Here is a 143328-nt window from a genome sequence, read left to right on the forward strand (position 1 = left end):
AGCACATGTATGCTTTATTAATTTTCAAATAAATACAGTGTTAGTGGATTCTCATAGCAGCCATGCCTAACTTCAAGGTTTTGCTTTTAAACTTTTAAAATAAAGCAACAGATAAAATACAACTTGTGTTAAATGAAAAAAGTTTCATCTCACAGCACACTAAAAGATAGCAGTGTAGCCAGCTGGCTTGGAATATTTAGGAATGTCAGATTTGGAATGTGTAGATTAGTGCTCTATTGAATGTATATATTTTTTTCAGTTGAAGAAGGTCAGTATTGGAGAAGATTATAAAGCCAATACAATTAAACAGTAAACACAATATAAGCCTTTGCTAATTCAAACTCTTCTGCTTAGTCTCCTGTTTTTATGTGGTCTGGTCAATAGTTAGTGGCTGCCATTTTTTAACCAGCACCATGGAGACTGTCGCCATGTGGATTGAGTCGTTGCCTTTGGTTGTCTTGGTAATTGACTATTCAGTTCCGAACAGCTCCCTCTCCGTCTCTCTCAGCTCACGCAGGATTTCCTCGATACAGGGGTTCACTTCCTGTTCCTCATCCCCTTCCTGTTCTTCCTCAATAGTGACCAATTTCCATTCGCTCCCAGTGTCACGTTGAAAACCCCCACTCCCTCCATGTACCTGCTCAGTGGGCCCCAACTCCCCATCCCCACTCCCTCCTAGTCGCTCCTGAATGGGTTCTTCAACCTCCCCTCTCCCTGTCCACCCCACCTCCCCTTCATCACTCCCACTCCTTCCCAATTCCCTATCATTCCCAGTGTCACTGCCTGCAATTCCTCCCACTTCTCCATCATCGCTCCCAGTGTCACTCCCTCCCAGTCCACACTGAATGGATACCAGTTCCTTACCATGACCCTCTAACCACCCATTCCCTCCCAGACACCCCTCAGTTGCCCCCAACTCTCCAGGACTCCCACAGTCTATTACAAGTTCACTACCCCCTTCCAGTGCCTTTTCAGTGGGCTCCAACTCCCCATCACTCCGAGCGTCGCTAGCTCCCTGTCCCCACTGAATGTCCCCCTGTTCCTCAACGTCATTCCCTAACCACCCATTCCCTCCCAGCCCCCCCTCAGTTTGCCCCAGCTCTCCATTTCTAAATTGCATACCCCCACCCAGTGCCTCTTCAGTGGACCCCAACTCCCCATCACTCCAAAAATCACTCCTAAAAACCCCACTCCCTTCTAATTCCTGCACATCATTCCCTAACCACCCATTCCCTCCCAACTCCCCTTCCATCTCCTCCTTAATGGGTCTTAGCTCAGCATCACTGTCATCATCTCCATCAATCTCAAATCCCTCACTCTCTCCCAGCCCCAGCTCCCCAGCATCACTCCCAGTGTCACTCTCTCCCTGCTCCTCCTCTTCAGACATGGTGGTGCCTCGTATAATCACTGTATCCCGGGAGGTGTGGCTGTCTGAGCTGCTGCAGGAGAATGCATCCTCTTCCCCACCTTCTAGTCTTCCCCATTCATCCTCCCCAGGTTCCCTTCCCCCAAGATGGACCACCTCCCCACTCTTCTCCCCAGCTTCCCTCCCTACTGAGGTATCTGCCTCCCCATCCCTATCCCACACCTCCACCACCTCCTCATCCTCGCTTTCAGAATCGGGGGCGGTGTGTTTGCGGATTCGGTTGACCGCATCCCAAAGGGTCCATGAATTTGAAGCAACGTCTTTGGGAAGAGGAGGAGGAGGAGGAGGAGGAGGATACTGACAATACTCTGGAGAAGGAATTTCTCCTTCTGTAATCTCCTGTTGGGGGCTAGCCTCTATGGAGGCATGCTGGATGCCATCAGTGTTATCAGGGGATGACTCCACAGGTTCGGTTTCAAAATGTATGTCATCCAGTTGGGGGAGGGCATCAGGCAATGTGGGGATCTCTGCTGGACTGGGGGGCTTGTCAGTGGTCTCTCCGTCAGGAACAGTGTGTTCCTCTGTTCCCTTGGGACTCCCTGGCCTCTCTTGCCAGTTCTCAAACTCCTGGAAAGCTGGCACCCCATGTAGGGGTTCACTGATTTCCTCTGCCCTGTGCGGTTGAACCTCAAGCTCTTCCCCCAATGGGTTTGCTTCTTCTGTCTCCACCACGTCCCCTGTAGCAGGAAGGACAGACTCTCCACCTCCTCTTTTCTGTTCATCCTTCTCAGGTTCACAGCATCCAAGAGGGGAAGCCTCCCCATTCCTCTCCCCAGCATCCCTACCTCCAGAGGCATCTCTCTCTCCATCCCTCTCCCAAACCTCTACCTCCTCCTGTTCCTGGGCCTCTTGCTCTTCGTTATCTGATCTCGGGCTGTCATATTCTGTCACGCTTCCCAAAGTTTCTCCTTCCTCCTCCCAGCGACACAGGGCACCCTCGAGTTCCAATCGGCTTTTTTCTTGGAGGATCCCTAAAATCCTCCTGGTTCTCTCCTCCAGGGTTTCATTGGCAGGTACAGGGGATGGGATAGCCACTTGATCCATTGTTTCTAAGTTATGGGCTTCCTGAGTTTCGTAGCATCCAGAAAGAGTTTCCGAAGCAGGTGGGGTGTGTTGACTCCGTCTGCTGTTGAGGAGCAGCCTCTGACAGGGAGAAAGGGTCTCAGTAATCTGTTGTTTGCTCTCCAAGGACTCCAGGCTCTGCAGTCCAGTCTCTATGTTATCTGTGTTACTGTTTGAAGGAATCAGATCCATATCTGGTAGTTCAGAATTATCTGTGCTAGCCAGGTACAGGTATTGAACATGCTCTTTCTTTGGTGGGAAGATAAACTCAGCTGTAACGATAACACAGGTAGCGTCTATTACCAAAACCCCATTGTCGCTGCTGTCCTTTTGAGCCTCTCCCCTCTCTTCCCTCAGTTTCCCTGTGTCTTCCGTAGGGCCGCAGCTTCCAGTCTCCCCTTTTGGATGAACGATCCTGGGATTCCCAAGTTGATTTGTCTCCTTCCAGCGAGGAAAACCTGACAAACCTCTCTGCCCACTCAGGGCTAAGGTCTTGCTTGAAATTTCAAAGGTGTCCAAAGCCTCTCTGTTTTGGCTGGTGTTGCCCCTGCCTCTGTCCCGGTCCTTGGCTCTTGGCCCCCGTACCCTGGGCAGAGTCTGGTAGTTGGCATAGCCTTCTCTCGGCTCACTGGCAGCCCTTTGTAGTGATTCCCTTCTACGACTTCCCCGCTCTCCTTCCTCCCAGTGGCTGTGGGACCAATGCCTCGCAGCACTCTGGGATCTGTCCCGTCCAGCCTGGGGCTTTGAGTAGCCACTGATCTCCCGGTTCATTGTCTGGGAGTGGGACTCTTTGTGGGGCAAGCGAGTGCTACTCTCCCTGTCTCTGTAGTTCCTACTGCTCTCCTCCCACCCCTCACTCGCCGGTCTCCCTCTAACCCTTTCAGTGCTGTTTTGTCCTGCCTTGGTGACGCTCTTGGGCAGGGGAAAGGATCTCATGACCTCTGAGGGCTGGCCTGGCCCTCCCGCCTCACTCCCTGGCCGGGAAACCAAACAAAAGACAGTCTCCCTGGCTCTGCTTTTCTTCCTCCTGCTATCCGGGATGGCTGTCAGCTCTCCTCCCTCAAATCTCTTCTGTGGGGATCCAGACAGCTCACGATCGATCGGGCCCTCTCTCCCTAAATGGGGCCTCTGCTTGGAGAGTGCAGTGGAGCCGCCCCACGTCCCATAGCCAAGCGTTTGAGGCCAGATCTCAGGATCCAGTCTTTTCTTCTTTTTCTCCATCCCCTTCTCTCTCCCCTCTTTTCTCCATTCCCCAGGAGAGTTCCAGCAAGGCAAAACCCATTCTGAGTAGGCTTTCCTGTCCGCTGCTGTGCTGATGTTGAGTTGGGAGGGCTCTGGTCTGGGGTTCGGGACTCTTGCAGTCCTGTGGGGGGCGCTATAGGGAGGGGGAGGCACATAAGTCGGGGGCTGGCTAAACATCCTCTTTTCTGGTTGGTTTTCCTTCAATTCCTCCCTGCTCTCCTGCTGCCTTGCCTTCTCAAAACTGAGTGTCCCGGGAAAGCGGGTAGTAAGCTGGGTAGCAGTGCCACCCTTCTCCTCTCTCAACATTCCCAGCAGCTCCTTCCTGGACCTGCTAAGGCCAGGGTCTTGTAAAGCAGGGTTACATAGCCACCGTTCCTCCCTCTCCAGCTGAGTTCCTGAAGGGGGATCCAGGGACGTCTTTCTAGGTAGGGTATGACTGTACCGCCAGTGCCGTGGACCTTGATAACTGAAGTTCTGGTCCCAGGATGGTTGCAGCCCTCTCTTCAAGCGGGATGGACTGTGTGATTCAGCTCTCAGCGCCCAACTCTCGCCCCTCCTTCTCTCTCTTGCCTTCCTAGCCCTCTGCCCCTCTGCCCACTCCTCACGGGCAATCGGCTCCCTACCCTCCCTCCTCTCCAATTCCCAGTGCGCCCCCAGCTGCAGATCCAGATTGAAGGGCTCAGAGGGGGCCATGGCAGCCCTCCAGTTGGTGTAATCCTGGAGGACCTGTCCGGTTCTGGAACCAGGGATGGTCCAGTAGCCAAGGGCTCTATCTGGCTCTCTCTCAGGTCGACAGTCAGACAGGTCGGTCAGATAGTTTGGCTCATGGTAGCTGAGGGGAGAGAGGAGGAGAAAAGGTTGTGTTAAATAACTGAGAATTCTCAGCAAGCACACCTGGTAGCGCTCTGAGCTGCTCTGAAGGAACAGAAGTTTTTCCACTGAGCTGCTGCTGTCGGAGTGTCACAGTTACTTAATGCACGATGGTTTGCATCCTTTTTTTGTGAATCAAAACTGCTAATGTTAGGAAACTAGCAAGAAACAACCAAGGTGAATTTTGGAGCTCTTGTTTTAACCAAGTTATTTATTTATAGATTTGTAACAGGAACATTTAGTTTTCTTTTAACCCTTTTAAAAGGTACAAATGTGTCCCACAAATAAAATGATGCAAACCTTATTATTTCTGCAATGAGGGGCACGAAACAGGGTTTCAAATGTAAAGACAGGTTGGATCTGGTCGTCCGAATTGCCTCACTATGCACCAATGACCTCCACATGCCTCATAGTTGATAGAAAAATTGCAGCAGTGTGTAAAAATACTAATGAATCGAGCTGTTTAATATACTAAGCTTTGCATCCTAGTTCATATTGTATTTTAGTACTATTATTTACACTTACTGTAAACTACACTGTATTTAAATATGAATCTTGAATCTCTGCAAGTTGCCTTGAATAAAGGCATCTGCCAAATAAATATTATTATTATTAATTATAATATATCTTCTTGCAACCCCCAGTACAGCATACTGGACTCAAATGAAACAGATTTATACAAAACTCTGTAGCTCCTGGATGTACTCACTAGTATCTCCCCGGGACCGTCCCATATTGGAGTCGGGGGTGCGGCTGCCCCTCCAGCCCTGTGCAGGCATCCATCAGAGAGGGAGCAGAGAGGTCCCAGACACAGAGAGGTCCCAAACTCGCAGAGGGGTCCGGCTGTGAATACGGGACTGGAATGGGGGGGGGGGGGGGGGCAATAGATGAAATAATTCAGGTTTGTTTTAATATCCCCCTCCCCCCCCCACCACCACCAAAACACACATGATCCACTGTGATCCAATTCATCATGGCACAGAGACATTTAATATTTCTATAGATTTTTCATAGATGGGTCCTTATTAAAGTTTACCTTTGTAAATCATTTTGCAGTTTTCCCATGCTTCTACTATGGTTTGCCATATTGTTTAATATGCTTTGCCTCTCTGGTCTTTACAGTGCTTGCCTATGCTTTACCATTCTTTCACTGTGCTTCATAACACTTTGCAATGCTTTTACAGGGGCGAGGATAATAAAGGGATGATCTATCTACATTATGCACTTAACTGCAACGCACAGCACGACCATTCGGAGTCATTTCTGTTGTCAAAGTAAACAGCACCATTTATGCAGGTTTAATAAAATGAATCTGCAGTACAATGTAATATTTTGTACACAGTAACTTTATAATGAAGTAGAATGGAGAAATACTTAAATACGGCATTAAACCAGTATATATTTACTACAGCACTATATATTTTCAAAACTTACAGAATAAACACTCTTGGGTTAAAGGATTTCCTAATATACGTTCGCCTTGATTTTTATGGCAGCGCGTTCAGATCTGTTTGCTCAATTCAATTTAGTAAAAAAAAGTCAATAGAAAATAAGCAAAAAAGAAATCAAACAATGATCAAACAACAATGTAGTATGCAAGGTACAAGAAACTACTTTTTTTTATCAATATACAAAATACAATTGATGAGATTATCAATACAATATACTCTCAACAACAACTTACATATCTCCTTGACATGAAACAGAAGTGGTTCATTTATTATGATTTGCCATGATCAGTTTTAAGAAAGACCTGCACGAGAACATGCATGTTTAATATCAGAATGCATTATTTTTTGTTTGTAAAAAAATATTTAAATAGGGATATTTACATATCAAATTCAGATAGCACTAATGTATGTCTTAGTTTGAATTATAAAATGTCAGATGAAGTCAGATTTACAATAAATATACAGAAATTGTTTTTTTTTACAATATAGGTAATTTAATTCTTGATATCTGTGATTGTGGATTAAATGCATGTGTTGTGACTGTAGCTCAGTGTCCTTCTTGTTCAAAGTATCTACGTCTGATTGGCTGACCTACTGAAGGCTGTGGGTGCAGGTTGCAATGACATTATTTAATCATGACATTCTCCCATTGGAACTTATCTGTTAATAAATAGACAGCATTATTCTTTTTTTGCTCTAAAACACATTACAAAACAAACACAGCAGCAGAAGTAATACCAAAAAAAAACTTACCTCTTATAAAACTGGGTTTTTTTTCTTTCTTTCTTTCTTTCTTTCTTTCTTTCTTTCTTTCTTTCTCTTTCTTTCCTTGGTGTTCAGTCCCTGGTAGTTTGGCTCAGTACTCAAACACTACTCAGTGCCCCCTTTAAATAATGTTCTGTCTTGTCACACTTTTTTTTTTTTTTTTTAAATAATTTCACCTCCAAGATTCTCCAGCTGGTTAAGAAAACAGCGGTTTGGAATTCTTTAATTAAATGAAATTGATTCGGAGGCACCCTGCTCTCCTCCGTCTCTCTCCCACTGAATACAGCTGGGACCCAAAACACCCGGCCCCCCTCACCTCTCCTCGTACGAGCAAAAACAAAACAAAAAGCCTGTTGAGCTGAAATAAGCACTTTGCTGTGATTGTTTGCAATTACGCTGTTCAGTCGCTGAGGCTTGCACAGGATACCGATAACAAAACCCCACTGGCATCCCATTTTAAATAGAAGCTTATGATGTTCAGCGAGAGCTCTGTATAACAACGGAACGAACATGCGTTACAAAAACCAAGTGCTGGGACAAACATTACAAACACTGCTTGAAATGTATAGAGTGGCAAAAAAAATAATCATGTTCGAATTTGACTGTGTCACATAGATTTCATGCAAAGGAAACACATGGTAACAGTGCAATACAGTTAAGTTATAAATTATTTTATTTGCTAGAACCCCTTTATGGTGGGGTCCAAACACCAGCTCCACAGCACAGTGAAGTATTCTAGGTTCAAATACAGAGGCACTCAGACAGACACAGACAGACAGACAGTCGCTCCTGCCATGCTGCCTGTTCTATCCTTTCATGAAAACCTGTCACTAGAACAAACAGGATTTAATCTGTGAACAGAATTCTCTGCATCAGCAAAGCAGAGAGCTGGGGGTGTGAGGGGGAGAGCTGGAGCCACAGGGTGAGACAGCCGTCTGTCTTGTTTTTTGTGTAACTCATGAACACATTGACATATCTTTACTACGGAATATTGTTGCCCTGCCATAACTTTGAAAAAACACATGCATGCATTCTAAAATAGATACATAGCTAGAAAACTGAACGCGGTACAATTATACAAGCAGGGATTGAATGGGACAGTCCAGCGGACAGGGGAACTCAATGTACACAATGATTTGTTTCACGTATTCTTTTGTAACTAGTTAACCAGGTGCTGCCATACAGCAGACAGTCGGAGCAGTTTGTTTGAAAGATCGGCTGGTTCTTACTTCTGTCGCAGATTAATGCGATATGTCAGGCGCAGGCAGCTATAAAGCCGTGCAACTTCACTGCGACCACGCAGCAAATGTTGAAAATGTTCAACATGATCCGGCCCTGTGCGATTTCAGGTCTCATACGCATGAGAAACGGCTGTACGACTTTCCAATAAAGACGCAGGGTGACGTCACTCCGACCTGTCGCACAGGGTCGAGACTCTCGACTCGAAATGAAGTCGGAGTCTGAAGTGTGAACCAAACTTAATTCCACTTCAGTTTGTTTTAATCGTATCGTTTGGTCGGTTTGTTTCAATGTGAAAGCAAAATCAGTTCAGGGTTAATTTCAAGTGGGTCTGATGTGCTGCAAGTCACGTTCATAAAACTCTGACTGCTACCGAGTATCAAAACAGAGTCCAGACGAGAAGCAAAGAAATTATACTACACTTTATTATTGAACTGAAATACAGTCGATGCAATTTATATATATATATATATATATTATACACACACTGTACTGATATTCAATAAAAATAATAAATCAAATAAAAACTACAAATTAAAAAAGTGATCCAAAGCACCATTTCAAAATATCATGCACAAAAAAAAGAATCAAATAAATACAATTCATTGCACGCACTAAATTGTTCCAGATATAGATTCTTAAAATGGGAATATATATATATATATATATATATATATATATATATATATATATATATATATATATATATTTAAAAAAGCCATCATTCCAATCATTCCAAAAAATAATACACAGTATAGATGTACAGGATATAAAATAGTATGAAATAACTGGACATTCAGCAATGCACTAAAAGAAATTAAATGTTTACTGACATTCAAGGACTGAAACTCCAGCCTCTCTTACCAGGGTTTGAACAACCCGGAGGGGGTAAAAACAAGCCTGCAGCCCCTCTACAGAACTGTTTGCCCCCTCTCTCCAACACAAGAGGTGCCAGTCTGGTGCATTACATGGCATAATCAAGTATTAAATAAATAGGCAATTACCCTTGGTGTTTACATTACATATGAAAGGGAATCAGGGACTGGACAGGCTGGTGCAGGTTTGAAACAAATGCATTTTTATTTTTTATTTTATTTTTACAATTTTTGAAATAATTTTCCGTATCATTCATCCACTCCTGGTGACTTTATAAAAGGTTTTAAAAAAAAAAAGTGTTGTACACTGTGGTGCATGACTGCACTTCAGTGAGAAGACATGTTTGAGAGCTCTATTGAGGCCACAGGGGGTGAACTGTAACTTTTTTAAAAACAGTCACCAGGATGTTATGACCAGGGTTGGGGTCAAGGAATTGGAACTGAAAAAAGGAAATCGACTCCAACCCTGGTTATGACAAACAGAAAAGCGACAGTTGGCTTTTAAAATATTAAATATATTTGCTGTAGCAGGAAACATGTCTTGATAAACAATCCTCCACTTACACAATTGCAATGGCAGGCTGATGGTGGATACACACAAGCACCCTGCAAGTATATCTATGACTGTCTAATACCGTGGAACTTCATTTAATGAATACTTATTTATGCCATGTAAAACACAGCGCATAAAGAACTGCTTTAGACGTGGTACCTTGACACACAGTGAAGGGGAGTATCATTACACTAGCTGTGTGTCTGTTTGACTCTGTTCATAAGGATGAGACAGTATAAAGTGTTTTTTTATGATGGCATGCGGTTTCTTTCCCCCCTGGGAAGAAAGTGTATCATTGTGCATGCATTTACTCAGCCAGCATACAGCATTCCCCCGACTCATTAAACAAACTGAACCCACCACAAAACAGACAGGATTGAAATCCACAAACAAACAAACAGGGAGAAACTGCATTTCAGTGTTGGCCGTTTCACCCAGTTTGCACACACAGGGATGGGCTGGTGTTTTAGGCAGCGGTTGAGTCAAAGGCTGGCTCCTGCAGTTTGAGCAAGCCCTTTCTCAACCCTACTCTTAACCAGAAGCAAGGGCAGAACACAACAGGAAGACAAACTCCAGCCAACCTCTGAAGAACCGGGACTCAACTCTTTAGCAGAATACAGATTACGAAACAATGCAGCTTTGTTGTAAACTGCCATTATTATCATCTATTCGTTTCCACGTGGCTCTGTGCTATGCAGTGTTCCCCAATGCTAGGCTTTGTTTTTCAAAAGATGCTAAAATGATTTACTATAGTGTACAGGTCTCCTGTGCTATTTCCCCAATGTGAGAATTCACCACATTGGTGATTAACAGGACATGTATTATGCAATGGACCCTAACAGCCTCGGTTACAGAACTATTAAACTATTGTACTTAACTGTGCAATGACCATTCGCTAACTCACTTCAAACTGAAACTGTCCGGACTATTTAAGTCACTATAAACACAACATAATTTACTTAATATCTCCCCCCCTGAAGAGATACCAGAAAAAACAGACCTTGTGCAAGGCTTAAATTAAAAAGCAACATAACCCTAACCAGCATTACCCCTAGCCTGCACTGCAACGGTCCGCATGATAATGGTGACCCAAGGGAAGGATCACCTGCTTCAGCAACGGTTCAGTTTGGAACTTTAACCAGCATGCAGACGCAAATCATTTGTGACCTACAGCCCAGCCCAAAGAGAAATACGAGTCAAGGTTCTTTGGTAACAGAAAAAATGTAGAATACTGTGTGCAGTCCAACCTTTTTAATATCACTTTTTAAAAAAAGTGACTATCAGGAATTCACCAATAACCTGGCAAAATAAGCATAACAAGCAGAAACATTGAATCAACCAACATCCCCCCTTCTTCTGTGGAACTCAGAATATAGTACCAGGTAATGCATTGATACAGTTTCTTTTTAATAAACACATTGTGTTGCAGAAACTAAAATTCAACGGCAAGCATTTCAAATAAAGTCTCTGATTTTATTTTATTTGAGGACATTAAAAAGAGGACATGAAATATTTAATTGAATTTTACTTTTAGTTTACTCTTAGTTTACACTGACGGATACTAAAAGGAAAGTAAAACAGGATTTTAAAAAGGCCAGATCAGAAGCGAAACGGCTTTTACACATTTTCAGGCGCTTGCTGTTGTTTTAGGTTTTTCGAGAGGAGTTTCTTTTATTTGTTTTGGAATTTTATAATCACATCTATACAGTTTCTTCTTCAGCAGGCACAAATCAGAAAAAAATAATTCATAGGGATGAGCATGAAAATGTGAGCACAATTAAGTGTGCTGATATGGGCAAATGCATACTGCTTAAAATAATAATAATAATAATAATAATAATAATAATAATAATAATAATAATAATAATAATAATAACAAATTAAATGTATAGTTTGGTCAAGCAATTTCCTTGACAAGTTAAAAATCATAAAAAATAACATCACCCCCTGTGCCTCCAAAAACTGTGCTCCACTATTGCCTACTGCTATGATAAAGGACTGAATTAAATATAAAAATAGTATTGATATGATACATGGTATATTGCAGTGCTGTTAAAACCGCGAGTCCCTACAGCAGTGCTATCATTTGGATTACACCTCGGTCTTTGCTTCTCTTCTATAACCTGCCCTGACCCATCGAGCTGCTGTACAAATGGTTTATTTCTGGACAACACTCTCCCAGATGCTGAGTGGGATGTGCCTGGTTTGGTCTCACACTGGTGGTGATGTTACTGAATCCAGCAGTCTGTGACAGACACTTCTCAGGCAGTCTTCACTCCTTTAAAAAATAAAGAGGGGAGGGGAAACTATTAAAACCAGCCAGAACAACAATGTTAAGCAAACAGCAGTAACGTCAAATAAATGGGGTTTTTATCAAACTTTTACAACAACTCTATAAAGCAACGATCCTGAAGGGTCCTTTGATCTAACCATCGTCTGAAATCCAAGTGCAGGCACTACAGCACTGAGACCATCAGAATGATAGTATTAGAAGACTTCTTAATTTGCTTCTTAATTAAACTTTACAAGAAGTTGCCCTGCCAAGGCTTTGAAGAAACATGGTAAGCATTATTAAAGATATACCGGTAGATAGGAAACTTGGTACAATTATGCACGCAGTGGCTGAAGGGGATGTTTAAGAAGGACAGATCCAATGTGATGCTGCATCTCATATCCAGGGATGCAGTAAAAGAAGCTGCGTCTTAGTTGGTGCTTATCTTGTCGAGAGTCCAATATCAGCATGAGGTTTTAACACCTACTCTCACGTAATGGAAATCATTAGCCTGGGATTTTGTATTCATTGCAATGGGATCCTCACAATGCCCACATTAGTAGACAGGACTTTGCTTGAACATGTCTCCAATACAAACCAGAGCACTGTCGAGTTCTTGTTCTGAGGGAAGAAAGCATTTCTCCTACTGAGCCATCTATACCCCCTTGTACTGACCAGGTCCAACCTTGCTGAGCTACTGATGTGATGTAAATCAGGCTGCAAGCGGACTATAGAGTCGAGAGCAAAGCTTTACAGGGAAAAGATCCTTACCTCCACCAGTGAGGACGAGCGCCTGCAGAATGTCGGAGAGGGAGATGATGCCTTTCACCACCTCGTTCTCATCCACCACCACCAGCCTGTGCACCTGCAGCACACAGAGAGAGGGAACGAGTGAGTCACAAGGCTGCCAGCTTTACATCGTTCCTGCAACTGAACAATATTTTCCACCAGATCACTCGGATACAGAGGCTCGGATAATAAAAATCGCACAGTACCTGAAAGGATAAAATAATTTGTACAAAAAGGCTTTGTTGCACTCGTCATTTGACAAAACACCGAAGCTAAATCTTTGCTCCAATTGCGTACGGTTCAAAACAGATATTAAAAAACGGCATGTCACGAAAGACATATTTATAATCCCCCCATTGCGGTTCTGCGCTTGAGAACAGTGCACTGTGGAAGCTGCAGTTACTTAACAGGGACTTGCATGGCCCAGCATAGGCAGGAACTGCAAGTACAGGGAGTCTTTGAAGTGAAACCAGCCGGGGCTGCTTAAGGAACGCTATAGAGGAGGGGGGTGGGTGGGGCTTGTACCTCTGCCTCCACCAGCCTGCTGATGATGGTGTCCAGCGTCTCGTGTGTGTAGCACTTGAGCACGCCCTCAAAGTACTGTGAGCGGTGCTGCAGAGCCTTGGTCACTGTGATGTCCAGGTTATTGTACGTCTTCTCAGCTGCCAGATTCTACACCAAAACCACAAACAAACAGTATTCACAAGACAACCGGCAGTAACGCACCGCTGCGGCACAAAGTTTAGCATCACCTAGAATTTTAGGATTGAGACATAATAAAAAAAAGAGAAAGCCACATGAACATAATTTAGATCTTTTATTTAACACCATGTAATTTATATTGCAAAAAGGTCCACCGGAAGCCATAATAGTAGTACAGTATTTCATGTTAGATTTTAAAATGTCACGTTTCTCCAATTGGCTAGTATATGGAAAACTACAAAGCGGTATGCAATTCAAATGTAAACTTTTTTTTATTAATGACTCAATCCTAAAATTCTAGGTGATGCAAAACTTTTTGGCCATAGCTGTATGTAGACCAGTTGGGACCAAACCCTTTATTGATGATTTTGTTAAGGAGTGCTGATCGGAAATCATCTCCATACTAAAAAACGCCTTTGTTTTATATTTTTAATAATGAAACGCATCAGAAATCAGTAACTACACTTCAAATAATAATAAGCATGTATACTTACAATAACGTCAAACTTTGAGTAAATGTCCACAACTCGCCCTGCAATCGACATTAAAAGGAAACCTTAATTTATTAAACAAAAATTTATCTTTAAATAATTGATGATTAAGCCCCTCAAACAATCAAAAGCCTCCGTTTGGTGAACTCTGACATTAGCCTTCTTTGTACTGCTTAAAAAGTATTGTAGCTTATTATTACACACTACTAACTAAATGTGGATCACTGTTTTAGCAACATACTTAGAATTCCTGACTGCTAGTTTGATATTTTTTACTGCACAAGATGATAGGGCCTAGATTGCAATTATTGTACCACAGCCCACAGGAATCTGAAGTTTAAAGAACAGTTGGAACATGGTGTAAACATGTTTAGCGATAGTTGAAACCCAGCAGCCTCAGTGGTAACCCCTTACCCGACTCATCCACCACAGGCAGGGCAGAGACACGCTGCTCTACAAAGATGCCCAGCGCTGTGTATACAGGCGTGCTGGTGCGCACCATCGCGATCTTATCAAACGTGCCGATGCTCAGCTCCTCCAGGGTCTTCTTCATGAACTCCGGCCTCGGCATCTCAGAAATCTGCAGCGGCAAAGAAATAACGAAAACATCTTGAACTTTACACGTGATCCCAGCAGACACACTGGGGCACACAAGTTCACCTGAGACAAAATGCTGCTTTTGTGAAGAAAAAAAATGGTGGAAATGAACAGTTAATAGTTTTGTAGAAGTTTCATTAGGTACAAAGACCTTGCTAAAATCAGGCGTGTTTCAACTTAGTAAGGTCAAGAAATTGTTATAAGCACACTTTCTGATACTGATGATGCTGGTGGTGTAATTTTCCTTTCCTCGGAGTTTCATTTATTTCCATATTGCATGTCCAATAATCTGGGCTATGAACTCAGCTTGCTCAGGGAGAATCTCACCTTGCTAAAGAGAAATCCAGCCTACTGTAATAGATCAAATTCACAAAAAATGTACTGCATTTGCACCATAATTTAAAGCCTCTATTTAACATAATTTAAATCAAATAAACTACAAAATGATATCACAAAAGTCTACCGGAAGCCACAATAGTAGTACAGTAGTATTTCATGTTACATTTTTGTATTTGTCAGTTTTTCGCTATGTATACAGAAAACTACAAAGCGGAATGTAATTCAATATTTAAACATTATTCAGCAGCTTTCATTCGACTGTATGAAGCAAAATTAGTGAATTCATTGGCCATAGCGGTATACTGCAGCATGCATTCAACACTGTCATGAGAACGAAATGCCTCCAAGTCCTTCACACTGTCTTGACACTCACAAAGAGCTTGAGGAATTTGAGGATGCGCTTGTGTGTGAGGATGTACAGCGTGTTGCCAGTCAGGGGGTCGATCACAGGCAGCCGGTGGATTTTATTCTTTATCAGCGACGAGACAGCATCGTACAGACTTGAGGCGGGGAGAGAGAGAGAGAGAGAGAGACAGAATTACAAATCACTGATGAGAACTCACGGTTAAGGATTCATCAAAAGCACATCTTATCCTGTTTACAGATGTCACCCCATACACAGAACACACAGCATAGTTTTACTTTTAACAGTAGTATAATCTCATTAAAAAATATATATATTGCAAAATATTCCTTACCTAGCATTGGGAGAGATGCTCACTAGTGGTTTAAAAGAGTCCTGTAGATACAACTCTGAGAAGAAATACAAAGATTTCAACACGTGTGTGTGTTTGCACTGACAAATAAAAATGGTGCACATTTCAAGCTGGAGCAAGTTACGTTAAGCATGTTTGCTCCTCTAGGTTTGAAGGACAGAGCGTTGGTTGTTGTGGATGATGCTCCCAGGACCAGACACTACTCACCTCTCCAGGTTTCAATTTTATGTTCCTCCAGCTCATAGATCTGAACCTACAAACAGGACAGCACAAGGGTTAAAGCACAGGACATGTCCCACTGCACTGAATGCCTGCCTGTCAGTTACAGAACTGAACAACACATGTGAAACCCCATTCTTCAATTTAGGTGCAAAACTAGAACCAGAGCTTTCAAAACATTTACTCTAGAGGACAGATCTCAAACCCCAGTGCACTAAGCGTACATTTTGAAAAGAGCTTTGATACAGACTTAAGCTATAAGTTTAAAAAGTTATGTTAACAATGAAAAGGAAAATGACAGGTACGTTATTTAAACAGTTGTAGCAACACGTGTGGACGGGGAACGCTACTCTTAAATAACTTCTATAATAAAAACAAGAGCAAAACAACTAAAATAATTCAACATCTCACAAAAAGAATTGTAAAATATTTGCTGTTAAATTAGTTTTGCTTTCGACTAGAATTGAGAGAAAGCTGTGAAACGTGTCTTGTATTTTAAAGGGAACAGCCCCTTACCAACGGTGACTTGTAATAGCGATGCAGGATATTGATGAAGTCTGTAATAGTTAGCATGCCTGCAGAAAGGAAGACATAAAGGGGCTCTCATCAGCACTGCAGTTGATGTGAATCAAGTTACATTTTAAAACACGCTTCCATAATATGCTCTCTACTTCAGACACGGTTGGCTAGCCAGTTCGTTTACATGACCCAAGGTGGTTTTAGCTGCAGGAACACAAGCTTCCTCCTCTCGAAGATTTCTGGCCACTCTGAACTAAACAGCCTGCTGATCACAGGAATGCCTTTTGCAAAACCTGTTCGTGCTACCTTGTTCATTTTGTGTACTGTTGGTGTTCTTGTCCTATATACATTAACACCGCTCATATCCTGGGGTAAAAGCCTTTTTTGAACACCACATTGGGTACTGCGCTTTCGTGCCCGAATGGCAGCAGATTCCTTACCTACAAAGCACTGCTTCTTGCTGTCCCACAGAGGGGCTGCCCTAACGCCATTCGAGACGAGAGCGAAAAACGCCTTCTTCACCTAGACACATGGAGGGAGAGAGAGAGAGAGAGAGAGAGAGAGAGAGAGCGCGTTGTTACAACCAACGTCATACAGTTTTAATACTGGTCTGCAACGTACTTTAATATAGCAGTTTCAAACACAGTTTATGTACACATGAGGAGGACTTAATTGAATAACTGAATAAACAGCCTTATACTGGAACTATCCTACTGTACATACGCTATAACTGACCTCTGTACAGGGCAAGGTTTAAAACAAACCAGAAATAATTGTAACATTTGGAAATGGTTTAAACTATTAACTTCCCTATATTTTACTTTGCAGCATAAGAATCCAAGAACATTTAAAAAGGAGGCCATTAGAGCCATCAATAGCAAGTGGTGCCTTTCCTGCTCTTCAGCATCAGCTGTCTTACCTGGAGCGAGGTATCGAACACAACCAGCTTGGAGCTGGTGGGGACGAGGTCGTAGCAGCGGTGCGACTTCATGAAGTGAGTGTACACCTCCCGATCCGACTCGGCAGCTGCAGGGGAGCACAGGGGCTTGTTAACATACAATCCAACAGGAGGGCTCGCTTCAGCACGCGAGTCAGTGTGTGCTGTGCTGTACTGCACTTGGATGTGTAAAAGAAAACTAATGAAAAGCAGGGGTGCCCACAAAACAATTAGGAATGCCAAATCTGACGTAGCTCAGCTGTTGATATTGATGCCGTGCGGTAAAAGCTCGCCTGTGTTCATCAATGAGAATTTGTTAGGACATCATGTGATTTTAATAAGGTGCTCACGTCAGTTTCAGTCATGACAGGCAAGACAGCATATCGGATTTATGTTACAAGGCTGACAGTAGGTACTACGAAGCCCCAGACTGCACATTATACTGAAGCTTTACAAAGCACTTTTACTATAGAAGGGAGGAATATGACTCACATTGCATAGAAGTTTGCTCCCTTCCAGGTTTTACTAGGCGTTTAATAAGACACACCTGAGCTTGTTACCTATACACACTGTGGGGTCATTCCGTGACCATCTCCCATTTACACCAAACTTGGTTCTCTGGGTTGTTTCAGGCAAACAAGCTCACATTTCCACTTTTAGACTGCTCAGGTGAAAGGGGTCAAAAGTTACAGAGATGTCAAAATGCAGCTGATGGGTAACCCCACTTAACGTTATCCAACGGACTTGTGGGGGGTGTCATTTTATTGGAAATACATTTGAAAGAAAACAAGCTTTGACCTTGGGTGTGAAACCCCAAAAAATAAAAATCTCAAAATTACCAACAAAAGGTCAACTTGAGCTTGTTTGCCTGAAACAACCCTAAAAACCAAGCCTGGTGTAAATGAGAGACGTTAGGGTGCATTGTCATGGAATGACCCTGTGGTTAAATATTGTATTAAACTGCTACTCAATAGGACTCTTATTTCCATCTCTGCATCCCTCATCTCCGGCTAAAAAGGAAATGCTAAACCAGATTCCCAGCACACAGACACTCGTTCCCCGGATATAAAGACAATGCGCAGCTCTTCCTCTGGGCAGGGCTATCCGGTCAGCTCACTGCGGGGTACTCTCCTACCTTCTAAAGGAGGTTCTCCTTGCACCTCCGAATCCTCTACGACAGCAGCAACCTGCACACAAGCAATACAACACTGTTAGAAACCGCGCTCCGCAACCTGCAACACAAAACAGCCATGCCAGCTCAATCCCATCGATATGTTTAATGCTCGTGAAGCTGTGTTGCAGGCTTGTATTTTTGCAGTTGTTTTCAATGCGATTGATTTGCTTTACTAGTGGTTACATGTTGCTGTTGATACTCTTTCAATATATAATTGCTATTGGGGGTCTGGGTTATCCAACAGTCAGAATTAATGGTAACAGAAGAAAGATCACTCGCTGACCACGTCAACACATCATTGCTCCAGCGCCCTCCTGTGTACAAAGAAGGAATTTTCTCCTGGACCTATCAAATTCAAATTTAGCCATCTTGCTTGCAAACCGCCTCTTCCGATAAAAGATGCAGCCGATACTAGAAACCGTGTCATCATTTGTTTAAAACAGCTGACCTTGGCACAAAGGATTGCACGTGTTGTTATTTCCGGTCTCCCCAGCTACTAAACAGTTCAAGCAGCAGGGCTACAACAGTCACAAGGTCTTGTATTTGCAGGGCTATTTTTAGTGTCGAGCAGAATAGTTGGTGGGAATGGAAAGTCACCTTGGAGCTTTTGTTTGGTTCCTTCAGTCTGTTACTGTTGTACAGTAATGCAAACGTCTTATGGATTTTCTTGTTGTTACTGCATCTTGTAAAGCGTTTTGTGATGGTGGTCCACTATGAAAGGCGCTATATAGAACAGTGATTGATTGATTAAGATGTGTACTTGCAATACTTCGTCATGCTTGCAGCACATCTGCCTGTTTGTTGCACACAGAAACCAAAGGTGTAGTTTTCACAGAAATAACTGTACAGCCAAGCGCTAGAGCAGGCTTAAGTCAGACAAGCATTACCGCTGCTTCTGGCCAAGTGACAGCATGTAAAAATGAAGATGGGGGTTCACTGCAGTAGTGCGGACAGCATGTAGCTGTGCAGATACTGCAAAGGCACAATTAATTTCAACAAGAACGTTAGTGACGGCGATAATAAGGTTCCCGTTTCGCATCAGCCATGTCAGGTTTTTACTGTCAAACCTTTATGAGATATATCCATCTGATTCAAAGACGGTTCTGTGTCACATCAATACCAGGGTCTACTATATTATTACTACAGTGATGGAATAAGACTCCCACTGCAGAGCAGTGTGATCCATTTCTGGTTTTGCTGTGTCTTTAATAAGACACACCTGAGCTTGTTACCTATACACTGTCAAGCCCATAGTAAAACATGCAATGGGTGAAACTGCTATGCAATAGGAGTCTTGTTTCCACCCACGTATTATTAATTTGGTTACCCTGAACTTTTTAGCAGTTTCAATTCTATATGACACAGCAAAAAAAAAACACACACACACACACATTAAAATAGCATGCGACTGTTTACATTGGTGTGAATTAAAGCACCTGAGACCATTTTGTCAGACTCAAAATGTTTCACAGGAGATAAATGTTCACAGTGCGTTCATAAGGCACGATATATTTCTGAAACGGAACACACTATCGACAAAGTCAACACCTACATCACCTTGCTTGACTAAAGACGGAAACTGCGTATTTAATTAAATTTTAAGTTTAAATTTAAACTGCATATCCGGGGTCTATTTAAACACTACATAATGTAATTATTTAATAAATTATTTTAAAATAGAAACAGTGCGAAGTGGTTGTAACCGAGTCACGTCAATACTGCTTGTGTAGCGCAGTCTAGATTCATGTCTGGTGCTTCAGTATACGATAAATACGCAGTATGATCAAACAAAAACAAAAAAACACATTTTGGTTTTTTCAATTTTTGCAGACAGTTTAACTTATTTTCCTGAATAACATACATAAGAGCAATTTGCACATTTCAGTACCCCAGTCGTTATTAGTGCATTTTTGATACCTAAAAGGTGAATTTATTGAGGGGGAAAAACGTAAAAGTCAGTCATAAAAATGAAATGTTTTTAGCGCGCCGTACTTACCGGCTCCATCCCATCCGCTCAACCTCTCTGCCGCCGCGCCGCGGAAAAGACTCTCTACTCCTGACGGATTTCAAGTGAATTCTTTATTTTATTCTTTAAATAATACTGCTGTTATTTCTTTAAAAAACAAAACAAAACAAACACCAAAAAAAACTAACTCCCAATTCTGCCCCTCCCATTCATTTCCGGTAGTACCATCGACACTGCCTACAATCACAGAGCGACAAACTGCTTATCGCGTAAGCGGAATCCGCTGGGTAAGAATACCGCCCCCTACTGATCCGGATGAGAAGCGCCGAAGAATTAATTCAATATAATATTTGTGATTCAAGACTACAGTGCGCATAACTACCCCGTGAATGACAGCTTTGTCTGCAGTATGATATTAAGTCATTGACCATTATTAAGATGAACAAAAACGGCTTGATAGACAGGTAGGTAGATCTGAACCCCAGTGCATCTTACCCAACATGCAGGATGTCCCATAAATCAGGCACCACAGGCAGAATTGTAAAGAACATTCTTCTCTCTAGTGTGACATGTCTCTAAACCTTTTAAAAGACACAAAACGGACATGTGTCCCACAAATGATGCTTTCTTATTTTTGCAACGAGGTGCACGAAACAGGTTTGTACCGACAGGTTGGATCCAGTCATCCAGATGGTCAGTTTCCTCTTCTCGATATCTCAAATGCATTTTAGGAAGAAACCTTGTTGTCTACCTTAAAAAGGGTTAAACAAAGAGGAACGGCTTCAGATCATTTTGATGTGTGGTGCAGACAGACGAGAAGATTCTAAATATCGGCAGAACATTAATATTGCCTGTGATGGTTTATGGCAGGGGGTGGCCAACCCTGGTCCAGGAGAGCCACAATCCTGCAGGTTTTCTGAGTCTCTTTAAATCAATGGATCAAGATCTAGGAAGCATGTTAGTGTTGACCAATTAAGAAAACAACAAATTAGGTAATTGAGAACTCCGATGGAATGAAAACCAGAAGACCCTGCGGCCCTCCACGACCAGGATGGGCCACCCCTGGTTCACGGGATACCCCTGTATCTTCCCATCATTTCACCCCTGGTTCACGGGATACCCCTGTATCTTCCCATCATTTCACCCCTGGTTCACGGGATACCCCTGTATCTTCCCATCATTTCACCCCTGGTTCACGGGATACCCCTGTATCTTCCCATCATTTCACCCCTGGTTCATGGGATACCCCTGTATCTTCCCATCATTTCATAGGTCTACTTGAGGAAAAAGTAGTTAAACTGAATCCTCGTTCTTTTATTGCCTGATGCAGCTTTTCCATGTTTACCACAATATGTGCATCTTTCCTATAGGGGAAAAAAAGTGAGGTACATCAACCTGCTGGTCATACATATCAGGGAAGATTTGCTGAGATTTTCTCTGTACTGGCACCAGTAATTTTAATTGTTTTGACCAAGTGTAGTTCAAGGGTTAGGTGTAATTTAAAAATAGATATGCAAGATACACGGGTATATTTAAAATGCATTTTATTTTTCCTTTACAAGAAACTAAGCGGAGAGAGGTATACAGCCTCTCGCGTCGCCAAACATAAATTATATACAATTCAAATTATATCCATACAAAACATGCCACATACAATAAAAATGATCATTTTCTCTCTCTTTCCTAAATGTAACCCTGCTATACAGAATCGACACAACACAATATATATATATATATTTATAAAATAAACCAAAAAGAAAATAAAGTGTAATGCTTAAAATCCCGGCATTATGGATTTTTAAAGTAAAATTTATCCAGGAGTTTAAATTAGATTAAAAATATATATATTTAAAAACGCAATCATACAGGCCAAGTGTCCGACAAAACCGTCTTTAATCACAAAATTCAAATGGATTCACATGATTAGTTGGAATTAATAAATCATAACAGTTCAGAATTAAACTTCTGGCGATTACTCACCTTGTGTCACCAGCTTATGTTCTCAGAGTTAAAATGAATTACTGCATATTTAAAAAAAAAAAAAAAAAAGGGGGGGGGGGGATTTTTGGGATGAATAGACAATTTAATTATAAAGTTAAATATATTTAAATGACAAACAATGGGGTCTTAATTTTTTTTTGGGGGGGGGAGGGGTTTGGATAAAAGATGGTGAACAATCTCAAATGTGCAAAAGCCAACCCACTTTGGTATCATTCGATACCAGCACACACACACAGTCTCCTGGTACCAGAACATTCTATGTTAAAAAAAAAAAAAATAGCACACACAAAATGTTGGGATACTTTTCCACAAATCCCTCCTTTCCCCACAAAAATAAACTCAAATCACCTCCCAGCTTAGTCTCAATCTCACATCATTGACGAATATTAATTTGTCAGCAGAAATATACAGGCAGCCTTTACAAGCTTCTAGCAAAACAAAAAAAAGGAAATAAAAAATAGTAAAATGCAAAAAACTCAGTTCATATACACATTATCAAGGTTTACTATATTTTCTTTCTTTAATAAAAATGATATCCAGTGGCTGGTTTATTATATTGTTATTTTAAAATCGGTTAAAAAGGGCCAAGTGTTTGTCCCCGAATATTTACAATCTGTACACTCTGCAGCTTTTTTATTATTACATTTTGATTTTATACCGACCAGGTTCGGCAGCAACAACGTAGTCGTCGGCATCCTCCCCCGTTCGTAATTTAAATTATTTAAAAAAAATAAAATGCCCTTTTCACTTTTCACCACCAAAAGCCCGATGCCATCAGCAGGTCTCTCTCTCTCCCCCTCTACTCCCTCTTGTGGGAGGGCTTTAATCAGTGGCAAAATGTATAGTACAGTAAATATACAAAAGGACGAGAGCCAAGGGGAGACACCAGTCAGTGCAAGGCCTTCCCTTCGGAGTTAACTTCCAAAACAGGGAGGGAGAGCAGGCGCTCTGTATACCTCCACCTGCATGGGTCAACTCAGCAAGATCCACGATGGAGGAACAGAGCTTAGCAATCTGCTCCCGCCTCCCCCTTCATGAGAACTGCAATCAAGTCCATCTGTTTGTGCGTAATGTGGAAAAAAAAAAAAAAAAGCCTGCTGCTTGTATTTCTCCCCTGCTTCTCCGAACAGCCATGACCCCTCCCCAACCTCCACCCCCCACCCCCCAAAAAATCCAAGCAGTCCAAGTGTCACGTGAAGCTACAAGATTCCAAAAACACACAGTATGAGGTAGGCTGGGTATAGACACCCATCTTCAACTACTACACACAATCATCACCAAGTCCATACTTTATTTTCACCATTATTATTATTATTAATAATAATCTGTATTTTACATTATTTGGAGCCACGTTCAGTTTCGGGATTGTCTAGCTGAATTAAAAAAAAAAAAAAAAAAAATTATAATAGTCCCTCTGCTGTGTCCGGTTTAGTCATTTCAGTGGAGGACAGACAAAGACCAGTTTGAGAAACCAAGTTAATGAATTAATGTGTTTATTTATTAAAAATAGTTCTTATGTTTTCTTGTTTAAAATCCCCTCTCAGTAAAATGTGTTGCAGACTAGGTGAGCTAGCATTAAAGTTCCTCTCTGTACAGAATCCTTCCCCAAAGCTTCCGAAATGGAAAAACGAATAGAATTCAGCACTGAAGGAGTGTTTAGATTCAACAAAGTGCCTTTCTGAGATTTGCCTTGCTCTTGGACTGTTGATATATAAAGAAAACATGGCCAAATCCTATACACAGCCCTTGGGACAGGAGTATTACTGAAAGAAAACAATATATATATTAAGAGGAGGTTTATTTCACATGATTAAGAGCCCAATCCTTTGCACTCCAGAAAAAATCAGAGGTCCTGTTTTGTTTTATTTCCTTCTTCAAAGAGAAACAAATTTGGTTTTCCTTTCAGCAAACTCCATTCTCCAGCGGACTCTGCCATTTCCTTTTTGTCTGGTTTAGTTTTTGCTCTTCAGTTCATCCACTTTCTGCAGTTCCAGGCACCACAGTGGCACGGGATCTTGTGCTGATCATCTTCAAAGTCAAACTGATAATCGTAGGTGAGCTGGAAAGTACAGAAAGAAAAAAAAAAAGACAAATTTGTCAGCAAGACTCCTTGGATGAGTAACACAATGACTACAAAAGCACTCCATCAAAAAGACAAGAACCTACGCAGATGCAGAACATGGCAGTGGGGTTCATGCCAGGGTTTAGTGCGGATCCGGGTTTGATGACGCACAGCATGCATATTTTGTGCATTGCACTTTTTACTCCAAGGATAGCGTGTAATGGCTCACTGCCCCAGGATCTGGCTCGTTCTCCCTCTTGGGTGAGCTGCACAGTCTTACCTCCTCTCCTTTGGGGATCCTGCGGCTGGAAATGATGATTATCTTATCCTCCTTGTCGAACGTCACAACCTCCGCCACACAGTTGGGAGCGCAGGAGTGGTTGACGTACCTGTGGAAACAGGTAAGAAATCACATGTGAGAAGTCAACCAATCACTGCCATCCTATCCTGTTCATAGGCAACGTACGTACGTGTGTGTGTGTGTGTGTGTATATATTTTAAGCAGCTTACCGGGCGGGCCCCCCAGTCAATGTTGCATCAATCACATGCTCGTTATTAATCCTGAACATATAGATCCCTCGGTTCTGAAAGAGGAAGGTAGCATTAACACAGAGAACAGGAAACAGACCACTAGATCCTCAGATGTTACACACTGATGAGTAACTATCATCCTTTGTTTTACAACCTTTAAAAATCATCAAGACTAATATTTTGGTTGAAACGTTTCTCTTCCCAGTGGCATGGTTTATCTTCTGAACGAACGAACGTATAAAAGCTACGGATGAACTAGCTATGGTACCACAAGATACAAAAAATAAACTGATACTTGAAGTTTGCAAACCGCATTCCGCGATCACAAGTTGAGTGCAAAAACTTACAGGGGCTTGACTCTGGAATAACACGTGCAACATCGCTTACTGGCATCATTATTTGCTCGACGGTGCTGAAAAAGCCCAACAGCTTCACACACAAAAACGCTGATCTGACCTAACTATGCATTTGAAGGACGTCGCGCAGAAACACTAAAGACAAAAGACTACGCTTCTCTAATTCTACAACATGATGGGAGCGTCTGCCTGCAGTTCCAGGGCCACTCGCCTGCTCCTCATAGATCTTCTCCCGTCGGTTGGCCACCTCGTTCCGGATGATGGTGCCGATGTACTCTATGACCATGGTGTGCTTCTCCAGGTCCTTGGCAGCGTACAGACCCAGCCCTTGGATGCGGGACCGGGCCAGGTACACGTTGTTCTTCCACTCCGTCTTGAGGCGACGGTACTGCGAGGACTTGGAGTGCACAAATTGCTTGCTGTAGGGCGTGTTGATCTCCCCGGTGAAGGTGCTCTGGTAGGCTTTGGACATGCTGGTGCTGTTGAGGGTGTGCGGTCTGGAGAGGAGGTAAAGAGAGAAAAGTCTGGGCGCCAAAAAAAAAAGGCAGGAAGAAAATGGTTTTTACATTTGGAAATACAATTTAAAAAAAAAAAGTCACTGTGCCAAAAGCCTGTTATCTGTTAAAAACTGGGTTGCTATGGTGACAACCAGTAAACCACCCCCTCCCAGTTTGTGGTGCATGGGAAGGAGACATTAGTTGCTAATTTTACCCAGATGACTTTCTTCATAAATAAATAAAATAATTTTGCATCCTAGTCTTTGCAGTCACCACGCCAGGAATTAAAATGAACAAATATCCATTTGCTACCTATACAGAATGACTGGGTGCCGCTGTACTTGGGGTTTTGAAAGCACACCCACCTCTTGTAGTGCGTCAGTACCCTGGGCTCGGATCTGGCACAGCCCGTGGGGTTGATCATAAGAGGCAGCTCCATCAGCGGGTGTCTGCCGTAGCGGAACATGTAGTTCTGACAGCTCTCCACACCAGGCAGCTGCGAGAGGACGTCAAAAAGGCAAGATCGTGTTAAAAAAGTGGACAGTACCCATCAGTAGATTCAATCAAGTACTATGGGACCTTCTGGAATTAACAAATCTTACGAGTTTTAAATCACACTATGGTACGGGGCTATTATATAAAAATTGGGTACAGAGGACGAAGCTAGTGGCAGGTTACCATCCTCAGACCTCAGCTCTATCACAATAAAAGCACACGCATTACAATAAACGCTAGTCACTGCATTCATCAGTAACGTGACGAGTACAATCCTGGTTCCTTACCGACTCAGCGATGCGCAGTACAGCGTGCACAGTCAGCCCGTACATCTCCTCCCCCTTCACGTGATCCGCAAAGAGCTTCAGCATGCCAGCCTCCCGCCGCATCCGCGCCACCGGCTCCACCACACGGTTCCAGATTGCTGGGGAGAGAGGGCAGAGAGTCGGGCATCAGCTCCATTCATTTAAAAACAGCACCGGGGAGCTCTGTGAACTATGGGGCGTAATACAAGGGTAACGGGATCTCTTAATGAAAGGTAAACCAAGTTAAATGAATATGTGAAAAAGCATGTGATCTGCTTCATTGCTTAATCCGTTAGAATGAACAGTTCCATGATTCTCTCAGTAAAGTTCCATTACAGGTATTATTCAGTGTACCAAATTAAAAAAAAAAAAAACCTCTTACTGGGCGTGTGTACCGCCTATACAGGAGAACTTACTACCCTAAAAGTCACAACCTCAATACTGCAGCTATTTTAGTTCAAAGAACGCATTTAGCATTTAAAATATAAGCTCTGGGACAGAAAAAGGCATTTGTTCGCACATTAGGTACTGATTCAGTAAACGTACTACTTAAGCAAGCGTAAAACCCTGACAAGTAAGCCAAAATAAAAAAATAAAAAAATACAAACATGTTGCGCTACTTGCCGAAAACCGGCTAAATTTATTGTAAAAAAAAAAAAAAAAAAGTGCCGGGTCGGGGGCTGTACCTTGTGGCGAGGTGTCCTTGAGCATGATGTCCTCGTGCCCCTCCTCCAGGACACGCACCTCGAAGAGTGGCCGGCCGTCCGCCTCCCCGATGCGGCAGCGGTAGCAGCAGCGGCGGTTGGGGAAGCGGGTGCTCCAGTAGATGCGGGAGGCCTCGTAGCCCACGGGGTAGATGGCGTTGGAGGAGTGGAAGACGGCCATCTGGGAGGGCAGCAGCTGGCCGATGGCGTGGAAGATCAGGCCGCCCACGCGGAACATGTGGATGCGGTCTCCGCGCTGCAGGATGCTGGCGATCTGCTTCACCTCGTCCCGCTCGATGTAGACGCGCCGGAACACTGCGAACGAGCTCAGCTCCTCCTCGCTGGGGCCCTTGAGCTTGTGCTGGGTGCACAGCATGGTCTTGTCCTTGAAGAACATGCAGCGGGCCCGGACGGCGCAGGCGAAGTGGTAGACGTTGGGGCAGCGCAGCCGGTTGCAGCTGTTGGTGGCGCCAGTTTTCTGGCAGTAGGCGCACTTGGTCCGCAGGCCGCGCCGAAGGGCTACCTCCACGTTGATCAGGGCGCCCCCTTGGGTCTCGTACACCTCCGTGGACCACAGCGCGCAGTTGAGGTGTACCCAGAGGTCCAGGTCGATGTTGAGAAGGCGGGCCGGCCCGTCGGTGGCCCCGTCGCCCTCCTCGTGGCAGAAGCAGCACTTGCGCAGGTCCCTGGGCAGGGTGTCCGGCCGCAGGGTGATTCGCAGCTTCTCGATGAGCTCCGCGATCTCACGCCACGTCTCCCGGCGAGAGCCTGCCTTGCGGATGGTGATCAGCAGCTGCAGCCGTTTCCAGCGCAGGCCTCTCCACTTCTTCACCTTGGGCTTGCACTCCTCGTCCTCCGAGGGTGGCCGGCTACGCTGCTTGGCTTTGGGGGGCTCTGGGATGGGAGGGGGCGGAGGAGGGGGTAGGATGGGCTCAGGCTCCGGCTCTAGTTTGATGGGATTGGCCAGGCTGGATGGGGAGGAGGCTGCAGGGGGGGACTGGGGTGGAGAGGTCTCCACTGGGATCACTGGCAGGTGCCTCACGTCCAGGTTGGACACATTGGTGACGTAGCAGTGCTGTACTGGCTTCTCCTCCAGCTCTGGGGACTCCTGCAGTAGAGAGCAAGAGAAGACAGAGGGAAAATAAATCAGTTACCCAATTCAAAAAAATAGATTTAATAACGATGAAAGAATTTGATTTCACCTTTTTTTGTGCATGTATAAGACACCACCTATTAGCATTAAGATCATGGAATTATTTGACCAAAATTCTCCATTTCAAATAAGAGTGGAAAATAGAATGATCAGAGGAGTTCACAATGGAAGTTTCCCTCCCTCTGGGCCATATTCACAAAACAAACCACGTCTGCACCTTTTTTGCATTTGTAAAACACTTTTTTTTCCTTTTTAGAAAAATAAATACAATTTGTGATAAACTTGGTGGTAAATGCTTTGTGAATATGTGTCAATGCGAGTGCGGACCTGTTTAATGAGAGACAGGATGTCCACCTGTTTCTTCAGGGTACAGCCAGGGAGCGAGACGTCAAACTGCTTCAGCCAGTCGCTCTTCTCCTGGGGGGTCCTCTCCCCCTCTGCTGCCTTCGGCTTCCCGGCCAGCACCGCTTCAAAAAGGAGGAGAGAGGAAATCGGGGAAAATGTGACTGCAGTCCTCTAACCAGTACTAGTCAAGATCTCAAGATTGGGCCCTGAAAGTGGCTGGACCAGGCAGCATTCTTGGGGTTTGCTCGAGTGCTTAGAATTTGACACAGATTCTTAAATAAAAAATAAAAAATTGGCAGTGCCAAAACTCTAGACTGGGTGTTTCAGTAGGACAGAGGATCAACATAAAACACAATAAACATGTATAACAAACACACACACACACAGACAGTCTGCTCACTTCACAGCACATAAAGCAGCAGCCGGGTTGCTCAGAGTGGACAGTTTTTAGCACCAGTCCCTCCCTGGTGTCCCTCATACCTGGAGCCTGCAGCTCCGCGGGGGACTTCCTCTGGTCTGGGACGCCCCGCCCGGGACTCTCTGGGAAAGCCACCTCGTAGGAGTTGGGGATGCGCATGTGTAGGAGCTGTGCCATCGCCACCATCACGGTGTTCAGGTTCTGCGGGGAAGAAATAAAGAGAGAGAAAGTAACATCATCTACTGCTGCCTAGTCCAAATAAAACATGGTCAAAAAAAAAAAAAAAAAAAAAAAAAAAAGGGAGGATCATGCCCCATATTAGAAGTCCTACCTTTGCAGCCGCGGCAGACAGTGTGAAGGTCACAGAGACCTCGCTTCCCTTTGCTTTCTCCCAGGGACCGCTCGCAGATGCCACTTTCCCAGCATGTTCGGGAAAGGAAGAGTTCACCATTTCGAAGGGTTTGTTTTCAGGAAAAACTGGGAACACACAAGACAAAAAACAAGTCTAAATGCACATAAAATGAAAAACGGATTATTAAAAAAATACCTGAGAATGTTTAAATGGAAAGGTTGTGTAGCTGAACCACCACGAAAGAAATACATGGGACGGCACTTTGAGCTGGTGAAGGCTGTGATGGCCCTGTGTTGTTAATTCAAACATGACATTTATGGTTTATTCAAAACAGGGTATCCCATACAAGTCAGGCATCGTAGAGAGAACATCCTATATTTATTTAATTTTAAAAACAGGCGGCCACAACCTGCTGACTATTTCTTTCAATATGAAATGTATTCAAGCATTCATATTATTTTGGTGTGGTGCAGATAGGAATGCCCTTACCAGGAATGCATGCCCGTGGGATGATGGGGATGACAGGAGAGACGGCTCTCTCCAGATCCTCCTCTTTGAGGTCGGTGAGTAGGGGGAAGCGAGAGGTCTCGTCTCCCAGCACGCTCTCTGGGGAGGAGGCTGGGACGATGCTGTCAGGGGCGTCACTGTCCTCATCACTCTCCATTCTGGGGGCGGAGCAGGAGAAGAGATCAGACCCCCTCATTAACACCAAAGTGATTGACCAACCATCTGCACTGTGAACACATGCTACCCGCTCATCCAGCGGGACTCCGAAGCACTTCTTTGCATTGTAACAAGTAGGAGAGGATCTGGTGCTCCTTTAATGGAGGTGCATGGAGTACAAACATTAGAAATATAAATATTTCTTGCCTTATGTCTTCATTTTGGTTGTGGGGAGGGGTTGGGAGAGCAGCTAGCAGGTCCACACTCTTCACTTCTTCAGCAGAGGAGTCTGCAGATCAAACAAAAACACAGTTAAGAAGGACTTCTAGACCAGCGATTCCAGCATAAGGGCAAAATCTACAATGCTACAATACTAGAAACTTCACAAGTACTGTAAACCAGCAGAGGCAGTAGGCTAACTTCACAATTTCTGTTTTTTGTACCTTTGGTTTCTTCAGGCTCGGAGGGGGCCTCAGGTTCCTTGCACCCCTCAGGCAGATCCTCCACCGCGGTGACCCCGTTCACCATCTTGTGCTGCACCGAGGGGGGAGGGGTGGGGGGCAGAGAGGAGGGGGGCGTGGGCGGGTTACTCAGGTTGTTCTGGGAAGAAAAAAGTTAAATAGCAATGAGGTCTAAAAAAATAATGAGACTAAAAAATAAAATTTTGACGTCATCTGTTACCTTGGTGAGAAGCTGGGAGTAGTAGTCTGGGACACTGTCCAGCACAGCGTTACCGAACGCCCCCTTCAGTTGGTTTTTCCCGTTGATGGGGCTGCTTCCAAAGGGGGCGAAGAGGTCAAAGTTTGCCGTGATGGAAGGCTCCATGAGAGGAAGAAGGGAGAGCTCCTGATTGGTAAAAGGAAACGGTTATTTGGCATACAGAAGGAGTTTCATTTTACATGGCTGCACCGGGACATTGCCATGAGATTTAAAGGAGTACTGCATTAATGTCAATAAGTAACTGGAACATCATCCTGTGATTTAAAGTGGTATTCAAATAAAAAATTAAAGGTTTCTAGCGTTTTTTAGACTGGTATTCCAACTCAAAGTTACACCAACAGTATAACATGTTTTGCTCCCCTGAGCTACTGTGGAGCCTGCAGAAGACAAAAGACCAAAGGAATCCTATTTTAGTATATAAAAACATGAATATGCCACAGGCTAGGTGCTTGAAACAAGCTTGGAAAAAAAAGTTGGGGAATTAAAGTTGTAATTCAATTTTCCACCTGAACACCCACCTGTTTGAGCTGCTTCATCAGAGCCTCTGCCGACTTCCCTCCTTCCTCTTTCTTGCTCTTCTTCCTCGAGTTGGCCAGCTTCTCTCCAGACTTGGGCACCCGTTTCGGTTTTGCTCCCGGTGCTTTCTTACTCAAAGCCTGGAGATCCTATTAAACATTATGTATCTTTATGTATTTCACCCCCCCCATATTGTATTGAAAGTAGTTCTTTTTATAAAATCTGTGCTTAAAAAAGAAGAAGCGCTAACCAAAGTTTTAAAATCCATTTTCTTTTTATCAATACCTCGTATTATTAGCACGATCAATATCACTGCCCTTCTTTTCTTCTGAAGATCTTTGTTTGCACTTCATAATTAGCATGTGCTAATTTAAAAAACACATCTCAAAAGACAGTGCTATACTCAAAACTACAAAATCTAAAACCATTAGGCACAAATTGCACAGCGCATTGTACAAACTAGCAGGAATTTAAAAGCTGAAGCATAGAAACACACACAGTTCAAATAAATAGCACTGCAATAAGAAAGGGATTCCTAGCATTCAGCGACAGCCTCACCTCCATGTTGCGCGGGGTCCCCTGCAGCTTCTGCTCCAGCAATGCCAGCTTGCTGTCGATGTGCCCGTTGATCTCGCTGTGGATGCCGTCCACTGGCCGGTGTGCTGCCAGCTGCAGGTTCTTTGCCCGCAGCAGCTTCTGCAGTAGCAACTGGCCAGCCTCGGAACGGGGGCCGGGGGTGACTGGGCTCCCCGAGTTCAGCCCCACTGGCTCCCCGTTGGCTTCCCTCTTGATGGCGCTGGTCCTCCCATCACCCCCGGCGCCTCCTCCTTCGCACTGCCTCTCCTCCTTGGGTTCCTGCTTGATGTTCTGCAGGGTCATTCTGTAGAGATTGTCCACACAGCTGGGACCCTGCTGGCTCTCCACTCCCGCCTGCCGCTCCACCTCCATGGGCTGCCCCCCGCTGGGTTTGGGCTCAACGGGCTGGGAAGCCTCTGGGGGTGCGGTTCTCTCCTGGGAATCGGATTTCATCGGTTCAGCCGACGTTGATTTGATGTCAGGCAAGCCCAGCGCAGCCTTAGTTTCAGTAGACCTTGCTGGCCCCATGGAGCTGCACTTCTCCTGGGGTTCCCCAACAGGGGATAGCTTGTGTTCCTGCTTGGGAGTTGCCCCAGTGTTTGAAGCCTGGGAAGGGCTTGGAGTGGCATTAGCATCCTGTTGACTGGAAGGTGGCAGGCTCGTTTCTGAAGACACAGAGGAAGGCCGCATGGGAAGGGTCCCAGAAGGAGACCCTGGTAATGGTGATCCAGAGACTCCTTGCTGGTTGACTGGCGTCAATGGCTGGAAGGGGCTAGGGGTTAAGGTGGGAGTGGGTGGCTGGTTTCCCAACACTTGCTGTTGGCCTCCCTGCACTGGCACCACCGGTCGCAAGCCTATGCTGGTTTGCTGAGGCATGGGGCGCCCCATCAGGTTTCTCTGTTGCTGGGCGAGGGCTGCCTGCTCTTGGGGAGAGCCCTGGCGTGCTGGCTGCTGCTGCTGCCTGGGAGACATCGGCCTGATCATTCGACCCTGAGGAGTCGTGCAAACCTGCTGCCCCATCATGCCTTGCTGTAGGGGCCTTTGACCCATTGCCCCTTGCTGTAGCTGCTGTCCCAGAACGCCTTGCTGCATTGGCTGTTGCCCCATGACACCTTGCTGTTGCCCCATGACACCTTGCTGGATTTGTTGCTGACCTGCCATACCTTGCTGGCGTTGCTCCTGTCCCATAACCCCCTGCTGCTTTAGTAGTTGCTGTTGCCCCATAATCCCTTGCTGGAGTTGTTGTCCCATGACACCCTGCTGCAATTGTTGCTGCTGTCCCACAGAGCCTTGTTGTTGCTGCTGTCCCATCACGCCTTGTTGCATTTGCTGTGGTTGTCCCATAGCTCCTTGCTGAGGTTGCTGCTGTCCCATCACACCTTGCTGCATTTGCTGTGGTTGTCCTATAGCTCCTTGCTGAGGTTGCTGCTGTCCCATTGCACCTTGTTGCATTTGCTGCGGCTGTCCCATCGCACCTTGTTGGATTTGCTGCGACTGTACCATAGCTCCCTGCTGAGGTTGCTGCTGTCCCATCGCCCCTTGTTGCATTTGCTGCTGCTGTCCCATCGCACCTTGTTGCATTTGCTGCTGCTGTCCCATCGCCCCTTGTTGCATTTGCTGCGGTTGTCCCATAGCTCCCTGCTGAGGTTGCTGCTGTCCCATCGCCCCTTGTTGCATTTGCTGCGGTTGTCCCATAGCTCCTTGCTGAGGTTGCTGCTGTCCCATCGCACCTTGTTGCATTTGCTGCGACTGTACCATAGCTCCTTGCTGAGGTTGCTGCTGTCCCATTGCACCTTGCTGCTGCTGCTGCAGACCCACAAGCCCTTGTTGCATTGGCTGCTGGTATTGCTGTCCCATAATGCCTTGCTGCTGTTGCGTTACAACTCCTTGTAGCCTCTGCCCCAGAGGCTGGGCCTGGCTGATGGCTGGTTGCCCCGCAGAAAGCCTCAGGATTTGCCCCTGCTGCAGCTGCCGCTGTGTCAGGATGGCCTGGAGCTGCTGTTGCTGCTGGGGGGTTAAGTGACGCAGCTGAGGGTTCTGAGAAATCAGCCCCTGGATGTTTGGGGGGGCTCGGATCTGGCCCATGGGCATAGGTGCCCGCTGTCCCATCATTCCTTGTTGACCCCTCAATATCTGCTGGCCAACAGCCATCTGCCCCATCATGCCTTGCTTCTGACCCATGATGCTTTGCTGCAGCTGGCCTGGATGGCGTTGACCCATGATGCTTTGCTGTTGGCCCACAATGGCTTGCTGTTGCACAACCATATTTTGCTGTCCTACAATGCCCTGAGGTTGGCCCAGTTTCTGCCCCATCACTCCTTGGTGCTGGCCCACGTAGCACGTCTGCTGCTGCACCTCCTGCTTCACAATTACTTGGGTCTGCCCTCCATTGCCTGGCTTCTCCAGAGAGCTTTGCCTCTGCAGAGCTAACTGCGCCTGCTGTGTCTGTGAACTCATGCCTGGCTGAGGCTGTTGCTGTCCTATGAAGCTGTGCTGCTGCTGCCCAATAAAGCTGTGCTGTTGCTGCAGCGCTGCCCCCTGTTGGTCACCCGCAGACCCAGGATGTTGTAACCGAAGTGGGGTCAGGGGGCCCTGCTGTGGCCTGGGACTGAGCAGCCCTTGCTCCTTGGGACCAGAGTTCTGCTCCTGGTTAAGACCCTGTAATGGCGTTCCTTGCTGCAGCCCATCCAGGGTTCCCTGCTGCTGTTGCCCTTCTTGCTGCTGGGATCCTCCCGGAGTAGAAGGCGCCAGAAAGCCCTGGTCGGTGGATCCTGGTCGGGAAGGAGCTGGATGGAGCTGTCCTCCACCATCTTGCTGACCAGGCTGCCCTACGAACCCTTGCTGCTGGAGATGAGCCAGTCCCTTGGCAGCCTGTTGCTGCTGGGACAGATGCAGGCGCTGGGCTAGGATATTCTGCTGCTGGGCAGTTAGCTGGGCTCCTAAGACTTGCTGCTTTTCTCTCAGGAGCTGCTGAGCACCCACAGGGCCTTGCAGCGCCTGCTGAGCCAACATGGTCCCGGCCATGGCTGGTTGCTGATTCCCCATCATGCCTTGCTGGTTCGGTACCATCTGCCGATTCCCCATCATGCCTGGCTGCGTCATTTGCGGGGTGCCCATGAGGTTCTGCGGCCCCTGGGCCAACTGCTGATTTCCCATCATGCTTGGTTGATTCTGCACCATCTGCTGTTGGTTCGGTACAATTTGCTGGCCACCCATGATGCCTTGCTGGTTACCCATAACACCCTGTGGGGTCTGCACCACCTGCTGGCTTCCCATCATGCCTTGCTGGGGCTGCTGAGCCATCAGCGGGTTACCCATGAGCCCTTGCTGCCCACCACCACCTTGTTGCTGCTGCTGGCCCATAATGCCTTGCTGCTGCTGCTGTTGCATTTTCTGCAACAGCTGCATTCTGTGCTGCTGCAGCTGCATCTGCCTCTCCTGTACCAGCCTGTTGTCGTTCCCTGGGAGCGGGCCTCCTTGTGTGAAATAATTTCCAGAAGGGCCAGGGGATGAGCCGACAGCACCCACAGCCGCAGGGTGTGGGGTCTGAGGTGAGCCTAGGAAGGGTTGGCCCTGCTGGACAGGCACCGACACTCCGATAGGAGGCACGTGCACAGGCTGCGGTCCCAGGGGTCCCGGCAGCAGCTGCCCGGGCAGTTTGGATATCTGCGAGGCCCCGGAGGCCAGGTGAGCCGAGCCCTGCTGCTGTTGGTGCTGCTGCTGCTTGGTTCGGTACTCTGCCATCAGGTTTGTGTGCTCCTTCTGCTGCTTCCGGACCTGAGAAAACAAAACAGCACAACAACAAGAAGTCAGGCACACAATGCGAAATACATAAAGGCTAGGAGTCGAGACAAACTTTCTTGCTAGTTCTTTGATGCTTTGTTTGAAAAGAATAATTTAAAAAAGCATTACAATGAGAATCTTGATACATACTTGCGAGTTAAGGTTCTAGGTATGTGAGGAGCATTGATTTGGTACAAACTATTACAAATGTTTAAACCGTATCCTTTTGTTGTATTGTAAAATTCTACACATTTAAAATTTCAAAATGGGCTTTCATTTAAAAAAAAAAAAAAAAACACACACACACACATTACTCTTCCAGAATGATGTTCAAAGGAAGCTTGACTTAAATTTTAAGTGTCTTTCCCCCCCCCATTAAAATGTCTCAGACTACAACTGTTGAATTCACTGTTGAAATGTACAGTCCGGTGCAGGTGGGTTAGCTACCTGGTCCAGCTGCTTCTGGATTTTGCTCTGCTGCTCTGTGACCAGTTTGAGTTTCTCTGCGTCTGCCTCGGGGAACTCGCGCCCTGATTTCTTGGCCGTGCGCTGCTTGGCACAGAGCGCTTTGCGGGACTTCCTGTGCACCCCGATCTGCTCCTCCAGGAACTTGAGCTGCATCTGCAGGAGCTGCTGTGTGTGGAGCAGCCACTCCTCGTACTGCCGCAGCTCAGCATCGTCTGCAAGACACCAAACAGCCAGTCAGCAGTCTGCGATCAGCTCTGAGGCTGCTGCCGAGCTACAGCCAAAAGATTTGCATCACCCTATAGAATTAACTCATTCTGCTTCATAAAGTCAAATGAAACCAGCCGACTAATGTTACGTTAACATATTTAATTATATACCGCCTTGTAGTCGTCCCCCCCCCACATCATAACAAAGAATGGACAAATTAATGTAACAAATACTGTACTACTATTATGGCTCCCACTAGACTTTTGCAATATCATTTTGTAGTTCCTTCGATTAAATGGTGTTAAATAGAAGATCTAAATTCTCAATCCTAAAATTATAAGTGATGCAAAACTTTTGGCCACAGCTGTATGTATATAATCTAACATAATGTATGAATAGTGAATCTCTGTACATTGTCATTCTGGTTTGAAAGCAACATTCAACGTGCACAAAAGTATTGTCATTTTTAATTATTGCTCTAGATAAACTTGCAGGTGTAACCTCATTTTTGTTCGCACAAGTTGCTTTCCTGTACATGCAACGGAGTACCAAATCAATAATAACTCAGGCCCTCTTCTGGTAAACTGGCCAGAAATAAATACTTACTGATGTTTCCCTGGGCGAACTGTGGGGGGTTCGGTCGAGATGGTGCTGGATCACTACTCCCCTCACTCTCCTTAGAAAGAAAGAGCAGAGAAATTGCTTTATTTATTCATGGCGTGTACCAGTTATTTTCCAAGCACATTTTGCAGGACCTCGTATACACATGCAGACAATATATTTCAGAATGAGTTGGCTCAAGTTCTCCTTGGTTTATCAGGCTCTCCAGAAAGGTGGAGGTGGGATCAGCGCTTACCTTCCCGGTTCCTGGAAGCAGTCTGTTCTGCGCCTCGCTCGACCCTGGTGTACCAGCCAGTCTCTGTGCCAGCAGCGACACTTGTTGCCTGAAACAGGAAGAAAAGAGTTAGAGCGCCTTCATGTCAAAGCCAACACACAGTGAATCAAATCGCATTAACGTAAAACAAATTCCCTTTTCTATCACGCCCAACACAAAAAAAAAAAAAAAAAAGAGAGGACAACCTGCTTCACTGAATCAACCCCTTTGTGCGATTCAAATGAAAGTGTACAAGCGTGATTTAAACTGGTATGTGCTGTGTGTGAACTGGTGTAAGAAGTCTGTACCTGTTGATCCCTGGGGGTACCCCGATGGTGCCCTGTGCCATCACTCGCTTGATTCCCTTCAGAGCCACCATCTTCGCTTTGGCAATGGGGTCCAAGATGTCCTCCGTGGCAAACTTATCCAAATCTGCAGAAGCAATTTGTGTTGTTCCTGTAAATAGTTTGGTTTTGAAGCACACACATTCTCAAGATTCGATAGCGGCGATGCATAACACAAGCAAATCATTCTTTCGCAGCCTTCACGATGAAGGCTGAGCCACTTTTCAGAATGGCAGAACTGACCACTTAAAAGGGATGCGCTGTCCACCAAAGCACTGTGCTCAGATATGCTTCCCCACCTGAGGTTTCAAAAATCAGTTCAATTATACCATTCAGAACCTGAACTGAATAGCATTTACTACCAGTTTAATCAATTCCAACACATCATTGATCAAAATTGCAATTCGCAGTATTCTGTTAAAATGAGCTTCTCACAGTGGCAACAAATTACTTCAGTTATAGTCACTATCAGTCAATTAAACTGGCCTCAAATGAAAGCCGTTGAACAAATCACAAACATGATTACTCAAATATCAATACCAATTTCTTTGAATGAATTGGAATTGACTATAAAAGAATACGTAGCCCCCATCCCCTCAAGATACAAGCCCAGTTCTCAGACACAGCCAAACAGACCCTAACCTGTATCAGGGAAGAAGCTGTTGGTCAGCTGCTGCTGCTTCACGTTGATCCCCATCTGTTGCTGCGCTCCTGAAATGGTGTGCTGGTTTGGGACCAGATGGTGCCCTTGTGGCTGTCCTCCAATGGGCGACTGACCCGTGCCCATAAGGCCTTGTGCCTGGGCCATGGCCACATGTTGGGGCATGGTTGGCCCCAAGAGCCTCTGCTGTTGCTGGGGGGGCATGATGTGAGAGGGGGGCGGCTGAGCTGGCCTGGGAACCATCCCCGGGGGGAACTGTTGCTGCTGTCCCATGAGAGCGTGAGGAGGTGGGGGAGCTCGGTGAGGTCCCACCTGCTGGAGCAGAACAGACTGTTGCTGGACAGGGTGCAGGTGTGAGTTCACCCCTTGCTGTAGGGAGGACAATTGATGCTGTTGCTGCTGCTGCTGCTGCTGCTGTTTCTGCAGTTCCTTCTTCTCGTGCTCCAGTAGGTCCTGTATTAGCAGGGGCAGCTCGCTGGCTTCCAGAGAGCTCTCCACTTTGTCCAGGTCAACGGCCGGAGAGTGCTGCCCATCCGGGAGGCTCAGAGGATCCTCGTCCAGGTCGAATTTGGCCATGCCAGGCCGGTCAGAGGCCGGGGGAGGAGTGTAGGGAAGGGGGTGGGAAGGGCTGTTCATGGGGAACGGCAGGCCAGCGATCCTCACAGAACTCAGAGATGCAGTCCTGGAGCTAGGGGCACCGCCACCCTGCGGGAAAAGCCCATTCGAAGACCCCTGTTTGGGGTGGAGCAACATGGACACTGCCTCTCCTACTTCGTCCTTCACCTGACACAGCTCTTTAACTGGCTTCTGCTCTCGCTGGAACTGGCAGGTGTACGTCTGGGAACCGTCGTCCTCTTGTTTCAGTTTCTTCAGGTCCACGTTGCCCAGTTCTGGGGCAGGGGGTGGCTGTGCTTCACGACCCCGATCTAGAGCAGCAGCAGCAGGGGTTGGAGCAGCAGTGCTGGGGGCTGCCAGGGCTTGTGGGTTCCGACGCCCTTGGGAGGAGTCCCCTTCCTGCGATTTCTGGGGGTCCCCCTTGCTGTCCGAGCCGACGTCGCTCTCCGCTTCCACCAGCCGCAGCTGCTCTGTGAAGATGTCCTTGCGGTCACCCACATCCAGCTCGGGGTCGGTGTAGGCCAGCAGGTCGAACTCATCGCACTTCAGGAGGTCGTCCAGGTGGGGGTCCGCGGTCTCCAGGCTGTCCAGGTCATCATCTGCCTTGTCTGGGTCCAGACTCAGGTTAGCCAGGTCATCATCCTCCTCCTCTTCCCCCTCCAGGCCCTTGTGGGAGCCGAAGTCGTCATCCAGCTCGGGTTCCGGGCAGGGGAGTAGACAAGGCCGGCTGGTGGAAGGGTGTCCCACTGGCTGGGGAAGACTGGCAGGAGGATGAGGAGGCTGTGGGGCAGTACTGGGAGATTGTGGATGATGAGGAGAAGGAGGCACAGTGTTGTGTTGAGGCATCATCAGTGCCCCTGCCGTTACTGGCTGCACCCCAACTCCTGGCCCTCTGACTCCCTCTGGTGGTGGGGGGAGAGGCTGGGTGTAAGGGCCACCCACTTCCTGGTTGGGCAGGAAGAGTCGTGTCCGTGGCTGGGGACTCCTCGGGACAAACTGGGCCCCCACCGGGAGTCTCTGTGCATTGTGCCTGAGCTCAATGAATTGAGGGACCATGGGGGCGTGGGGAGCCTGCATTGCCTCCGTCTGTGCCTGTACCAGCTGTCTGGGTGGAAGGCCTTGCATGTTGCTGACCGCTATATTGAGGGGGTGTCTGGGACCCCCCTCTATTCCGGAAGGCTGTGGGAAGCGTCTCATGGCCCCTGGCTGGCCCTGCCACTGCCCTGGGAAGGGACCCCTGGTGTAAAAACCTTGGGGGCTGCTGGTCACAGGTTGCCTGACAAATAAAAACAAACACAAAAAAACATAAGTAATCATTTTCTATTTTCTTTTTTTTTTTTTTTTTGGAGGCACCTTTGTAGATCCCGACCCCACCCCCTTTTTTCAATGCAATACCATCTTGACAGCACAGCACTGCAGCAGTCATTCAGCATGGACAGAGTGTATATATGGGACATGGATGTGGTATTAGGCAAGCGGATAAACGAAAAAAAGTACCTTATTTTTTGTCTCAGATTAAATATTACAAAAACATGGATCAACTTCTCTTATGGTCACAGTCATTAATGCAAATGGCAGCAGCAGCAGGCGGTTATGATTCATTCCAGCATGAGAAATGTTTATGGGCCGAACAGATGGCAAAATATCTGCTAGTGTGGTGGTGTTGCTGTGTTTGGTGCAGACAGTGCCAGCAGATTGGTGTTTGTAGGAATAGACTGATGAAGTTTGGTTATTCTCTGGGGTTTAAATCACAGAACCCCACACTGTCAATCTCTGGATTAGGTGACGTCAATCCCACCTGATCACACTGGGGTCGAGGACAGCTGGAGTTCCGGCTGGTGGGGGTCGGATCACCTTATCATCCAGGGAGGCGGGACTTCCTGTTCCTGTAGCAGCTCTCTCCTAGAGAAAGGGGGGGATAACATTCCAACGTTACTCATATTCCCAGTTCTCTAAAACTGATCAAATTGTCAAGTTTACTTGCATAAGCACAGAAAAACAAAGTAAGCTGTACAGCTATGATCAAAAGTTTTGCATCACCTAGAATTTTAGACAAAAAAAATCATGTAAACTACCAAATTATATCACAAAAGTCTACCGGAAGCCATAATAGTAGTACAGTATTTCATGTTAGATTTTGAATAGTCACATTCTTCAACTCAATTCTACAGCGGTGTGTAATTCAATATGTTAACGGAACATTATTCAGCAGGTTTCATACGACTTAGTTAATTCAGAGCGGTCTATGTCGATCCTCACCTGCACGGCGGGGTAGGGCGGTGGAGCCCGCTGTGATTTGTCCTGCTGGTAGCCTGCAGTCTCCCCTGGCCAGGTGGTGGCGCCACTGTTTGCTGCCGCCGCCTCTTTCTCTTGACGCAGCGAGTTCCTCTGCATCTGCTGCCTGATCAACAGCTCCCTCAGTCTCTGTCTCTGCAGGGAAACACCATGCAACACAAACAGCAGGGTCATGCACAGGGCTTCTGAGTTTACAAACACGCACGTTAACTAAACTACTGTTCACACCATTGATGGAGGTAAATTCACAGAGCAGCACAAATCTACGGGATGAAACCTAATCTATAAATTGTGCAATTTCTAAAAAAAAATTAAAACGTCCCCATTTTAGTATTAGACTATTAAAATACTGTTAAAATAAACCAAATGATTAACATACCGAATGGAATGTATACTCAGTGTTCTGATTTACCTGTCTGTGCTTCTCAAGCTCCAATTGGCTGAGGCCACTGAGTGACGGGTCCTGGCTCAATGAAAGGTCAGGAAGCTCCTGGGGGCTGGGCGCTTCCTCCCGCCTCTCTGGCATGCGGACCAGAGACGCCCTCTGGGGCTGGAAGGAGGGATCTGGGGAGCGCAGGGCGAAGCTGTTCATGTTCACGTTCATGGCCGGAGCGTGCTGGGGTGCGCCAGGCTGGTGCGACGGGGAGTGTACTGCAGCTTCAGCGTAGGTTGCTGGCACCACTCGAGTCTGGTGCTGGGGGCTGGGGAACAGGCCCACGCTGGGGCTCCTGGCAAAGCTCGGCTGGGCAGAAGGGCCCTTGGGAAGGGAGTCCCCCATAGGGGTGCCTGGCTGGCTGACGTGGGGAGAGGTCCTGTAACTGGGCTCCCCTGCAGTGGACCGGGGTGGCTTGTGCATAGGGGCGAAAGGGTCTCTAGATTGAGGGCGGGATGGAGGGCGCGAGTAAGGGTCCGGAGACTGGAAGCGAGGAGTCACTGGGGATTGGCAAGAGTAGGCATCGTTGGACAGGGCCCCGGGGGTCAGGGGCGACTGGCAGCTACCTTGAGATTGCGGGCTGGCTGGCACCCTGGAGCAGGTGTCCAGAGGGAGGCCTCTTTGGGGCAGAGGGGAGCAGCTGTCCCCAGACTGGGGCCGGGGAGTGAGTGGGGGCTGGGCGTATGGGTCAGAGAAGGGGGTTGAAGGAGACTGTCTGTACTGGTCTGTGTGATGCTGGGGGGAGGCCCCCGGGTGCTGAGGGGTGGAGTAGCCCTGAAGAGGGTTCACCTGCTCCCCCTGGTGCATTCGGGGAGTCATGGGAGCTTTAAAAACGTCACTGTGCCCACTGCCATCAGGGAACCCAGATACAGCAGCAGAGGCGGGCGAACCGATGCCAAAATCCGGCCGGGGACCCATGGAGGCAGTAGGTGCTGGGGAAGGGAGCCCCATGAAATCCTGCCTCTGTCCCAGCCCAGGAGTGGATGCAGGGGAGGAGGAAGTCATCCCACATTCTTGCCTCTGTTCCATTCTGACCCTGAAAAGGTCCCCAAAGTGTGTCGGGGGTTGGGAAAGCAAGGGGGACTCCCCAGGTTTTGAAAAGCATTCTCCTGCAGCAGGACCCTGCCTCAGCCTTGGGCTTTCGGGAGGAGCCAAGGGCTCCTGGAGGGCACCACCAGCTTGCTGCTGTTGGGGTCTCAGGAAGGGATCATTGGCCATTGGTTGAGGGCGCCTTGGGGTACCTGGAGTACCAGGTTGCAGATCCAAGGTGCCCAAGCTAGGAGGTCTACCCTGGGGGATCCCTGGGGGCATCTGGAAGCCAGAAGAGGCATGCATGGGGCTGGAAGACTGTGAGAAAGGCGTTGAGGGGTTGCTGTAGTGATGGTGGGGCGATTGAGGTGGCATTTTTGTAAAGGGGTCACCCTGCACTTCCATCCCAGACACTGATCCAGGAGTTCTGAGCATCCCCTCCGAGGCTGGAGGCCCGGTGCTGGGGAAGAAGGAAGTGCTCGGGTCCTGGCTGTACGGGAAGGGGCTCTCAGCAGAGCTGGGCTGGGAGGGGGTGGAGATTGTGCCGGAGGGAGGAGGGATGTGCAGGTGTAGGGCTGGCCTCTCCCCTTTCTGCTTGAATTCAGTCTTTATTGGCCGGGTGACCTGGCTCTCTGCCTGCTGCAGAGACAAAACACAAGACATGGGTTTAAGGCTAAAGAAATATACATCCTTATTTATTTGTAGTTAAGATCCACGATTACCAAGGAAAACACATCTGGATATTTCATGACTTGAGTTTGAAATGTCTGGTTTTCTAGATTTATGTGCACGCTTTGAAGAAAATACCTGCAAGCGGTACAACAAATATCTGCCATGAACATTTATTTTTCTAATCTAAAGCGAGTTGATTAAGGGGCACACACCTTCTGTGCCTTGTTAATGCGTTGAGTTGCTCTGTTGTCTTTGGCCTTTTGCTGCAAGAGAGGATAAAAACGTCAGTTCCACTTTTTTAGTTTAAAAGATTTGTTAATATATCTCTATAGAACATTAATAGCCATTAACATTCCTATTGCAAACATCAAAAAATCCCACACCCCACTTACCAGATAGGGCACTTTGTCAGCTGCTGAAACCTTTCTCCACATTTTCATGATTTGTTTGCATCGGTTAGACCAGTCTGAGGATGAAAGCAGGCAGGGTTATTCCTACATCCAATACAACAGCAGCAAGACTAACCGTACACTGCTTACGGGATACCATTCATCACCCCCCTAATGAGCGCAAAGTTATCTAGGGCAGCAGAACAGGAGCGACAACATGATTACAGTTCCTACAATCCACTCTCCTACAAGAAGGGCATGGAGAACAAGATGTGATCTCTCTCAACAGACCTGCCCAGTATAAAATAGCAAATACATCAACTGAATCTTATCCTCCATCGTTTAGGATCTGGCTTGTTTGGAAAAAGAAACACCAACGTGAGTCAAATGAAAAAATAAAAGGTCGACAGTACATGTCAGGCATGGGTTCAAATCTTTTAAAACACGTCAACCTTTGTACAGAGGGAAAGATAACTCCTGTCAAACCTGCAGACAGCTCTAGAACTATAGGAAAGATAAAATCGCCACTTAAAACCAGCAGAGCAGTAAACTAATCAAACACATTTACATTCACATTGCAAACCAGTTTGGTAATATGGGTGACAACGAGCATGCTTTTGACATGCTATTCCAGGGCCATGTTGTCAAAGCAATCATTCCTGTTTATTAAAAGAGGAAAAACACAAGCAAAAAAAATACAACATCCAAACCACTGTATTAAGATTCAAGGCCTATTAAGCACTGGTTTGTTTTTCGGTTTAACATTAACCCTTTGCGGTCCATTTATTAATCGCGCGTCAGGCACGCCAGGTCTAATTAATTTTCACACGCGCAGTTAATTTTATACGCGCTGTTTAAAAGTATTTTTTTTCACAGTCAAACGGGTTTAAATGGCCCTGCATATCAACAAAGCACACACTAGGCATCTCCAGCCCCTCCCCAGCCTTTTGTTTGCTATAGCGTTCAGCTGTGTAAGAAATAAATAATAATAATAATAATAGTCGTACATACCGATCGATCATCTCCAGATCACTCGTTTTATCACCAAACTCCTCAATAATGCGATCCAAGTCATTATTTTATTACTATAACATCTGAAAAAAGCTCTGCAAATGTCCATGATAGTCTCAGTGCGCTGACGCACTTAGCCAGCTTGTTTATTATGGACGCCCATTATCTGATACCTGATACCATGTATGACTATTCATGAAATACGCCTTTTTTTTTTTTTTTTTTTTTTTTTCCCGACTTGTCTCGGCTCCTGTCGCTACCACTCGGCAATTGAATGGTTTTCTCGGCTTTTTCCGGAGAAAAAACGACTAAACACCCGTTTATTGCGTTGCTATAATGATGTCGGACCCAGTCCGACAAAGGACCTGTGAGGAATAATTGCAATGTCGGACCCAGTCCGACAATGGACCGCAAAGGGTTAAGGTGTTCTCCTGGTCCCCTATGCCCAACGCTTGCGTGACCCCCACCCCCACGGTGGCTGACCTGGGTAGTCCTGCCTGAGGTTGGTGTAGTTGATGTTGGCGTACAGCACAGGGGAGATGGTGGAGAGCTCCCCCAGCTCCTCGTCCTTCTCCCAGCGCTGCAGGCTGCGCTGGTTATAGGAGAGCCCGTCGCTGTCCTGCTCTGTGGGGGTTGGGGGAGTGGAGGGAGTGGCTGGGGTGGAGGGGGTGGCCCAGGGGCTGTCTGGGTCCCCCTGGTCTGGGCTGAACAAGCCGCTCCGATCCCTGCAAATAAAAAAAAAAAAAAATTAAAAAAAAAAAAAAAAACACACAAAAACGACAGGCACTTTAAATGTTGGATACTGTCGTCTTTAGTTTTTAAAAATGAAGTATCCTCTCCATTAACGGGTTATAGTAAAATGGTCCTCAAATCAGGGCACGAGGGCCTCAAGTGGCCCCTTGGGACCCAAAACATGACTGCCCCACACACACAACCCGTTCACCAGCGGCCACTTCAACCAGCCAACGAATGTCATGCATTGATGGCTTCAATCATGATATCCAACTTAAATGTAACTTTTCAAATTCTGTTTACTCACTCCACTTCCCCCCTCCAAAAACAAACAAAAACAATAGACTATCTAGGGGACAGGTTTTTTTCCAATACACAGAAGTTTGATCAATATAGTCTTGAGCTTGCCAGTAGCGTCTACAAATCCATGTAATTCAACACTGTGCCACAGCCGTCTTACCTGCTATCGAAAAAGGGGGACTGCGAGAGCCCCGGGAATGGATCCATTATCCCAGTAGAGGGGAGCGCACCAGTCAAGGAGCCACCTGCAAACAAGCAAACCAGGTGTATCAATAACACACAAAAAAGTGTGCAAATGTAACAGGACAGAGGCTGGGAGCAAACCTGCTAACCCCACAAGCATCTGTTATAGAGCTTTTAACCTAATCGTCCTGCCAGGGGACAGAATCCATAACCGCCATGCATCAGACAACACATCTTGTTTTCAATCAGAATTTTTTTTTTTTTTTTTTTTTTTTTTTTTTTTTTAAACAAAGGGTTTCAAAACATGCATTGTTTTCCAGTTCACAGAACACAGCTCTTGCAGACAGGTTGCTCTGGAGTCTTATCATCAGATTCTCTAGGGAATCCAAAAAACAACATCCTTAATTGAACAATTAAAAAGACCTGGCAGGTAAGAGGCTCCGAGCAGCTCGATTCAATATTGAAAAGACATGGCTGGAGGTCCTGGATTGGAAGTGCCACTGCTCTACACCCTGCCTTCTCTACCTGGCATGAAGGATCTCTGGGACAGCGTCTGTCTGCTCAGGTCTCCCGTGCTCCCAGTGGTCTCCAGTATGGGACGCATGGTCGCCTGCAGGTTTCCGGTGAGCGTGGCGCCATCCTTCATCCCCAAAACCTTCCGAAAGAACTGCTGGGAATCCTGGCTCTCTACCCCCGAGGGCAAACCTGAGGGGGGTGGAGGGGCAGATCGAGAAGGTAAGAGAGGAGTTTGAACTGTGAGCAGCAGACAGAACACCACCAGCAACAATACAACGAACTACAGAAGATCTGATACTTTAGATAGTATTTAAAATTAGCCTTTCAAACTGCAGCGAAAACGTTAGCCGCGATTGAATAACCTTCTAAATAGATGAAAAGGAATAGTAGCAAGGATTTTGTTACAAGGCCCAGGTATGCAATTTGATCTACAATGGAACCGCTGTGTACGTACATCCTTGTGAGCTGTAACTAATGAATTAAACATCCAGATAGCTTGCTGTAAAACACACATCGAATATATAGTTAGCAGATTATTGACTGATGCCTTAATCCAGGATTTAATTCTTCATTAAATCTAATCTGACATGCAATTAACATTTTCATTAACATCTGTTAGAGGTTTTTGAGGTCTTGAAAGCTAGTGTTAATTCATAATAAACACTATCAACTTCATCATTTAATCCAGTTATTCATGGAAATCAATGACTCCATATAAAAAGAAACCTCGCCCACCTATAATATTTAGCATAAATGTAACCTACCATCTGAAGAAGGCTTGTCTGTATCAGAGCTCAGAGTGCCCTCTGCTGGAGTCGAGGTCTTATCCTTGGGAGAGGAAGGTGGCTCTGTACCAGAAGCAGCAGCCGCACCTGCAACAGGAACAGCAAGAGAGAGAGAGGGTCTATTGAACAAACCGCCTACGAGGCAACCCAAAGTCTGGAAGAACAGCGGATCATTATTCCAGAATGGTTATTTAAAAATGCATCAAGTCCCCAATGAGCAAAGAAATAACTAGGGCAGAAATGCTGTACGATTCCATTTACTAGATTCAGCTCCGTTTAAAAAAAAAAAAAAAGCCTGACCTGGTTAATACAAACCACAACATGCAGTTCACAATAGATGGGCTCCATGAAGTGCTTTTGGTCTTCCATCACGATACACAACTTCAAATGAATAAGTTTTGTCCTCAAATTTGACCTGGACACTAAAGTTAACACCCTTTCTCAAAATAGTTTTGGTTAAACTATTCAAAACATCTTCACTGTTAAAAAGGACAGCTGCACAGTGTCTCCTGGCGCCATGCTGGGGTACTGGAGAAGATCTGGCACAGCCAGAGTCACCACTTTGTCTGCTACAACATTCACTTTCCCAGCGAAGTGCCGACCAAAGACGCTCGCACTCACTCTTAGCTTTGGAGTTCGGAACTCAAGTCAGTATTGCTTAGGGATGGAGAAATCCATTTGCCTTGCGTGTAGATTTGTTACTGAAGTTATCAGGCTCCTGCTAAATCCACTACGAACAAAGCAGGACTTAAAACAGCAGTTACCCAAATCAGCAAGACCAGACAAAGCTCATGAGAAAACCATGGTAATGGGTGCAGAGCAAGTAGATTTCTGACAGCTGCTGCCAAAGCACAGTAATTCCCCTCCCTGCCTCAATGCAGCGGAAAGGCAAGCCACCCACCAGCATCGTCTCCCTGGTTATCTGCTGTTCGACTGCCCTCCTCTTTGAGCTGGGTGCCGTCTGCAGCAACTCTGTCCTTCGCAGCCCCTGCTGAAAACAAGCAAGCAGGGAAGTTAGGGGCTGTCACTGTGCAGAAGCAGGACAGGGATGCTACATCTCCCTCCAACTTAAGTTTCAAAATAGGTTTCGATTTGAAAATAGCGATTTATTCAACTACATGTACAACCAAGTTACTTGCAACAAATCCGTCCGCACATCAGCCAACCAAATTGCATGAGTTAAGCGAATTAAAAACAGTGGCTTAACCAGGATTCACCACAATCAGATTCTATAGCTTCACATGTAAAAATGCAAGCAGGACACACAGTATCCTCCACTATCTCCCCCTGGGGGTCAGCAGGGCACGGGACCCACCTTGCTCCTGCGATGTCAGGGAGGTTGCAGACTCCTGTGGGGTCGTCTGCAGGGTGGTGCTGGGCTGGGCAGGCCGGTGCAGCCCCTGTGCCAGTCGCTGAGCTCCACCCCCATCCTTCACAGCCTTCCGGCTGATATCCAGCAGCGTCTTCCCAAAGAACGCCTCCTGCACGGGACGGCAGGGGAAAAATTAAAATTACTCTCCATCAGCATTTCAGGAGAAATAAAAAGAAAATACCGTAACAGAACTGCATATAGTTGCAGAAACCAGCTCATCCAGTCTAAAGGATTAGGGAAATGTTTTCTTTCACTTTATTATTATTTAGAAAAAAAATCAGACTTCTAGCTAGACTCCCATTGCATTGAGGGGCTACAGCGATTATGGTATGCTCCAATCCAGTCAGTAGGACACACATTGTACATTGCCCGTTTTGTTACTTCTGCAACACGTTGCATGCCCTCCCTACACTAGCAGGAATCCTAAACGTGCAGTTCAGACCCAGTACCTGGAGATAAGCAGGAAACATGTCCTCCAGCTTGCTTTTCTTCCTGCCTCTCCGTTTCTTTGCCTGCTCCCCTTCTGGCTCGGCTGCTTTGGGATCGGATGGGCCATCGATTGGGGTACACGGGGGAGCACCTGGGGTAACAGCATGTGTGCAATACTGTGTCAAGATACAGTCGTTTCATCTGTTGTCTTTATTCAGCCTTTACACTGGTTACAACACATATATACATACACATATATATATATATATATATATATATATATATATATATATATATATATATATATATATACACACACACACACACACATTATATATATATATATATATATATATATATATATATATATATATATATATATATATATATATATATAATAATGAAGTCCAAGATCTGTGCATACAGAGCCATTACATTTATGCCCAGGTGTAATTTTGCAGAGGAGTGAGTGAAGTGATACTTGCCTTCCTCTGGGTTCCTCTCAGTGCTGGGACCCTCTGTTCCTGCCTCTCCTGGCAGTAGCTGGGGAAGCTGCCCCTTTTTCGCCCGTGTGTGAGACTTCCTCTGCCGAACCATGAACCCACCGATCCCTGTGCAAAAACCACAGAATCAACACCAACCCAGCCAGCACTGTCTACAGCTAATGGCCACAGGTTTTGCATCACCCTTTAGAATAAATTAATTTAGCTTCAAAATCTAATGAAACCAGCTAAATAAATGTTACAAATTACATATTGTTTTGAAGTTTTCCCATATACTTCATGAAAAAATGGACATTTCAAAATCCAACATGAAATACTGTACTATTATTCTGGCTTCAGTAGACTTTTGCGATATTTTTTAGTCTGATTATATTACAAATATATGAACATAATCTTATTTTTGTCTCAATCCTAAAATTCTAGGTGATGCTAAACTTTTGTACTTCCTACAGTGTTTTAGTTTAAATAAAACTAAAGAAGAATAAACTTATAGCAAGATTTTTCATCATCAAATCACTTCGTGGTCTTTAAAAGGGATACAAAAATATATTATAAAATCAGTCCACTTTAAATACTGCAGCGTGCCTTTTAGTAGCATGCTATTTCGGGTTAATTAAATGGCTGCAAATTTTGCAGCACATTGATATTGTGCCTAAGGGCTCTTCAAGCGCCGGGTTACACAGATTTGCCACTTGCGTTCACCCTGTGCTGAATCACATCTCTACACACAAAGCACTGCAGAACACTCCAGAGCCAGTCCAGCACGTCTCTGCGTTGTGTACCTGGTCTGTAGGGTTTTCTTTTCCTTTTCTTTCCTTCGTCTGTCTCCTCCGCTCCTGCCTTCCCCCCTTCCGTCTCCGGGCCCCCCTCTGCGTCTCTCTCGGGACCCCCCTCCCGGCCAGGGCTTCCCAGGACGTCCAGTTTGGAGTCACAGTCCATGGGCTCTACCCCTCCTGAACAGACAGAGGCAGCAGGGATCACTTCACTGGACACGCGCACACACACACACACTCCAAAGAGAACCAACAATGCAGCAGGACTTCAGAAGATCAGGATTACTTACTCAGGTTTACTTTGTCCTAAAATATTCAAATGAACCGTGCAAGTATTTTTTTTATAGCCAAAATAGAAAAGCCAACATATTTATGTAACTATCCCTATATTTATGAAACTAGCCAGCAACAGATATAGCATGTAAAAAAGTCAGCTATATGGACACAACAAATGGTCAGAATATGGTTAGGAAATACTAGATCACCAAAATCAAATATTTATTAAAACAAAAACTTAAAATAATAAATACAAAAATATAGCCCCACTTTATACCCGTTCTATGCAATATTAAAAATCACACTTCCAGAAATAAGATCCCACAGCACAGAATTAATAAAAAGTTAACTACTTTGTTTTGTATACGCCAGGTCAGTTATCATTACCATAGGAGGGTCAAGGCTGTCCCTAGTAACTCAAAGTCTCAGCTACTAAATTCAGTTAGTGATCTGTATTGTACTGCATTAGGAGTTCTGTTTGGGCAACCTGAATGTACTGCTCTTCTCAAGCAGTCCCTCGGTAACAGCACGGCACTGCTCACCTTTGACCTCGTCCCCGTCTCCATCTACTTCCTTCAGCTCCAGCCCATCTGGCCCCGCCTCCCCACACAGCGTACCCAATCGGGAGCGCCGCTGCCGCCTCTTGTGGAGAGGAGAGATGGAGATGCTGCGGAGCAGAGACATCCCGGACTCAGTCAGCCAGACCCCCTCCAGCCTGTGGAACTGAGGCTCTGCAGAGACATACACCACAGCGCTGAACTGCACAGCATCACAGCTCTGAACTGCACAGCACAGCCACACACAGCTCTGAACTGCACAGCGACACACAGCATCACAGCGCTGAACTGCACAGCCACACAAAGCACTACAGCTCTGAACTGCACAGCCACACACAGCTCTGAACTGCACAGCACAGCCACACACAGCATCACAGCTCTGAACTGCACAGCACAGCCACACACAGAATCACAGCTCTGAACTGCACAGCACAGCCACACACAGAATCACAGCTCTGAACTGCACAGCACAGCCACACACAGCTAGAACTGCACAGCCACACGCAGCATCACAGCTCTGAACTGGACAGCCGACTATTTTTTGGTACTTATAAGCTGTTGGGTGTTCATGAATTTGTTTGTACAGAAAGTCTTATTTTTCCAATGAAGCTCATCTCAGTTACATACCTGGCTCCTTCACTTTAACAGGAGTGCTGACAGGTGCTTCCACTACTATGGGGAGATAAAAATAAATAAATAAATAGTTACCCGTCACACATTTTTTATACATACAAATGACCTTCAAGTAGAACCCCATATCCAATTTTCATCCAGAATATTTAATTTAGAATTTTTAAACTTGTTCAGGTGAACTATACAGCCCTGCCAAGACCTTGGGAGGGACAAAAAACAAAAACACATGCATAACAACAATTCACTTACATACGAAGTGACCAAAAGGGATATAAATTCATATTAAATACAAATGTGAACCTCAAAGTGTACACACACATTTGTTCTGGCATACTAAATACAGACGGTTTTCATGTCATTTTCCTAGTAGATAGACAGGTGCCCAATCCTTACAGAAGTGCAAAAAAAAAAAAAAAAAAAAAACACAACACCACACCTATTTCAGTTAACAGAACTGGATAAAGAGGCACTCACCGGCAGGCTTGGGCACATACGGGCAGCAGCCTGAGCAGATGAATCCCTCGTCAGACGCCTGCTCCACCTCATCCTCAGTGAAGAGCGTCTCACACACTGCGTGCATCCACCTGCCGACAAGCACAAACACATGCCACTGAGACTTCACCACAGCACACACACACACTCCTGTGCCACCCACAATTGTTTTCGGTACTGGGAGTCCATGGTAAAAGTCTGAAGTGGTAGAAATTCAAAAGTAGTTCTCACAGGGCGCACAGGAATGGAAATAAGACACTTACTGGAGTAGCAGATTCACCTCTTCAAGGTTTTACTACAAGCTTGATTAGCCACATTGTATAGTTAACAAGCTCAGGTGTGTCTTAAGCTCACAGTGAACCCAGGAATGGAGCAAACCTCTGTGCAATGGGAGTATTATTTCGAGCCCTGTGATTGGTACAGAAAGGTTCTCATTTAGAAACCAGTTTGCTTTTTGCTGCGTTTTAAAAAAGCAGGAGTCTCACCGGTCGCAATGCTGACACTGCAGCAGCAGATCCTCTTCCATGAAGTTCTCTCGACAGACTGGGCAGGCCACCAGGCTGGCGCAGGGGGCACAGTGGGTGTAGTTGTTCTGCCACTCGCAGTGAAAACCAGGGGAGGTGGCTCCACACTGCATGCAGCACACACACCTGCGGAGACAAAAGCAGGGAGAAACAATCAGGGACCACGATATTCAAAAAAAAAAAAAAAGACGATAACCCACTATTAGTACTAAAAATCAGGGTCTGTATCACCGTTAATAGCAATGAGGCCCTAAAGAGGAAATGGCTGGATCAGCAGGGATACCCCTCGGCCAGGGTTAAAGAGTTGCACGGTGCCCGTGGAGAACGGGATCCTGCAGGACTCACCACTTGCATTTCCAGCCTCCCTTGGGTACAGTGTTCAGAGGGGGGTCCAGGCAGTACGTGTGGTAGCTGACGTCACAGTCGTCACACAGCAGCAAGCGTGCCGGGTCCGAGGCCTTGCCACACACTTCGCACACGATGCACTCCAGACAGCGCCAGCCTTTGCTCAGCATCATCTTGGTAATCTGCAGGGATGGGGGCGGGAGGGGAGAAGACAGGGTTAGTGCACTATACAAATCACAATAGCTTTTCCCTTATAGGAGGAGGTGGTTACTTTGGAGGCTCGTGTTGAAAAAGGGTCAGCTTTGGAACACATTTTAAAAACAAGCCCATCAGTTAGGCCCATCCCCCACCACAGTTATAGGAGTGTCCTTACCAATAAAAACACTTTTGTCAAACTGCTTGACTGATACATTTAATGGATGACTGCAATCGAGTGAATTCTGCACTATTGAGATTTCATTATTTCTCCACATAGCTGTCTAACTAGCTTTTGTTCTCAGATGCTGGATGACAGCCCAGTCTCATTTCCTCATATCATGTGATGCACTGACCTTTAAACTATCTACCCGAGTTGTAACTAGTAAGATTACAAATGCTCTTGTTGGCCCACATGGAACTCTGCTTCCCATTCCCCTTTTGGGTGCATCTCCGTTATTCTCACCTTGCTGTTGACGCAGTAGGGGTGGTAACACTGGGCGCACTGGGCACATGCCAGCAGCTGCCCCTCTACGCCTCGGCCAAAGCTGCCACAAACCACACACATGTCCTGGAGAGAAAAAGAATAGGAGTATTTTAACACATTGATGGAGGCACGACCCGAAACACTGGTCTACTTGCATTCCAAGAGCTTAACCTTTCATCTAGATCCATCTAGCACTATTACACCCATTCAGTCTGGCATGAACACTTTCAAAACTACTGTTTGATATTTCATCCACAACACACTCAAAAAGACATTCAGTAGTGCTTAAGAGAAACATTGGTACAACTGTAAACTTACTTCAATGGCAACACACGTAAACATCTACCAATTGAAAAAAGGAGTGACATAGATTGGTCTTTATCAAGTAAGGGTCTTGCTAAACTGAACACGTGCAGATCCTCAGGAGTTACTTGAAATGTAGCGTACCTGCAACAGAACGAATTTATCCGTGTTGGAGAACAGCACCACCGTGTTCTGCATCGTATCATCCTCTTCATCGTCCTCTTCCTTACTGGGGGAGGCCTCCACGTCCATGCACTGAGGGGACAACGAGGGACAGATGAGACTCCCAGACCACTGGCACAGACCGACATGCAAAGCTATACTTAAGAGATCCAGATCTGAGATCAAAACCTGATCCCATAGTGAAGCTACCCTGTAACGATTAGGTTAATTAGGTTCTTATTTCAATATTTAAAACTAAGCTTTTAAAAACACGTTTACAACAGCAGTTTAACAGACAACGAAACCAATACTAATTCACGCTGCATCAATGCTGTTCTGCAAATGCAGCTCAACTTCAAGTTGCTTGATTCCAGTTTTATTTTTACCCTCCCTGTGAAACATTTCAGCTTTAGAAATGGTTTCAAGATTTAGGAACCAATTAAATGCCTGGCATATTTTCAACTAGGGTGAGATAGCAGAATGACACTTGAATCCGTTATGCCGGGTACATGTGACCTGTGCCTCAAACCTGCTTGACCAAGGAGCTATTTATTTGGCCACTGGCCCTTTTGTAAACTAATTTGAAGACAGGGTTACCTGAAAGGGGGAGGCAAGGAGTTACAAGAACATGCGAACGGTAGGCAATTAGATTATACTTCTACGCTACGCCTTGCTGCGCGATAAGCAGTTAAGACTTCTGAAAAATGTGATGGTCCTCGTTTCGGTGGCACTCTTCTTACCAGGAAAGCCTCGATGCAGGAGGCCATGGCTTTGAGACGGGACCGGCCGCGGCCCCTCCCCCCTCCCCCACCGCGAGGACGCCGTTTACCAGGGAAACTGCTGCTGCGGCCCTGGAAGAGAGACGGGGAAACTCCAATCACACTTCCCAAATCCCTGATTCTCGCTGCCCTTTCCCAGGTTCAATATAGTCCGATTCGAGGTCTTATTGACGATTATTAAATATCGGTGAGTACCATAAAAAATAAAATAAAAAACATCATCACGGTTGTAAACTGAATATATCCCTACAATCTGAAACTCTTAACCCGCGATAACACATGTGAGGTTTCAATGTTGCTTTGTTAAAAATAGTTACTAACTAGTAACAATGCATGCATGTACACAACTAGACAGACAAATAGTATCTCCTTATATCTCCAGATTAAAATATTATGAGCTAAAGAATCTACAAACCAAGTGGTCCCAGCTGGATAAGCATTTTTCTACATATATGATGTGTACGGGACAATAAAACTACCTGTTTGATCCGCGATCGCCCCGGGGAGTTCCGCCTCTTGACCTTCTCTCCATCCATCTTCATGGCGCCGGGGTCGAAGGGCAGCGAGTCGTCGGTCTCTGTGAGCAGCGAGTCGGAGCGCGCCCGGCTGGCCGACACCAGGCCCAGTTCCATGGAGAGGGAGGAGTCGGGCTCTCCGGGGGACTCCAGGAAGCCGCTGCTGCTGGCATCCTCGTGGCTCAGGTTGGACATCTCGTCCATGTACTCCGGCTTCATCACCAGGCTGCCGCCACTGCTCCTCCTCCTGCCAGGGGGAGACGCTGCCTCCTGCTCGGTGTCGACCTCGGGCTCCTCCTGCTTTAGCTTATTCTCTGCCGCCAAGTCCTCCATGGGAGACACTTTCTCGCAGCCCTCCTCCTCCTCCTCCTCCTCCTGAGAGTCCTCCAGAGGGTCCAGGAGGGAATCCCCAGCGCCAGGCCGCAGAGGGGAAGGGCTGCTCCCTCCTTCCGGGACTGCGTGCTGCATTTCAGAGGGTTTGGGATCCCCCTCCTCCATTGCCTCCTCCACTTCATCTGAAGGAGCTTTGCAAGGGCTCTTAGTCCGATTGCTTTGTGGGGAGGTGGAGGCAGCCTGGGTCTCCCCATCACTGGGGGGATCTCCAGAGGCCAGGGGAACGCTCTGGGTCTTAGAGTCTGTGTCTTCAGAGTCCTGCCCGGAGTTGGTTTCCCCAGACTCTGATGGAACCCCAGGTTCCAGAGGGGCGCACCGTTCTTCCTTGTGTTCGCCTGCGCCCCCTGTCTCGCAGTCCTGGGATGGCAGGCTTTCAGGCTCCTTGTCGATGCCGATATCCTCAGGTTGGATGTCATTCCCACCGCTCTTTGCAGCCTCTGTAAATGCAAGGAAGATGAAGGGGTACAGCACAAAGCAAACCCTTACCAGAAAGCTTTATTTTGTATGTGTATGCATTCTGTCAGGATGAAAAACAGGATTCATAAAAGCAGTGCTTTAACTAGATGAACCAGTGCTGCTTAATTCTGAAGTGATTAAAAACCAATGAGCATGGCCGGTTATAAAAGTCAAAAGGTACGCAAAACATCGAGTGCTAATTCATGGAAGCCTGGGCCACCTTCACTCATACCCGTGTGTGGAGAGACGCAGGGCTGCTCCCGATGAGCTGCCAGCGTTTCTGTTCCCTGTTGCAGCCTCTCCTTCACCTCTCTGTCCTCCGAGTCGGACTCTTTCCCTGCACAGACCAGAATCCCAGTTAGCTCACGTTTCACCCAAACATGAACGCCATTTTAAAAATGCATTGCATTAGCATTGCAGTAAGCTTTGAAAGCTTGTACAGTGTTGTATAAAGTTGGCAGGTATCCTAGACGTTTGAGTAGCAAACATTTCGTTCAACATACATCCCCCACCACAGCTGTTTATAAATATATCTACGTACCCATCGACAGCAAATCAACTACCACATTGTGGATGCAGGAATATCACAGCAATATCAATGAGAAAAGTAGTGTTGTGTCAATATCTTTCCTGTATGTAATAAGATCTACCTGCCTTTTATTGCAGGTGCATGAAGGGGAACAAACCAGCCTATGATTTCTCCTAGCATATGGACAGAATCCTCCTGCTTTATTCTAGGACAGTGATTTCTGCAGTACCCCCTTCATTTAAGGGGGGGCGGGGGGTCTACTTGTTCAAATCAGCTACCCATATATCTAACATGTGCAACAATTAAATGACATCTCAAAACCCTCTGCTGTCATTCTAGGCCTGCTTACCCAGCTCCATCGGTGTGCCTGTGTCCTGGGCAGCGGCTTTGTCAGCGACTGCCACTGCTGGAGAGGAGCCCCTGCATAAGACACAGGTGTACTTGCCAGCTGGGGTTTCCGAGAGACCTGTACATTCACGGTGCACCCACCTGTAAAGACATCAAGACCTCAAGTCAATACGGGGACTGCAAAACGACAGAAAGCATTACAAGGCTCCTACGATCGGGGAATGTCACTGTATGTATGTTTGTGCCCACGCGCTCCATTAAGGAAGCCTAGCTCTTGCATTAGCACTCTAATGTCTCTGTACTCTGAAACTGAACTGTGTTTTATGGTCATTCCTCATCTAAAATTGAAAGTGTTAAAAAGATACACACACAAGCCGAGTTCACAGAGTAAGCAAGATATATATATAAATCTTTCTGTCTGAGCCGGACTTTGAGCCCGGAGGATTCCCAGAATCTCACATGCAAACAGGCTGGCGGAGCTGGCTTACCCTCGACACGTCTGGCAGCACAGAAGGCTCTCCGTTGGGGTTGGTTTCCCGCAGCTGACACACACAGCGCTGCGGTGCCGGTGGCAGCTCTCACACAGGGAGTAGTTCTCATACCAGAGGGCCCCGCTGTGCGATGCCGAGCCCCGGGTTCCACACTCGCTGCACACGCGGCAGTTCTGCAGAGAGAGAGAGAGAGAGAGAGAGAGAGAGAGAGAGAGAGAGAGAGCGAGAGAGAGAGAGAGAGAGAGAGAGAGAGAGAGAGAGAGAGAGAGAGAGAGAGAGAGAGAGAGAGAGAGAGAGAGAGAGAGAGAGGAGAGAGAGAGAGAGAGAGAGAGGCAGGATTTACACACACATCGCCGAGGGCATTGCTGCTTGCTGATAATTGGTTTGACGGACTTTTTTCAATATTCCTTTAAAATGCAAAAGGGCTTTTTGAATATTTGTCCCCGCACTAGTGAAAATCTATTATGGGAGGACATTGCCCTAAATGATACACTGTTTAACAATAAGGAATGTATTAGAAGCATCGAGTTCTTATTAAAATGTCACATCAGGTTAATACAAATAATCAGGTTGCTTTTTGTGAAGACAGAAAAGTTACACAGTGTACTATAAAGGGTCTGGTCTGGATAACACACTGCATACCTGAGCCAAAAGAGTCAGATTAAAAGTTTGAACACCATATTAGATACTGGGGCATTCAATGAACAAACACAATGTCTCGTATACAAATTCTGCAGTCAAACCTGTATTAAACCACCTTTATAGAAGTACCACTTGCCAGTCTCGCCCCTCAGGGATGGGAATAAGACTCCCATTGCATAGAAGTTTGATCCATTCCCAGTTTTTCTACGAGTTTAATGAGACACACCTGATCTTGTTACCTGCACACTGTGGCTAATCAAGCTTTTAGTAAAACCTGGAATGGGTGAAACTGCTATGCAATAGGAGTCTTGTTTCCATCCCAGGCGCCCACTGTGGTAAAACGATATGAAACACTTCACAAGCTCAACAAGAGGACCTGTCGGAGTTTCAGTCTGTTACCTTGCACTTCCATGTGTCGGTAGGCAGGGATTCCATGGCTGGCTGCAGACAGAAGGTGTGGTAACCCTTATCACAGGCATCGCACACCAGCATCATGGAGTCCTCACCAGGCTGCCTGGAATCAGAGACAATGTGCACAGCGTTAGCGAATCAAGCACTCATCTCAGACAGACTGAGGCTCTATGACCCAATTACATTACATCCCCCTCCCTCACTTAAACATTTTTTCTTTACCATAAACATCTCAATGTAAATCCTGGTGTTGGGGGTGAGCTAGTGTTGTGAAATAAAAAAAATAAAAAAATGAAATTGCTACAGCCATACAACAAACATCCCCAATACATCAAGCTTAGAAAGTACAAAAAAAAAAAAAAAAAAAAAAAAAAAAAAAAAAAAGTACGTTTTGCATTGCACTTGGATTGCAATGGATTTTAGGGCTGCATTATCCCAAGCTTATAGAATTACAACCTTGTATGATTGTAGCACAACACATCTGGCAATTGTACAATTTGTAAGCAATAATAAAATCAGCTAACATATTTCTGTCAAGGGGATAAATGGTTATGCTAGGGTAAACCAATTAAGATTTCAGGAGCAAATGGGATGGTGCAAAACAGATTTTTGACTAACTATTTATTTATTTGGTGACTTATAGGTGTTATAGGGGAGTACAGGGTTACAGTGCTAAATCAATACAGTACAGTTTACAGTAAGTGCAAATTATACTACTACAGTATGAAATAAGATGCAATAAGAGAAGTTAGGATTACAACAATTTATATCTACAATGACATAATAGCAGTGCAATAGTGCAAGGATAGTGCCTCAGCCGAGGATTCAGTAACGTGGTACTACGGCATTAGTTCAAATACATGCTAGAATGAAACGGATAATAGGACGATGTCTGAATGCTGCGAGGCTCACCTGCAGGTTTGGCACACTTTGCACTCCGGGCACTGCCAGCCTGAGCGCTTGAGTGGCGTGGCGCTGATCTCCAGGCACGCCCCGTGGTAGTGAAGCCCACAGCCGGTGCAGAACAACTGGTCCAGGAGCTCCCCGGGGGAGTCGCACACCGCGCAGCGAGCCTCTTCCTTCGCTGGAAACACAGGACAGGGACAGAAGGCATCACTGGATTATTCCACAGGCAGCTCAACCAATCACAAAAAAATCCAAGGGGTCGAACATTCCTCATCTTTCAGCAATCCCTCCAGGATTACGCGATGGAATAAAGCAACACATTTCATAATCGATTGCATTTTTTTAATTCTGCACATCATTTCATTGCGAGCACGATATCTGTGATTTGACACAGTCTCAAACTTTCGGAGCTACTAATCTGAGCTGCATCATATTACCTTGCTGCTTTTGCAACATTGGATGCTTGGTTCCTTTTTAAAAAAAGATTGCGTAAAATGTTGCGAAATGGCATTTATTCAATCACATAAAAGCCTTAAAAAAATTGCTTCATTTGAGGTTTGTTTTGCACAACACTGGAGTCTAAGGTGTTGTTCAGAACATGGCTTCCCTTCCGTACCTATTTCAACTGCCTTATCCACATGCTCCGGACAAAGAAGAGCTAAATGCTTCATGGATTGGAATGAACCACTGGCCGCAGAGCAGGGGAAGTGATAGAACCGCGAACACGCTTCCGACTGGCACCGAATGGTAGCACCCAGCCTCTTACAGTATTCACATCGCTGCAACAAGAGAGAGAGAGCGAGAGAGAGAGGTTGATTAGTGAAATACAACAAAGACCCATTATAAAAGACAACACTTTATACACTACTGTAACTCCCACCTACATAATAAAGCTACACATGAACAATATTTTTCTACCCTTGAACATAACCAGGTTGGTACTCTGATACATTTCAAATAGCAAATGGGTACTAATATATATAATAGCAGAATGTTTTTTTTTGCTTTTAAAATGAAAGCTCTGTGAATGGGTCCCCTTTGAAGCCTGTGCACATGACAATTGAGAGTTTTAGGAGGGCTGGCTGACCTGCTTGATCCCCGAGGCGACTGCCCTGTCCACACCAGCTAGTCCTTGGCTACTGTCTTGCTGAACTCCTGCTGACCAGGCTGCACACCAGTGATGAGCCCAGCAACGACCTGCAGAACCAGACAGAAGCGCAACGTTGCATTTAACACAGGACAAGATACGATTACAATTCTTCAGTAAAGGTACCATCATCAGTGTCTTCAATAAAGAATTGAAACATGTTAGTATTTCTACATTTCTTACGATTTAATGTGAAGTAGATACAAAAGAGAAAAAAAAATACTTGACTAAGTATTTACCTGTTTGGTCAAACAGTAAAGATGCCGAGAAGCCGTCTGCAAAGCCGATGCTGGACAGGTCATCCGAGAGCCCTTGTGCCCTCGCTTCCTCCCCGATCTGTCCAGCAGCCTGGTCACTCTCAGGGGGCAGCTCTGGCCGGTTATCCGAGGGTTCAAAGCTGCGCAGTTCTCTCTGTCCATGTAAACTCCTCCCGCCACAGTTACAGAAAGCACAACCCTGCTGATTCTCCCTGCTGTGCCGAAACATCACAGCGATATTAAGAGAAAGTTCATCAAAAGCAGGAGATTACATCTTATCTTCCTCACTTACTCACAGCCTTCAATTCAATCTAAATAAGACTACCCACACATGCCCATCTCTCCCCTCTTTAAATACTCCAGGCCTGTGTGACTAAGATAGATGAATGGCAGTTATCAATCAATCTTTATTTTATATAGCGCCTTTCATAGTGGACCACTATCACAAAGCACTTCACAAGATGCAGTAACAACAAGAAAATTAAAATACAGGGAAATGCATAATACATGCTATACAGTTAAAAAAAACAATGCATAATACATTAAATACAGTGGAAAGTGCATAATACATGATAGTAGGATAATACATGAAATAGTAGCAGCAACTCAGCAGCTAATAGCAGATATCAGGCTTAAAGAGCATTGAAAGCAAGAGAACAGGTGGAATCAATCAAGTTATCTAACATGCACCTAGAGAACTCTCTGAAACGTGAAAGAGTTCACCATACTGTGGGATCCATTGAGGGGCTTGCTGTTGGAACTGCGGTTTAACTAGCGCAGGAGTGGGGTTACCTGGGCTGGCCTGGGGGATCCGGTGTGTGTTCCTCGGTCTTGGAGGTGGCAGCTGGTGGCTCTGGGTCCCCCTCAGAAGGGGCAGGCTGCTCTGGGGGGGCGCTGTCATCAGCTGGGTTGGGGGGTGGAAGAGATAAAATAAATCACACAGCTCAAAATAAAAACCTGCACTAAGCTTCAACCTCTGAGCACTAGGTTCAAAAACTCATCTTGGGTCTTCATTTTAAATGGAGTCTCAACTCAGCCTATGTGTAACACACATTAAAAAAATCGACACTCAAAGTGCGTCCAAGGACAGGGGGGTGATCCTTCCAGTCCTGGGCAGGCTTGAGGCATGGAGACTGGACGGATCCCTCACCCCTAAGAGAAAGGGTGTTCCCTCCACTCTAGGGCAGGCTTCAGGAATGCTTTTGGCACATTTAGGAGGAACGCCAGTGACACTGCTTGTGCTATCCATGATCAGAAATTAGGGGCTTCGGCTTCCAGTGCTGCCAATACCCAAACATTTAGATATTTCCAATACTGACCCACATAGAAGAGCCCAGTAACAAATGCAATGTAGTACCTGAGGTTTCCTCCTCGCTGTTCGATTTCTGTTCATCCATTCCTTCCCCTGAACCCGATCTCCCTGGCAGAGAGACCTGAGAACAGGAAGCAGTTACAAAACACAACAGTTAAAAAAGGAGGAAACAGAAACAGGCAGTTCAGCAGATCAACTGGAAATCAAGCACAGCTCATCTTGCAGGGGTGTTTTTTGTTTATCATATTGGTCCAAGCCTTAATCTGTTATTTTAAATTCAACTCACAATAAGCACGGAACAATACACCCCATTCTTTGAAACTATTTAAAAATCAAAAGAAAAAAAAAAAGGAGTACTTCCCATTTATTGATGTTAAACAGGAATTCAATGTTAAAAAAAATGAATGTTTTGTTGTGCAACCTTACCCCACCTCAACAAGCTTCAGGACGACCTTGCAACTGTACAAACTACGTGCAATTGGGTCACATTTTAGATTATACAGGGCGATTAGAAAGTAAGTTTACAGTATCAATGATAAGGTGTGTTGATACGGTACACTTACTTTCTAATCACCCTGTATATGAAATGGCCAGAGGTATCAAATATAATATTACAGGTTTCAGTGTTTTTGCCATGAGCTATAAAACAGCTTCTTAAAATCTGTAACCATCTACTGCAGCTACCTGCTACTCCGGATGGGATCAAATACAAATGACGCACATGGGGCTGAAAATAGAGATTGAAGAACACTAAAGCTTCAAGCCAGGCACTAAACTAAATGAATGCAACGTTTCAATACGAGGCTATAACACGAAGCACAGGACAGTTTGACTGTCTATTCATCAGGTTCACAGCCTTCTTCACTTTAACCCGACACCTCGGATCCAACCTGGCTAAAATGTTTTTTTTAATTATACATTTTGACTGCATTTCCAATTCAATGACTTTAACCCTTTCATGCATGAAATATTGAAAATAGCTTTAATTTTTTTTTTTTTTTTTTAAAAGCAGTTTTGAACACACAAATATATTTCTCATTGACATTTTTATGGCAGCTGGCTCTGCATTTGCATTTGCATCTTTCCACACGTCTCCATATAAAGGATAGGAGAGGGGTTTTTTTCTGTTTATCTGTCCTCATGAAAGGCTGACATTGGATTAGACCAAGATCTTTCCTCTCTTTTAAAGAAATTTTATTGTTTTAATATCACAGAAAAAAGACACCACCCCACAAATTTATATATATCAGCAATACAAATCAATTAAACTCATCTCCGATTAAGACTTAAGCCTAGTCTATACAGGGCAAGAACTGTAGAGCTCTAACATTAATAAAGTTAACTCCAAGAAAGTAATAAAATAAATAAAAAAGTTGAATTAAAAGGCAGGGTGTAAGGATACAACACTGTCGCGATACCATATATACATCACAACATGCAGGTCTCGATACGATATATCACAATACAAGTGATGGTCCCGAGGGGCTACTTGTATGACCCACAGGAAGATCAAAATATCACTTAATGAGGTAGGGATGGAAATAAGACTCTTATTGCACAGCAGTTTCACCGATTCTTGATGAGCCACGGTGTAAAACCAGGAGCGGATCAAACAAACTGTGACGGATTATTTTGTTAAAAGATAATTCACCCACCAGTACCTATAGTTTTAAACTTGAACCAACCTTTTTCTGCACCAATACTTATTATACCCTGTAAAGTCAAAACCTACTACTTTCTTCTCATTAATAATAAAAAGGACATCCCTTTAAAGTGGTGTTAAGAACACAGTTATCGGTAATTTAGAAGTTAATTAGCTCAATGTAAAAAAAATTAAGTACAAGCAACGTTCAAAACAAAGTTACACCGATAGCAAAAATCCTACCGTAGAATTTAGTTACCGGAACAAAAACATTTCACAGCGAATGTAAACTGCATTAACCTGAAATTAATACGCAGATTCAGTCTGCAAACCCTTGCTTAAAAAAAAAACAAACAAAACAAACAGCCGAGTAGCATTATTACATTATTATTTATAAGCCTCACTTCAGAACGTAAGCACCCTACCGTTATAGAACCGAATATTTATAAAATTACAATTTGCTGCTTAAACACACTATATATATATATATATATATATATATATATATATATATATATATATATATATTGATGTATAAATATAACTCAAACGCGAACCTGCGGATTAGGGGATTTTAAACCCCCTTATTACGAACAGAATTGCCAACCTGACGACGGGCAGACTTCATGGGAGTTGCTCGTCAGCGAGCAGATGCGTATTGTAAAAATATTACGCGTTTCTCCTATAAATAAATAGTTTATATATTAAATCTATAAATAAATAAATACATAAATACATAAATCCCCTGTGTCCAAACTCCGACTCTTGAGCTGGAGACACAAAGGAAACACAACTTCCGGGTCCTACAACACTTCCTGTAACGGGAACCCTTCACCACAGAAAATAAAGTTCCGAGGTCGACAAAATTCAGATGAACAAACACTGTACGCGACACACAACGTTAAATACTTCATGTATTTGTATCTGAAACAGAAAGTACGATTTAAGAACACGACACCAAAAAAAAAAAACACACACAAATAATAATCATCTAACCACCTTTTCGCCGAATTGATAGCGAAACATCAATATTAAAGCGGTAACATTATGCTACAACTACATTATATACTACAGTACTGGTAAGTATTCAAATAAAAATAAGGTAAAACCCGATGGGAAGATTCATTGTTGCGATTAGGATTAACTGCATAGTTTCGTAAACCCGCGTCTTGTCCCCTTACTAACAAAGGATGCAACCCCCTTACTTTGTCTAAATTTGACAGATCTTTTAAGACCCAACTTGACAAAGTTCGTAGATCAAATCAGCCATACTCCACCTGTTAATTAAATGTTCTTTCGTAGTCAGATACGGCACCGGTACAGTCATTCATATGTATTACATTTGAGAAATACACTTCTGAAATGGTTTTCAACATGAAACCGATCCAGTGACCATAACAAGAGCAGGGTGAACCACAAACTAACTGAAACAGGCAACTGCGTTAAAAACAAAATACCTATTTTTAAAATTGCACTTTAAAATCACTGGGCCAAACTATACAGAAATAAATCCGGACATCGTCTAATATTAGTGCAGAGATATGAACTAGATTAGAAACCTTTGGGTCTATAATTATGACACAGAAAACATCGTGCATTTTAATCACTGGGACAAACGACACACACATAAATCTGGACAGCGTCCAATATTGGTGCAGAGCTATGAACTTGAATTCGTGAAGGTCGACCATCGCACTGAAATATTCGCTTTGCCAGCAGCTCATTTCATTCACCGAGCACCCATCTCTTCAGCACTGGTTCGGGGTCAATTTTTTTTAAAAAAAAAAAGCAGTTTCTTCTGGTGCTTTTGCTTAAGTTTACGAACTAGTTCCAGCTGTATAAAGCACAGGTCAATGTCCAAACGCAAGTGCTATTCAAAGTGTGAATACAGTACTTAAAACGAAGCCCTTATCTGCCTCTTACATTGTATATGCTATGTTACAGCAGATCATGACAGTTTATAAGGAAAAAAGTTACAGGACTGCAGTTTATGTAAATTCCTAGTTCGTTTTAATAGCAAAATATTGACACGTATAAAGGGGTATCTTAAACGCCTTTATAAAATTATTTTTAAAAATGTAAATCTAATCAGTGCAATGTTTTTTGTATCTTCCTCAATTGACATCTTTTGCCTGCCCTGTAACTGAAATGCCCATCATTTGATTAAGCTAACAATTCAAGGGGAAAGCAAAAAAAGGCTTTTTCTACACCAATAAAATGACATGTTTCAGTAACTATAACAACTCGCAATAGCATCTGTTGATTGTCTTCATCAAAGGTATCAAAAGACTGTACAATTGTAGTTTTAGAACTGTTTTTACACAGCACCGGCTATTGACAACATAACAAACTTTAAAAACCCTGGACTGCAGGATTCAGATTAACTTTGAGCTATAATGAAATACTGATACTTGGAGAGAGAGAGAAAAAAAAAACACCCTAGAGATGCCACAATCTGTCTCAAGGAGGTCTGGAGCACAGAGCTTCTACAAAGTTGATCCTAACTGTGTGTGCAGGTGCAGCATTAATTATTCAAATTACAGTCTATTCCCCTTCCAAATGAAAAGGCAGCACTGATCTGTATTGTTGTCTATAGTCACATGCTTACAGTACGGTACCAAAAGCTACAGATCTAGCCCCCCCGCAACTCTCAGCACTGTGTCCGAGGAAGGAGAACAGCAACAAAGCACACCACAATTTCAGTTATTCTTGTAAACCACACTCACACACTTCTACAGGAACCAAGGGGTACCACCTGTATTAAAAGATTTACAGTCGCCCGTTATCCCTCCCTTTACTCAAGGAAGCGCGCTATCAAGACTAACTGCCTTCAGAAAGAAAGGAAATGGAACCAGATACTGGCCGCAGGATTTTTTTTTATTATTGTAGAAAAAAAAAAAAAAAAAAAAAAAAAAGAGACGGCCCTTGTCCAAGCACTACAATGGCTAGTCCTTAGCCGCAAAAGAGCACACCCCAATCCTAACCTGACCACTCGAACATCCAGACCAATAGCCAGGTGCATAACACACCTTAAAGTCCACCCCTTAAGTTCTGTTTGAGTTTAAGGGTGTTGCAGAGAGCAGCTCAACCCATTTAGGTCAACGCCCAAATGAAGGGAAAATGTATCCTACAGTGCTTAAACTTAAAGTGGTTTCTAGCAATAGAAAATCTACTGGCAGCAGTCTTTTTGGGGGTTTCCTATTACCAGTACAAATTATACTACCCGGAAGAAGCCCCCAAAAAGACTGCTGCCAGTAGTTAACCACCATCAGGGCGGATGAAAGATAAACACTTCGATTTTACTGACTAAGTTCAGAGAAAGTGAAATGGGTGGTTATGTTAAGAATTGGTTTAGTGCTGCTAGTGGCAGCAGCAGAATCAGCTGCCTCAGGGCCAGTACAAACCCTGCAGGTAGCAACACCTGCCTAAATTTAATACTTTATGCAACCAGGACCTGGGGCTTCTGTCACGCAGAGGCACCAAATTGTGTCGTGGTTGCGTTTAAAGTAAAGCATAACGTTCCACAGTTTGGCAGTCCTTAGCCGTTCTACCATACTGGCCTGCTCATCTTTTGAGAATGTCCTTACCAAGTTTCATCAGAATTTTGACAAGTGGTTCTCTAGAAATGGAAGCATGACACATGTATGTATGTTGCACAGATAGTAAAAAAAAAAACATGCAAAAAGGTTCATTTGAAGGGATGAAAGCAGGGCAGGCTGTGTGCAAGGTTCATATACAAGTATTGCATTTGTTTGTTTTTCTAAAGATGCGTTTAGGTGAAACCCCTCGTTGGCTAGACCCATATTATGTTATTAATATTACTCAGAGAGTCACGTTCTGAAAGTTCGTGTTGACAAAGAAATATTTTGATAATACATTGCATAACCCTACTCTCACTGCCCAGGGCACACGGATACCACTGTACAGCGCACAGACACACAGCAAGGATCATTTCTTTATCATTGTAACAGACTCCTTGCACGTCAATTAACTGAAACGCGACACACAGTGACCGGTTGTAGCTTTGCTTAGGACTGTGTCAAGGGGCATGAGCCAAAAATAAGCACAGTCTTTTAGAACACCGAGGTCATAGAAATAGTATTTGTAAATGTAACAGTTGTGAAGTTCTGCCTCTTTCCCATCGTTCAGTACGATTGGGGAAACTAAATTAACCGTGCTTAACTGAAAATGCGTGGCTGTGCGGCGAAATCTCTTTGGAAAGCTGGGGTGATGCGATGTTGATGTGTTAACTGGGCCCCGCTAGTACTAGGCCGCGCTGAGGTGTACGGGTAAAAAAAAGACTTTCCCAGGTGTATTTTAGGAGGGAATTCTCTCAGTCAAAAACAAAAAAAAAAACACACGACTTTAAACAAGGCACTGCCAATTCCCGGTCGAAACTCCGTGTTTCTGACCAGGTTTGAGAACATGGTTAGGTTTTCTGCAGAACAAACACCACCGATTTAAATGTCCCAGACTACACTCCAAGTTGGCCCACGGTAGGCTTCCGTTGTTTGAGGGACAGTGTTTCTTCAGGAGGATATGGCGATACAACGCGTTTACTTTCATCAAACCTGCGCAATTTTACTATACGATACCCCCTAATCAATACTGTTGACCACTTAAATTACACATGCAAGTGTGTACCGCTACTCCTTGGAGAACAGGTTCCAATTCATAACGTGTTACTGGCAGACTAGCCTATAGTTTTAGCTTACCTTAGTTCTGTCTTAACACATTTTTCTAGAACAGTGTTTTTTTTTTTTTAAAGTACATTTTCAGTAACGTTGTAATAGATACATATATGGAGATATCTACAGAGTAATACCATTTTATAGACATCAAAAAAATAGTTTAATTGGGTTTGATGGGGGGAGGAGAAGGGGGGGGGGTTTAAACAAAAGAGATTTGGTCGCTAATTAAAATGGAGATGTATTCTAATGAGGCCTTCCATTAGGAAAATATATCTGTCAAATCTGCTTTGTATACCTAAAATACAATGCTTCAGAATTAAACACATAATCGGCACTGAAAATACAATTAAATAAAAACCGTTTCAATTTTTAAAAGCAGATTTGCGTATAGAACTATGCACAGGACTGCAATTGTATATATTTTTTAAACTCTACGTCATATTTACATTTTAAAAGGTATCCGAAATTAACTAACAATCTAAGATTTTACCATGGAAAGCAACACTCGTTTTAAAATTAATAATACTCAAACTTATCAAAATCTCCCCAGAACAGCCGTCTCTCCAGGACAGTCGTGATTGAACAGCAACTGTATAGATACAGGATCTAAAACAATTTTCAAACCATTTAAAAACAAACATTGAAATAACATTTGAATGGTAAAACAACGGCACGCACCAAATACGCATGCATACCTTTGAAAGCAAAAATAACCCTTTTAGTTATGAAATTAAAATTGTCGTAATTAGTTAAAAGCCAACTAACCTTTTACGCTGCAGTCTTGAAACCTTCTTCACACATCAAAATACTCCCATTTGGAAAGAAGCGTTGGCTAATCTCACTTCGAATCAAAACAGGGAAGCGCCCGATCGAGAACATACGAATCACAGATACAACGATTCCTTTAATAAAAACACGAAAAGACCCGAATAAAACTTAACAGGATCAAATACAATCCGCCGCCTCGTACCCAATGCTCGACTCCCAAAAGAATTAACAACGCTGCAGCTGGGCTCGCTTTTCTCTGTAGTTGTAATCCACTTCTTGAGAAAGATATTCCCGTTAGTTTCATTTAAAATTTGCAACAATAATAACAACGACAACAAAAAAAAAAAAAAAACACCGTCCGGCTTGCTTTTAACTTTGCAGATTTACAATGTGTCTCTTCTCGCACACACATCAGTGCTCGCCCGTTGAGTTCACATTAGTCAAGGGCTTGGCGGTTTGTTCATTTAAAAAGAAAAAAAAAATGTTTTTTTTGTTCTTCTCCCCTTGTATTTGTAATGTATGTTTTATGTGCAATCGCTGTTTGCTATGGGGCCAGCAGCGATTACTAAGAAAGAGTTGGTTGGGGCAGCCATTTTCAACCCAAAGAGAAACACAGTCACAAGGCGCCTCTTTATCCCCTTCAAAAAAACATAAACACGAGCACAGAGCGACCTCGATTTAAGTCATATTAATTGACCTCTCACCCACCACACAGACACATTGGTACCACCAAGCAATTGCGTGAGAATTTGCGTCATGTAACGAAAGGCCGTGTTTGTAGAGATCTCGAGGAAGGATACACAACAAGATGTTGAGCAAATACGCTGTGCTGTGTGTCCCCGTGTGTATCCCTCCGCTGGTTAACCCCTTCCCTGCCGCCCGGTTTCAGCTACACCACGTGGCTTGTGTGTTGCTTCCCCAGTATACCCCCCCCCCACAACGGTGACTGATGGTTGACCTGGTCTGAGACCCAAACCTGCCTCTATCACATACCCTCCAACATTTGAAAATAGGTACACTACATCGCTGATATTATTATTATTATTATTATTATTATTATTATTATTATTATGATGATGATGATGATGATGTTAGAGCACATTTAAGGTAGTTGTTTTACCTTTTAAACTATACAAACTAAACTTACAGGCAGGAATGCAGTATAATATACAGCAGTTTCTAAATTGATCCGAGTTTATTTTACGGAGGGGGTTTAGTTTATCAAGGTAATAGCTGTATCGACCGTGATTGTGATTTGGTCATTTAATTATTAATTTTTACCAGTACTATGTGTTTAGCATTCTAGTGACATTTTATAAAATATACTGACGCACAAAAGAAACGCAACACTCAGGTCTAATGGATTTAATCAAATATTTTAAACATAGATATCAAACAAAATCACAGAAAATGTGAATAAAAATACAGATCAAAGAATCATGATAAGTTTTCAGTATGAAAAGTGACACACTGTCAAAATGAAAACATTACAAAGTTAGTATCGGGTATGACCTCCCTACGCATAGACCTGATCAGACTCTGGATAGGCTGCTGTGGGATGTTCTGACACTCTTCCTGTGCAGCTGCAGCCAGCTGGTGAAGGTTGGCTGGTCGCGGTTGCTCCACCTGTTGGTTTGAACAACGCAACAGTCCGCATAACGGTCCTGGGCCGGTGTGGTGACCCTCTGCCTTCCAGGACGTGGCCTGTCCCTCACAGAGCCGGTTTCCTGGTTTCTCTGGACTAGTCTGCTGATTGTTGAAGCAGAACATCTCATTCTCCGGGCAACTTCTCTCACAGACAGACAGACCGCCTTCAAACATGCCGATAGCAACCAGGCCATCTTCATTACTCAAGAGGGGCATGGTCGTGTCTTTCGCTGTTCTTGCGTTAATTAAAATCGCATCTTTTCGAATGGCAATTTATACAGATTATTAATCAACTCATTTTTGGCAATTTTAACTCAACTCAAATACCAAACACTGAGCACCTGGCGTTTTTTATGAAATCACATGACTTGAGCTCAGTATTTTGTTATCCCAAGGAACAATACTACACAAACAATCAACAAGCCTATCTGCTCACTATTTAAAATGTAACTAACATTATGTATGTGCCCCAATGAGCTATTGATGTAAAACTTGGACTGTTGCGTTTTCATTGTGCCTCAGAATACAAAAGGGGATGACAGCCCAGTCCACAGTTATGTCAAAGTTTGACCTCAGAGGATATTTCAATACAGGGCTGTTACTAGTTCAATTCCAATACATCAACTATACCTTTCTGATGTCACTTAAGGGTACCCCATATTTAAAACCAACCAGAATATTTTAATAAAACTCTGAGTGTCACTTGAGTTCAAAGTGGAAAAGTTGTGATAGTATTCTTGATCTACAGAAGCATGCAGAAGCATGTTTGTGAATTCCAGTTGTTGCCAAACTGAAGCAGCCACATTAATGCTGCTGCTGCGCGTTTGGTTAGAGAGATGCAACCAAACATGCATATGCATATGATCATACTTATAATAATCTTGTGTCCACATTTTTTTTTTTGAAAGTTGTTGCACAATTGCTATACCTATAGGGCTGGTTGAATGAAGCTCCTTAGTGAGATTCTGAAGGTCTGTCCTTCTGTCCATATATTGCACTTAGTCATACGCATAGCTAAAGAGCTTGTTCAATTGAAGAAACATTGGGAAGTCTTTAGCTCAGGTTACTCAGAGTATTGGAATCTGGGGGCATATGTTGCTATTTGTTCCGTAGGTCTGTCGTTACATTTTTACATTCATTTGACGTAGGTCAAAGTCTAATGTGGAATTACAGCCTTGGGATGAATGCCTTTGACATCTCACTCGCTTGTTGTAAAATGAAAATCTACCCTGGGGTTTACTGGCTGGCGATTGCAAGCTGGGTGCTTTTTTATGAGGATAAAACAGATCAAATATGCACTTCAGTTAATAGATCTCAAATCCAGAAATATTTTGTTCAGTTATTGTTTCTCTCTTGCCCTACAGACCACATCCTGTTCCCTGGAATGCAGCAAGCAGCGCTTTGAATTTTATTTGAGTGTTTTCTACCTGGAACCCAGCTGTGATATAAGAAAGGTATGCCTAAGGGTAGACAATGAAAAACATAATCAGATTGGATCCAGGTATTATATAAATGGGAGAAAACAGGAACACAAAATTGGCTCCTGTGGGTATTTGTAAGTTTCAGTCGTAATTGCAGTTTTACCATAAAACCTAAATTTGATAGGGTTACCTTCCAAGCATTGCAAAAACTTCAGGAGATCAATTCCATCCCCTCCTATAAGCCCTCCCAATCTTTTATGTATTTATGTAAAAACAGTATTTAAACAGCAACTGACTAGTTATTGCTGTTCTTTGCCGCTGTGTTTGGTTCAAACATTTTCTAAATGATTCACTGTGGCATAAGACCACCCATTTATAAGACAGACATTAAAAAGCCAGTTCCGACCTCAAGTTGAAGCTGAACATCCCCGACAACCCCAATAAAGCACAAGACGCATCTGAACAGCAGAAGAAATAAACAGAGGCTTGTACAGCATTTAAAGGAGTAAAGGATTTATTTATATACAAAACTGTTTACAGTGTGTGTGTGTGTGTAGTTCCACTGGAACACACATATTGATCTGCTGGTCAGCAGACAGAGTTAACCCAGAGTGGCCTTCAGTCTTCAAGTATTTGGTGGGCGTATTGTAAGGATCACCGTCCTTTGCATAATCATCATCAATAATGAATGACTGAGTCGTTGCAATTAAGAACCACACATGTGCACGTCAACAGTATAATCAGGAGTAAATAAAACACGTTTCAGCTGTCTTCTTTTCTACATCTCTTTCAGAACAGGCCCGTGCAGCTAACAGACCCTTTATTTCTACTGCAGCTGCCTCTGCACTTGCATTGTTTTCATGTGAAGCAAGTTTTAAAGCAAAATATAGATCTGCTTCTCCCACTGACAGGAACAGAACATGGAAGCCCTTGAGCATTTAAAAAGATGTAATATCTCCTAGTAATAAGTGTGCACATATTTGGTTCCTTGCCTGGACGCTTCAGTTGGGCAGTAACCAAAACAAACACCAAAAAAATCAAGCAGTTTCTACCATACGATGGGTGCAGGCGACATTTTTATACTTAAAAGGTATTGAAAGAAAAAAAAAAAAAACCCAAAACATATTACATCATTATAAACGGCTATCTACATACAAACTTTTTTCTTATTTAAGGGAAAAGGAACTCCTGTCCAGTAGAGGAAAGCGATGGCAGCTAAATAAACTGGTCTCCCAAAATAAAATACAAATATTAATAATACTCATATAAAATACAGAATTGGCACATTTCCCACCCTAAAACCAAGCAGGACTGCCAGATTGTACAGCAGAGATTCTAATATAAAAGGAATCTGGCAGTGGTGAGACTAGCAGGCGCCGAGCAGAAGAGGCAGGCTGTAGAGGGCAGGAGGGCAGCAATTGTGCATCCAACTTCACAAAGTTCTGAGATCAATCAGAGACTAGGAACCAGACGAGCTCAGATGGGTGGCCTCCTCTCGCTCGTAAATTATACCCACAGTAGATTTCTAACCAAGTCAGACTATTATTAAAGTACCAAGGAGTAAATGTATTATTATATATATATATATATATATATATATATATATATATATATATATATATATATATATATTATTTTAATTTCAGAGACATTTTGAATTCGGTGCAATTAATTTCTGTACAAAATAGCTACATTTGCAGCATGAAAACAAGGATCCTGGGATTTGGGACCAGACAAACCAATCAAAAAAATGGGGAGTCGCAACAAAACTGGAGAGAAATGCCTTTGAAGTCAGGGATGAATAATTATGGTGGCACAAAAATATTTTTTGGTCTTCAGATACCGCCAATGTGTTTATGAACACCTTCATGTACTACAGCAGACAGACCACTTTCATCCTGAAAGAGATCACAAAAACTAGACAGCCCCAGCGTGTGTTCGCAAATAAAGACACCCTCGATTAATTCCAATATTATTCCCCTGAGAGGCATGCAATTAAAGTTGATTTTGAAACATCGTGGTTCTTGGTTCTCAGCCCAGACTATCTCCAGTTCTGAATCTAATCAAGCTCTGCTGGTTGCAGGTGAAAAGACAACAGTATTGATCAGCTGCAACCAATCTGTTAAGAACAGAGGCATAATATATCTCCAGACTTGTGCACGGTGTGACAAGTCATCTAAAAAGGAGCTGTGGTAAATCCAAAAGGTTATTTCAAAGTTTAGGGGAATATTCACAAAGCATTTACCAGCATGCTACATTTAAAACCAATGCTAATGTTACAGAACTAAGTCAATAATGCCTGTGATGCATTAGTAACAGTGCATTCACAAAGCTAAGCGATTGATCTGAATGGGAGGCCCAAACTTATGTGCGCCACTGTAAATGTAGATTGACCATTTTGGAAGGAGTGAAGCACATTGAATACGTTTCTCCCAGGACGGCAAAAACTATTACAACAATCCAATTCAAATTTAAAATAGTTTTTTTTTTTTTTTTTTTTTGGATATTATTAATATTTCAACTTTTAATTCGATGGGTTACTTATTTTTTTTTTTGAATGTCTTTGTAAAATGTAAAATTATATTTAAATGTGTATATGCTTTGATACGTTCATTTTCAGCTTAATTATTTTTTTTCTACTTTGCTGCATACCTTGCTTAATATTGTCCCCTTGGCTACCTAATCTGTATGGTAGTATCTCTAGGGCTCTTTAACTATATTGTTATGATAACTTACTCTAATTTTGTTAAACCGCAAGTGTCTAAATGTAATGTATCTAGATTACGTGAATACAGTGTTCTGAAAAATGTATTTGGTACTTTAAAGGGTTAAGTATTACACCACCACTCCTTCCCCTTACCAGACCCATAGTATTGCTTCCCTCCGCCTCCTCTATGTGAGGGGGAAAGCCACCCACCACAGCCCTATACATACACAACTGCTGCTTCTGCTGGACCAAGTGCCATGGGAGTCTGCTGCAGCTTGGCTACCTGTTTATATACAAATACGTGTCATCTGGTGTGAGCTGGGATTGGTTTAGCTCTTCATCTGTGCTGCGCCGGGATTGGCTGTCTCTTCTGGTAAATGAGTCTGGATTGGCTGTCTCCGGATTGTCTGGGCTGAGCCGGGATTGGCTGGCTGGCTCTCTGGGTCACTACATCACGGCGCATTTCTTTTCCTCCGACGGAGCATTCCCGTCTGCCTTCTCCATCTCCAGGACGATCCGCTTGAACACTTCGACCGCCGTCTGGGAAACACAAAGCCGGGTGCCGTGAGCGGACGGAGGCAGGGCGAGCCCCTGAACCAGGGGGGTCAAACTCCAGTCCTCGAGGGCCGTGGGGTCTTCTGGTTTTCATTCCAACTTCAGCTCTCAGTTAACTTCATTGATCTGATTATTTATTCAATTGGACATATTTAATCTGTTTTCAAGGTCTCTTATAGTAAAACATGTTGATGCCTGAAGTGTTAAATGTGTCCAGTTAATCAAATAATCAGACTCATTAAGTAATTGAGAGCTCAGGGTGGAATGAAAGCCAGAAGACACTGCGGCCCTCCAGGAGCTGAGTTTGACACGCCTGCCATAAACAGAGGCGAGCTAAACAAAGGGGCTTGATCACAAAAACCTGTTTCTATATCACAGTACAAGGGCGGTCAGAAAGCAGGTACTACATGCATTAGGAAATAGGCCGGACGAGCACTGATGGGCCGAACAGCCTCCTCTCGTTTGTAAAGATTCACAGACACTGAAATTTGGATGGTAGAGTTGTCACGTGACGTGCTCCACATATTCGCAAGTTCAATGAGAAAAGTGGGTTCCTACATTTAATGATGCAGTACAATGTAAAGTCGCATTGCAAACGCCTAGCTTTGCATTATTTAAAAAGTGCACCTTGCAGAATGGAAAACCAAAAATGCATACATTTAAAATAAACACAAATGTGAAAAACACACACACACACAAATACGTGTTTTATTTGAAACAAGTAGCTGCGGGTACTCGACCCCCTACCTGGTTCTCTTTGGCCGATGATTCCATGAAGGCCGCTCCCCAGGAGTCTGCCAGCTTCTTCCCTTCCTCTGGTTTAATCACCCTGGAGAAAGACAGAAAGAGACGCAGTCATATCTGCTGGATATTTTACATTAGCATAAAAAAAGCACTGGTGTGCAATTTTAAAACAAAAACAAAAAAAGCAGAACTAGTTTTCAGTTTGTTGAAGTAGTCTTAGCTGACACACAGACTCCCTCCTTCCCTCTCCCACCTCCCCTCCTCCAAAACTGATTTCTGATAAGCGCTCACAAACAACTTACCTCTCCATATGAAGATCCTTTTTATTTCCAACCAGAACAGTCGGCACTCTGGAAAAAAATATTTGTTGTGTAAACGTGGAGGAAAAAAGGACTGGATTTCCTAACCCGTTTCTATTGTCTTTACAAAAGATTCACGGTGTGTCTATAATCTTAACAATAGACTCAGGGTGTGTCAAATGTTTATTAATGAATTTAGCAATCAGACTAGAAGGCATGTTTTCTTTTCTAAAACTGAAAAATCATCCTTAGAATCAGAAAAGATTAAGAAATCCACTGTAACTAACACTTCAACACAGCACATGGTCATACAACACTGACGGCAGAAGAATTCTGACTTAAGTACATTTCACTAATAATAGTTTTGAAAAGTCAATCGTGTTTATTGGCTTAACTATGATATACTGTACAAACAGTAGCTTTCAAGACCATCTTCTTCGGGTCGAAGTGGAAATGTAAAGACATTTTACTGCGCTATAATTCAAGATCTATGAAGTACTTCCAGTAATGGAAATAAGACTCCCACTGCATAACAGTTTGATCCATTCCTAATTCTACTATGAGACACCTGAGCTTGTTATCTATACACACTGTGGCTACATCAAGCTCATAGTAAAACCTGGAACAGGTGAAACTGCTATGCAAAGGGAGTCTTACTGCCATCCCTGACTTCTGTTATAAATGAATACGTTTGGTTGCTGCGGTTCTGCTGGGTTGTGCCAGCTGTAAACAGCGGTTGTGTTTATAACAGGCACTGCAAGCGCGGATATCTGTTACACCCACTTGTCACCACAACACCCTTTTAATCAAAAACCTCCAAACCCACTGGGGACAATGAGACTTACTGTACTTTCCCAACCATGTCCAGCAGCTTATCATGGAGAACCTGAATAACCTCGAAACTGGAGGGGAGATCGAGAGGGATTATATTAAGAATGATTGATTTAAACACAGGGCAACAAATCCACAGAGACTCAAGCTGCTTAGAATTTACACCAGTGTTTGTGTAAAAAAAAAAAAAAAAAAAATTATTTTAAAAAGCAGGTAACAAGGCCACTAAGAAGGCTGCTTAAAACAACTCAGAGGTGTACTCAGAAGTTGTTTGTGACATTATGTTTCACTTTTCCAAAAAATAACGATGTAAATTCTTGAGCCTGGTAGAGTTTTCAGTTTTGTAAATTCTTGAGCCAGGTAGAGTTTTCAGTTTTGTAGGAGATGCATCAAAATCCAAGAACAACCAGACAAGGAGTTCTTTCAATGTGGCCCGTCCCGTTTTATTCAGTACTGTTATTTTCTCCCAGTTTAATACAGTTTGCAAAGCATTCCAATGAAATATTACTATATCAAAGTCACAATGGAACACGTACATTTCAGATTAGTAGCAATAGACAAATACAGGCACAGCAAACACCTGCAGTGTTTCATTGTAATAGCAAAATAATTAACCTCAATACATTAATATATTTTGAACTGTTCCATCGTGTTTTTTTCAGCCAGACTAAATAACACTCAATACACTGTACAATAAACAAACACCGACTTCATTTTGAAACAGTGAATCCTCCTTGCCTAACGAAGGCTATCCAGGGACAGATTACTGGCACATACCTTTTCATTGACGTTACAGAGTACACCAGCACGTAGCCGTGAAGATCCATAGAGTGGGACTGAGGGAAGATCGAATACTCGTCCTTTAAGGAAACACAAAGAGGGATTTTAGCAGGGACGCGTTTCTTTATTCACAGAAACTTTTGATTCTTAGCTTTTTTTTTTTTTTTTACCCCCCTATATACTTTATAATGCTTACCTGCACTTTTCCATGCTTTCACTGTTCTCTATTCCACTTTGGTATGCTTATTATATGGTCAACTTTTACAAGGTTTCGAGGTAAACCAAAACTGAGATGCTTGGGCATTGCTTTATTCAAGTAGGTATTGTTTTATTCAAGACCCATTACATTACTTCACTGTTGCCCCACTCGCCACCCCAATCTCTACCCTTTCCCACCTCGGTGTAAAAGCTCCTGCAAGGTTTGTAGGCAACTCACACCTAAACACACCACTGCAAGATAGTTAAGCACATTCAACTAAAAAAATAATGCATTAACTAAAATGTCTTTTTTTAATTTTTTTTTTTTACAAGCTTTAGTTTCTAATACTTTAATCTCATGCAAGACAAACGCGCTAATTCATACTTGCCTGGCCCGCAGTGTCCACTAACTGCAGATTAAAATCCTGCCCGTTCACCGAGACCATTTTATTAAAGGCTGGGGGTAGAGAAAGTCACATTAGCAATAGCAGGGACTATTGGAGATTGGGCAGCTACTACTGGAAGAAATGTGGCTCCTAAAAGGCAACTTCGCTATGTTTTTTTTTTTCTAAATAAATGATTACATTACTTGAAATCACAGTGATCTAAACATCTTTATACTGTCACTGTTCATCTCAATATCAATTCTGTAGGATTTTTCCCTCAAGCAACCCGATAGATAAATTTACTAAAACCATCAAATTTCTTTTTTTAGCAACAGTATTAGAGATTACAATATTTTACAACAATACTCTTTATCTTTCAAACTTGTCACCTACTTTTGGAAAAAAAATATCTACTCCTTAGTTAGAACACAAGAAAAGTTTGGGAACGAGAAAAGGCCATTCGACCCATCAAAGCTTGTCCCTTGTTAGCACACCATTCTCAGCCCCATATACAAGTTTACCGTGGTTTTAGTTCCCTATTTTAAACACAGTTGTATCACACTTTGATGTACTTTTATCATCTTGTAACAAAACATAGAGTTAATATATAAAACAATTGACAAAGTCTAGACAATTTTAAATAACAGAAAAATCGAACACACAATTAAAAAAAACGTCATTAAAAACAAAATGCGTTTTTTTTTGTTTTTTTGATGGTAATATTTTTGTAGACAAGGCGCAACTTACTATTCTCAATGGTGGGGTCATAGGAATCTACAAACTGTCCTTCCACAAACTGGATAGTTAGAGAGGATTTGCCTGTGGAGAGAGAGAAGCACAGAATATTCAGAAAAGACATCCTGTCAACATTCCTACAGTTATAACTTACTGGTAAAGTACCTGCACTTCCAATTTTTTTTTCCTAACAGTGGTCACAAAATATGACTTTCTTATTTAATACATAATACCAAGAACAGGGTAAAATAGTGCGAGATCCGCATACATTTTTATTCTTTGCGTGTTTAATTTTGACAGGAATAAAAGGTACGTACAGTATTTGAAAATAATTCACCATGCCTTAATATTAAAATTGCATCAATACGAATTCCACTGGTATTACACAAAATATAACAAGGATACAAATCAATGACATATTGAAAGCAACGACTGATTTCATAATGATCATTTATATACTGATGAAAACTAAGCGCACATAAAACTTTGCAGATATTACGTTAAGAAAGGATGCGAGAAAAATTACTGCACTACACCACTAATTACATATAGTTATTGACACAGACAGCTTTATAAAATACCCTGAACCTATTAAGGGTAGTTTTATTGGTGCCCTCAGCAGGACCACTCATTCAGATTTAGACCCCCTCCCAACACACACACGAGAGAGAAATCGAAACAGTGCTCGGGGTTAGCCTTATATGGTCAATATATTGCTCAGATACAATATACATATTGTAAAAGGCACTGGTCTCCTTATCTAAACTGGAAGCTCAATGCGAACTAGCAACAACGTGTTAAACGACAACTCCGCGTTACCGAACATTTCCGAGACAAACCGAAACGCGGTCCGTCCTGCTTAAATAATAGATAGGGCGGACAAACTCGCACACAATAAAGTGAAAATACATTTAACAAAGATTTTCAGTGGTCTAGGATAATTAATACGTCATTTATTTTACAAAGAACATTTAAAGAGGTTGAATACAAAACTGTTAAAACGCTTACCCACGGATCGGTAACCCAGAACCGCAATCTTTCTGTGCTTCGGCTGTGGCATTTTTAATGGTTAAAAAAATAAATTACAATAAAGTCAAATATAATAAATACAAAAAACAAAATCAGCTACCAAAACAAAACGTTAAAGGCGCGCTAAGCTCCCGGGTCACGTGACAATAACAAACTTTCCACAAGTGATTTTTTTTTTTTTTGGGAAGAGCGGCTCGAGCAATCCGTCCTCGTCAGCCAGGCCTCGAGAAAAATAACGCTCTTGTTTGTGAGAATCTTCTTTTCCAATCGATACGGGTATCGATTGAATAGTATATATCAATCTATTATTATCTTTTTTTAAAAAACCTTCAAAACAAAAACAGCTTGCTCACGGCAGCGGCGCCTTCCCACAGTCACTGTCGAAAACGAGACACGCACGCCGTCGTAAAAACGCCGGCGCGTCAACGGCGGCGTGAGACTACACGTAAGGGAAGCCACACTGCGCGGCAACCCCTGTCATGTGACACGGGAGAGACAAGCACACGCTGCGGCTGATCTTCTGAACCACGGTGTTGGGACACCCCAGACCCGCTCCTGTTTGTAGTACGAAAAGTTATACACGTGTCAGAAAGCATTAAAAAAAACTTTCTTTCTTTCTTTCAGTGTGTGACGTGTAAACGGGTTCAGTCGTTCCTGGTTATTTCTAAATATAATTATTTAGTGTTAATTACTGGTGTATCATTATAAGAATTGTTTGAACTGTACGGTAATCGGTACACGACCGGTATCGTCAATGTAGTTGTCATGCACGGGGTTGACCAGTAGAGAGCGCTGTTAACCTATCTAACCGTGCGTGTGTCCTTGGCTGACATTCAATCAAACACCCCCCCCCCTCCAGAATGTTCTGCAAATAAAATATTTAAAAATAGAGTCCCAGTGTGGTGGAGTCTCCGGGTGCGGGCTCTGTGTGTGTGACACACTGGCAAGAACACACTGACCCAGACTTTCTCACGCAATCAGATAAACGCATTTCCATACAGGACTCTCAGACGGGTCGTTTCCTTCTGCTGAGGTCAGAAACTGAAGCGGACTCCCCTCGATACTCCACGAGGTGCCGAGATGTCCACCGATTGCCTCCTTTTTAAACTTGGAAAACGAATTTCAGCGGCAAACGGTGCTCTCAACAGGTGTCAGGGGACCGACCTTTTGAATTTTTTGGGGATTCTTCATCTCATCCATTACCACTCGTGTTGTCTACATCCAAAAAAAAAATGTGTGCATTGCAATTATACCGCCTTTCAAACGCACGCACACGCACACATATATAGTGTATCCACGTGGGTCTAAATATCAGAACGCCTAATTCAGCTGAACTTCTGGAATTCTCTAGTTTTTCAGTCTTTTTTATGGGTATTAAACACACTAACATACGAATGAATATAATAAGCCCACCACTGCACACCAGTGCAATAAACCTTTAATCTCGGTTAAGAACTGCTCGGGTTCGGATGACGACCGTTCAAGTCCCTTAAACTCCTAATATGCCGCACACCCCGTTATTATAGAAATAGAAATAGTGTGTGCAATACCCAGAATGACCACTAGGTGGTACCAAAATAACACCACAGAGACAAGCTTGTATATTAAATACGTCCATAAAAACATGCACAAGCTGCACTGCTTATTGCAGAGCACTAGGTGTCACTATATCCCTATGAGGCTCTCACCTTAACCACAATATATGTCCCACCCTAATCTAAAACAACCATCAAAATAATTAATAACCAAATACTTAATACTGTAGTGCAATCATGTGTAATAATATCATATATAACAAACAACTGGACAGAACAAAAGAAAATATCAAATGAAATCCTTCATTATTAAATACACACAAGCATACTGGCTAGACACCAGTACATCACCCATCACTTTTGCATACATATAGCTATGAATGCTATTCAAAATATTTTATTTATAGGTTCAGCCAGTAATGGTATTTCACAGGAGGCAAATTCGGCAAGGATTTTTTTTTTCTCCTCATCGAGCCACAGCGGACACTACTGGCCAGGGCCCTATTGATCTTCAAAAGGAGAACTGCAGGGCTGGCCTGCATCGGCTGTGCGGCTCCTGGGGGTAAAGAGGCGATTGGCTGGGGGATTGGAGGACACACACTGACCTGCAGGTCTCCTGAGCTGTGTGGGGACTGATGCAGTGAAGGAAGAACTGGATATTCAAAACTGGCAAGAAAAATAGAGGTAAAGTAACTGAGAACACTATATTCATATATATATATATACTTTTTCTTATAGTATTTGAAACCATTCGGGGTTGCTGGAGTGTTGGGTGTGGCTGGACAGAGGCTGACAAGCTTGGCAACATTCCAGATTGAGCAGCCAATCACAGCAAGCTTCCAAAGGGTGTTCCGAGTGAGTGGCAGCCCTGGTTTTAAAAAACGCTTGTGCTTACCTTTCTGTGTGATTTTGTTTTAAAGTGAGTTCATAGCGTTCACTGACCCTCCTACACTGGTATCAGGTTTGCAATCATTCCGAACGTATCTTTAAGATTCCTCAACCTTATAAATGTTTACCATGGTAAATTGTCACGTCATTATGCATTTTCCCCCTGTGCTTTTCCACATGGTTATACTATGCATTTACCATTGCTTGCCATGGTTTACCCTGTTTTTTTAATATGCTTTACCATACCCCTCTGTGCTTTACAATGCTTCCCTATGCTTTACCAGACCTCTCTGTGCTTTACAATGCTTCCCTATGCTTTACCAGACCTCTCTGTGCTTTACAATGCTTGCCTATGCTTTACCAGACCTATCTGTGCTTTACAATGCTTCCCTATGCTTTACCACACCTCTCTGTGCTTTACAATGCTTCCCTATGCTTTACCATACCTCTCTGTGCTTTACAATGCTTCCCTATGCTTTACCAGACCTATCTGTGCTTTACAATGCTTCCCTATGCTTTACCAGACCTCTCTGTGCTTTACAATGCTTCCCTATGCTTTACCACACCTCTCTGTGTTTTACAATGCTTCCCTATGCTTTACCATATCCCTCCATATCCCTCTGTGCTTTACAATGCTTCCCTGTGCTTTACCATACCCCTCTGCCACATGGATTATACAGTATCTAATTTATTTAGAATGCTTACGAGCAAACTGGTAAATAATATAATGGGCATGCAGCAGGGCTGTGCTGCTGGAATGCAGTGTCCCAGATGCCCAGGGCTGTCCAGATTTACAACAGTCAGGTTTCAGCATGCTCGCAGTAACAACAATAAAACTAGAAGATAAGAAACTGGTCAGATGTCAGCGATAATGTCAGGGCTGATGTGTAATGAAAAGCATTCCTGCTGTCAGCTTGTAGCAGGTCAAACTGGTGGGAGACAGGCGGGGTGTAGGAGGCTGGAATAAAGAATGGAGTCTGGGAGGCTTGTGGTTTAAATACCAGCGCTTTGAAACCCTTAAAGCAATGCATTACTTGCAAAACGAATAAAGAAAATACAGCATCAAGTTAAATACTATTTTTATTTCAATTTTTTAAAAATCATTTTTGATTTATATCTTATTAGAGACAGATTTAATAAATCTGTAGTACCCGCCCTGCTTTGCCATGCTGTGCGTTTACCATAGTTGGCCCTGTTTTTAAATTTGCTTTACCATATCTCTTGGGGCTTTACCATGCTTCCCTGTGCTTTAGCATGCTTTCTCTGTGCTTTATTATACTTTGCTGGGATTTTACTGCACAAAAAACAGGGCAGCAGTGTGGAGTAGTGGTTAGGGCTCTGGACTCTTGACTCTTGTGGGTTCAATCCCAGGTGGGGGACACTGCTGCTGTACCCTTGAGCAAGGTACTTTACCTAGATTGCTCCAGTAAAAACCCAACTGTGTAAATGGGTAATTGTATGTAAAAATAATGTGATATCTTGTAATAATTGTAAGTCGCCCTGGATAAGGGCGTCTGCTGAGAAATAAATAATAATAGTCTCAAGAAAAGAGATTACCAGATGATATTTACACACCAAGCTGGTTGCAGTTAGAGCTTGCATGACACATCTAATCCACCCTGCCCTTTAGTTTTCTTTTTGTGACAAATTAAAGGCAATTTAAAAGGGGCTAATAACCGCAACGCAGCCAAAGACTGACGCAATAGGGCTGGTAACACCAGCACTGAACGATCTCTGAGCTGCCATTGTGCAGACACGTGTTGTGAGGGGTGTGGTTCCTGCCTTCCGTGCACTTTGCATGAGCTGGAAGCAGGCCTTGTTGACAGTCCAGCTTGTTTACATTTCCCAAAGATAGTTTAAACGGTGGAAAAACATCTGATCAACTCTGTCCAGTAAGATTAGCATGATCTGGACACAGCTTGCAGCGGTAGGATGCTCTAAATATTAGGAGCAAGGGTTCAAATGAGAATTTTGAAAGAATTGTAAAGCTTGCAAAAGATGAACAGTATGAGAAAAACAGCACGCATTTTGTTGACAAAAATAACTTTATATGCATAACATGTACAATAAAAACACTCTTGTCTGTTGCAGTTTTTTTTTTTACAGCCCAAACGACGAAACCCCAGACTAGTGCTCATGTGCGTCATCGGCCTTTAAGACTCCCATCACCCTTTAAGTCTCTAGATTGGACCAGCCTTTGTTTTCAGACTCAAACGGTTAGACGTCAGATTTGAGTTACCCTGGTTCTGAATGATCTCGGTGGCGCTGTTTTTGAACCGACACTGTTCAGATCAATCGAATACAAGTTTGAAAACGAACCGGAGCAAAACTACACCTTCTCAAACGCGTTTATTTTCTTTGTGTTTCTTTTTTTTTCTGTCTGTAGCTGGAATTTCACGAATTTGGAGGTATGCACCTTACCCAGTCCGCAGGCCACAGATCAGGTTCCTGTCTGTTATCAGCCTCTGCATACCAGTGGAAGCGTGAAATTTCATGGCAAAATGGATTTTTACGCCACTCCTATATTTGCTTAGTATAGTTTTGTGGGTTTAGACGTAGTTTAGATAGTAGATCTTTTGTTTGGTCTCAGTGACTCAGTGTGTGTTTATTTTCTTATTTCAACATTTCTTTTCTCTCCCTGTTCATTTCAGATTTTCCTGTAAAATATCCAGGTAATGCAGAGGAGCGATGACGTTAATAGGCCACACATGCAATTCATTTAAAATAGCCACAAATTGTAAAATACATTTTTAGAAGTTGTTTAAGATAATTAAAGCACAAAGCGGTCTAACATTTTCACACAGACGAGTGCCTGTTGTTTTTATATCAGGGATTACTGACCGAAAATTGAAATTCTCACCCCTAGAGGTTTTCACACAGGTAGGTATATAAAGGATATAAATGACAAATCTTGAGAGATGTTCTGGTAAATTTGCACGCGACTGTAGTTCAATTTTTTATAATATATTTAAGCAGCTGGTTTTTACTTTTTAAAATACCTGCTGCTGACTATGATGTCATTCATACCTTTGGAACAATACTGTTGAGTATTCTCAGTAGTATGACATCACAATCCACAGATTTATTAATAGGGCAGGGTAATATCTTAGCTGTTTTATTTTTAATTTAGTATGTGTATCATTAACTCGCACAGACTTGCAACACAGTTGATGTTTCATTCATGCATTTCTACCTTTGTGCTAACTTGCATTTTCTAAACTGCCTTGTTAAGTTGTTTTAAGTTAATTTGCACACAGCGCTGTTCTCCTTTGAACTTATATTGCCTTTTTTTTTACATGTTGCGTACCTTCATATCCGAGTATAAAACGTTCAATAAAATATTGCATTGCAGTGCCGATTAGATTAACAACGACACTCATGAGTTGAAATGCGGTACAATTTGCCTGTAATTGCCGTTTTTAAACAGCAGAGGGTGGTACACAACACAATATAGTGCGGTTGTTGAGGCCTTTGATCTGCTCCTTCTGGGTGCGGGTCACCTGTAAGATGGGGTCGTACCAACCCCCCCCCCCCACCTCTCTAGGGTGTGACCATTGACCTGCTATAGCGATCCAGCATTTAAAATCCCCATTTATTCCCATGAATTCAGCCGCACTAATATTTTCCTGCCCCTGTTTACCAAAGATAGAGCGTCTTTCCAGGGTGCTTCCTGTTTACTTTGATATGAAATGTTGAAAGCAGCTAATTAATCAAGGTCCCTTATATATTCAATTCAGTGAATGGACCATTTACTGTCAACACAGGCTGATTGCGAATGAACTAAATCCATGAATTATCGAATCGCAAAGCTTTTGAAAAACTTCTTTTGTGCACAAAAAAATTATTATTATTATTATTATTTATTTCTTAGCAGATGCCCTTATCCAGGGCGACTTACAATTGTTACAAGATATCACATTATACATTATTTCACATTATACAGATATAACAATTTTTTTTTTTTTTTTTTACATACAATTACCCATTTATACAGTTGGGTTTTTACTGGAGCAATCTAGGTAAAGTACCTTGCTCAAGGGTACAACAGCAGTGTCCCCCACTAGGGATTGAACCCACAACCTTCCGGTCAGGAGTCCAGAGCCCTAACCACTACTCCACACTGCTGCCCCAAAATGGTGCAACATGGTAGCAGAAAGTGGTTCCATGCAGTATTAGCACGCCGCCATCGTGCACACTGCGAATCTCAGCCCTGAAAGTATCAAATCTGGCCTGTGCATCCACACTGAAGGTCCCCATGATCACATCACCAAAGAACAATATGAATAAACTAGCTTCAAATGCAATCAGCTGTGAACAGCAAGATAATTAGACAGTGGATCATAAACCAAAGTGGCCATTAAAATAAAGCCTTGTGGATTTACTTTTTTGAAACCAACGGCGATTGATTATTTTAGAAATCCCAAAAGAACCACTGTTAATTCTGTGGCAAACATTTTCGATTCTAAAACGTAAAAAAGACGACTTCGAGTCAAGACATTCCTCAATGAGTGCTTCTGAGGTTGTGAAATTGTTACACAACGCGCACCCGTTGCAAAAGGGGTACATGGTTTTTAATGTTTAAGCAATAACAATAATTCTTCAAATTTGGAGAAAGTCATTTTAAAAAAAAAAATTGGAACAGCAGGATTATGTACTTGTAACTGGTGTGTCTGTTAATGTTTTCCCCCTGACAACAAAAGCACAGCACAGGCTGCTACACAGTAAGCGCTATCGCAGTTCTGCTTGTCTTGCAGAAAGGAGGTGAGTAAACCTGCTTTGGGTGTGTCTGCTTTCAATAAAACATCTTGCCAAACCTGTCTCCCAGCCGGCCAATCACAGAGCTGAGACCAGGAGGAGGAGGCGGGTCGGTCGCTGCAAATGTGAAGTGTGTCTCGTTCCGATTGGCCCGGGGATCCCCTCAGCCAGCTATGCCCCTGACCTCTGACCTTCGACCCCCCCCCCCCCCCCCCTCAGTGCCTGACAGCTCTTCCCTCTGGCTGAGTTGCTGTTCAGGCTTGTTGGAGCTATCAATCTCAGGGGATGGAGTTATACATTTCTCAAATCTTGTTCAGGCAAAGAAATGGGGAGCTTGACTTGCTCTGTACAGTCTCCTACTTCCCTTACCGAAAATACTGCTTTAGGATTGTGATGTGGGTTTAAAACTAGGAGAGACAAGCTGACAAGAATTTCAGCTAATGCCTGCTAAAGGTAATCCCAACTGTAGGTACACAAGTTTCCTTGCTTGCATGCCATTGCAAGTCTGGTCACCCTGTGAGATAAATGGCTTTACTCAAGCTTTGTTGTGCTTCATCCATAGCTATAAAGCACTCGCTAGCAGAACATGTAGAAATGCTGAATGAAGCTTTACATTCTTTGACAAACCCCTTGCAAAAGTTTACCACTGTCTTTTTTCATGGTATTCTGCAGCTATGGTTTTCCCATGGTTATGCTATGCATTTACCATAGTTCTGGAAAATACCAGAACTCATTGGAAATGAGCCGTGGTGCTACACCCAGTTTGCTTTGGACTGTGTGTCTTGTAGCATTTTTCTCCCTTTTAAGGGAATCCAGTTTACAGCCAGAGATACAACTCGACAATGATAAAGGACCGTGTCACTAACTGACAGCTCCAGTTGTCAGCAAATGTTACGATTGGCAATGGGGTTGCACGAATAGGCCACTGCTCTATTTCCAGCAATGCAGTGGACAATGTTTCTACGTGCCGGTGTTCATCCAATCACAGTGCGTTTTCTAATCACCCGATTTCACTCTCCATTCTGCTAAACAGGAAGCATGGCTGCAGACAAGCGGACGAGCCAGCAAGCTTTGCAATTGGTCGATTTCTTTTCACGACAGAAAATGGTTTATGGGATGTTAGCTGTGCAGAATTTAATGACGCAATCAAAAAGAAGACGAATATAAGGAATTAGCTAATATTTTCGGGCGGTCACCGGCGGAGGTAAAAGACTGGAGAACCTCCAGACCCATTTAGCAACAGCAATTCAATTGACAATTTTTGTTGTCAACTCGAATTGACGATAACAATTGCTCGTGGATCTCTGGCCTTAGAGTTTTCTTCTCTTTACCCCAGGCTGTTCCAGGGGAATGGCAGCCTTGGCTCTAGCAGACCATTGCATTGCAAGATCACTATTTATAAATAACGAAGGAACTGGTAGGAACTGCAATGTAATAGAAACTGGAATTGCCTCGCTGTTACCAGTGTCAGGTCTGCGCCACACTTCCCAATAAGGTCTGCTCAAGCAGGCAGCTATACTGTGATCAACACCACAGTGATCCATTACACCCTGATGCCCGCCTTGGGACCTCTGATTGTCTGTTCATACTTCACTGTTAAACGTGATAGGTGGGTGTGCTGTCATTAACAATATAGTTTCTTGGGCATGCCTAATGTTTCACTTCATTTGTTTCCGCCTGAACCAGTCTGTAAAAATCTCATTCCAGTATCAAACTGGGGCTGGCTCCATCTGCAGTCTAGGATCTATAATCTTATCTGCAGCTCGGTCAAAGCATGTCACTGTCTGGCTCCCCGGCATGTCAATCAATAGGGGAAGCAGCTGGTTGGCTGATGCCAGAAGAGAAGGCCGTGAAGAGGCGGGGAACACTATCATGGTAAAATGACCTAGTAAATGCAAAACTACCTGAAAGTCAGTCTTGTAAACAGAGATTTCTTTAAACAAAACTGGTCAATGCTCACTGACATTTTCCTACAGATTGAATTCAGCCAGTGTTCGAGGTAGCTACCTTCATTTCAGAAACAGTACAATTGAAAACATTTTCAGATTTTGTAACAAGGCCAGCGAATTCCGACGTATAATTATCAAGAAGTATGCTGAGTCTCCTGTAAGGTCTTATCAAACAACTTGAGGAATTTGAACAGTTGCCTAAATCCTCACACCCCTACATTGTTATGACTTTAAAAAGCAGAATGCTTTTCCAAGTAATATATGCAAATTTCCCTAATACGCAAATTATTATAAAATATGTTTGTGTAACTTCCAAACAAAAACGTTCTCATCCTTTTTACTTTTTAATCTGATCTCTGACATGCTATTTAAGTCGCAGCAGACTCGATTGCAATCTGCAAATTCTGAAATGTGATTTATATTTGAATGTCTGCTTTTCTTTTAAAATGATAGCAAAGTGTAGGAAAGCACAGCCCAGGAAAGCATAGATAAGCATTGTAAAGCCCAGAAAAGAATGGTGAAGCATACACAAAAAACATGTTCAATTATGAGAAATGCATAGTGCAACCAAAAAGGGTAAGAAAACTGCCATGCAAACATACCATGCAACTTTTATAAGTGTAGTAATACATATCGAATAATGAACTCTGCAACTGTTTAAGAGCTGAAAACAATTAAAAAGGTCTAATTAAGCAAATGATCCGTTCAATGAAGGGTCTAGTTAAGTAATTGAGAGCTCAGTTGGAATGAAAACCAGCAGACACAGGGGGTCCCCAGGACCAGGGTTAGGAACCACTGCTTTAGAGGAATACGAGAAAGGTTTGTACTCTTAGAAAATGATCATAAATTATCATTTATGATCATGTTTCCTATGCCGTTGCTTCTAGGATAATCCGAGAAACACGAGTTTAAACGGAATTGTTCAAGGAAAGCATAACATACATGCTTTTTTTTCCTTAGCTGGAATGCACACTATATCCCCTTCAGTCATGATTTTTTTGTATTCATTTGTAGAACATTTTAAAACTGTTTGTGTGAACTCCATGGAGTTCGAGTAGGTGCCCTGCCAAACTTTGAAAGAAAAAAACATGAAAGCATTATAAAATAGATACATAGATAGGAAACTTAATATGGTACGATTATACACACAGTGAATACAGTGTTAATTGTGCCCTTCTGCATGCTGTAGATTGTGATACCAGTATATGTTTTACTACATGCTTATGGTATGTCTGTAGGAGGTATTTACGAGTGTAAAAAAATAAAAATAAACTAATAACACAAAAAGCACCTGCTAAATAAACACAGCTATGCACACCTGGGCTTGTAGCCGTGGGCATCATTGCCTCCCAGTTAGCTTATTCACAAGAGCTCAATAAAGGTCCTGTCACTGACTGTTTGAATTATGACTGCTCGTATTTCTGGTAGAGACGGTCCAGTTGTCCACTTGGTCAGCTCTGGCTTGTTCCTTCTTCTAAGGAAAGACGAACAGAGACATACAGCAGGTAGCGTGTTATTTTGCATGGCATACAGCTCAAGTTAAACTAGGCAACTTTCTTTTTGGTAACTTTTCAAGAAACTTTTTGTAAGGGGAGGGGAGGGGGAGGGGGGTTGATATGGCGGCGTTAACGATTCAGAAAGTGTTTTAAAATGTCTCCTGCGACAAATTGCTTTGTATGTTGTCACGAAAAGTTGCCCAAAGGTTGTCAAGCATTAAAATGTTCTCTGGATTTAAATCTTTATGAATTTAATAATAAAAGGGTCTCTGATAAGGGTCATTAAACTGGTTGGCTGATGGCAGAAGAGAAGGCCGTGAAGTAAAATGATCTAGAAAATGCAAAACTACCTGAAAAGTCAGTAAACAGAGATCTCTTTAAAAAAAAGATTTTAAAACAAAACAAAATGAAAATGCTTTTGCTGTGGCGTGTTTTTCTTTCCAGACTGCACAAATGATTTTATTAGTCAATACTGGTCAATGCTCACTGTCATTTTCCTACAGATTGAATTCATTTCTCTGTGTCGTTAGTTCAGTTTACGTTCGAGGTAACTTTAGTTACCTTGAGCCCATGCACGAGGCTTACATCAGCAACCTGCGGTGCCAGCTGGGGGGGCATCGTCAGGGAGAAGAGCTCGCTGGAGGCTGAGCTCAGGAAGTCCCAGGACCTCGTTTTAAGATTCATGTTCATCTCAAAATAATCAATCAGTCTTCTTCAGATAAAGTCAATCAAAAAGAGTTTACCAGGAATCAAAACTACAAACAGGAGCAAAGCAAATCAAATGTGATACAACAGTGATCACACATGCAGGCCTTAGCTGATGGTATTCTGAGCTGCCCTGCTACACAGAGATGGGATGTCTGAGCTGGCATCAGTGTAGATGTTAGTTTCTGAGCTGAGCTTACATGGCATCAGAGAGGTTTTTCTGAGCTGGCATGGCACAGAGATATTAGTTTCTGAGCAAAGAAATGACTTCGTACAGCACAGATATACAGCTAGCTTATGTAATTTGCTTGATCAAATTTCCCTAGCGTGATACATGGTTTGAAACAAAGCACATTAACAGTTAACATCTGCATTTCTTCTTCGCTTCACCAATGTTAGCAGAAACCCAGATAACAAGAAGTTACACTCAAGAACAACTTAATGTAATATGAGTTTTGCTAAACTCTCACAGGCAGCAAACTGCTGATGTGCACCAGCTATGTATAGCTTGATTTTAAGAGTTTGTTAAGCCTGCGTTAATTCAGAACTTACAGTAAACACGGAAGAATCACACAATGTTTAGATAGAGTTTCAATCATTTCTTTACCATTTAAAGAGGCACCATAAGCAAGGGGTTTCATAATGTTTTGTACTGTGATATTCTGTAACAATTGTAAGTCGCCCTGGCTAAGGGCGTCTGCTAAGAAATAAATAATAATAATAATAATAATAATAATAATAATAATAATAATCATAATAATGGAAAGGAACAAAGAGCTGATGAAACAATTAATGCAATTTAACAGGAAAAACCTAGTGTTCCATTTGTATAATGTGTTATTAAGCATTCCGTGACACTTTATCTAAAGTCATAGCATGTCACATTTAATAGAAGTAAATGGTTTTAGAACCAGTTTTAATTGGTTTAATTATGGTTTGTACATAGGCAGAACAGCTTATTAAATAGAAGCAAAAAATGAGTTATTATTATTATTAATTTCTTAGCAGACGCCCTTATCCAGGGCGACTTACAATTGTTACAACATATCACATTATACATTATTTCACATTATACAGATATCACATTATTTTTTTTTACATACAATTACCCATTTATACAGTTGGGTTTTTACTGGAGCAATCTAGGTAAAGTACCTTGCTCAAGGGTACAACAGCAGTGTCCCCCACTGGGGATTGAACCCACAACCCTCCGGTCAAGAGTCCAGAGCCCTAACCACTACTCCACACTGCTTCCCCTAAGAGTTATGAAAAGCCAGTCACTCCGACATGGGTGTATTACAGGCCATGTGCCAAGCTAAAGAGCTACAAGGTCAGGGCAAGACATAGGCCAGAGTTTCAAAAGGCTTACATCGTGGTGGACACGAAGCAGAAGGGAGTGCTGGACTTCAGCAGGGGCGGCATTTACAATGAGCGCATGACCACGGAGTGCAGTTAGCCTGACACGCAAAGCTTCAAGTTTAATCTGTGGGAATCTCCGTGTCTCTCGCAGGTACGAAGATGACGTGAACAAGCGCACTTCTCTGGAGAACGGCTTTGTGGCTCCTCAAGAAGGACGTCGACGTTGCCTGCTTCAATTTGGAACCGGATGACAAGCTGCAGGGGCTGGCGGATGAGCTGGAATTCTTGCGTTTACAGAGAGGTGCAGGATCGCTTCTGCCACACACTCAGATAGAGACAGTCCCTAACCATGTGCAACCCTAACCCAGGCCTACCCCGAACCCCAGCTGGAGCTGATATATCCTAGAGCTGGGAAACCCATCTCCGCAGCTTAAGTTTAGATTCCAGTCTTTTTACAAGTCCTCCCTCCCTCATGAACAAAACCTCATCACAAACAGCAATGGCTCCAGTAGAACGTCCCACTCTCTACAGACTTTCTTTCTTTTCAGGAGCTCAGCGAGCTGCAGAATCAGTTCAAGAACGTCTCTATTGTCGTGGAGATGGACAATGCCTGCAATCTTTGCCATGTACTTATCTTATTGGTTTGAATATTAGTATTTTCTGCTTGGTTTCTTCCTGCCCCTCTGACTTGCTCCCGTCTCTCTCCAAACAGTTCATCGAGCTCATTACCTCAGCTGGCCAATAGTTTGACGACCTCTGCAACTCCAAGGCTGAGATCGCTGATGTCACAAGGACCATCTCAAGATTCAACAGTGAGATTGAGAACCTCAAAGCCCAGGTAAGAGCTAGCGAGTGCTGGGTCAATGGAAAATCATATATATTTTAGAGTAACAAATTACCATGAATAAACTTTAATGATCCTGTTTCCTCAACAGCGTGGTAACCTGGAGGCTCAGATCGCTGAGGCAGAGGAGCGCGGGGAGCTGGCAGTGAAAGACGCCAAGGCCCGTATTGCAGATCTGGAGGCCGCTCTCCAGAAAGCCAAGCAGGACATGGCCCGCCAGTTAAAGCATGGTAAAGCACAGATAAGCATTGCAAAGCACAGAAAATTATGGTAAAGCATATTTTAAAAACACATGGTAAACTATGGTAAATGCACAGAGCAACCGTGGGAAAAGCATGGGAATTACAAAATGTCGGTGTAAATCCAATCCATGAACTGCTTTAATTATTTGTAGTTATATTTTTAAGTACTTTTGATGAATGAAAACTCATTGCCGTGCCCCCAGCAATAACTCAAATAAACAAAGAGCAGTTGAGCCAAAAACAACAGACAGGATGCCAAAAGCATTCACGTCCCTATCGTCTGATCAGCCTGCAGACCAGCTACCACTCCCTACAGGCAGAGCCCACAGACAGAAACCACATTCAGCCATTAAGCAATCGTACAGTATAATACACTAGTCAAATTCTGTGACGTCTTTATCAGTATCTTCCATTTATTCAAATGCTTTAAACGCGAGCCACTGGAAAGCTACCCTCATGTGTTTGTAATAGACACTGCAGTGCCTCTGTAGATTCCTTCTGCTCTAGAGATTTGCTGCTCTTATGATCCACTTCCACACAACCCTATCAAAGAATGATCATCTCACATTCATTATGCTTGGTCTGTGCCGACTAGAGATTTCAGTATACAGATACATGGCAGTGCATCTGAAAAGAATAAGGGCATTCTTCTGCAGATTGTATCGAACTTCGAAGTACCCTTGAAAATGCACGAGATTTGAAGATGCGCAGACAGTTTCAAATGAAAACAGATATGTATCTCTATTGATGGAAGGTGTACTAGCCCCCCAGTAAAACACAAACATCATATCTTACCAAGATTATCTGAAACAAGATTGGGCAAGACATTATTATTAACTATTATTTTCTAGTAGTTGTTGCTGTGTTTAGACGCTCGGAAAAGAGTGGTTTTGGACATTTAGAAATACTAAAATAAACTTTATAAACGCAATGACAGTGACTAGAAGTCTCTCTCGATGTCTTCCCAGCTGTACAGCATATCCCTAATAAATCAAAGCACAAATACATGTGCAGCAGTCATAATGTTTCTGGTGCTAACGCTTATTAAGAAGTGGATTTTAAAGCCTTGATTATCGGTTCTTTTAACGGGGTGAAAGGAAACCTGCTAGCTAGTCCATCGATGCCTATAAATGGCAGCCATCTTGGAATTTCCAGCAGTGAATTTTTGGTCAATGTTTGAGCTGCAGTTTTTACACAATGCCACTAGATGGAGTAGTGCCGTCATATTGTAGCGTGCACGGGCGTAGGGGTCAGGACTGGTAGGTGACGCAATCTAAACATGAAGACATAAGTCCTATATCTGCGCCTGTAAGGGAGCCCGGCCCTTTTGTACAGCGGTATCGGCGCTATGCTTCAAAGCGTGAGGTCCCGGGTTCGCGTCTGACCTCTGCTTGTGAGTAGCCCCTGCCTGCGGGAACCCATGGTTGCCAGACAGTTAGGGGTCAACCAGCCCTAATGACCTAGATAAGCATCAAGATTGATCTCAGAGCTTTGTCAAGTCGGGTCTCAAAAGGATCCCAATGATTCAGCCTCAACAGTGTGGCAAGGCAACCCATTCTGTACACTCACCACTCTCTGTCTCCTACCATCTGTCCTTATAATGGATAGGATATGAAAACAGTGATTATGAATACAGAATATGTATTTATTAAGTTTTGAATTCTTGGATAAAGGCGTCTGCCAAATAAATAATAACTTATAATTACGGTTTTGTTTTTTTTTACTACGGTATTTACACATCTATACTTAACAACCACAAAATAATAATAATCGTGCTTTGATTATTGGATCATCAACTGCAGTAGCGCTTTAAACCAGCAGGTGGAGCTGCGTAGTGTCTGGATTTCTTTGCTGGTCTCTGGTTGTGACAGACGCTTTAACAGATTCCTGTGTAAGTGTATAATTGCACCAGGTTAAGTTTCCTGTCTACTGTACGCTATACTTTCTAGTCTTGGCAGGCAACTTCTCATAGCCATGAAGTTCAGAGTTCTAAATAATTCTGAAAAATGAAACAGCTTGACCGACAACAGCCCTCTTAGCTGTCTGTTTTCACTCCACAGTACTGGTTTCAACCAGTCTCACTGTTAGTGGAAACAAGTACATAAGCATGGGAACGCAGCCCAGCATGCACCTGGGAATGGCACCTTTACTGCTTTTAGTTTATTTACTGGCTACCCTCTTACAACACTCAGTGAGGGCAGGCCTGCAGGACTCCTAGGTCTAAATTAAAGCTCTACTTTGTAACAGTTTTGTGGCACCATGTTTTTTTTCAAGCTCCAGTCTTCAACTTCCACTACAGTACTAATACTGCGCTACTAATAAAGTTAGAATTCATTTTTGTCAATGTAACCCTTAACATTACGAGAAAGCAGTTCAGCGTCATATTTCATATTCAAGGCATCGCTTCATTTTAATGCAAATGAGTCATTTGAAACAGCAACGGCGTTATTAATTTAAATTATTAAAAAAGAACAAAATAAATGCCATCAGAATGTTAACTATTTCGCAGATGTGGGGAGGAATGTTATATAATGTCATTTAGTAGAAAGACATTGCTTAAAATATTAGTGGACGTTCACAGTTTTTTAAGTACGGTTGTGTATTTGCTTTTTTTTATATAAGAATAAACTGGGTCGTGTCCAACTGGCAAATGCTGTTTGGAGAAACAGGAATGAGACCTGGCTACATTATTCCGTACACACCTCACAAACAGGCCTCTGCAACATTCATCACACATGGACAGCATTTTTTTTTTTTAAAAAAAGCACTCTGTGTTTTGGCTTGTTCATCAACCATGCGGCAAAGCAAAACTGATTAAAGAAAAAAACAAAAAAAAACTTGAGGATCTGATGAACCTTTCATGTTTGAAACGATTCATGTCAGATTGATTTTGAATAGAAGTTCAGCATCAATTCTGGATTTTTGCTTTTTGTACTGCGTTTAAATTCTTTAACAAATTGGATAAAGCAAAGGCAGAATACTGCATACATGAAACGAAGGGGGACATGAAATTCTGTTTCTATTCACAATCTCATCTCATTAACTTACTCCAGCAGTGTATCGTTAATTGTGATTGTCCTTTCGCTATAACGAACCCCTTGATATAAAGAACAAAAGGCTTGGACCCCAGCAGGTTCGTTATAGCGAGGGCGTACTGTATATATGCAGCAGTGTGGAGTAGTGGTTAGGGCTCTGGACTCTTGACCGGAGGGTCGTGGGTTCAATCCCAGGTGGGGGACACTGCTGCTGTACCCTTGAGCAAGGAACTTCATCAAGATTGCTCCTATAAAAACCCAACTGTATAAACGGGTAATTGTATGTAAAAATAATGTGTAAAATAAATAACGTAATTGTAATAATGTGATGTCTTGTAACAATTGTAAGTCACCCTGGATAAGAGTGCCTGCTAAGAAATAAATAATAATATAAAACACTTCATAGATGTTGCCACCACCGAAGAGAAAAGACAGCAACTAAATCAAAGTTCTATATTCCAAATATGGCTCTCAATTATTCATACTTTATTCATTAAAAACAAAACAGGTATGCTTCCTTGTTTCGACATGTTGTCTTCATCAGAGTATATTGAAAACACAACTCATTAGCTCTATTAAATACACCCTGCAATCCTTATCATTAACACCATTATCCGATTATTAGAAATAATGATATAGCAATCAATGCATTCATTTCACATTCCATACACTTAGCAACAATCTGCTACATATGTTATTAAATATTATAGTTTAATCCACAGCATGCAATTATCATGGTTCACTAACATTTAATATATATTCAGCAGCAATCTGCCACATAAATTAAAGTGTAATTCTTTAATTAAATATTATAATTGATTCAGCATAGTGCAATTGACATGTTCAAATTCGATCATGACTTCATATTTAAACACACACAATTAAAATTAAAATCACATAAAGTCAACACTCATATACCACAAATCTATAAATGATAGTATAAATTAATTATGAAATATTGTTATTAAACATTATTATTATTATTATTATTATTATTATTATTATTATTTATTTCTTAGCAGACGCCCTTATCCAGGGCGACTTACAATCGTAAGCAAATACATTTCAAGTATTACAGTACAAGTAATACAATAAGAGCAAGGGCAACATTGTAGATAACTTAACAATGCGACTGACACAATTATCTAAATGATATTGTCCCGATAATTACATATTACCACAGATCCATACAATAGAAACTATCAGCATTGAAAACACTTCAACATAATGTAATCGACATCTCTGACTTAAATCAGAGATTTCAAGTTGAAGGACACAAATTGACTCCTTCATTGAGACCAATTGGTTTTAATGTTTGAAGGGCAAATATCCAGTATGCTTCTCTCCGTAGTAACAAAAGTATCCAATTCCCACCTCGAGCTGGTAGAGTCACTTTTTCCACCCCCACAATTCCTAATGAATGTGGAGATGATCCGTGACCGGCTTTTCTTAAAGTGTTTGGCTATTGCATATTTTTGATCTGGGTGCCCTAATTGCTTCTTTATGTTCAGAGACCCTTATTTTTGAAGGCTCTATTCGTTTGACCCGTGTAAACCAGTCTGCATGGACAGGTTAACATGTAAACTACTCCTGTGATATTACAATTAATGATGCCTTGAATTTCTATCTTTTTGCCCGATCTTGGGTTATTAATAGTTTTAGTATTTACAGCATTTAAGATTAGCATCCGGTGGATTAGATAACCATGCAATTACTTTGCAAAAAACATTGAGGACACATCGGTTCATTCATTTAGTCCAAAAGTGGACAAGCACTTTTCAAACATCTCTGAAGTGACGGCATTTATATTATATTATATTATATTATATTATATTATATTATAAGCACCTGCCTGTTTCCAGTTGCATTTGAAAGCTTTAGTGAAGATTCTACAATGTATTTTGCTTTTGGCTTTTAGTAATAAAATATTCTCAATGCTTATATTATATGACTAAGTATAATATGCGGATGCATGTTTTAAGTTCTATACAAAGGCTTTTCTGAACAGTCTACACTTTTTTTTTTTTTTAGCTCATAACAGGTGTTAATTTAACAAGGTAGTAGATGCTTTGTGACTATTGCCCCAAGTTTCCCTTATAAAAGTTTCCCATAGTAACAGCTTATTGAAAGCATGGTAAAGCACAGGTAAGCATTGCAAAGAATAGCGAGGTATGGTATGCTAATGTTAATGGCAAACCGGGCTAAGCTTTGGTGAATGCACAGTCTAACAACAGGAGAAGCATGGTCAAACTGCTAAAGCACTGTGCAAAAATAGCGTGGGAGACTTTTATAAGGGCTGGGCAGACACTCTTTCCAATTCTCGTCTGCTGGTGTCTGGAATACTCTGATCTAGTTATCTATAACCTGGCCTTGGTGCTGGCAGGTACTTGTGATTGCTACATTACTACAGACCGATTACATACCTCCTGTTGTACTGTAATATTGCTTTGCGTTGCTCGATACTGCCTTGAATCTGTTGTATAGTTTTGTTAAAGCCAGAACGGTTTTTTGAGCCTCTTGGCCAGATTATTGAAAATCGTTTCTAAACTGACTTACCTGGTTCAATAAAGGACTAATTGAATACTGTGTAGTATTATTAGTACTATATAAGTGGCATTATATACTTGTCACTCTTGCCGGTAAAGTTTTTTTTAAATAGCATGGAAAAACCCCAGTAGACTGTGTTCAGTTTGCTCTAGCACAAGACACCTGTCTATGGGCTGTCAAGGCTAATTAGTGTATCTTTGAGGTGTGGTCACTTCCCCATTGTCTTCACATTCCAGCTGGCTCCCTTTGCACAACTGTGAAGCATCATGTGTCACAATAAGTCCCTGTGGTTTACCGTGAGAGTTGCAGTTATTGGCGTATCAAATGTGCAGCACGCCTACACTACTCAGAGTACTGTAGCCACACCTTTGATACATTATTGATTAAATGCCCTTGCAATAAAATGATGTGCTGTGGAAAATCACAGAATCAGTCCTGGGTTTGCTGGTTCAATGGGCTCCACACCCAGTCTCCCAAACTGGTTTGAGCTGGGAGGTGTGGTCCTGTTAAACGAACCTCTGGACTTTTATAGCTCTCTCTCTCTCTCTCTCTCTCTCTCTCTCTCTCTCTCTCTCTCTCTCTCTCTCTCTCTCTCTCTCTCTGTGTCTCTCTCTCTCTCTCTCTCTCTCTCTCTCTCTCTCTCTCTCTCTCTCTGTGTCTCTCTCTCTCTCTGACTGTCTCAGCATATGAATCTGGATATCTGTGCAGAATGCTGTTCACAAAGCAGACTTTTAAGGCTTTTTTGTTTTAATATTAAAAGAGACCCCGAATTTGTAACATTAATAGGGGTATTAAAATAACATATTATTTCTCTTTTGAAAAGAGAACCCTTATAAAAGTTCCCCATAGCAGAAGCATAGCAAAGTGTAATAAATCACAGTGAAAGCATGGTAAAGCATAGCTAAGCCTTGTAAAGAATAGCGAGGTCTGGTAAAGCATATTAATAAACAAGGCATGCCAGGGTAAACGATGGGAAAAGTGTAGTTTACTGCGGTGAACTTCATCAAGGTTTTTACATGGAAAATCTTAAAGCAATTAAGTTTTATTGCATAACTTGTTTCTTTTTCACCCTGTCAAACGGTTGTCAACAGGCTGCCCACAATGCCATTAGCATAGCATACCTTTGTTTCATGGTGGTTTTCATGAAAGCCTTTCCCCGCTGAAATACTGGGGTGTTGTGTGGTGGGAACACCCTCCTCAGCATTGAATTGAAAGCAAGTGGCTTTGTTTTGTCTAGTGTGTGTTGTCAGTTATACAGGTCTATGTACTTCTAAAGAATGTGTTGTGGTTGCATGGAAATCATTTGGATGTACCGGTTTGATTAGCCACTTAAAAAATAGTTTTGGCTTTTTTGTCAGTTTCATTATCTTTAATGGTTTTCATGCAGCATTGTAGGTCACAGGCGCTGTGTGAAACCTCTATGAAAAAAGCTGACCTGCCTCCCAGCCGAGTAAGTGGTGTTTTGCCTTCTGGGGTCTCCACGGTTACCTCACCTGGATCAGGAAAAACAAACACAAATAGTATATGTGTTTCTGCCTTACCCTGGGGCTGCCCTGTTTCACCACATGGCCTTGTCTGATAGGCTGCTGCTGGTGGGTGAGGGCTGGGACCAGGACATTGATACAACAGAGCTGTGGTATGAGAATGGAGCTCAGTGAACAATGGGGCCACTGAAGAAGACTTGAAGAGGACTTGAAGATACTTTATTTGTGCTGTAAAACCACGTGGGTTCCCTCCAGTTGGGTTAATAATAATAATAATAATAATAATAATAATAATAATAATATTATTTGTATTACTTGTGTTGCCTCCAAACATGAAGTGCAATACTGTGGCACTGTCCATTTACTACTGTCTAAACACTAGATCTAATACCAACTCTAGCAGCTGACGTCTTTTGATTGCCCTTTGGTAATTCAACTTTAAGACGCGGTCAGAACTGAAAATATCCTAGCGTTCTAGAACACCTAAGCTCTGAAACGACTGAAAATTCCGTTAAAGTGATTGGGGAGTTGCGTGGGTTCAAGCATTGACAGCTCTGGTCTCCACTAGTCGGAGACGGTGGCGCTGGTTCAAGAGAATTCATCTCATTGCTGTAAACTATGCTGATGGCACCAGTTAACCCAATCGATCTTCCTACAGTAGCAGAAAGAGCTGACCTTATTAACTGGTCTCTCAGATGGATTTGACATCCATTTCTTGTTTGCTTGCTGTGGATAGTTGCCTAATTAGTTGACAGCATTAAAGACTGTTGTGCGCCTGCAGCAAATAATTGAAAAGCAAACCGTTGAACTAGCTCTGCTAAACTTTGGAACCCTGTAGCAGTCAAACATGCTCCTAGGAAATACATTGCAGTGTAGATCTGTGCAGGTGTACGAGTAAGTAAGGTGGACAAAGAGACATGATGAACGAAACACCTTTACATTCTGTTACAAGAGAAACCACACACAAGTCTTACGTTGTTTTTTTTTCAAAGTCATTTATTTCATTAGTACGTAGTACAGATTTAAAAGCAGTAAGGCAGCCTAGTTCGGCCTGATCAACAGTAACCACCTTTGATGTGGCTGCTTGCATTACCTCGAATGTGCTGATCTATGGCACTGTTCAATCAAACTTTCAGACATAGGAAGCATTGTACAGTATAACATGTAACACCTGTGTTAAATACTGAAACACACATATATCCTGCGCCTCTGGATTTAATGTTGGTATAAAACAGTAAAATAATACGGTAGCTGTATATATATGTGTGTGTTTTTATTGAATGCATACCTTCTATCACTTTTCTGAAGACAGTTACTGTGGCAAGCACTAATGGGAATACAAAGGAAGAAGTTTAGTACGGTATCACCAGGGATGGGAATTCTGGTGGGATTTAGACTGCTCGGACAAGAGAAGCAAGCCCCCAACTTGGTGGTTGATTTTATTTTTGGTTACAAGCTGGGCCCCGTTTAGGAACTTGGAGGTTCTGTTAAGACCACATTAATGAACACCCCCAATTTCCCAGCGGCATTGGATTCTACAGAAAGGAGTTGAATTCATAAAAGAAGAGCTTTCAAGCAGTCGAGGGGACAGTATTTGTTAGGTTACAATAAAAACATAAACCAAAGAACAACCGAAATCCAGGGAATACACCAAGAGTGACGCCCTGCTATTGACGGCTTAGCTAACCAGAGGGCACTTGTTGGTCCATTGGGTTCTCAACTCAATTCCCCCTTTTTGTCTCAGAAAAATTACATTTGGATAGACAATATTCATGCAATAAAGGGGACAAGCGTCGGTCAGCATTTGTTTGGATCCGATAATCGTTCCCGAAGAGCAATAATCATTGATTGAAGCTCATTCCCTTTATTACATGCCACATATATTTTCTCTAAAAAATGGGAACGAACAGGTCTCTACGGGTAGCTGTAAGCTGGCAATAGTGAGGCGTCACGTAACGACAGCGGAGATTTTGTTGTTTTGATGCCTGTGGTTCTTCTCCGATTTACTTGCGGAATCGGTTGTCGCTGGTCTCGGTCATCTTGATCACCACGTTCTTAGCGGCCACGTTCCTGGTGGTCTGAGCTGTGCTATACCCAGAGGAAGAGGAGCTGTACCCACCACTGGTGGAGTAGCCACCGGCATGCATACCTTTGCTGCTGGACTGGCCTATGGATAGAGGGGGGAAACAGGTTGGTTATCAGCGAGCTAGTTGGGAGTCCATACAGTACAATGACTTCAAATCAAACAAAAAAACATGACCTTTTTTAATCAAGGTAAGAAACGGTACCCACGGATTAAAATCGCATCCTGCTCAATAATGCCATATAAAGAGGATGTATGAAGAATTATACATGGCATCTTTTGGAGTGGGTTACGAAAATCCTAGCAATGCATCTACACAGCTGTAAGGTTTGGGACTCTTAAGTGTGTCTTGCTCCTTTTACAATCCTGAACTTGATAGAAGATGTGGAGATAGCTGGTATACTTACTGTAGGATGGTGCGGCGTGGACACTGACAACTGAGTGGTTGCTAATCCTGCAACATGAAAAGTGAGAAGTTAGTCACTTCAAATACCTGTTTTAACTGAATAACAAAATAAATAAATATATAAGGTTTCCACTTAAGGCATACCTGTCCTCCTCTCCTTCCAGGAGCTTCCTGTAGGTGGCGATCTCGATATCCAGGGCCAGCTTGACGCTCATCAGCTCCTGGTACTCCCGGACCTGGCGGGCCATGTCCTGCTTGGCTTTCTGGAGAGCGGCCTCCAGATCTCCAATACGGAGCTTGGCGTCTTTCACTGCCAGCTCCCCGCGCTCCTCTGCCTCAGCGATCTGAGCCTCCAGGGTGGCACGCTAAGAGAGAGAGAAAGAAATAAAGAGGGAGAGCTTTCTTCAGTTACTGAGGTGAGATTTCCTTTGGTAAGGCCAGGGATTCCAAGAGGTTTCTTTAAAAAACAACGATTGCCACAATGTACTAAGATTCAATTTGATTATTTTTTTTTTGCTTGTTTAGCTTTCTAACTCCTAATCGGATATTTCACATTAGACTATTTACACGTGACGGACAGGTATATTATCTTACCTGTCCCTTGATGGACGAGATCTCACTCTCAAGTCTCTGGATCATGCGCTTCAGCTCAGCGATATCACCTTTGGTATTACGTAGCTCATCACTATATTTGCCAGCCTGGGAGGACATCTCACTGTACTGTAAAAAACCAAAGAAAACAAAACCTAAAATTCTAGGTGATGTAAAACTTTTGGCCACAGCTGTAGTATAATAATACTGCTAATAATACTAATAATACTACTAATAATTAAACCGTATAGCTTAATGTGATGTCATTTCCATCTTACAACAACTCTCTGATACAAACTATATGATACAAATACATTTCAGAATGTATCACATCAGTATCACGGTCAGCTATGCAGAACATAATAATCTTTTTACTCTATATATATTTAATAAAATACATCGTGCTAAAAGAGGCTTCTATTTTTTTCTCGAGGGAATCGTGTGAATTGAAAGATGTCTCCCCTTACCTTGACCTTGTACCAGGACTCTGCCTCCTCGCGGCTCTTGGCAGCAATGTCCTCATACTGAGCCTTGACCTCGGCCACGATGGAGTCCATGTCCAGGTGACGAGTGTTGTCCATCTGCACGACGACGGAGGTGTCTTTGATCTGGCTCTGCATCTCGCGGAGTTCCTGGTTTTAAAATAAAATAGGGGAATAAAGCCGGGTCAATGCTCAGCAAAGGTCTTCAAAACTGAAAGAACGCCCTTCATTACAAGGACACCACATCAAGCTCTTGTGATGCGCCTTACCTCGCTGGTAAAAACATAAGAAGCCAAGTCAAGTGAATAAAAAGCTTCGGCTAGTGCCTGCTTCAGTACACCTGGTCTGCTAGACTTAGCTTCTTATATTTTTACCTTCAAATTCTAACAGAGCGTTTTGAACGCAGACGCTTTACCTCCTCGTAAATGCTCCTCAGGAAGTTGATCTCGTCGCTCAGGGCGCCAACCTTGTCCTCCAGATCAGCCTTAACCAGGAAGGCACCATCGACATCCTAAAAAACACAGCAGACAAGAACTGGTGTCACGTTCTCCTTCATAAGGGTGATGGCTCTAAACAGTATCATCACATCACAACTTTAATGAATGAGAAGGCTCAGTTTTAAAAGAGCCTTTCACAAATCATGTTGAAAGTCAATGGTACTTGGCAGCTGATAGGTATTGTGTAGAACCCTATGGATATTACTTTTCTAGCGCGTTGGTTGCACGCTCATCAAACCTGTGGGCAGGTAACACTATCTGTACTAGCTGTAATCAATCTACTAGTCAAACTATTAAAACAATGATTAAATTCATTGTACACACCACACCCACACAGTGGAACCCCACATGAAATACATATTCTTCTTACAAAGCCTTAGTGTCTTGCCACGGGCTTTCTCAGATAAAGAGATTACTATTATGGTTTTGTATTCTGGCTTTCCAGCAGAACAAGACTTTGAATGATTCTGAATTGAATTTGCTGTGACTCAAACTTTCTTCTGTTTAAAATCAGTTAGACAGAAGGAATACATGCAAAGGTGCAGGATGTATATTGATCATTTTATTGGTAATTTAGGTAAGTGCTGAGGACTGACCTTCTTTAAGGTTAAAACTATAAAAGGCTATTGGATGCATTGGGGGTTTGGAGACATGTTGATAGGTCTGGATTTAGCACTGTAAGACTGTGTTAAACTGATGTTTCAAATGCGGGATACATTACAAACAGACTTACCTTCTTCAGGACGACAAAGTCGTTTTCCAGACCGGTGCGTCTGTTGATTTCATCTTCATACCTACAAACAACAGCAAAAGTACAGGGAGTAGTGCATCGCTTGATAATTAAATTAGATACATCGAAACTTAATAACTTTGGATCGAAATATTTCTCTTAATTTTGCCATTCCGTTTCTTTTTCAGTACTACTGCAATATCATATGATTGAGAGATTGAAAGTTATGGATAAAAACACTGGAACGACTCAAACTGTCATGCAGTGTCACTGGTTAGGGTCAGTGTTTCCAGGTTATGTTGCCCAGCTGCCTGATCAGTGAATGTGACACACAAGACCACTGGCTGTCAGCAGCTTTGCAGACTCAACAGTTCTTGAAGACCACCCCAGAACTTCAACTGAACAGTTGAGCTTTCTCTAACTTTCACACTCGGGGGCCAATCAAAACAATGCTATTTTTTTGCACGGTGGGTTTTTATGAATGTTTAGACCCATGCATTCTCGCTATGTCCTTTATTTGATTGTGTGTTTTATTTTGGTGAGTGTTTGCAGACTCACTTGCCCTTGAAGTCCTCCACGGCCCCCTGCATGTTCCTCAGCTCACTGTCCAGCTTGCTCTTGTCGTTGTTGATGGCGTCGAGCTGCCTGCGCAGGTTGGCGATGTACGCCTCGAACATGGCGTTGATGTTGGACTTGGTGGTGGTCTGCCCCTGCAGCAGGTTCCACTTGGTCTCCAGCATCTTGTTCTGCTGCTCCAGAAAACGGACCTAGAAACGAAGCAAGGGGGAGCAAGTCAAGTCAGACCAAACCATGCTCAGTAAAGGAATGCTTTCATGATTATTAACATGGGATGTTACAATATCAAGCACTGCAAAAGCAGCATGCCATTAAGTGATTTAATTCCTTCGTTTCATGTTAGTTACACTTTAGCCTCTATAATGAATAATCTGATGCACATTTCTGACATGTACCATGAATGTTTTATTATGGATCCTTGAACCGATGTGTTGAAATCCTTAGCCATGGGACAAAATGCTGCTCATATTGGACTGGGGAAATGCTATAAAGTAGCAATGCATGCATGCTACAGTGTTGTCGCCAGTAGTATACTGTAGTGTTTTATCATATAGAAATACCAGCCTGGCTCAAGGGAAGTATGTCAAATCACAGTGAAAGTGCTGATTGCTCTATAGTGATGTGAAGTATGAACTTACAGCAGTAAAAAAAAAAAAAAAAAAAAACGCCCAAAACACCAACTTAGGGGGCATTTCTGCATCTTTGCTAATCAAAAACGTTTTACATAGAGTTTTATTTTGGGTCTGCAAGCCTGCTATCAGAAACAGGCTTGCCCTGTTCCTCAGCCTTGTTTAAGATAAGTACAAACACTGCTGCGCCCTGCTATACCACATTTTAATGAGATCCGAGATTTGCATCATGCAAACACAGGACATGGCTGTGTGTTTTGAGGCAGTTGTGTTTCATAAACACTAATGGGCGACTGTGTTAACTCTATCACTGCCTGACTCCATTGCTGGGGAGTTCAGGAATTGGAAAGAAAGTACAGTGTAATTAACTGTCTTGGAAATTTGTATTAGCCCTCGACAAACTTTTGACTGACAAATAATATTAGTTGCAATTCCTGTGTACCATTATCCTTGACGTATAAAACTCTGTGACACACAGTGTATGACCTGAAGCATGCAGACAGCACCGTATTGTTATATGTGTAATTAGTAACTGGACCTGGAATCTGATCTAGAAAAAAAACTTCTACGAGGAGCCCAAAGCAAGGGTGTTCCTTCTTTCTTTCCTTCTTTCTTTTTTTCTCTCTTTCTTTCTTTCATTCATTCATTTTGATGGGTATGAAATTACATGAATCATTAACTTTTATTTAATCTGAAGTTACACCGTGACTAGACAACTCCCATATTTCAGTGCCAATATGTAACTTTGCATTAGAGCCCTGTGTGAAAATGTTCCTATATAGGTGTAAATAAAGCAATTTACCTGAAGTGGTAGCTGCACAATAAAATAATTATGCAGAGTACTCTATACCCCACCTTGGATTTGCACAACATACTGTTTCAGTACCACTAGTAGATACTTTACTATACACCGAGACTAACAGAGACTAGGGGAGCTAGTCAAAGAAATGTACCTTTACCTAGAAACAAACTGAACACACCCTGAAACTCAACTGTGCTGACAAAGAACTTTCCTTAACTCTCTGTCTCGGATTCACATACATGCAGGGGCAACCGACTGAGGTAAAGACAATCTCTCCGTTATTATACAATGCTTTCAGCAAACACACCATGAGTTGTTTACTCCAATTCGCCATTAACAAAAACAAAATTCAGAGAGGAGAAACGCAGCCAATCAGGTTGCCAAAGCAGAAATAAACAAGCGAAGTCTTTTAATTCAGGGGCTCGAATGGAGTATTAAGTGGTTTCTTTTTCGTTTTTGATTGGTGTTTTTTTTTTTTCTTTTCTATTGTGCTAATGGCGATTTAGTCTAAACAGTTTTGAGAATCTGGCTCTGTGTCATCTAGTTCACAAGTACAGGAAAGGCTGAGGCAGGCTCACCTTGTCGATGAAGGAGGCGAAGCGGTTGTTGAGGCCCTTGATCTGCTCCTTCTCCTGGGAGCGGATCACCTGGATGTTGGGGTCGATCTCCAGGTTGAGGGGGGCCAGCAGGCTGTTGTTGTAGGTCACTGCGGAGATGGGGATGCTGGGGAGACGCATTCCTCCACCCATGCTTCCTCCCATGGAGCTGTAGGAGCTGTAGCCATTGCTCATTCTAATCTGCCCACTGCTGTAGAGGCCGCTCTGGCTCATGCTGCTGCCCCCAGACCGAGATGACCTGTTGTTCAGGCTGCTGGTGCTGATGCTAATTCGCTTGCTTCCCAACAGAGACATGGCTTGGTTTGGCTTTGTAGGTACAAGAGCAGAAGAAACAGTGCTGGATAGCTTTGCTGACCTTGTAGTCTGCCAGCTCGGAGACACTCTCTTTTATTCCCCTAGCACAAGGGGAAGTAGGAGGCACGGCCACCAAGCCAGTGTCACAATCCCCTGTCTGAATACCTGCCGGGGTGTGGCTGTGCAGAGCCTTGAATCTGGAATTACCTGTCTGACCGCACCCACTCTCACCTGCAGGTGACAGTGACAGTAAATGGGGACAGACAGCACAGCATTGAGCATAGTCACGACAGCCAATCGGCTGTTCACTGCAAACAGTGTACTGCCAGAGGATTTCTTTAATGTTATAATCTTTAATGGCGAAGCAGGCATAAATTGTCTTGTTTATTGGTTTATGGATTTCATGGCACTGCTACATCAGGCATGTCCAATCACGGTCCTGGGTGGGGGGGGGGGAGGGGGGGGCACTATTCCACTCCAGGTACAGGTCAAATGATATAATCAACTACTTCATGGTCTAGATGGCGATTCAGTTAAACAATTTAGAACAGGTCTGGAACAAAGACCAGGAGTGGAAGTGCCTATGGACACCTCTGGGCTACAGTCAGGCACGGTGAGATTGCCTTCATAGCTTTGCACGCAGACACAGAGAGTGAAAGAGAGCATGCAGTTAGTGCTTACCTCAATCCTGACCTGAACGCCCCCAACCCCCTTGAACCTCATGTCAAGGGGGTGGGGGCGCTCATGTGCAATCAGGTAGGCAGTGAAGTAGCTGACTGCGCCACTTGGTCCTGCAGTATCACTTAATTTTGGATGCAGTAACATTGTCGCAGTGCTAGCTAGTAGTAGTAGTGCAGTAAGTACATATTGAGTGGAAATGCATCGTTCACAATACTGCTTAATGAAACAGCACCTCTGTATACTTTGTCTATGAGGTAGTGATCTAGATTGGCTCATTCCTTATACCAATACCTGCCCTGAAGCACACAGCTATGCACTTTAAAAATTGAAGAAAGTTTTTAAAACCCATGGTCTTCTGTTAGCACGAATGATCCTATCCCTGGTTCTCTTTCCATTGTGACGAATAGATAAATACTGTATTAATACAGCAGATCAGGCATACTGTTGTATCCTGGTAGCTGCTGTAATCCCTTCTCGTGGTGCAGATCACCTGATCTGATCACAGCCAACTAGACCAGGGGTGGCCAAACCTGCTCACAAAGAGCCACAATCCTGCAGGTTTTCTGGGTATCTAAATCATCAATGGCTAAAAAAAAGTAAGTGTTGACCAACTGGGGAAATAATATATACGTATATATATATATATATATATATATATATATATATATATATATATATATATATATATATACTGTGTAGCTACAGTAATACCGCATAACTGTGCAAATTGGTGCATGGCAAACCATATTATAAACATTTCAGCTTCCCGTCTTGCATTTGCTGTGAGGTCCCTTTTATTCAAACACAGGTGCATTGGGCTAATATATGAAACTGATGGAAGGAACGGCATTGTCACAGAAATGTAGAAGAATGTTTCTGTGCCTTGAAGATTAACAGTAGCACAGTACCTGTATTGTAAAGTGTATGCATCCAGGTGCCAAATCACCCGGATCCAAACAGCACACGGTTTGCATTGCCAAGTACATCTACTGTATCAAACTGTGGAACTCCCATAAACTGGGCTTCCCCCATAAAGCCATGGGACTTATGGTGGGAGGCTGGTGCATTGACTCACTTTGCTACCTAGTTATATTGAACCCAGGAATGCAGTTAAATCAAAGATGAAATAGACTAAAGGAATCACCTTGACTATAATGGAGTGTCCCCTTGAGGTGGGAGAGCTGATTTGTAGTTTCTTTGATTAGAGATTATGCAAACAAGTGTTAATTCAGTCCCTAGAAGGATTTTTGTGGAAAGTATGGTTTTAACATGATAAGGTGGGCAGAAAAGAACACATGAAACCTAAGCAAATGATTGATTCTATGCTCGTTTAAACCCGGTAGTCTAGAAAGGTATTGTCATCTAAAATCAAAAGTCCAAATTGGCAGCTCAATCTTTAAAAGCTCAAAAAAAAAAAACATTTTACAAAGGAAAACAAATGCAGCACAAACGCTGCTTGCATAAAAAATAAAAAGTATCACTTTTGGCAGATACCTACACCTCCACACTCTGCATTCCTTGCATATCTACCCTGATGGAATGCGACAACATTCTCAAAACACCTTAATGAAGAATGCATTTCAGAGATGTTTAAAAAGTCTAAAATTTGTTTTTTTGCAATGTGGTCTCCCCTCTCCACTGCAGTCACGGTGCTGCACGGTATAATTAAATAGTGTCCCTCCCATTGCAATGCTGTCACATGTGAGGGTGTGAGCTCTGACTGTTGAGATGAAGCAGTGAGGACACCTGCAGGATCTTCTGTGTATGAAAAAACAATAAACACACTCCACTCTCAGCTCTCCAGCGCTGTCATTACCCTACACCTTAATAATAATGAGCACTAGCCTAAACGCTCCATTCTCACCTCGCTCGGAACATGGCATCCAATACTGTACATATTCTCTTTGAAAAGAATACACATATAGAATACAAGCACAGCATTGCAATGGCAGATACACACAAGCAGCAAACTGCCAGATGATCATGCAAATGGATCAACTTTGCATTAAATGTCTTTTGTTTGTACTGAGTATCTAAGTGCAGTCCTGTAGGTCTGCTGTGAGACTGGGGGCAATGAAACTTGATAGAGTAATCTGCTTTGACATTTTACAACATTGGGTATTACATATCAGTGTGTACTTCAGATGGATGTGTGAATGAAACTTTCTTCCTCACATCTGAACACGCAACTTTGGTTTAACAAAAGCCAGCTTTGTGTCTTCTCAAGTGAAGCGTGGGAGGAGAGGCAAGCCTCTCAATGCATTTCCACACTCTCTGAAAACATTTACAACAAATCTCTCTAACGAGAGCTTGTGTGACAGCTGATAGTGAAGCTGCAGGGCTTTTCAAATCCAGGTGTGGGATGTTGTTTGAGTTTCAGGGTTTCAGTCCTTTAACAAATATGAACCCATTTACACAACATGCACTTCAGAAGTCTTAGCTGTATAGATTCTGTAACTCAAAACTAACAGGACTTTACTGTGTACTTTGAAAAAGTCAAGGAGAGAACAGGTTTGGGCAAGTGTCTTCACTGAAACCACAATGACTGTAAACACTATGAATCTCATTGTGAAGGTTTGACCATGCTGGATAAAGACAGAATGGTAGCAGGGAGTCGGAGGACGTGGTTCAAGCACAGGGTTGTGGATTTCTGTTATACTTTCAACCATTCAAAAACAAACGTTACCAAGCAGGCTCCTAACAAAATATCTCACAGTAACAGAGCAGGAGAGCACACGGCCCTCTCTCTGCAGTCCAAAAACTGACTGCTAGCACAAAGGGCTGTGCTTTAATACGGCCAGGCCAGGCTAAATTGGCAATCAGTTAAGCAATTTAGCCTGACCTGCTGTATTCACATGTTTAAAGTGACCCCATACACACATGGCTGGCGCCTGCCTGGTTGAATCTCGATTAGCAGAGGTTTTAGCCCTTTTTCTGCTAGAAAGACACCCTATACACATAATAATAATAATAATAATAATAATAATAATAATAATAATAATAATAATAATTCATCCTGCCACATGTATGAATAAAAGCCAAACCTTACAGATAAGTTTGAATAACCCTGGTGCGTTACATTGAATAATCACCAGCAGAAACACCAGGAGACCACATCATTAGCAGCAATGGTGCCCTGTTTACCGCAATGTATTTCCAAGATGGTATCAGATGGAGCAAGCCCAAGCAGAACCATTGGCAAAACAGAACACTGCTTGTAATGCGTGTTGAAAAACCACACCCACGCACCGCTCACTCTCTCCTTTCATGCTGCACTTTGAACATACTTAGTCCATTACGTCATCATGAGATACCTTGCAAGGACATGTTCCAATGCCCTGTACCATAATTAAACTAGAAACTCATCAATGAGTGCAGTAGAAGAAGACACAGAGGAATTGTATTGCATTGACGCCTATTAGCACTTATCTAGAGCTACCTCAAGAAAGGTCAATTATAAACGTTAATTATTTAGCAGTGCTTTTCGGATGATTGGACTTTAAACAGCAGGCGTGTCAAACTCCAGTCCAACTTAAACTCTCAATTAACTTAACTAATGTCATTATTTATTCAATTGGACACAGTTCTGATTTTTACCATTGTCTTTTACAGTGGATGATTTAATAAAGCCTTTATTCAAGGTACGCTATCTTTGAAACATTGAGACCTGCAGAGAAGTGTTACATTTGTCCAGTTAATCAAATAATTAGACCCATTAAGTAACTGAGATCTCGGGTGGAACCAGACACTACGTGCATTCACCATAGTTCACAATGATTCGACATGCTTTACCGCGCCTCTATGGGGTTTTACAATGTTTGTGCTTTACTACACTTTCACAGAGCTTTATTACACTTTGCTCTGCTTTTATTATTATTTATTTATTTATTTATTTATTTATTTATTTATTTATTTATTTATTAGCAGACGCCCTTATCCAGGGCGACTTAGTCATAAACAGAAATACATTTCAAGAATCACAGTAAAAGTATTAATACAATTAAGAGCAAGATAAAATACAATGGCTTTGGTTCTAGCAAGTACAAGCATATGACAAAATACGACCCAATAATGGAGCAGATAACAGTGTCAGTGATAGTTACATCAGGATATAATTAAATACAAAATACGACAGATTAAATGACACTTGACAGTTTACAGTACTCTAAAGTACAGGATTAAATGCAGTAAAATAGGGAGCAGATAAGAGCAAGTAAAGTGCATTTAAGGAAGAGTGATAAGTGTCCAGAGGGAAAAGAGGAGTTCTACAGGTGCTGTCTTTTAATATATAAACCTTTAATAAGGGGCCAGTCCTGGATCAGAACTAACGCTGGTCTGTTCAGAGTTCTGACACACAACTGTAGAACACAACCAGAAAGTACTAATGCATATCAACCATGTCCTGCTTAAAATTGGTTCGCTACATTTGTGTACAATGGCACCTCCATGTGGCAAGCCTTTGCAACTGCGCTGCTATTCCGAATCAATAGCAGACAGATAGAATTATCAGACAGCTGGGTTTTTAGTATGAGGGGTTGAGGGCTTCTAGTGAGGAGTTTTCACCCAAGGACTAACTATTCCAGTAGTGTACAGCGAGTTCCAGATATTTCTTACAACCCTCTGATTAGTTTACTGAACCAACACCTCTGCTGATGTATTATTCCGTTAATTATTTGATTGATGACCTATAAAACGTGACACATAATTGCTGTTGAGTAACAGAATTGTACACGCCTGTATTACTCAGCGTCGTTTGCTGACAGTTGAATTCATGCAAGTTACAGATATTAAAGATTTTTTTTCTTCCTATTAAGCCACTGAGGGAAGATCAAACAAATAGCATGTTATGTATTTAGATTAAATAGAACTAGTTTAACACACCACCCACCCTGACAAATTACAACATGTTATATACGTTGGATACGGCTTAATTATAGATTGATTGTAGCTCAGTTTCCTAAAGAGCGTTTATATTCATAAACCCTCTGAGACATACTCCCCGTAGGATATTCCAGCACTGACCAGTGAGGGTGTATACTGGTCAGAGTTGGTGGCTTGCTGGTGCAGGAGACTAGGTGCTGGTTGAGTTTTCTATTAGATGTGTTTACATCAGGGGAGCCAGCCATGCCCCTCACTTTTTGACAGAAACATGTGCACAGCGGTGGTAAAAGCACTATACAGGACACAATGTTTCGTTGCGGTCAAAATTCTGGTGGTCTACCACAGCCTAAAGGAAAAAAATATATATTTTTTCAGGTTCAATTCCCCTACGTCGCCGCTAGAAATCGTTCATATATGAACGAGGATGTAATGTTAATCAGAGACGCCCATTTTAAGTCTTTTTTAAACAACGATTGGTTGATGGCCACATGAGTGACAGCTCCAAAGTCTTCAACAACCAATCAGCGATGGATTTATTTAACCAATACAGCAAGTATCAAAACGAAAGAAAAGTTAGATAGACTGAAAGTTAGACAAGTGAGTTCTTTCTTTAGGGAGATTCGGAGATCACAAAGGAATCATACTAAATCGTACAAAGTGTTCATAAACCAAGAAAGAAATTAACAAAATATTAACTGTAGTGATGACTACCCAATCAAAACGCATTTCACTAAAGCACCAAGCAAATAGAAGTACTTTTTATTACGCGGTGCAGTATTTCAGTATCCTCGGGTTTCGAGTACCACTGAGTATACCATAGAGACATTACTGGACTGGGCACTAAATTGTTATATATAACCAAGCATGCTTAACGACCCTCTATATATATATATATATATATATATATATATATATATATATATATATATATATATATATATATATATATAATTTATTTATTAGCAGACGCCCTTATCCAGGGCGACTTACAATTGTTACAAGATATCACATTATTTTACATACAATTACCCATTTATACAGTTGGTTTTTTTTTACTGGAGCAATCTAGGTAAAGTACCTTGCTCAAGGGTACAACAGCAGTGTCCCTCACTGGGGATTGAACCCACAACCCTCCGGTCAAGAGTCCAGAGCCCTAACCACTACTCCACACATATATATATATATATATATATATATATATATATATATATATATATATATATATATATATATATATATATATATATATATATATATATATATATATATATATATATATAGATATATATATATATATATATATATAGATATATATAGATATATATATATATAGATATAGATATAGATATAGATATAGATATAGATATAGATATATAGATATATATATATATATATATATATATATATATATATATATATATATAGATATAGGATTTTGGTCAGTTGACAGGGATACACCAAATTAAATAAGGGACACACTGCCTATGGAGGCTTTACTTTTGTTTTGAACTAACGGTTTTTTTTTTTTCAGCGCGAGACACAGATTGCTTTTAAGGCGGGAAATATACAGAGAACTAGGATAATTGGAGAATGGAAAAATTAACGCTTCAGAAGACGATAATATTGGGGACGAGGCAGCGAAAATCTCAATTTCACCGCCCACCAAAGAAAAAAAAAAGAAAGAAAACAAGGCAACATATTAAATTATTTCTCCAGGAGTCACTCTCCACAGCAAAGCAAAAACGCCGCCAACGTTAAACGAAGTGGCTTTGTTGACAAGAAAGACAGAACTGCCACCTCGAATGATGGAAATGTATGGACGTGTTTATAGGCAGCGAAGCCTGCTTTAGCAAAACAGAGTCTTAATCCTCACCAGCAGACGTCAAACCTTCACACAGTAAGAAAGTGCTTTATTTCTATGCAGGGGTGTTAGTTTGTTCATTGTGGTAAAAAACTCGAAATATGTACTATAATAATCCTGTTTGGAGTTTGTGTTTCATGTCAGTTGTTAAATGAGTGACACATCTTTGTACAACTATTACCAGTAGTAATCTGACAATGTGTTTATTTATTTATTTTTTAACATCTGTCTTTGAAGAAGTTTAACCATAGATGTGGGTTAATATTTTTATTCAGTTTTACACAGCAAAGTTGCCTCAGGTAAGATTAGTCTCAAATTTAACATTATCTAGCTACTATTTTTCTGGCTTGCAGGTTTGATTGCTAGAAATATCAGCAGAACAATACTGTGTATACTGCATGATTTTTTATTCGTACCGAGATCTGGTGGTATTGTGTTAAACTGTATTACAGTATACTGCAGTTTTGATAGAGCTAGGCTGGCTGAGAAATGTATCCGAGTTTTGGTCTGTGGAAAAGATGACAACCCTAATTGGTTCTTGTATAACTATTTCAGTGGTGCACAGCAGAGTGCCAGATGTTTCTTTCAACCCTATAATTCATGAAAGGTAAACCGTACCAGAATGCATGGCGATGTGAATTGAAAAGCCTTAACTGCTCTAAACAGTCCTCGTGGACATGGAGTCATATGGTAATCTTACACCTTAATAAACATTGCAGTACTGTTGACATACTACACTTCCTCCATACCTGTAGGAGTCCTCAGTAAAATGAGAGTTCTGTAAGACACATTGGACCTCCCTCTTGGAACTTACTTGTCTCCTTTTGAGTGCTATTTAAATGGTGATCTACCAGGAAGACATGCAAGCTCTGTATTTATCAATGGTTATGGAGCCACGACTGTCCTTTTTATCCTTTTTGATTATTATTTGCCAGTGTATAACAATCTTACATTGGAACTAGCCTGTACCAAGTGCAATGCAATACACAGTCTTACTGCAACTCTATGGGGTCTTATCTAATACATGTAACTCCCCCAGTGGCCCTGGCCACATGCTATCTAAGTATTTTTTATTTAAAAAACCTGCTTTTAAAAATGGTCACAGATCTATAATAAACCCAAGCAGCACACCACAGGAATAATGGTTATTCCGCTAGAATTCAGATGGAATTAGCATCTGTTATTTAGTCAAAATAACGGCTGCAAATTCCTGTGAACTCCAATGCTGTATCTGTGGTGTTTCACTTGAATTCATTATGACTTTAAAAAAATATATCATCAGGACTAGAAAAATCATAACAAAAAATAACAACAGAACATTTATTATTGACTTGCGGCTGTAAGTTTAAAGTGTTCCCGTAAATCCTAGTGCTTGAGGGGTCTATGATACCTTTCCTGGATTTAATCATAAGATTTTATTTATTCATTTATATATTTTTAAAAACCTTTAAACATAAATGATAGCTTCCGTACAGGTCTTAGAAGAACTGTTTTTTTTCCCAAGAACAGGAAAATGAATGAATGAATAAATAGACAAGACGCAAATCAGCTTCATTTAGAAACTCGGATTTATTGCAGAGATGATGTTAGAAAAGACGATTGCATTCATACAATCTGTCCACAAAGAGGCAACAAAAGAGAAGCACAATACAGAACATTAAAAAAGGAGAAGCCCCCACCCCACACTCCCCCCATCCATCTCCAACACAAACATTTGCAACATATTTCTTTGGATGTTTGAGTTTTGCTTTTCCAAAAAAAATACAAGATTGTTGACACAGGCGCCAACTGATAGAGAACAGGACCTATAGAAAGATCTTTGAGGGGATAGAGAGATAGGAATGGGGGGGTCAGGGAGAGGGTTCTAAAGGGGTACTAGACTGTTCGGACTGATTGGTGCTCTGTTGGAGAGAAACGTGTGAACTGAAGAGGCCGAAACCCGTTCTCGAAGGGGGGGGTAGACGGTTTTAGTAGCGCTTGGTCTTGGTCGTGGAGGATTGTGAATAGGACACTTTGCTGCTGCCACCACCACCGCCGCTGCTGCCGCCGCTAAAGCCTCCGTATCCTCCACCACTCATAGAGCCTCCTCCCATTCCTCCTCCCATTCCTCCTCCAATTCCTCCTCCCATTCCGAATCCACTGCCGCCTCCTCCTCCCATTCCGAATCCACCGCCGCTTCCTCCTCCCATTCCTCCTCCCATTCCTCCTCCCATGCCGTATCCGCCGCCGCCTCCTCCCATTCCGAATCCGCCTCCTGAGACAGAGAGAGGGGTCAGTAGGAGACCAGACCACACACTGTAGAACTGGTGTACACACAAATCCAGAGTCCTCCAGCTTTTATAGGTATCACTAAATAATGAACTCATAATAACCTGGAAGGAGCTTAAATTAGTTCAGATCAGTAATTTAGGGAGAAGGAGGTTTTTGCATTGTCATATTAATAGGCGTTTTTCTCCATGCAAAAAATAGGAGATGATTAAAGATGGGAGTTAACGCTGTGCCCTACGTGTCCAACCACCGCTGATCTAAAAGAAACTTAAAAACGTTTCACTCCTTCTCAGTGTCCAGACTGCTAAGCATTAATCAGAAGATTTTTTACTAGATTTACTACTTATTCTGCATTTTTTTAAATCAAATTATTGTTATTAATTTATTATTATTATTATGATTTAAAGAAACATTTTCTTACCAGATGAAGATACACTCTGCTGCATGTGTACTGTGACTGCTCCACCGCCTGAGCTGATTCTGGGGAGAAAATGAAAATCCAAAGCTTAGATAAAAGATACAAATATTGCCTTCCTAAACAGCAACAAGACTTATGCCCTGCAGTCACTGCGTGTATAATTGTACCATGTTAAGTTTCCTGTCTATGTAGCTATTTTATTGCATAATGTTAATTTCAGTTTTGGCAGGGCAATTTCTCAAACTCCATAGAGTTTACAGAAACTATTTTAAAAATTTCTAAAACTGTAATTAAAAAAATCAAAGGGGATATACATGTACAAGTCTGGAGGACTAATAAATGGTTCATAAAGTCCCAACAGGTAATTATTTGTGGCGTTACATTTCACTTAAATTTACTGTGGGGTCACTGGACCCCCAGAAACCCACACTGTGCTTGTTTAGATAAGGTTTGGACGTTTCCTTACCTGCTCTCCTCTCCTTCCAGGAGTTTCCTGTAGGTGGCGATCTCAATATCCAGGGCCAGCTTGACGTTCATTAGCTCCTGGTACTCCCGGACCTGGCGGGCCATGTCCTGTTTGGCTTTCTGGAGAGCGGCCTCCAGATCTGCAATACGGGCCTTGGCGTCTTTCACTGCCAGCTCCCCGCGCTCCTCTGCCTCAGCGATCTGAGCCTCCAGGTTTCCGCGCTGTTGAACAGAAAGGATCATTAGTACTAGATGAGAAACCCTCACGGAAAGTACACTGCAACTGTGACGCAATGTGAACGGATGTGGACCAATCCGAAAAACATATTTTCTAATAAACACATAAATAATCTCAGACAAGTAATCTTAAAATCTTTTTTAAAACGTTGTAGTGCCATGGCAGTTATTTCGATGTCTTAAGATTAGACTGGATGAGATTCAATCATAAAAAGAATGCAGCCTCAACGAATATAGCCTTAATACATTTAAGTATCAGGACAGATTGAAGAGTTCGAGGGATCTGCATCTGCCCTCCCAGGAAGAGTATTCATGCATGGCTGCTGCAGACCCCATTGGGTGGGTCCTTGTTCCTGACTCTCACCTGGCCCTTAACAGATTCAATCTCAGAGGTCAGTCTGCTGATCATGCGGTTCAGTTCGGCGATCTCAGATTTGGTGTTGCGCAGGTCATCCCCGTACTGTCCGGCGGAGGTGGACATCTCCTCGTACTGTGGGACAGAGAGAAAAGAACAGGTTATATACAGACATATCTTTCACATATTAAGGAATACTTTCAACGTTAGGTGCCAAACCCAACAAACTGTGATACATGCTTTCACCTAGGGCAAGGCTGATCTTATTGAATCCTGTACATATACTGTGCTAAGAGAAATACAGACTAGCTATAGAGACTTTTGCTGAAAAAGATATCAATATTTTTATTATATATAGATAGATAGATACATATTTAATATATTGATATATGAGGGAATATATTAGTGTATTTAGTATGTATAATTATACATTTCCACATGTTGCACATATATGGGATTTCCACATAGCGATAGCCTGCTCTCTGCTCACCTTCTGCTTGTACCAGCTCTCAGCCTCGGCACGGCTCTTGGCAGCGATGTCCTCGTACTGAGCGCGCACTTCGGCCACGATGGAGTCCATGTCCAGGTTACGGCTGTTGTCCATCTCCAACACCACCGAGGTGTCCTTGATCTGGGACTGCATTTCGCGAAGCTCCTGCAAAGAAACAAAAACAGCACACAGGATGAGATGTTAGCAAAACTCTGCCTCTTTGTTTTCAGACTGAGGATCGATTGCTTGGGAATCGTCATCAAAGTATAAAAGATGTTCAACGCCATTTAGTTTTAAGCTTCTTCATTAGCAATGCCGTTGTGGCACTGCAATGGCATTGCAATGGTTCTGTACGATTGAAAGAGAAAGATATGATGGTATGAGGCATTGGTAGAATGGCATCACAGTGCCAATGGTATCATTGTGACCAAATACACACTTCTGGTGATCCCATTGGACTACAGAATCATGGTACCATATATGTAACAGACAGATAGTGTGCTACCGTTGTAGGTTCACTGTCCAATACCATTTTAGTTGTTCCAAAAAGTCATCTTAAATCAACTGGAGCTTTTTGTTGTTCCATGGCGTGAAGGGCGCTATATAAAAATAAATGTGTCTTGCATTGTATTTGTGTTTGTTTTTCCATTGCTCGTAGTGGTCTGCTCATGGGTCTACTGGCTAGAGTTTCTTCTGGGCAGTAGGCTATGATTATGTTGGGATCCAAGTTGGGTTTTACCTCTTCGTAGATGGCCCTGAGGAAGTTAATCTCATCCTGAAGCGCATCGACCTTGGCTTCCAGCTCAACCTTGTTCATGTAAGCACCATCAACATCCTACAAACAGAGAGAGGAATACAAGAAAAGACTTAGTACCACGACTGCATTCAATGCAATCAAACATACCGTTCTGTGGGACAGTGAGAATCATTCTGTGGGGTGTTTTTCAGTGTGTGTGTGTGTGTGTGTGTGTGTTCAACCCCACTGAGATTAGATATTTACCTTCTTCAGCAGGACGAATTCGTTCTCCACACTGGCACGCTTGTTGATTTCATCCTCGTATCTGTAGATGAAGATGTTTGTTTAGTTCAGTCCAAAAATCTGGTAGGGTCAAGATTATTAGTTTTGGAAACTGCTGAGGATATTGATAAGGGTACTTTGTTTGCCTGTATTGGCTCTTGGCCTTAGTTCTTGTGATTGAGGTTAAAGGAAAGCATTGCCCTAAAGAAGTGATTCTCAGAGTGCTGTGAGTGGAATATAACACAAGATGGCGCTGTCAGTTCTGCATGCAAGTTTATTTAAGATGACTTGTAAACAAGGTGGGGCGGACAGGGAGTATGGTTTCTTGGACTCACTTGTTTTTGAAGTCCTCCACCATGTTCTGCATATTAGACAGATCGCTCTCCAGCTTCATCTTGTCATTGCCCAGGGAGTCGAGCTGCCTGCGCAGGTTGGCGATGTACGCCTCGAACATGGCGTTGATGTTGGACTTGGTGGTGGTCTGTCCCTGCATTAGATTCCACTTGGTCTCCAGCATCTTGTTCTGCTGCTCCAGAAAACGGACCTATAAACAGGGAAGGGCAAGCAAATCAGGTCAGAAACGCACCTGGCCATGAGGAAGGAGGGGAATGCAGACATTAGAGTTGGATGCAAGTGCAAATTCTCTTTTCCTTTGCCATTTTTCTTTTTTTTTTCTTTTTTTCTTATAAAACACGACAACATTATAACTGACTGATACAATTGCATTACACTTGAAATACAGTGCAACACCTGTTTTGGCATTCAAACTTTGCCTTGCCACACCCTCTTCTCATTGCAGTTTGCTGAGGGAATTAAACTGTAACCTGAATACAAAAACAAATAAGATGCAATACTTCATTATAATATGCACTGGAATGCATATTACAGTCACTATATATTTTCTTTTAAGTTATAAAAACTTATCCATGCAACATTTTAACGTTTTAATAAATTGAACATCTGTTTGGGATAGCTGACTCTCTCTTTAATGAAGGGCGTTGTCACAGTGAGGTTTGCCCCAGGCTGAATGAACCAAGTTTTTTTTAAAACATGGCTGTAGCTTGAGCAGAATTATCTTTAGGTGGGGCTCGTTGAATGAATGTTAACGTTTACTTGCTGCAGCAAGTCTTTTATGCATGACTGTTGCAAGAATCCTGATTTTCTCACACTTTGGACTTACAGCAACGCCTATCTGTAAAAGCATGCCTGAAGTTCCATCTGAGGGCTAAACAAATACTAACAATGGCTGTCTAGCTAGCATTGGTAAACTCGAATTTGATCCTTTTGACATGCAACATCGCAGATTAAAATTTTAGTGCTGTGAGCTCAGTTCTCTGTGCAATAAAAAGGTAATAAAGAATCTAGTGAAGCCTTCCCTTTTTAATGTAATCTAAGATCAGCAGGATTATAAAATCGAATGCACCTTTTAATTTGACACACATTCTGAAAGCAAATGAACATTTACAGCTAGTATGCATTTGAACAGCTGTACCTGGTTACAATTATACCAAAGTCATTTAATATGATTTTGCATGCTTGTTCTGTGAATATGTTTTTTTTTACTGTATGCTATGTATTTAACTTACTGCAGTCAACTTTTAAAAGGGCTTGCATGTTACAATTTAACGTTTTAGAAGCTTGTCAAATTTTTCAATCACACCTAACTTGTTCGCGTCTACATAGCCATACAGAAGCCAGTTACAATCAACCCTGATTGGAATCTTGTTTTTCCCTTTACATCCTTACCCTGCATATGGTCTCTTATAACATCTCCTGGGACCAGCACTGCCACCACTTTAAAAAACTCAAACTCAAATAGATAAACTTTTGCTTGTAGTCTGCTTGACTAACAACTTCTAGTCTGCTTGACAAACAGTTGTACCCCTTTACAATTCTAAGTGATTACTTCTCCACCCCTGGCACCAGCTCCACAGCACATCACAAAACAGGGACCCGCACTCACCTTGTCGATGAAGGAGGCGAAGCGGTTGTTGAGGCCCTTGATCTGCTCCTTCTCCTGGGAGCGGATCACCTGGATGTTGGGGTCGATCTCCAAGTTGAGGGGGGCCAGTAGGCTTTGGTTGACGGTCACTGCGGTGATGGGGGCACCCATGCCGCCACCGAAACCTCCGCCACCGAAACCGCCACCCATCCCCATGCCGCCACCCATCCCCATGCCGCCACCATACCCTCCACCAAAGCCGCCGCCACCACCACCCATGCCGCCGTAGCTTGACATGGAGCTGAAGCTGGCTCCACCTCCATATCCCATACCGCCACCACCAGCACGACCACCGCCGAACGATGAGGACACGACGCTCATCCTGGACCGGCTTGGCATGATCAAGGAACGGCTTCCAAAGCCAACGCCACCGCCACCGCCACCGCTGCTGCTTCTGAAGCTCACTCCTGATCCTTTGAAGCCTCCGGCGCCTCCAGAGCCTCCAGAGCTGCTCTTGGTCGTGGTCATACGAATGGTGGAAGTCATCTTTGGTTCTAGTGTTTTCTTTTAGTTTGTCAAACTAGTGCAAGCTGGCATGAAGAGAGAAACAGAGAGCTAGAGAAAGTGAAGAGTCAGTGAGCGGATCAAGAAGGAGAATCAATCTCTCTGAAGAAGCAGAAGCTGAGGCTTGGCTTTTTAAAGCCTTCCTGAACTACAGGGTATGGGGGAGGCGGTACCCTGCTTCTCCATGGCTCCCTCCCACTCCCTCTCCCAGCTGAAGGCCCACCCATCCTGTCTGACAGGTATCAGCAGAGTGGAATTATTGTAAGATGATCGACCTGGGCACACCCAGACAAGAGAGCTAGTGGGGGGAGGGAGAGAGCAGGTTATGTGGTAGTAGCAGTAGTTGTTTTTTGCGGTACACTTTTAATAAGTGAGTCGATCCATTCTTTACTTAGGACAGGTTCCCGATTGAAGTGGGTTTAAAAGAGCTCTGGACTCTTGACCGGAGGGTTGTGGGTTCAATCCCAGGTGGGGGGACACTGCTGCTGTACCCTTGAGCAAGGTACTTTACCTACATTGCTCCAGTAAAAACCCAACTGTATAAATGAGTATGTAAAAAAAAAAAAAGTGGTATCTTGTAACAATTGTAAGTCGCCCTGGATAAGGGCGTCTGCTAAGAAATATATAATAATAAAAGAAATACACAGCAACTACAAAAGTCAAATACAGGCATACACTGACAAGCAAACATTTTATACACCCCAGGCAGCGGTTTTCACCGACATTTAATAGCATTTATGTTTGTAAAAACTTAGCATATTTGATTCCTAATTTGTATGCATGCTCCTGGTTTTTACAAAAGGAGCTTATTAGATAAAAAGCAACAGTATGTGAACTAATAATTATGATATGTAAAAGGAAAGCTTGAATTCCTCCCCTCACTCTTGGGTGTGCCCTATGAGCCTGGCTCTGATTGTGTCTAATGCACCCCACCCTTTATTCAACCAGGCGCTGCATTCTAAAGGAATTGAAGATGTCATTTATAACCTCCTACTGCTGCAGTTGAAGTGAGAAAAGCCTATTTGGCTCAAAGAGCAACAAGCTGTTTTCAAGGCGAAGAATGTGTTCCTCCAGATCACACTGCCTTTGGGTGGGGAGGGGAAGGCAAACAAACTGGACAGTCAGTGTTCTGCTTCTCTGATAAATTGCCCTTTAAAATGAAAACTGGGCTTTGAGTTTCTACACTGCAGGAACTACCTGTTGTGTTGTATAACATGGTCTTTCACATAGAACCTAGAAATTAGCGGCATACTGGGACATAATTTTACTACTGGAGATAGTGGATGGATGTTTGATATTTCTTCTTTGAAGGATCTGGTTTAAGTGCTACAATAGTGGTGCAAACATTTAACCTCTGGAGTCCTGGATTTCAAATCCAGTTCATTTCAAAAGTGAAGATCTAGTGATATCAGCTTGGCTATTGGTGGATAATCCAGTAAACCATGGTAAACTACAGCTATATCCAAAAGTTTTGCATCGCTCTATAAAATAAATAAATAAATTTTGCTTCATGAAGTTGAATGAAACCTGCTGAATGATGTTATGTTAACATATTGAATTACATACCACTTTCTAGTTTTCCATATTCTTAACAAAAAACTGAGAAATTGAAAAGAAAATACAGTACTACTATTATGGCTTCCGGTAAACTTTTGCAATATCATTTTGTAGTTTCTTTGATTACATGATGTTAAATAAAATATCTAGATTATGTTCGTATAGTTTTTTGTTTTAAATTAGGTCTCAGTCCTAAACTTGTCTGGTATTGTATATCTCTGCTCAGTGCCCAGTAAGAGGCCAGTACGTACTTGTTCCAATTCCAGACTCTTAACTGCTCACCAGTTCTGCTATTAACTTTGTAAAGAATAAGCCTTTTAAGTTTCCCATAATAAAAGCATAGCAAAGTGAAATAAAGCATAGTGAAAATATGGAAAAGCATATGTAAGCATTGTAAATCCCAGAGAGGCATGGTAAAGGAAATTTAAAACCATGGTAAACTATGGTAAATGTATAGTGTAGTCTTGGGGAACGTATGGGAAAACTGCTACTTTACTGAGGGAAACTTTTATAAGAGAAAACAAACCAGCGAGGAAGAAAACAAGCTTCAATACAATACAAATGGGGGATCAGTGCTAAAACTGCTAATGCTCATAACAGGAAGGTAGATTGGATTTCTTCTCTAAAACATGTAAGTGTGTTCGCTGTATTCATATTTGTTGTCAATACAGGAGTCTGTAAATCACTTTCAACACTTTTAAACAATGGCCACAGAGTCCATGTACACTAGGACAGTTCAGGCTTTTCAACTCACACCCAATGCATTCTGGTAAGTGTGGTCCTGCTATGAAAGGTACCTGAGACAGGTAAAACATACCAGAATGCATTGCGATGTGAGTTGAAAAGTCTGAAGTGTCCCAAACTGTCCTAGTGTACATGGAGTCTAATGGTAACCTTACAGAGTCCTATGAACATGCCAATACTGGTACGTTTGTAGCCAGGTGAAGTGCTACACTTACTATATGCCTGTAGGGGTCCTCAGTAAAATGAAAGACACATTGGACCTCCCTCTTGGAACTTACTTGTCTCCTTTGAGCGCTGTTTAAATGGTGATCTACAAGAAGACATGCAAGCTCTGTGTTTATCAGTGGTTGGAGGCGCCATTTCCTTATGGAATCACCGCTGTCCTTTTTAGCGTACTAGATTATGATGTGCCATTTGTGACAGCATAGGCTCTGCACATGGGGGTGCATGTGTGTTTGTGTGGGTGGTCCAGTGGTTAAAGAAAAGGGCTTGTAACCACGAGGTCCCTGGTTCAAATCCCACCTCAGCCACTGCCTCATTGTGTGACCCTAAGCAAGTCACTTAACCTCCTTGTGCTCTGTCTTTCGGGTGAGACGTAATTGTAAGTGACTCTGCAGCTGATACATAGTTCACACAGTCACCTTGGATAAAGGCGTCTGCTAAATAAACAAATAATAATGTGAGAGTTTGGTGGCTGGTGGCCATCTTGGTGAAGGGACAGCCTGAAACCAAGATGGCCACCATTTGCACAGGCAAATGGTAATGGAATTTTTTAATTGGGGGAGTGATTGATTGATTGATTGATTGTGTAATTGTTTTATTGTGAATGTGAGAAAAGTGTGGAATGTGGTCAGGTGGTGATTGAATCATGAATTATCAATCAGCCCCTGGACACATGGTATAAAAGGGAGAATGAACATTTGTAGTTTGTACTTTACGGTCTTTTATTTGTTACGTTTTTGAATAAAACCAGACTTTCTTTGTTCCTGAAACTAAACTGTGGAGTTGTTTTTGTGTACGGAGCCCCCTAATACTGCACTAGACAGGCACAACGAACATCACACAGTGTATAACTATCTTACATTGGAACTAGCCTGTACCAAGTGCAATGCAATACACAGTCGTACTGCAACTCTATGGGGTCTTATTTAAGATCTGTAACTCCCCCAGTGGCCCTGGCCACGTGCTAAGTATTTTTTGTATGTTTTTCTATTTAAGAAAACCTACTTTAAATTGTCAAATAAATGCAAGCGGCACACCACAGGAATAATGGTTATTCTACTGGAATTCAGATGGAATTATCATCAATTATGCAGTCAAAATAATGGCTACAAATAAATTCATATGAACTACAGTGCTATATATGTGGTGCTTTTTTTTCAAATAGTTTGAAAACTATTGATATTCTTATGAATTTGCGGCTGTAACTTTGTAGTGTTACCGTAAATCCTAGAGGAAGTGTTTATTTTTCAAGCACAGGAAAATGAATGAATATACAAATAGGCAAGACTCAAATCAGCTTCATTTAGAAACTCAGATTTATTGGAGAGATGTTGTTACAAAAGCCAAATGCATTCATACAATCTGTCCACAAAGAGTCAGTCAGTCAGTTTGTCGATCTGTTTCATTCTAAACTCTGGTCGGGTTGCTTAGAAAGTGGAGCTCACACTCAGTGATCCCTGGAAGGTAGGAGTGGTGGGGACAAAACCTCATCAGCTAATGCCCATTCTCTGCACAAGAGACTCTGCTTGGGAATGGGGACTATAACTGTATCCACACCCACTACCTAGAAAGGGGGCTGGTGTAAATGAATTCGCTTTGTAATTCATTCTTTTAAAGCTCCAGTGCTCAGTGATGTCCAGAACAGGGTGTGGGGTTTAAACACAGAAGGCTTTCAAGTTGACCCAAGCTTCCTGCCCCTCTGGTGCTTGAGGGTTAAAGAATACATTAAGCTTGTGTACCATAGCTAGTGGTACAAACCTGGTGCTTTTTCCCCTCTTAGATTCACACCCAGTAAATTATTGCACCTTACAGTCTTGTTCTAACAAGAGTCTCTAGAAGGCGCAAGTGCTAAAATAACAGTATATTAACTTAGCTCCCCTCAAGCCGAGAGGTATCACTGTAGCATAATGGACCCTGCAGCTTATGCAGTTGAGTGCATTTTCGACCGGAGGAATGCTTACTTGCTTGATCGATAGGGACAGACTGACTGGCAGACAAGCATAAGACAGGCAATTTGAGGTTTACTGGGGGGGTGGGGCGACAGAAGAAGCCCAATACAGAACATTAAAAACGGAGAGCCCCCCACCCCACCCCCACCACCATCCATCCCCAAGACAAACATTTGCAACATATTTCTTTGGATGTTTGAGTTTCGCTTTTCCAAAAAAAAAAAAAAAACAAGATAGTTGACTGAGGCGCCAACTGATCGAGAACAGGACCGATAGAAAGATGAGGGGATAGAGAGATAGGAATGGGGGGGTCAGGGAGAGGGTTCTAAAGGGGTACTAGACTGTTTGGACCGATTGGTGCTCTGTTGGAGAGAAACGTGTGAACTGAAGAGGCCGAAACCCGTTCTCGAAGGGGGGGGTCGACGGTTTTAGTAGCGCTTGGACTTGGTCGTGGAGGATTGTGAATAGGACACTTTGCTGCTGACACCACCACCGCCGCTGCTGCCGCCGCTAAAGCCTCCGTATCCTCCACCACTCATGGAGCCTCCTCCCATTCCTCCTCCGATTCCTCCTCCCATTCCGAATCCACCGCTGCCGCCTCCTCCTCCCATTCCGAATCCACCGCCGCTTCCTCCTCCCATTCCTCCTCCCATTCCTCCTCCCATGCCGTATCCGCCGCCGCCTCCTCCCATTCCGAATCCGCCTCCTGAGACAGAGAGAGAGAGAGGGGTCAGCAGGAGACCAGACCACACACTGTAGAACTGGTGTGCACACAAATCCAGAGTCCTCCAGCTTTTATAGGTATCACTAAATAATGAACTCATAATAACGTGGAAGGAGCTTAAATTGGTTCAGATCAGTAATTTAGGGAGCAGGAGGTTTTTTCTTTGTCATATTAATAGGCTATGCCCTATGTGTCCAACCCCCGCTAATCTAAAAGAAACTTAAAAAAAACGTTTCACTCCTTCTCAATGTCCAGACTTCTAAATGTTAATCACAAGATTTGTACTAGAATTACTACTTATTCTACCACTGCAGTTTTTTAAAAAATGTTGTTATTAATTTATTGTTATGATTTAAAGAAACATTTTCTTACCAGATGAAGATACACTCTGCTGCATGTGTACTGTGACTGCTCCACCGCCTGAGCTGATTCTGGGGAGAAAATGAAAATTCAAAGCTTAGATAAAAGATACAAATATTGCCTTCCTAAACAGCAACAAGACGGGATATACATGTACAAGTCTGGAGGACTAATAAATGGTTCATAAAGTCCCAGCAGGTAATTATTTGTGGCATTACATTTCACTTAAATTTACTGTGGGGTCACCGGACCCCAAGAAACCCACACTGTGCTTGTTTAGATAAGGTTTGGACATTTCCTTACCTGCTCTCCTCTCCTTCCAGGAGTTTCCTGTAGGTGGCGATCTCAATATCCAGGGCCAGCTTGACGTTCATCAGCTCCTGGTACTCCCGGACCTGGCGGGCCATGTCCTGTTTGGCTTTCTGGAGAGCGGCCTCCAGATCTGCAATACGGGCCTTGGCGTCTTTCACTGCCAGCTCCCCGCGCTCCTCTGCCTCAGCGATCTGAGCCTCCAGGTTCCCGCGCTGTTGAACAGAAAGGATCATTAGTACTAGATGAGAAACCCTCACGGAAAGTACACTGCAACTGTGACGCAATGTGAACGGATGTGGACCAATCCGAAAAACATATTTTCTAATAAACACATAAATAATCTCAGACAAGTAATCTTAAAATCTTTTTGAAAATGTTGTAGTGCCATGGCAGTTATTTCGATGTCTTAAGACTGGACTGGATGAGACTCAATCAAAAAAAGAATGCAGCCTCAACGAATATAGCCTTAATACATTTAAGTAAGTATCAGGACAGATTGATGAGTTCGAGGGATCTGCATCTGCCCTCCCAGGAACAGCATTCCTGCATGGCTGCAGCAGACCCCATTGGGTGGGTCCTTGTCCCTGACTCTCACCTGGCCCTTAACAGATTCAATCTCAGAGGTCAGTCTGCTGATCATGCGGTTCAGTTCGGCGATCTCAGATTTGGTGTTGCGCAGGTCATCACCGTACTGTCCGGCGGAGGTGGACATCTCCTCGTACTGTGGGACAGAGAGAAAAAAACAGGATTCAGTTATATATATACTTATATATTATACATATTAATGAATACTTTCAACGTTAGGTGCAAAACACAACAAACTGATGCATGCTTTCACCTAGGGCAAGGCTGATCTTATTGAATCCTGTACATATACTGTGCTAAGAGAAATACAGAGTAGTTATAGAGACTTTTGCTGAAAAAGATATCAATATTTTTATTATATATAGACATATAGATATTTAATATATTGATATATGAGGGAATATATTAGTATATTTAGTATGTACAATTATACATTTTCACGTGTTGCACTTATATGGGATTTCCACATAGCGATAGCCTACTCTCTGCTCACCTTCTGCTTGTACCAGCTCTCAGCCTCGGCACGGCTCTTGGCAGCGATGTCCTCGTACTGAGCGCGCACTTCGGCCACGATGGAGTCCATGTCCAGGTTACGGCTGTTGTCCATCTCCAACACCACGGAGGTGTCCTTGATCTGGGACTGCATCTCGCGAAGCTCCTGCAAAGAAACAAAAACAGCACACAGGACGAGATGTTAGCAAAACTCTGCCTCTTTGTTTTCAGACTGAGGATCGATTGCTTGGGAATCGTCATCAAAGTATAAAAGATGTTCAACGCCATTTAGTTTTAAGCTTCTTCATTAGCAATGCCGTTGTGGCACTGCAATGGCATTGCAATGGTTCTGTACGATTGAAAGAGAAAGATATGATGGTATGAGGCATTGGTAGAATGGCACCACAGTGCCAATGGTATCATTGTGACCAAATACACACTTCTGTTGATCCCATTGGGCTACAGAATCATGGTACCATATATGTAACAGACAGATAGTGTGCTACCGTTGTAGGTTCACTGTCCAATACCATTTTAGTTGTTCCAAAAAGTCATCTTAAATCAACTGGAGCTTTTTGTTGTTCCATGGCGTGAAGGGCGCTATATAAAAATAAATGTGTCTTGCATTGTATTTGTGTTTGTTTTTCCATTGCTCGTAGTGGTCTGCTCATGGGTCTACTGGCTATAGTTTCTTCTGGGCAGTAGGCTATGATTATGTTGGGATCCGAGTTGGGTTTTACCTCTTCGTAGATGGCCCTGAGGAAGTTAATCTCATCCTGGAGCGCATCGACCTTGGCTTCCAGCTCAACCTTGTTCATGTAAGCACCATCAACATCCTACAAACAGAGAGAGGAATACAAGAAAAGACTTAGTACCACGACTGCATTCAATGCAATCAAACATACCGTTCTGTGGGACAGTGAGAAGCATTCTGTGGGGTGTTTTTCAGTGTGTGTGTGTGTGTGTGTGTGTGTGTGTTCAACCCCACTGAGCTTAGATATTTACCTTCTTCAGCAGGACGAATTCGTTCTCCACACTGGCACGCTTGTTGATTTCATCCTCGTATCTGTAGATGAAGACGTTTGTTTAGTTCAGTCCAAAAATCTGGTAGGGTCAAGATTATTAGTTTTGGAAACTGCTGAGGATATTGATAAGGGTACTTTGTTTGCCTGTATTGGCTCTTGGCCTTAGTTCTTGTGATTGAGGTTAAAGGAAAGCATTGCCCTAAAGAAGTGATTCTCAGAGTGCTGTGAGTGGAATATAACACAAGATGGCGCGGTCAGTTCTGCATGCAAGTTTATTTAAGATGACTTGTAAACAAGGTGGGGTGGACAGGGAGTATGGTTTCTTGGACTCACTTGTTTTTGAAGTCCTCCACCATGTTCTGCATATTAGACAGATCGCTCTCCAGCTTCATCTTGTCATTGCCCAGGGAGTCGAGTTGCCGGCGCAGGTTGGCGATGTACGCCTCGAACATGGCGTTGATGTTGGACTTGGTGGTGGTCTGTCCCTGCATTAGATTCCACTTGGTCTCCAGCATCTTGTTCTGCTGCTCCAGAAAACGGACCTATAAACAGGGAAGGGCAAGCAAATCAGGTCAGAAACGCACCTGGCCATGAGGAAGGAGGGGAATGCAGACATTAGAGTTGGATGCAAGTGCAAATTCTCTGTTACTTTGCCATTTTTCTTTTTTTTTCTTTTTTTTTTATAAAACACGATAACATTATAACTGACTGATACAATTGCATTACACTTGAAATACAGTGCAACACCTGTTTTGGCATTCAAACGTTGCCTTGCCACACCCTCTTCTCATTGCAGTTTGCTGAGGGAATTAAACTGTAACCTGAATACAAAAAAAATAAGATGCAATACTTCATTATAATATGCACTGGAATGCATATTACAGTCACTATATATTTTCTTTTAAGTTATAAAAACTTATCCATGCAACATTTTAACGTTTTAATAAATTGAACATCTGTTTGGGATAGCTGACTCTCTCTTTAATGAAGGGCGTTGTCACAGTGAGGTTTGCCCCAGGCTGAATGAACCAAGTTTTTTTTAAAACATGGCTGTAGCTTGAGCAGAATTATCTTTAGGTGGGGCTCGTTGAATGAATGTTAACGTTTACTTGCTGCAGCAAGTCTTTTATGCATGACTGTTGCAAGAATCCTGATTTTCTCACACTTTGGACTTACAGCAATGCCTATCTGTAAAAGCATGCCTGAAGTTCCATCTGAGGGCTAAACAAATACTAACAATGGCTGTCTAGCTAGCATTGGTAAACTCGAATTTGATCCTTTTGACATGCAACACCACAGATTAAAATTTTAGTGCTGTGAGCTCAGTTCTCTGCGCAAAAAAAAGGTAATAAAGAATCTAGTGAAGCCTTCCCTTTTTAATGTAATCTAAGATCAGCAGGATTATAAAATCGAATGCACCTTTTAATTTGACACACATTCTGAAAGCAAATGAACATTTACAGCTAGTATGCATTTGAACAGCTGTACCTGGTTACAATTATACCAAAGTCATTTAATATGATTTTGCATGCTTGTTCTGTGAATGTTTTTTTACTGTATGCTATGTATTTAACTTACTGCAGTCAACTTTTAAAAGGGCTTGCATGTTACAATTTAACGTTTTAGAAGTTTGTTAAATTTTTCAATCACACCTAACTTGTTCGAGTCTACATAGTCATACAGAAGCCAGTTACAATCAACCCTGATTGGAATCTTGTTTTTCCCTTTACATCCTTACCCTGCATATGGTCTCTTATAACATCTCCTGGGACCAGCACTGCCACCACTTTAAAAAACTCAAACTCAAATAGATAAACTTTTGCTTGTAGTCTGCTTGACTAACAACTTCTGGTCTGCTTGACAAACAGTTGTACCCCTTTACAATTCTAAGTGATTACTTCTCCACCCCTGGCACCAGCTTCACAGCACATCACAAAACAGGGACCCGCACTCACCTTGTCGATGAAGGAGGCGAAGCGGTTGTTGAGGCCCTTGATCTGCTCCTTCTCCTGGGAGCGGATCACCTGGATGTTGGGGTCGATCTCCAAGTTGAGGGGGGCCAGTAGGCTTTGGTTGACGGTCACTGCGGTGATGGGGGCGCCCATGCCGCCACCGAAACCTCCGCCACCGAAACCGCCACCGTGTCCGCCTCCGAAACCACCACCCATCCCCATGCCGCCACCCATCCCCAAGCCGCCACCATACCCTCCGCCAAAGCCGCCGCCACCACCACCCATGCCGCCGTAGCTTGACATGGAGCTGAAGCTGGCTCCACCTCCATATCCGCCACCGCCACCACCAGCACGACCACCGCCGAACGATGAGGACACGACGCTCATCCTGGACCGGCTTGGCATGATCAAGGAACGGCTTCCAAAGCCACCGCCACCGCCACCGCTGCTGCTTCTGAAGCTCACTCCTGATCCTTTGAAGCCTCCGGAGCCTCCAGAGCCTCCAGAGCTGCTCTTGGTCGTGGTCATACGAATGGTGGAAGTCATCTTTGGTTCTAGTGTTTTCTTTTAGTTTGTCAAACTAGTGCAAGCTGGCATGAAGAGAGAAACAGAGAGCTAGCGAAAGTGAAGAGTCAGTGAGCGGATCAAGAAGGAGAATCAATCTCTCTGAAGAAGCAGAAGCTGAGGCTTGGCTTTTTAAAGCCTTCCTGAACTACAGGGTATGGGGGAGGCGGTACCCTGCTTCTCCATGGCTCCCTCCCACTCCCTCTCCCAGCTGAAGGCCCACCCATCCTGTCTGACAGGTATCAGCAGAGTGGAATTATTGTAAGCTGATCGACCTGGGCACACCCAGACAGGAGAGCTAGTGGGGGAGGGAGAGAGCAGGTTACGTGGTAGTAGCAGTAGTTGTTTTTTCCGGTACACTTTAATAAGTGAGTCGATCCATTCTTTACTTAGGACAGGTTCCCGATTGAAGTGGGTTTACAAGCAATGCAAAGCAGCTGCAAAAGTCAAATGCAGGCATAGACTGACAAGCAAACATTTTATACACCCCAGGCAGCGGTTTTCACCGACATTTCATAGCATTTATGTTCGAAAAAAACTAATATTTGATTACTAAGTTGTATGCATGCTCAAGATGTTTTTTTTTGTTTGTTTGTTTGTTTTTTTTACAAAAGTAGCTTATTAGATAAAAAGCAACAGTATGTGAACTAATATTAATTACAATATGTAAAATGAATAAAAAATGAATGTTGGGTGTGCCCTATGAGCCTGGCTCTGATTGTGTCTAATGCACCCCACCCTTTATTCAACCAGGTGCTGCATTCTAAAGGAATTGAAGATGTCATTTATAACCTCCTACTGCTACCGTTGAAGTGAGAAAAGCCTATTTGGCTCAAAGAGCAACAAGCTGTTTTCAAGGCGAAGAATGTGTTCCTCCAGATCACACTGCCTTTGGGTGGGGAGGGGAAGGCAAACAAACTGGACAGTCAGTGTTCTGCTTCTCTGATAAATTGCCCTTTAAAATGAAAACTGGGCTTTGAGTTTCTACACTGCAGGAACTACCTGTTGTGTTGTATAACATGGTCTTTCACATAGAACCTAGAAATTAGCGGCATACTGGGACATAATTTTACTAGTGGAGATAGTGGATGGATGTTTGATATTTCTTCTTTGAAGGATCTGGTTTAAGTGCTACAATAGTGGTGCAAACATTTAACCTCTGGAGTCCTGGATTTCAAATCCAGTTCATTTCAAAAGTGAAGATCTAGTGATATCAGCTTGGCTATTGGTGGATAATCCAGTAAACCATGGTAAACTACAGCTATATCCAAAAGTTTGGCATCGCTCTATAAAATAAATAAATAAATTTTGCTTCATGAAGTTGAATGAAACCTGCTGAATGATGTTATGTTAACATATTGAATTACATACCACTTTCTAGTTTTCCATATTCTTAACGAAAAACTGAGAAATTGAAAAGAAAATACAGTACTACTATTATGGCTTCCGGTAAACTTTTGCAATATCATTTTGTAGTTTCTTTGATTACATGATGTTAAATAAAATATCTAGATTATGTTCGTATAGTTTTTTGTTTTAAATTAGGTCTCAGTCCTAAACTTGTCTGGTATTGTATATCTCTGCTCGGTGCCCAGTAAGAGGCCAGTACGTACTTGTTCCAATTCCAGACTCTTAACTGCTCACCAGTTCTGCTATTAACTTTGTAAAGAATAAGCCTTTTAAGTTTCCCATAATAAAAGCATAGCAAAGTGAAATAAAGCATAGTGAAAATATGGAAAAGCATATGTAAGCATTGTAAATCCCAGAGAGGCATGGTAAAGGAAATTTAAAACCATGGTAAACTATGGTAAATGTATAGTGTAGTCTTGGGGAACGTATGGGAAAACTGCTACTTTACTGAGGGAAACTTTTATAAGAGAAAACAAACCAGCGAGGAAGAAAACAAGCTTCAATACAATACAAATGGGGGATCAGTGCTAAAACTGCTAATGCTCATAACAGGAAGGTAGATTGGATTTCTTCTCTAAAACATGTAAGTGTGTTCGCTGTATTCATATTTGTTGTCAATACAGGAGTCTGTAAATCACTTTCAACACTTTTAAACAATGGCCACAGAGTCCATGTACACTAGGACAGTTCAGGCTTTTCAACTCACACCCAATGCATTCTGGTAAGTGTGGTCCTGCTATGAAAGGTACCTGAGACAGGTAAAACATACCAGAATGCATTGCGATGTGAGTTGAAAAGTCTGAAGTGTCCCAAACTGTCCTAGTGTACATGGAGTCTAATGGTAACCTTACAGAGTCCTATGAACATGCCAATACTGGTACGTTTGTAGCCAGGTGAAGTGCTACACTTACTATATGCCTGTAGGGGTACTCAGTAAAATGAAAGACACATTGGACCTCCCTCTTGGAACTTACTTGTCTCCTTTGAGTGCTGTTTAAATGGTGATCTACCAAGAAGACATGCAAGCTCTGTGTTTATCAGTGGTTGGAGGCGCCATTTCCTTATGGAGCCACCGCTGTCCTTTTTAGCGTACTTGATTATGATGTGCCATTTGTGACAGCATAGGCTCTGCACATGGGGGTGCATGTGTGTTTGTGTGGGTGGTCCAGTGGTTAAAGAAAAGGGCTTGTAACCACGAGGTCCCTGGTTCAAATCCCACCTCAGCCACTGCCTCATTGTGTGACCCTAAGCAAGTCACTTAACCTCCTTGTGCTCCGTCTTTCGGGTGAGACGTAATTGTAAGTGACTCTGCAGCTGATACATAGTTCACACAGTCACCTTGGATAAAGGCGTCTGCTAAATAAACAAATAATAATGTGAGAGTTTGGTGGCTGGTGGCCATCTTGGTGAAGGGACAGCCTGAAACCAAGATGGTCACCGTTTGCACAGCCACATGGTGATGGAATTTTTTAATTGTGTAAATGTGGGAGTGATTGATTGATTGTGTAATTGTTTTATTGTGAATGTGAGAAAAGTGTGGAATGTGGTCAGGTGGTGATTGAATAATGAATTATCAATCAGCCCCTGGACACATGGTATAAAAGGGAGAATGAACATTTATAGTTTGTACTTTACGGTCTTTTATTTGTTACGTTTTTGAATAAAACCAGACTTTCTTTGTTCCTGAAACTAAACTGTGGAGTTGTTTTTGTGTACGGAGCCCCCGAATACTGCACTAGACAGGCACAACGAACATCACACAGTGTATAACTATCTTACATTGGAACTAGCCTGTACCAAGTGCAATGCAATACACAGTCGTACTGCAACTCACTATGGGGTCTTATATAAGATCTGTAACTCCCCCAGTGGCCCTGGCCACATGCTAAGTATTTTTTGTATGTTTTTCTATTTAAGAAAACCTACTTTAAATTGTCAAATAAATGCAAGCGGCACACCACAGGAATAATGGTTATTCTACTGGAATTCAGATGGAATTATCATCAATTATGCAGTCAAAATAATGGCTACAAATTCCTATGAACTACAGTGCTATATATGTGGTGCTTCTTTTTCAAATAGTTTGAAAACTATTGATATTCTTATGAATTTGCAGCTGTAACTTTATAGTGTTACCGTAAATCCTAGAGGAAGTGTTTATTTTTCAAGCACAGGAAAATGAATGAATATACAAATAGGCAAGACTCAAATCAGCTTCATTTAGAAACTCAGATTTATTGGAGAGATGTTGTTACAAAAGCCAAATGCATTCATACAATCTGTCCACAAAGAGTCAGTCAGTCAGTTTGTCGATCTGTTTCATTCTAAACTCTGGTCGGGTTGCTTAGAAAGTGGAGCTCACACTCAGTGATCCCTGGAAGGTAGGAGTGGTGGGGACAAAACCTCATCAGCTAATGCCCATTCTCTGCACAAGAGACTCTGCTTGGGAATGGGGACTATAACCGTATCCACACCCACTACCTAGAAAGGGGGCTGGTGTAAATGAATTCGCTTTGTAATTCATTCTTTTAAAGCTCCAGTGCTCAGTGATGTCCAGAACAGGGTGTGGGGTTTAAACACAGAAGGCTTTCAAGTTGACCCAAGCTTCCTGCCCCTCTGGTGCTTGAGGGTTAAAGAATACATTAAGCTTGTGTACCCTAGCTAGTGGGACAAACCTGGTGCTTTTTCCCCTCTTAGATTCACACCCAGTAAATTATTGCACCTTACAGTCTTGTTCTAACAAGAGTCTCTAGAAGGTGCAAGTGCTAAAATAATAGTATATTAACTTAGCTCCCCTCAAGCCGAGAGGTATCACTGTAGCATAATGGACCCTGCAGCTTATGCAGTTGAGTGCATTTTCGACCGGAGGTATGTTTACTTGCTTGATCGATAGGGACAGACTGACTGGCAGACAAGCATAAGACAGGCAATTTGAGGTTTACTGGGGGGGTGGGGTGACAGAAGAAGCCCAATACAGAACATTAAAAATGGAGAACCCCCCACCCCACCCCCACCCCCATCCATCCCCAACACAAACATTTGCAACATATTTCTTTGGATGTTGGAGTTTCGCTTTTCCAAAAAAAAAAAAAAAAAAACAAGATAGTTGACTGAGGCGCCAACTGATCGAGAACAGGACCGATAGAAAGATGAGATAGGATGGGGGGGTCAGGGAGAGGGTTCTAAAGGGGTACTAGACTGTTCGGACTGATTGGTGGTCTGTTGGAGAGAAACGTGTGAACTGAAGAGGCCGAAACCCGTTCTCGAAGGGGGGGGGGGGGGTAGACGGTTTTAGTAGCGCTTGGTCTTGGTCGTGGAGGATTGTGAATAGGACACTTTGCTGCTGCCACCACCACCGCCGCTGCTGCCGCCGCTAAAGCCTCCGTATCCTCCACCACTCATAGAGCCTCCTCCCATTCCTCCTCCAATTCCTCCTCCCATTCCGAATCCACCGCCGCCTCCTCCTCCCATTCCGAATCCACCGCCACTTCCTCCTCCCATTCCTCCTCCCATTCCTCCTCCCATGCCGTATCCGCCGCCGCCTCCTCCCATTCCGAATCCGCCTCCTGAGACAGAGAGAGGGGTCAACAGGAGACCAGACCACACACTGTAGAACTGGTGTGCACACAAATCCAGAGTCCTCCAGCTTTTATAGGTATCACTAAATAATGAACTCATAATAACGTGGAAGGAGCTTAAATTGGTTCAGATCAGTAATTTAGGGAGCAGGAGGTTTTTTCTTTGTCATATTAATAGGCTATGCCCTATGTGTCCAACCCCCGCTAATCTAAAAGAAACTTAAAAAAAACGTTTCACTCCTTCTCAATGTCCAGACTTCTAAATGTTAATCACAAGATTTGTACTAGAATTACTACTTATTCTACCACTGCAGTTTTTTAAAAAATGTTGTTATTAATTTATTGTTATGATTTAAAGAAACATTTTCTTACCAGATGAAGATACACTCTGCTGCATGTGTACTGTGACTGCTCCACCGCCTGAGCTGATTCTGGGGAGAAAATGAAAATCCAAAGCTTAGATAAAAGATACAAATATTGCCTTCCTAAACAGCAACAAGACGGGATATACATGTACAAGTCTGGAGGACTAATAAATGGTTCATAAAGTCCCAACAGGTAATTATTTGTGGCGTTACATTTCGCTTCAATTTACTGTGGGGTCACCGGACCCCCAGAAACCCACACTGTGCTTGTTTAGATAAGGTTTGGACATTTCCTTACCTGCTCTCCTCTCCTTCCAGGAGTTTCCTGTAGGTGGCGATCTCAATATCCAGGGCCAGCTTGACGTTCATCAGCTCCTGGTACTCCCGGACCTGGCGGGCCATGTCCTGTTTGGCTTTCTGGAGAGCGGCCTCCAGATCTGCAATACGGGCCTTGGCGTCTTTCACTGCCAGCTCCCCGCGCTCCTCTGCCTCAGCGATCTGAGCCTCCAGGTTTCCGCGCTGTTGAACAGAAAGGATCATTAGTACTGGATGAGATACCCTCACGGAAAGTACACTGCAACTGTGACGCAATGTGAACGGATGTGGACCAATCTGAAAAACATATTTTCTAATAAACACATGAATAATCTCAGACAAGTAATCTTAAAATCTTTTTTAAAATGTTGTAGTGCCATGGCAGTTATTTCGATGTCTTAAGACTAGACTGGATGAGATTCAATCAAAAAAAGAATGCAGCCTCAACGAATATAGCCTTAATACATTTAAGTATCAGGACAGATTGAAGAGTTCAAGGGATCTGCATCTTCCCTCCCAGGAAGAGCATTCATGCATGGCTGCAGCAGACCCCATTGGGTGGGTCCTTGTCCCTGACTCTCACCTGGCCCTTAACAGATTCAATCTCAGAGGTCAGTCTGCTGATCATGCGGTTCAGTTCGGCGATCTCAGATTTGGTGTTGCGCAGGTCATCACCGTACTGTCCGGCGGAGGTGGACATCTCCTCGTACTGCGGGACAGAGAGAAAAGAACAGGATTCAATTATATATGCATATATATTTCACATATTAATGAATACTTTCATCGTTAGGTGCCAAACACAACAAACTGTGATGCATGCTTTCACCTAGGGCAAGGCTGATCTTATTGAATCCTGTACATATACTGTGCTAAGAGAAATACAGACTAGTTATAGAGACTTTTGCTGAAAAAGATATCAATATTTTTATTATATATAGACAGATAGATATTTAATATATTGATATATGAGGGAATATATTAGTATATTTAGTATGTATAATTATACATTTCCACGTGTTGCACATATGTGGGATTTCCACATAGCGATAGCCTGCTCTCTGCTCACCTTCTGCTTGTACCAGCTCTCAGCCTCGGCACGGCTCTTGGCAGCGATGTCCTCGTACTGAGCGCGCACTTCGGCCACGATGGAGTCCATGTCCAGGTTACGGCTGTTGTCCATCTCCAACACCACCGAGGTGTCCTTGATCTGGGACTGCATCTCGCGAAGCTCCTGCAAAGAAACAAAAACAGCACACAGGATGAGATGTTAGCAAAACTCTACCTCTTTGTTTTCAGACTGAGGATCGATTGCTTGGGAATCGTCATCAAAGTATAAAAGATGTTCAACGCCATTTAGTTTTAAGCTTCTTCATTAGCAATGCCGTTGTGGCACTGCATTGGCATTGCAATGGTTCTGTACGATTGAAAGAGAAAGATATGATGGTGTGAGGCATTGGTAGAATGGCACCACAGTGCCAATGGTATCATTGTGACCAAATACACACTTCTGGTGATCCCATTGGGTTACAGAATCATGGTACCATATATGTAACAGACAGATAGTGTGCTGCCGTTGTAGGTTCACTGTCCAATACCATTTTAGTTGTTCCAAAAAGTCATCTTAAATCAACTGGAGCTTTTTGTTGTTCCGTGGCATGAAGGGCGCTATATAAAAATAAATGTGTCTTGCATTGTATTTGTGTTTGTTTTTCCATTGCTCGTAGTGGTCTGCTCATGGGTCTACTGGCTAGAGTTTCTTCTGGGCAGTAGGCTATGATTATGTTGGGATCCGAGTTGGGTTTTACCTCTTCGTAGATGGCCCTGAGGAAGTTAATCTCATCCTGTAGCGCATCGACCTTGGCTTCCAGCTCAACCTTGTTCATGTAAGCACCATCAACATCCTACAAACAGAGAGAGGAATACAAGAAAAGACTTAGTACCACGACTGCATTCAGTGCAATCAAACATACCGTTCTGTGGGACAGTGAGAATCATTCTGTGGGGTGTTTTTCAGTGTGTGTGTGTGTGTGTGTGTGTTCAACCCCACTGAGCTTAGATATTTACCTTCTTCAGCAGGACGAATTCGTTCTCCACACTGGCACGCTTGTTGATTTCATCCTCGTATCTGTAGATGAAGATGTTTGTTTAGTTCAGTCCAAAAATCTGGTAGGGTCAAGATTATTAGTTTTGGAAACTGCTGAGGATATTGATAAGGGTACTTTGTTTGCCTGTATTGGCTCTTGGCCTTAGTTCTTGTGATTGAGGTTAAAGGAAAGCATTGCCCTAAAGAAGTGATTCTCAGAGTGCTGTGAGTGGAATATAACACAAGATGGCGCGGTCAGTTCTGCATGCAAGTTTATTTAAGATGACTTGTAAACAAGGTGGGGCGGACAGGGAGTATGGTTTCTTGGACTCACTTGTTTTTGAAGTCCTCCACCATGTTCTGCATATTAGACAGATCGCTCTCCAGCTTCATCTTGTCATTGCCCAGGGAGTCGAGCTGCCTGCGCAGGTTGGCGATGTACGCCTCGAACATGGCGTTGATGTTGGACTTGGTGGTGGTCTGTCCCTGCATTAGATTCC

General features: G+C 42.9%; 8 protein-coding genes and 1 pseudogene across 14 annotated transcripts in view; 1 reads left to right on the forward strand and 8 right to left on the reverse strand.

Annotated features, from left to right (window-relative positions):
* Nucleotides 1–469: 469 nt before the first annotated feature.
* On the reverse strand, nt 470–8740 carry LOC117966929 (uncharacterized). The gene is made up of 3 exons (XM_059013043.1): nt 6805–8740; nt 5310–5457; nt 470–4562 (listed from the first exon to the last, which is right to left on the reverse strand). The coding sequence occupies exons 2-3, from the start codon at nt 5381–5383 to the stop codon at nt 470–472; spliced, it is 4167 nt and encodes a 1388-aa protein (XP_058869026.1). The 5' UTR covers nt 5384–5457; nt 6805–8740.
* Nucleotides 8741–9219: 479 nt separating this feature from the next.
* Nucleotides 9220–20449, reverse strand: LOC117966899 (5'-AMP-activated protein kinase subunit gamma-1-like). The gene is made up of 13 exons (XM_034913782.2): nt 20235–20449; nt 18200–18251; nt 17047–17153; nt 16568–16649; nt 16125–16183; nt 15597–15642; nt 15372–15426; nt 15047–15173; nt 14152–14317; nt 13741–13778; nt 13070–13216; nt 12527–12620; nt 9220–11761 (listed from the first exon to the last, which is right to left on the reverse strand). Exons 1-13 carry the CDS (start codon nt 20241–20243, stop codon nt 11745–11747), a joined length of 999 nt encoding a protein of 332 aa, XP_034769673.1. The 5' UTR covers nt 20244–20449; the 3' UTR covers nt 9220–11744.
* Nucleotides 20450–21731: 1282 nt separating this feature from the next.
* Nucleotides 21732–70373, reverse strand: LOC131720884 (histone-lysine N-methyltransferase 2D-like). Of its 7 annotated transcripts, none has more exons than XM_059013255.1 (55): nt 69531–70373; nt 62478–62553; nt 61913–62024; nt 61103–61332; nt 60804–60913; nt 60333–60495; nt 59723–59894; nt 58799–58913; nt 57755–57930; nt 57268–57407; nt 56622–56726; nt 55505–56370; nt 54987–55097; nt 54229–54339; nt 53761–53865; nt 53100–53281; nt 52716–52880; nt 52213–52322; nt 51733–51777; nt 51091–51279; nt 50282–50452; nt 49482–49607; nt 49017–49147; nt 48511–48676; nt 48097–48186; nt 47175–47282; nt 46420–46599; nt 45872–45956; nt 45163–45404; nt 43672–43745; nt 43492–43542; nt 41558–43246; nt 41110–41280; nt 40649–40752; nt 38217–40126; nt 37539–37662; nt 37213–37300; nt 36963–37032; nt 36129–36361; nt 31881–35675; nt 31325–31471; nt 30768–30932; nt 30530–30686; nt 30294–30375; nt 29913–30088; nt 29403–29548; nt 29134–29272; nt 28636–28775; nt 27138–28263; nt 26434–26570; nt 26017–26147; nt 25366–25678; nt 24778–24851; nt 24548–24656; nt 21732–24264 (listed from the first exon to the last, which is right to left on the reverse strand). In XM_059013255.1, the coding sequence occupies exons 2-55, from the start codon at nt 62515–62517 to the stop codon at nt 24172–24174; spliced, it is 15990 nt and encodes a 5329-aa protein (XP_058869238.1). In that variant the 5' UTR covers nt 62518–62553; nt 69531–70373; the 3' UTR covers nt 21732–24171. The 7 variants fall into 7 exon arrangements, with proteins under 7 accessions (XP_058869238.1, XP_058869236.1, XP_058869240.1 ...); XM_059013253.1 differs by having other exon boundaries at nt 51733–51774; nt 61103–61335; XM_059013257.1 differs by having other exon boundaries at nt 28663–28775; nt 61103–61335.
* A 2724-nt stretch (nt 70374–73097) lies between these two features.
* Nucleotides 73098–81263, reverse strand: LOC117401127 (GTP-binding protein Rheb-like). Its single transcript, XM_034001617.3, has 8 exons — nt 80845–81263; nt 79849–79920; nt 79105–79172; nt 78515–78597; nt 77752–77808; nt 76910–76957; nt 76611–76692; nt 73098–75848 (listed from the first exon to the last, which is right to left on the reverse strand). Exons 1-8 carry the CDS (start codon nt 80894–80896, stop codon nt 75756–75758), a joined length of 555 nt encoding a protein of 184 aa, XP_033857508.1. The 5' UTR covers nt 80897–81263; the 3' UTR covers nt 73098–75755.
* Nucleotides 81264–91786: 10523 nt separating this feature from the next.
* On the forward strand, nt 91787–129295 carry LOC117967034 (intermediate filament protein ON3-like; annotated as a pseudogene).
* LOC131720877 (intermediate filament protein ON3-like) lies at nt 102680–109521 on the reverse strand. Its single transcript, XM_059013207.1, has 9 exons — nt 109079–109521; nt 107052–107260; nt 106497–106557; nt 105682–105777; nt 105252–105416; nt 104788–104913; nt 104338–104558; nt 104195–104241; nt 102680–103871 (listed from the first exon to the last, which is right to left on the reverse strand). Exons 1-9 carry the CDS (start codon nt 109409–109411, stop codon nt 103708–103710), a joined length of 1422 nt encoding a protein of 473 aa, XP_058869190.1. The 5' UTR covers nt 109412–109521; the 3' UTR covers nt 102680–103707.
* Nucleotides 118385–124705, reverse strand: LOC131720876 (keratin, type II cytoskeletal 8-like). The gene is made up of 9 exons (XM_059013206.1): nt 124049–124705; nt 122421–122629; nt 122068–122128; nt 121807–121902; nt 121068–121232; nt 120587–120712; nt 119987–120207; nt 119524–119582; nt 118385–119088 (listed from the first exon to the last, which is right to left on the reverse strand). The coding sequence occupies exons 1-9, from the start codon at nt 124571–124573 to the stop codon at nt 118802–118804; spliced, it is 1749 nt and encodes a 582-aa protein (XP_058869189.1). The 5' UTR covers nt 124574–124705; the 3' UTR covers nt 118385–118801.
* LOC131720875 (keratin, type II cytoskeletal 8-like) lies at nt 128413–135187 on the reverse strand. The gene is made up of 9 exons (XM_059013205.1): nt 134517–135187; nt 132895–133103; nt 132542–132602; nt 132277–132372; nt 131538–131702; nt 131055–131180; nt 130451–130671; nt 130160–130218; nt 128413–129769 (listed from the first exon to the last, which is right to left on the reverse strand). Exons 1-9 carry the CDS (start codon nt 135057–135059, stop codon nt 129492–129494), a joined length of 1758 nt encoding a protein of 585 aa, XP_058869188.1. The 5' UTR covers nt 135060–135187; the 3' UTR covers nt 128413–129491.
* A 3515-nt stretch (nt 135188–138702) lies between these two features.
* LOC117966900 (keratin, type II cytoskeletal 8-like) overlaps nt 138703–143328 on the reverse strand; it is a 6752-nt gene continuing 2126 nt past the window's right edge. The window contains exons 2-9 of the mRNA XM_034913785.2: nt 143163–143328; nt 142810–142870; nt 142551–142646; nt 141812–141976; nt 141329–141454; nt 140729–140949; nt 140438–140496; nt 138703–140053 (exon numbers count right to left, since the gene is read on the reverse strand). The exon at nt 143163–143328 is cut by the window's right edge and continues 43 nt beyond it. Of these exons, the coding sequence (XP_034769676.2) occupies nt 139779–140053; nt 140438–140496; nt 140729–140949; nt 141329–141454; nt 141812–141976; nt 142551–142646; nt 142810–142870; nt 143163–143328 (1169 nt within the window). The 3' untranslated portion in view covers nt 138703–139778. The remainder of the gene's footprint in view (nt 140054–140437; nt 140497–140728; nt 140950–141328; nt 141455–141811; nt 141977–142550; nt 142647–142809; nt 142871–143162) is intronic.

The sequence above is a fragment of the Acipenser ruthenus genome, chromosome 45, assembly GCF_902713425.1.
Source record: "Acipenser ruthenus chromosome 45, fAciRut3.2 maternal haplotype, whole genome shotgun sequence".
NCBI lineage: Eukaryota > Metazoa > Chordata > Actinopteri > Acipenseriformes > Acipenseridae > Acipenser > Acipenser ruthenus.

Coding starts and splice junctions, on each gene's coding strand:
- LOC131720877 (XM_059013207.1), bottom strand. CDS start 109,411: ATGTCTCTGTTGGGAAGCAAGCGAATTAGCATCAGCACCAGCAGCCTG. Junction 105,417..105,681: donor TGAGGAGCATTTACGAGGAG/GTAAAGCGTCTG, acceptor TTTTAAAACCAG/GAACTCCGCGAGATGCAGAG. Junction 104,914..105,251: donor AGTCCTGGTACAAGGTCAAG/GTAAGGGGAGAC, acceptor GGTTTTTTACAG/TACAGTGAGATGTCCTCCCA.
- LOC131720884 (XM_059013252.1), bottom strand. CDS start 62,517: ATGGATGAACAGAAATCGAACAGCGAGGAGGAAACCTCAG. Junction 43,746..45,162: donor CCTCAGGCAGGACTACCCAG/GTCAGCCACCGT, acceptor TTTCATCCTCAG/ACTGGTCTAACCGATGCAAA. Junction 36,362..36,962: donor GTTCGCCCAGGGAAACATCA/GTAAGTATTTAT, acceptor GGTGTCTTGCAG/ACGATGCTGAGCTGCGGCAG.
- LOC117401127 (XM_034001617.3), bottom strand. CDS start 80,896: ATGCCACAGCCGAAGCACAGAAAGATTGCGGTTCTGGGTTACCGATCC. Junction 79,921..80,844: donor TCTGGGTTACCGATCCGTGG/GTAAGCGTTTTA, acceptor CTCTCTCCACAG/GCAAATCCTCTCTAACTATC. Junction 76,958..77,751: donor GACATGGTTGGGAAAGTACA/GTAAGTCTCATT, acceptor ATTTTTTTCCAG/AGTGCCGACTGTTCTGGTTG.
- LOC131720875 (XM_059013205.1), bottom strand. CDS start 135,059: ATGACTTCCACCATTCGTATGACCACGACCAAGAGCAGCTCTGGAGGC. Junction 132,603..132,894: donor GTGGAGGACTTCAAAAACAA/GTGAGTCCAAGA, acceptor CTTCATCTACAG/ATACGAGGATGAAATCAACA. Junction 130,219..130,450: donor CTGGAAGGAGAGGAGAGCAG/GTAAGGAAATGT, acceptor TTTTCTCCCCAG/AATCAGCTCAGGCGGTGGAG.
- LOC131720876 (XM_059013206.1), bottom strand. CDS start 124,573: ATGACTTCCACCATTCGTATGACCACGACCAAGAGCAGCTCTGGAGGC. Junction 120,208..120,586: donor TTGAATCTGTTAAGGGCCAG/GTGAGAGTCAGG, acceptor TCTGTTCAACAG/CGCGGAAACCTGGAGGCTCA. Junction 119,089..119,523: donor GCAGAGTGTATCTTCATCTG/GTAAGAAAATGT, acceptor TCTCTGTCTCAG/GAGGCGGATTCGGAATGGGA.
- LOC117966899 (XM_034913782.2), bottom strand. Junction 14,318..15,046: donor TCAAATTCCTCAAGCTCTTT/GTGAGTGTCAAG, acceptor TTGCCGCTGCAG/ATTTCTGAGATGCCGAGGCC. Junction 12,621..13,069: donor GCAGGCTGGTGGAGGCAGAG/GTACAAGCCCCA, acceptor TGTGTGCTGCAG/GTGCACAGGCTGGTGGTGGT.
- LOC117966929 (XM_059013043.1), bottom strand. CDS start 5,383: ATGGATGCCTGCACAGGGCTGGAGGGGCAGCCGCACCCCCGACTCCAA. Junction 4,563..5,309: donor ACGGTCCCGGGGAGATACTA/GTGAGTACATCC, acceptor CTCTCCCCTCAG/CTACCATGAGCCAAACTATC.